This window comes from Coenobita brevimanus, chromosome 60 (genome assembly GCF_032717465.1).
Source record: "Coenobita brevimanus isolate Jiangsu-jjx chromosome 60, ASM3271746v2, whole genome shotgun sequence".
NCBI classification, from domain to species: domain Eukaryota; kingdom Metazoa; phylum Arthropoda; class Malacostraca; order Decapoda; family Coenobitidae; genus Coenobita; species Coenobita brevimanus.
Genome location: NC_137013.1, coordinates 41,621,018 through 41,765,196, shown reverse-complemented (window position 1 = coordinate 41,765,196; position 144,179 = coordinate 41,621,018). Strand labels below are relative to the sequence as shown.

The following is a 144,179-nucleotide window of genomic DNA, read 5'->3' as shown; positions in this document are numbered from 1 at the left end:
TCACAACCACCACTATCCTCACCAGCATTACAACCACAACTACCACTATCCTCACCAACCAATTTTACAACCAAAACTACCACTATCCTCATCAACCAACATTACAACCACAACTACCACTATCCTCACCAACCAACATTACAACCACAACTACCACTATCCTCACCAACCAACATTACAACCACAACTACCACTATCCTCACCAACCAACATCACAACCACAACTACCACCATCCTCACCAACCAACATTACAACCACAACTACCACCATCCTCACCAACCAACATTACAACCACAACTACCACTATCCTCACCAACCAACATTACAACCACAACTACCACCATCCTCACCAACCAACATCACAACCACAACTACCACTATCCTCACCAACCAACATTACAACCACAACTACCACTATCCTCACCAACCAACATCACAACCACAACTACCACCCTCCTCACCAACCAACATTACAACCACAACTACCACTATCCCCACCAACCAACATTACAACCACAACTACCACCATCCATTAGCCTGCCTATAGTTCCTTTCTCTTCCCTATCTCTCCATCTCCTTCGCTTTCATCCACTCCATTTTTTTGAGTGCTAGACTGGCTCTCTCTCTCTCTCTCTCTCTCTCACACACACACACACACACACACACACACACACACACACACACACACTATTTTCATCACTCTTTTTTACTCTCCTTTCTTATTCCCATTACTCTTTCTATTCTCCCCTCCCCCCCTCCCTCTCTCTCCCCCAAACCTCAGTTATCTCCCCCCCTCTCTCCCCTCCATCTTGGCTGACCCCCTCCCCCCCGAACAGGTAGAAGAAATCCATTGAAAGTGGTTATATTACCTGGAGATTTTGACCCCCCCCCCCTCCTCTCTTCTTCCTTTCTCTCCTTCCTTCATTCCACCGTCCCTTCGTTCTCTCATTCCTCCCTGTGTTTCCCTCCTTCCTTCCTCCCTTTAATTCCCTCCTTCCTTCCCCCTTTATTTTCCCTCCTTCCGTCATTCCTCCCTCCATCTTATTTTTCCTTCTTAATTCCATCGTCCTTATTTCCCTTTCATTCTTTTCTCTTCTATCCCTCTTCACATTTCTCCTCATTCCAGTCCTTACCAACCTCCCTGCCTTCTTTCCTTCAGTTCATTAGCCTTTCCTTCCTTATATCCTACTGCCTTTATAGCTCCTCTCTTCCATCCTTCCACATCCTTCATCCTTTGGCCCCCTTCTATCCTTCTCTTTTAATCCATTTAATTCACCTTTACCTTCTTCCCTCCTACCTTCTCTCCCTCCATTATCCTTCCGTCTCTCTCTCTCTCTCTCCAGCCTTCCTCCTTTTCTTCACTCCTTTCCTCCATCATTCCTTCTTTAATGGGACTTTTTCCCATTTATTTGTCTTTTCCTTCTCTCACTATTCATACTTTAGTTCCGGGAGAGAGAGAGAGAGAGAGAGAGAGAGAGAGTGTTTGATTCCACTAATGCAAAAACACAACGATATTCCTAATTCCTCCTTTCCTTCTTTGTTTCCCGTCTTCCTCCTCGCTTCTTTCTCCTTCTCCCTCCCTCTCTCCCTCCTTCCTCACATTTCACTCTCGCTCAAAAGTTTGGTTGTGACATTTCCGGGACACACACACACACACACACACTCTCTCTCTCTTCCCCCAGTGCTTAATATTCTTTATTCTCCTCACTTTCCCTTTCCCTACTTTCCTCCCGTGAACTTCCTCCCTCCATCTACAGTACTTCTCTTCCTCCTTTCATATTCCTCCACGCCTTTCTCTCCATCTACTTGTCTCCTCCCCACTTTCCCTCCCTCCCTCCTCTTGCCAAATCCTCTCCCCCCCCCCTACACCTCCCTATCTCATCGCGTCCCTTCCTTTCTTTAATATGTAAATGTATTCATATTCTTGTTCTCTATCTATCAAAGTCTACCTCTCTCTCTCTCTCTCTCGCACACACACACACACACACATTCTCGATGCTAAGAACTTCGTAATTACACGTCTCTTTTATCTTCTCCCCTCACAAATATTTATAATCATTGTTTTTACATGACATTCCCAATTTCCAACCTCCTTTCTCTCTCTCTCCCTCCATAATTAACTAATCTTTCTTTACATGCCCTTCAAGACTTCCTACCCCCTTTCTTTTTCCCATTCCTTCTCGTATCTCTCTCTCTTTCTCTCATCTCCTTCCCTTCCCTCCCTCTGTTTTTTCCTTCCCTCCTTTCCCCTCCCCATCCTCTCTCATTCCCATCCCTTCCCTTTCCCTTTTTTTTTCCCCTTCCTTCCATCCTTTTCTCTCCCCTCTCTCTCATCCCGTTCCCTTTCCTCCCCTCTCTCTTATTCCCTTCTTTCCTCTCTCTCTCTCTCTCTTATTCCCTTCCCTCCTCTCCCTCTCTCATCCCCTTCCCTTCTCTCTCTCTCTGCATAACCCACCATGACGTAATCAGAGCCCACCTTACCGTCAGAAACCCCACCTCTCCCCCACCATCATTTTCGCCCTTACAGTACTAGATCGTAAGGGTGGAAATAGGGTGCTCTTTTCCCCTATACGTTATGCCTTTCTTGCTCCTCTTTACATGGTAGGGGAGTGAAAAGAAGAGAGGGGAAGGGAAGGGATGGACTGAATAGGGAAAGACCAGCTCTCTCTCTCCCTCCCTTTCTTTCTCTCTCTCACCCACTCCCTCCCTCCCTTCCTCTCTCTCTCTTACCCAATCCCTCTCCACATTTTTACTATTCTTACCATCTCCTTCCCATGAGTTTCTTCCTATCTCTCTCTCTCCCTCCTTTTCTTTCTCTCTCTCTCCCTCCCTTCCTTCCTCTCTCTCTCTTATCCACTCCCTCCCTTCCACTCTATCTTATCCACTCCCTCCCCAGCTCTTACCACTTTTTAAATTTTCTTACCGTCTCTTTCCTCTACGTTGCTTCCTGCCGCTCTCTCTCTCTCCATTCATGGCTCCTCCCCCTCCTCGTCAATACTTCAATCTGTTTTCTTCATCTCCCTCATTTGTTCTCTCTTTCTCCCCCCTCCATTCCTTTCTTCCTCCCCCTCCCCTCCATCTGCTTCCTCCATCTCGCTCCATTTACCTCCCTCTTTTTCCCTCCTCCCCTCCAAAATTATTGCTCTCTTCCCCTTCTCTCTCTCTCCCCCCCTTTCTCACAAGCCTTCTCCTTTTGCTTCTTTCCTCCCTCACGTCTCCCCTTCCTCCTCTCTCTCTTTTTGCTTTCCCTTCACTTTCTAGTATCTCCAGTCTCTCTCTCTCTCTCTCTCTTCATTCTTTCACTATTCCTCCTTCGCTGTCATGGCCTCTTCTCCCCTCTTTCTCTCTCTCTCAAGATTCTCCCTGTTCTCCCTCACACACACACACACACACACACTTATCACTCCTCCCCTTCTTCTTCTCCCCCTTCTTTCATATTTTCTTTCCCTAGTATTTCCCCATCCTCTTCCTTTACTTCTATCAATTAATTCTCCCCCTTGTCCTCCTACCCATCCGTTCTTTCCTCCCAAATCCTCTCCCTTCTACTCCTCTTTCCTCCGCCCCCCTCTCCCTCACTCTTTCTCTACCAACACTGAGCGGAGGGAAAAAAAATGGAAGGTAGGAAGGGAAAAAAAGCAAAATCTACCTACCCTCCCTAGGCCCTCTCTCTCTCCCTCCTTCCCAATTTCCTTCCTCCCTTACTATCTTCCCTCCCACCTTCTCTCCTCTTTCTCTCCCTCACGCCACCCAACCTTATCCTCCCTCCCTTCTTCCTTTCCTCTCTCCCTCCCACTTGGCTTTCTTCCTTACTTTCCTCCCTCCTTTTCTCCCTCTCACCATTTCACACTCCTTTCTTCATCTTATCCCTCCCTCCTTCCTTTCTTGACTCCCTCCCACCCATCCTTCTTCCTTCCTTCCCTCCCCTCCACCCTCTTCTTTCTGTCCTACCTCCCTCCATTTCCCAATCGCTCCTCCGCCTCCTCCTTTCTTCCTCCTTCCCTCCACGCTCAATGGAGGAAAGGAGAGGTCACTGGAAACACACCGGTAGAGAAGAAAGAACAAGATGGGAGAGAGATGAGAAGAAAAATGGAGGAAGAGTGGATGAAGGAAAGAGGGAAGAGAAGAGGATAGACGAAAGAAAGGATAAAGGAAGGAAGATGTGGACATGAGAGAGAGAGAGAGAGAGAGAGAGAGAGAGAGAGAGAGTCGGAATACTTGAAGGAATTGATGGAAGACGATGGGAAAAAGAAAAATGGATGGACATACGAAAGGATAGACGAAAAAAAAAAAAAAAGGGGGGGGGGAATGGATGAGACAAAACCACACACACACACAAATAAAAACATGATCCCCAAACCAGCTTCGAATGGGTCTCAAGTCCTTCCACTCAGCAGCCCACTACCGCACCACTACAACCCTACCCAAGAGCGGATGAACGAAAACGCAAATGACAGGAAGCAGAATGATACAAACACAGGGAGGAAAAACGCGAAGAAAAGGATAAAATTAGGAAACTATACTACGAAGTGTTAAGAATAATTATAACTCAAATTCTCTCTCTCTCTCCCTCCCTCTCTCTAACCTCGAATGATGAGGGAGGGAAAGCGTGACCCATTTTCGCTGGGCACTGTAAATAGTTCTAGTTTTCGAGGGTAACTTCTCTAAATCCTGCCCACCGTATGATACCCGGGGAAAAAGAGAATGATGATGATGATGATGATGATGATGATTTCGAAAACGGACACACTGGATGAGCTCTGGATTTGGACGTCTGGAAATGATGATGATGATGATGATGATGATGATGATGATGATGATGGTAGTGATGAATTATGGACAGAAGAAATACGAAACAAAAATAAGATATGGAAAAAGTACAAAGGTAAGATGTTACTATGAACAAATCAAAATGAGAGAGAGAGAGAGAGAGAGAGCATGCTAGGGTTGTGTTCTATTATCCCGGGTTAAGGGCCATTGCTTTTTACAGCACTCTTCCTGCCTGCTTCTGTGTGTGTGTGTGTGTGTGTGTGTGTGTGTGTGTGTGTGTGTGTGTGTGTGTGTGTATGTGTGTGTGTGTGTGTGTGTGTGTGTATGTGTGTGTGTGTGTGTGTGTGTGTGTATGTGTGTGTGTGTGTGTGTGTGTGTGTGTGTGTGTGTGTGTGTGTGTGTGTGTGTGTGTGTGTGTGTGTGTGTGTGTATGTGTGTGTGTGTGTGTGTGTGTCATAATCCTTGGCTTCAAAAGTGGAGTGTTGTTCTTGCGCACAACTGTACATCCAGCTGCACGTGAAAGCTGGATTCCACACGTGCTGTTTGTCTGATCTACGTGCTGCGACAAGTATGACGTTCGTGGTTTAAAGAGAGAGAGAGAGAGAGAGAGAGAGAGAGAGACACACACACACACACACACACACACACACACACACACACACACACACACACACACACACACACACACACACACACACACACGGAAAAAAAAAAAACAAGACGGTCTCCATCTCATAAGAAATCCCGCAAGAAGTGTGCATCAAAGGCGGCAAGTCAGCCACGTGCAGAAGGCCACACACCACGTGCAGACACACCACGTGGCCACCCTACCAGACGAGATAGTGTTTTATATCTGCTACTAATCTCCAGTCTTTATTGTTGTTATTATTACTATTATTATTATTACTTATTATCATCATCATTATTATTATTATTATTATTATTACTACTACTACCATTATTTTATGCAGAGTCAGGGATAAAAGTTCATTCACTATTTCCCTGCGTCTGCTTCACACTTTGGGCACGTCCGTCACTCCCCTCCCTGACACATTGTATTAAGGAGAATCTATGGGCAAAGACACATACCAAGCCCTTCACAGCTTAGGTATATTAGTATAAGGAAGTGCAAAAAAAAAAAAAAAAAAAAAAAAAACACACAGGTACAGCAAGCGAATTCTTGTCCCAGATCGACGTTTTCCTGTCGGTTGTGGCGATGCAAGATGTGACAAGACCCTCCCTTTCTCTCTCTCATACGGGACATCAGCAATTTTAAGCATACAACACAAATGGACAATTAATGATACACTCTTACGTTCGAGGAAGAAACGTTTGGAAACAATGCTGGCAAGGGACTGTCGACGAACCTTTGCTTGTGATTGTACGAAAATGGCAACACGGCTTGCAAGTACGAATGCACACACACACACACACGCTGGTGCAGTGGTAACGCTCTCGCCTAGCATCTGCTAAGACGGGGGTTCGCGCCTTGCTCGGGATGCGAAAAAGTTTCACTGACAAAGCGGTGGTCACTGTCCTCCTTGAGCAAGAGGATGGGTGTGTGCGTGTGTGAAGGTCAAGGCTTTGCCCTTAGATCGGACTATATGAGCTCTCAGCTCTCTTCCGGGAGGGTAAAATGCCGATGATCACAAACCATCACGTGATCCTAACCGACCCGGTGAATTACACACACACACACACACACACACACACACACACACACACGAGAAAGTTACACGGCAGGACAACGAAAAAAAAAATGCTGACTATTGTTGAAAAGTTATTCCGGAGGACTTTGAAAAAGAAAAGAAAAAGAAAAAAAACTACAGACAACTATTTTTGCAATAACAATTAAAAAAAAAAAAATCACAGGCAATACAGATACAGTTTCAGTAAAGAATGTCCCTGATCTTTCCAATCCTAAGAAATCATACAACTATCTAAAAATAAAATGCGGAGATTGAACTGCATGTATTTCCCTCGAAGATCCTTTTATCTTATTTAGCATTATTTATTTCTTAGGAAGGTGTGTGTGTGTTTGCCGGTAGTGGAAAAGTGAGAAGGTAGGGGGGACTGTGGCGAAGACCGTACGAGCGTGGGAAGAGGCAGCGGGGCGTGGGAAGTACAGGAAGGGAATGTGACCCTTGAACCTTCCACAACACACCAACCCTTCCCTTACGTGGAGTGTTCAAGTTTAGAGCACGATGGTGAGGGGCAGAGCGAGGGTATGGGGGATGAAGGAGAGGGTCAGGGTATGGTAAAGGTTATGGGTATTTGTAAGGGTGAGAGTAAGAGTTGAGGTGAGGGTGTGAGTAAGGGTGAGGGTGCAGCTGAGATTGAGGGTGAGCTGGAAAAAGAATAAGGTAAAGGGTGGAATGAAGGTAAGGGTGATGGTGAGGGCTGGACTAAAAATGAGGATACTGAGTGAGGGTGAAGATGGATGAGGCTAAGTATGAGCGTGAGGGTGAGAGTTGGAGTGAGAGTGAAGAGTAGGATTCAAAGTTCAAGTAATCGGTTAGGATAAGGTTAGGGTGAGGTTAGGGTGGGGTTAGGGTGAGGCTAGGGTGGGGTTAGGGTGAGGCTAGGGTGGGGTTAGGGTGAGGCTAGGGTGGGGTTAGGGTGAGGGTTAGCGTGGTCGTGGGAAAGCAGAATTAAACTTGAGAAACCAACAACACGAGCAAGAAACCAACTAACACTGCTCAGGGTGGAAAGGTGTAATTCGTCACGGTTTGGGAAAGGTTGGTAGTTGTGGTAGGTGGGGTGGTTGATGGTGGTAGGTACTGTTGCACCAAGAGGCTAGTGGCTGTAGTAATAGTGGTAGAGATATTGGTGACGTTGTGGAAATGTTGGTTGTTGTTGTGGTAGGTGGGATGTATGAAGGAATGTTGGTAGCTACTGTTGCATCGAAAACATACTACCATTCATACTACCGGTAATGGTGGTGGTTGTGGTATTCGCATGGTTTTGGCAATGGTGGTAGTTGTGGTGCTGCAGTGAGTAGTAATTCTGGTAGCTTCCATTGCATCAAAAACAAGTAGAAGTGGTTATGGTAATGTTGGTAGTTGTGATGGTAGGCGGTCAGGTCAAAGAAATGGTAGTAGTTGTGGTAGAGGCGGTACGTGGTAGTTGTGGTAGTCTGAATCAAAGTTACAGTAGTTGTGGCTAAGATAATGTTGGTAGTTATGGTTCGGGCGGTCCAGTCAAAGCAAATGGTAGCTGTGGTTATGGAAATGATGGTAGGCTTGGTGGTAGTGGTATTCGTCAGGGTTATGGTAATGTTGGTAGTTGTGGTAGGAGGAAAGGATGCGGGTTGCGACTTTATGGCACGAACACCTCTCTCTCTCTCTCTTCCTCTCCCCCTCTCACTTTTTCCTATTTCCCTTATTCTTTGTTTCCATTTCCTACTTTCTTCATTTGTCCACGCATTTCTGTTCCCTCTTCTTCACTATTCCTCTTTGTCTCATCCTTCTTATCTTCTTCCTTCTCCTCTTCTTCGTTCATTCTTCACCATCTCCTTCATTCTTCCATCTATTTCATTTGTCACCTTGCATCCTCTTCACTTTCTCCTCCTCCTCTTCCTTCAATCTTCTACTTCCCATTCTTCCATCTACGTCATCTGTCACTCTTCCTCAACATCCTTTTATATTTTTCCTTCCTTCTCTTCGTTTACTCCTTCGTCTGTTCGTAATTCTTCTTTTCGTCATTCTCCACTCTCTCCTTCATCCTTCACTTCCTTGTTACTTTTCTGTGTTCTTATATAACTTTTTTTCCACTCTCTCTCTCCGGAAGCAACTCGACGCCGCTTCTTCCTCCCCTTGGACCCCTCCCCCCCTAAAAAGGTTGCTGAATATACTCTGTACGCCTCTTGGCTTGAGATGATGGGATGGAGAGAGAGAGAGAGAGAGAGAGAGAGAGAGAGAGAGATGGTGAGTGTGTGATGAGTAAAGCCGTAAACACACACACACACACACACAAATACAGCAATTTCCCTCAGTTCAAATAGTCTGGTTTTATCCTCTCTCTCTCTCACACACACACACACACACACACACAATACTATAATTATTTCCCTCAGTTCACCAGGTCTGGTTTGATCCTGAACAAAGACAAGGTTAGACAAAACGTTTTAAAATTTCGCTAAAAAAAAATTAATACACATACCTTCCAACACACGTATTAATTTTATATCATATGAAGCAATGTTCTTACCTTAACGACACATTCAATTTTTTCTTTTACAAATAATATAAAAGTTAAAGTACTCACCTTTCATTTATTCCTCTGCGCTGATTAATTTTAACTGCCATACTAGATTGTAAAGGAATAATAAATATGTTGGCTTTAGACTGGTGTCGTTTTCAATCAGAGTTATTTGAAGAGTTTTCCATGTTCCAGGCATACACACTGAAGCGTGAAAAATACTCCTTACTCAGAAAACTTACAACCGATAGAACACGGAAATTATTTAAGACAATACCGTACTTAAGTCTTGAAGGTTTTATATTTCTTTACTCGAACACAGACTGCCTTCATGGATAGCTACGCATATTAAAAAGGGAAAGGTTTATGACAGCTGTGTATAACTACCGGCAGTTTCAAACACCATTCAAAATGCCGACGTGTTCTGTATTTCAGCTTGTACTGGCCTGCTCAATACTAAACAAGAAACTATCCTCGTGTAAATTTTTTAATCTTTAACCAATGCATAAGAGCTGCTGGCGTAAATAAATCTGGCAGTTCATATAAATTGCATCCATTACGAATAAATTAACCGAGCATGTATCATTCCTAACATACAATATACAAAACAGAAAATTCAGTAGATCTAAGCTGTACAAACACATACACGATATAAATACACAATATATATAAAGATAAAGATGAGATGAGTGTACAGAGGTGTAATTGTGTTTGTACTGACCTCCTTAGTCCATGGCCCCTTCACCAGTTCCGGATTGACCACCTTGTGCCACCGTTGTTGACACTGCACGTCGTTACGGTCCAGGAAGCACCCGGCGATCACCTCCCAGTTCTCGCCATGCTGCTCAACGACACTCTTTAGCTTCTGTGTAGGGAGGGGGGAGTGGGGGAGCAAGGTAAGAATATTAATCATCATCATCATCATCATCACCACAACCATTATCATCATCATCATCATCATCACCACAACCATTATCATCATCATCATCATCATCATCACCACAACCATCATCATCATCATCATTATCATCGTCGTCCTGGCTGTCTCACCTAAAGATGGGATAGGAAGACAAAGCCATTAGTATAAAATAAAGAATCTTCATAACCAACATCAACACCAGCCCTGTTAACATCACAATCGTCATCATCATCAACATTTTTTCTCACCTAACAATGGAATAAAAAAAATGCACTTAAAAAAAAATACAAGACTACAGTTAATAATGATATGCAAAATAATACAGTACTAACACTAATGCAATAATGCTACACAACCACGCTTCAGCTTTGGCAGAGGGAGAAGAGGAAAAAATTATTTTAATAATAATAATACTGTAATAATAATTTTCTTCAACCAAAGGATGTTTACGTATATATCATACTTGCTCCTGCCAAACTATTTTATCAAACTTGAGAGATTTTAAAATATATGGATTTGATACCGATGTCATTATCCAATCCACTAACTAGTATAATAAATAAATAAATAAATAAATAAATAAAATACAATGAAGGCTGGGTATCAAAAACTCTAATAAATTGTCCTGGAGCAAAAAGGGGATACGTAACCTTTGCCGTATTAAATGGCCATCACGCTAAACCACAAGGTCCCTTTAAACTGGCCCACCTTGCCATTACGTAAATCCACTACCAAACCACTGTCCATTTAATACCCTTCACCCAATGCACGACACTTGGAGATTACTTTATGCTCTCAAGGTTAGTATCATTATTGTTGTTATTATCATTACTATTATTATTATTATTATCATTATTTTGTCATCTCCGAACTGAAGGGGTTTGACATTGTACTGTATATACGGTTTTAAATAACCTTTTCACTTTGCTTTCTCCAGCTTATTTCTTCTCACTCTCTCTCTCTCTCTCTCTCTCTCTCTCTCTCTCTCTCTCTTCCCTAACTGAGGAGGTTGACACTACATACTGTCCTTAATCATTTTTCCACAACAAGAGATCGTGGTCACTTTAAAAAAAAAAAAAAAAAAAAAAAAAATCGCAGGGTTAACCGACACAGAAAGGCCGAGGTCCTATTGTCAAAGTCCCCCCCTCACTGGATGCGGCGTCAGGCAATATATAAACAAAATCACATTGACTCTACCTGATAACCTAAACTAATACCAAAGTCCATTTTAATTACTGAGAGAGAGAGAGAGAGAGAGAGAGGGGGGGGGGGAGGAGACAACGTGGGGTAGGACAGATGTAAGGCATGGGAGAAACGGTAGGAGGAAGGGAGAGGGGGATAGGAGGATATGCAACGGGGGAGTTGAGAGGAGGGGGTGGGGGGTGAGGAAAGAAGAGGGGGAGGGAGGTGAAATAAGATCCCTGGGACAGAAGGTGAGGGGGAGAGTGGAACAGGAGGGGGAAGAGGGGGAGAGATGGGGAAGGAGGGATAAGAGTGTGGAGGAAGGGAAAAATGAGGGAGAGAAGGTGGGGAGTGGGTGAGGAAAAGGGAAAGAAGGAGAAAGAGGTGGGCGAGGGGAGTGGGGAGGGAGAAGAAAGGGGAAAGAGGGAAGATGGAGTGGGGGAGGGAGAAGAAAGGAGAGAGGGAGAGAGAGGTCGGGAGAAGGATGCAGAAATAGGAGAGACGAATGGGGGGAGAGGGGAAAGCAGGAGAGGGATGATGAGAAGAGGACGGGGATGGCGAGGGGCGGGAAGGTGAAGATGGGCGGCAGGAAGAGGATAGGGAGGAAAAAGTGGAAACAGGAAGGATATTAATGGAAAAAGGGAGAAAATGGGGAGGGGAAAAAATGGAGTAAAAAGGTGAAGTAAGGACAAAGGGATGGAGGGAAGGCAGGATGAATAGAAAGTAAGAGAGATACAGGAAGGGGTGTAAAAGACGATAAGTAATGGATAGACAAGAAAGGGATTGGGAATGAGGGGTAACTTAAGGTAACGTCTAAGGAAAAGTAAGGTAAGGAAAGGTTAAGCGGGGTCTGAAGGGTAGGGCATGACAGATTAAAGACAAAGGTAAGATCAGGTAAGACAGGATAAAATAGGGCACAGTACAGTAAGGTAAGCATTGACGGGGCATGTTAGGAAAGGACTGAGTGTGGTGAAGGATGGGACTAAGGTAAGTTTAACCCATTCACTACGATGATTTATTTTACATCTATTCTCTCTCTCTCTCTCTCATACCTCAGCAGTGGAGGGGTTAACAAATGCGATATCAACCTCCTCCAGTCTGAAAAATCTCTCCTGAACTTAACAAGGCGTCTGGTGATAGCAAAGATAAAGATAAACACGGCCTCGGGGTGAAGAAGTTAAGAGCCATGGGAGACAAAGCATAAGATAAGACAAAGATACACTACAAGCACTTCTGACATTTCATTCTCTCTCCGTCGCAAGCATTCCCACTCCACCTACGACTCTCTCTCTCTCTCATCATCATCATCAAAAACTCAAAGTAGTTAAAGAAGACGTGTTAGTAAGTCACGAAGCAGCTTTATACATTTCCTTCAGCTGCACCATGGACTGTAACTCAATGAATTCTGATTCACACTGTTGCTGGCAGGTGGAAGTGACTTTTGACCACAACAGTACCTGAAGTGACCTCAGGATGACACTGACTATCTCGCGTCCTCTCCGTCTACTTCACACTTACGGCATGTCCGTCACTTCCCTCCCTGACGCATCATATCACAATCACCCATGGGCACAGAAACATACCAAGCCTCTCTTAGTCACCAGAGGAGCGCGAGATGAGGTGAAATGTTAGGTAAACTTTCCCATCTATGGACAAAGAAACATACCAAGCCTCTCTTAGCTTAGGAATCAAGCCACCAGAGGGAAGTGGGATGAAATGAATTAGGCAAACTTTCCATTTTTTTTTTTTTTATAGCAGACACAAATACCAAGCCTCTCAGCCTAAGAACATTAGCCGCCAGAGGAGTGAGTAGAAAAAACGAAACATCTGCCGAACTGTTGTATATATAGGCAGAAAAACCTCCCACCTTAAAAACATCAGCCACCAGTAAAGTGAAAAGCAGAAGAGATGGAAAATTAGACGACCTTCACTCCTCCTTCCACTGTTTAACGGGACTCCATCTGATACTGCTACTTTAAGCCAGGTCACGTGCTACTCCGACCTCGACCTCACTTTATCTCGGGTCTAATCCTTACTAATCTGACCACCACCCACGGATGATTTAGGCGGCCACAGAATCTTTCTATGGTCACCCCTTTGAGTATTAGTACAATGAGGCAGATTTACAGTCCATTACAGTACTTCCAAATTGTTAAAAGAATATTTGCATTTTACTGGAATCACTGTTATCGTTTAAAATGTGAACAATATAGTCTGACTGGCATTATCATAAAGTGAATGAAGGCGTTTGAAATTAGGGTTTATGATATACAGACACGATCTAAACTCATCCATACAAAAGAGTGTTACAGTTACAAATAACATTCTCTGTGATTACATCCAATTCCAGTAACTTTATCATCATCAAATCCAAGTCACTCAGCTCCTAGTCCTCTTTGAGCCAGCGGTTTTTACAGACGTGCTTCTTAAATCAGTAAATAACCTACCTCATGATAACCTTCATTACCATCAACTTTCTTATCATCATCATCATCATCAGTATCAACATCATTATCACCACCATCATCATCATCATCATGAACATCACCACCACCACTATCATCATCACTATCATCAACATCAATATCAGCATCACCATCAACACCACAACCACCACCACCATCATCAACATCAACACCACAACCACCACCACCTCCATTATCATCATCATCGTCACCACAATCATCATCATCGTCATCATCATCATCCTATTCCCTCACCTCGTCCTCCTCCTTGGTCCAGCGGCCCTTGTTGACGTGTTTCTTGATCCTGGGGCCCTGTGCTGAGGCCTGCAAGTCGTCGTCCAGGGAGGAGGACTCGTCAATCTCGAATTCCTCGTCGCTTACTTCATCGTTGGAGCACCACTCATCCTCGTTGATGCTGAGGGAGGCCAGGGAAGGGTGAGGAAAGTGGGGAGAGGTGAAGGAATAGGGAGAAGTGAGGAAAGTGGGGATAGATGAAGGAAGTAAGGAGAGGTGAGGAAAGTGGGGAGAGGTGAGAAAAGTAGAGAGAGGTGAGGAAAGTAGGGAGAGGTGAGGAGAGTGGGGAGAGGTGAGGAAAGTGGGAAGAGATGAGGAAAGTAGGGAGAAGTGAGGAAAGTAGGGAGAGATGAGTTAAGTGGGGACAGGTGAGGAAGTAAGGAGAGGTGAGGAAGTAAGGGGAGGTGAGGAAAGTGTGGAGAAGTGAAGGAAGTAGGGAGGTTAAAAAAAAAAAATAGGAAGAGGTAAGGAAGGCAGGGGGAAAAAAAAAAAAAAGCAGGGAAAGAGGTGAGGAACGTAATGAGGTGGGAAGGGAAAAAGAGGGGAGAGCAAAGGACGGAGAGAGAGGGTGTGGAAAGTAGGGAGGGAGGAGTGTGGTGAAAGGAGGAAGCAAGGAGAAGGGCGGGATGGAGGGTAAGAGAAAGAGGAGTGACGAGGGTGAAAAAGAAAGGGAGAGGAAAAGGGGGTGAGACAAAGGAAGGGAGAAATAAAGGGAGGGGGAAAGAAGGGAACGGAGAAAGAAAGGAAGAAGCGAAGGAGGGAGGAGAAAGAAAGAAAGGAGCGAAGGAGAGAGGAAAAAGAAAGAGAGGGGTGAGACGAAAGGGAGGTTAAACGAAACGAAGGGAAGGAGAGTAGGGGAAAGAAAATGAAAGATGACACGAGGGATATGAAAGCAAAGTATGGTAGGAAGGGGAAAAAAAAAAAAATACGATGAGAAAGATGGTGGATGGATTTGATTTTAGAGATTACACGGGGAAGGGGAAGGATGAAATAAAAACACATAGATAGATACACACAGATAGACAGAGGGGGGAACGTTGAGGTGAGTTAGATGAAGGGATGGATTGGGAAGAAGAGAAGGGTAGACCAGGGTGGATAAGAGTAGTAGGTGAAGCGGGGAGAATAGTGTAAATAGTAGTTGGAATGAGGATAGGACAAAGTGCGAGGAAAGATAAGGAAGAATGGGCAAGGTAAAGAATGAGTGCGGAGTTAAGAAGCAAGTATTATCAGATACAGTAGGATAAGGTTACACAGGTCGGGACGGAGTAAGGATGGACAGGGTAGGAATGGATAAGATTGGATAATGTTACGCAGGGTAAAGTGGTGCAAAGGAAGGTAGGACAGTTTAAGGTTGGGTAAGGTGGAGTAGGGTTGGGTAGGGTAAGGAGGGAGAGAAAGAAAAAAGATCAGTATTACTTCAACACAAATCAATCAGTCCAAACTTAATGCTAATTTCTTTAATACTAGTTAACAATGAAACTACAATATATCTATAACCTTCACTGGGTTGGCATTGATTAAATCAAATTGCTTTAATCGTGATTAAATCTTTTTTTTTTTTTTTTTTTTTTTTTTTTTTTCTAAAGTCATGATTTTTTTGTGTTTATTTTTATCTAAAAGTTAACAAAAATATTTTTCTGTGTGGTAATATAATCAGCTTTGGAATATGCTGTCTTGATTACCACTGGCAACTCAGCCAGCAGTGTACAGACAGGACTTGAACAGGTATGTATCTTGATTCTGGGCAGTGGCTTTCACCTTGTACCATCAGTGGATAGACAGGACATGAAGTTAACAGTATTCAGAATACTGCTTTTGAAATATTAGCTATATAGTAAACACAAATTAAGTAAATAAAAAAAATCAAATAAATCGAATAAACAAAAAAAATCATTGATTTTTTTTTTTAAATAAAAAAAATTACCAACTCTGATCCTGTCATTTCTTATCACAGCATGAAAAGCGGTCTGGTATCACTATCTTATCACAGCCCATCACCCCTTATCATGTCACTAGGCAAACCATAATACGTGGCGACTGAGCTACAACAATACATTATGGCGACAAAGCTGGGAGTCTTTATATTTCCAGAGTGCTCATCATCATCGTCAACCCTTTCAGTCGTAATAATCGAAATATCAAGCCCATCACTATCATCATCACACCCCTCACCCCACCCAATCCTCACAATCACCACATGGTCACCTCCCTGCCCCCCACCCCTTCCAAAAAAAGAAAAGAAAAAAAAGAATCATCCCAATTTAAATATATCCACCTACCACCACCACCACCACCACCATACAAGAACACCACACCCTTCCCTCACTATCATTCGTTACTCATCACACTTCCCCATCATCATGTAATTCCACCACTAGCACAATCACACCATCACCACATCCTGTCACCACTTTCACTTTAGCCTATTACCACTCGCTACATCTTTCACCACATTCTGCCACCAATACTCTCTCACCATCACGTCACTATTTTTATCCTATCACCACTACCCTCACCACACACACCACTGTCACCCTACCCCACCCCATCACTACTGGTCACCACACCCTATCACCACCATCCACACCACCACTCTAACCACAATCACTATCCCACCGCATCCCATCCCATCATCACTTTCACCACCACCCTCACCACAATCACCTCCCCACCGTCACCCCACCCCACCACCACGGTCACCATACCCCATCACCACTTTCACCACACCCCATCACCACTTTCACCACACGACCACCAGGCAGAGAGAGGAGAGAGAGAGAGAGAGGGGGCAGCCATGGGGACGAAATCGATTTAAAGGCAAACAAAAGAAGCGATCCCACCCACACCTGCCCTCCAGCATCACCTGAACCCACCCACCTCTCTCTCTCTCTCTCTCTCACACACACACACACACACGCACACATTATATCCTCGCTTTCACTTACTCCTCTCTCTCTCCCTCTCTCTCTCAATCACCCGCTTTTTTTTCCCCCTTGTATTCTTCTTTCGCTCACTTTCAATCACGCACTCTCCCTCTTTCCCTTTCACTCACTTCCTTCCCCCTACCTCTACCCTTTCTCCTTCACTTTCCTCTTACCTTTCGCTCTCTTTACTCTCCTTTTTAACCATTCCTCTCTCCTCTCTCTTTAGCGTTAAGTTACACGACCCTCCTCCCTCTCTCTCTCTCTCCATCTGCCATCTGTTCGCCTTAAGTTCCTTTCCCTCCAACTGGTCTCACTTCCTACTTCCACCTTTAAATTCCTTGAGTGACCCTTTAACAATCCATGAGTCTTCTGGTACATTTAGGAATTTGGTTTTTTCACATCCATCGATTTTATTTTCTTTCTCTCTCTCCTCCCCACCCTTCGTCCCCTCACGTTTCCCCTCTTCCCAACCCACATCCTCAAAATTTCCCTTCCTTCCCACCCCACTTCCCCCACCTTTCCTCCCTCTCTCCCTCCTCTCCCCTTCACCTTCCCTCCCCACAACCACCCCTCTTACTCCCCTTCTTTACCTAGCTTCCCTCCTCCCCTTTCCTCATCTTCCCTCTCTCCCCTTCCCACAATCACCCCTGTTATTCCCCCCTCCTCTTACCTACCTTCCCTTCTCCCTTTCAACCACTCTCTCTCTGCCCCACGTCAACAATGAAACGTCTGGACCTTTAAATGACCTTCGGAATAATGAAATAAAAAATAAAACACACACACACACACACACACACACACACACACACACACACACACACACACACACACACACACACACACGGCTTCTTCCCTCCCTTCAATCACAAATACAAAAACATGGATTTTCCCCCCCCACCTTTTTTAACATTGCTCGACATATGGAGCATTCATTCCGGAAAAAAAAAAAAAAAATCAATAAACCAGGCATTATTTTTTTCCTGAGAGGTTTACTGTAAGGGAGATGGTGAGTGAGGTGGAGTGACAGGAGGGGAACAAGGAAAGAGGAAGGAAATGATATATATGAAGAAAGGCTGAAGAAATGAAGGAAATCGGCATAACAGTAATAATAATAATAATAATAATAATAATAATAACAACAGCAACAACCGTATTTTCCCTTGTTATAAGTAAGGATGGCTGGACTTCAAAATAATAACAACAATAATAAATAATAACAACAATAATAATAATAATAATAATAATAATAATAACAATGACAAAAGTAACACGAAGCAAAGCAAACACAAACGCAAATATATATGAAAGGTAAATGAGGTTGGGAAGGTAGCCGCCATGATCAACCCATCATCTGCTTCACTACCGTCATTCACTCCCCTATCAGTGATTATCTCGCCCATCATCCCTCCCTCCCCTCCCACCATAATGTACTCTCTCTCTCTCTCTCTCTCTCTCTCTATTTTTTTTTTCTCCCCTTCCTTCTTCTTGTCTGTCTTATTTTCCTCTGTCTCCCTTCTTTTTTTTCTACATTTGCTCCTTCATTTACCTTTCCTTCCTTTCTCCCTTTCTCGTATGTCTTCTTCTTTCTCCCCCCTCCTTCCCTGTCTTTACCTTCTTCCTTCTCCCCCCATCCCGCTCTCTCTCTCTCTCTCTCTCTCTCTCTCTCCTCCATTTCTTGCCTCCCATCCTTAATTAAATCCCTCCTCACACCCTACCTCCCCTTCCTCCCTTCATCCCCCTCCCCCATTGTCCCACATGAGCACCTGGCCCCTACCTGGCATGAGAGGGGGGGGAGGGAAGGGGGGCAGAGGAAGGAAGAGGGGACGCAGGGAACATGGGAAGGAAGGATGGAAAGAAGGAAGGATGAGGAAACAGAGGGAGCAAGGGAAGGAAGGAAGAAAACGTGGGAGCATGAAAGGAAGGAAGGAGGAGGAGACCAAGGGAGCGTGGGAAGAAAGGAAGACGAGGGAGCATGGGAAGGAAGGAAGACGAGGAAGCATGGGAAGGAAGGAAGAAGACGAGGGAGCATGGGAAGGAAGGAAGAAGACGAGGGAGCATGGGAAGGAAGGAAGGAGACGAGGGAGCATGGGAAGGAAGGAAGACGAGGAAGCATGGGAAGGAAGGAAGAAGACGAGGGAGCATGGAAAGGAAGGAAGGAAGGGGACGAGGGAGCATGGGAAGGAAGGAAGGAAGGAGACGAGGGAGCATGGGAAGGAAGGAAGGAGACGAGGGAGCATGGGAAGGAAGGAAGGAAGGAGACGAGGGAGCATGGGAAGGAAGGAAGGGGACGAGGGAGCATGGGAAGGAAGGAAGGAAGGAGACGAGGGAGCATGGGAAGGAAGGAAGAAGACGAGGGAGCATGGGAAGGAAGGAAGAAGACGAGGGAGCATGGAAAGGAAGGAAGGAGACCAAGGGAAAGAAGAAAGGATACCGATGGATCATGGGAAGGAGGGAAAGAGGAAGGAAAAAAGAGACTGAGGGAGCATGGAGAGGGAAGGAGGATGGAAGGAACAGGGAACGGAGGAGGAGGAACGTGTGGCAGACGGGAGAGCACGTGGTGAGGAAGGAAGCTTAGGAGAGGAAGGAAGGCTGGGAAAGGAGAAAAGTTAGGAAGAATGGATGGGAAAGGAGGAAAGGAAGGAGGGAGGGAGGGCAGCGGAACTGACCCGAGGAGAAGGATGAGAGTGGGGTGAAGGAGACAACACGTGGTGAGGAAAGAAGAAGAGATGGAAATGAGGGAAAGAAGGAAGCGAGGGAAGGAGGAAGGGAGGACTGGGCAAGTGAATGGTAGAAAAGAAAAATGAGTGGAAAGCTCAGCATGTGATAAGGAAGGAAGGAAGGTAGGAAGGAGAAAAGAAGGAAAAACAAAGGCAAGGAAGGAAGAGAGGGCATTCACAGGATGGAGAGAACAGGACGTGATAAGGAGGGAAGGAGGGTAAGAAAACAAGGTAAAAAGAAAAAAACAAGACATACGATAAGCAAAAGGGAACTAAGCAGAGGTAAGGCGGGGAGAGAGAGAGAGAGAGAGAGAGTGTACTACGGCTCTGCTCCTCTTCTTAACACTTCATCGTGACTAGCATTAACAAGCAGAATGGAGAGACAGCAAGTAAAGACAAAGTAAAAGGCAAAAATGAAGTAAAAAGAGTACAATCAGAAATATTTGAGCTCTGGAAGGCTATACATCCTGCCTTACTATTTAGGATTTCGAGAAGTGTAAAGGGATTTTTGACCGCAGCTGTACATGATAAAAGACAAAGTGGATAACATCACGAAACTGGAAAAGGAAAAATGGGGAAATAAAAGCTATAAAATCCTATACCCTGTGAAATCTCTCTCTCTCTCTCTCTCTCTCTTATTTCTCTCTGTCTGTCTGTCTCTCTCTCTCTCTTATTTCTGTCTGTCTGTCTGTCTGTCTGTCTGTCTCTCTCTCTCTCTCTCTCACACACACACACACAACTTTCCAGACGTAAGATCAATAAAGAACAAAACTATCTGGTGTGTGTGTGTGTGTGTGTGTGTGTGTGTGTGTGTGATTGCAGGTGTGGTGGTGAAGGGATCAATAGCATGCAACACCACACAACACGTTGATATACATGGTATGAGAGAGAGAGAGAGAGAGAGAGAGAGAGAGAGAGAGAGAGGTACAACTCCACATGATTAGGCCATGACATTTGCTCTATACATGAATATAACTACAGTATACTTGCACATACACCATTCATTTGAGCAGATGCGTTAGACTTTCTTTACAAGGGAATGACGTGGTGAAATCTCTCTCTCTCTCTAAGGAAAATATGTGTCCTCAGAACTTTTCCCCTCCTTCCCCCATCCCGCCCTCCCCCGTTACAACCTCCCCCCTCTCTGTACCGTTCACAGTAGCGGGGTTGGACAGGTGGGGGCTGGAGTGCTCCCCCTCCCCCCCATCTTCCCTCCATTAGCAGTCCTTCATCATCCCTCCCTCATCCTTAAATCCTCCTCCTCTATCCTCCCCTGTCCTTCTCATCCTTTTTCTACATCCCAACATCCTCCCTTTCCATCCCCTCTCTCCTTCTCTTTCTCCATCTCTCCTCCCTCCCCTCACCCCCAATATCTCTCCATCAGCTTCTCTCTCCCTCCCTTCCTCCCATTTTCCTCTCCACTTCTGCCAGTCATTCCTCTTCCATTATCGCTATTTCCCCCCTCGCAATATTTTTCCATCCATTAGTCTTTCTCCCCTTATCTTTTTTCCCTGCTCTGCCCTTTATCTTTCCCCCCATCTCTCTCTCCCTCAGGTCTTATCTCTGTCACTTATTATCTCAGCCTCCCCCCCCTCATTCCCACCTTTTCTTCTACCCCACCCACCCTCTCCCCCCCTCCTCCTCTCCACCGCCTTCCCACCCTCTCCTTTTTCCTTCTTCCAATCCCTCCCCCTTCCTTCCCTATCCCCTCATCTTTCCTCTCCATCTCCCCCACCTTCCCTCCCTCCATTCCCCCTTCCCTGACCCCTTATCTTTCCTCTCCTACCCCCTCATCTTTCCCCCTCCCCCTCCCCCACCCTTCCTTACACCAACACCTGGCACAGTGGAATGGTGTAAATGACTCTGAACCTTAAGACAATACACGGTAAAGTCTATTATGTCTCACAGCTACGTCAACGAAACCTGTGTAGGGAATTATCGACCCTACGACCATGTGCACTAAAACCCAATCTCCCTCTCCCCCCCCTCTCTCTCAAGAAACGGGGTAAAATCGACCTTATGTACAAAAAGCATAAGACCCAATATACCTAGCTCTCTCTCTCTTTCATGCACGGGGTAATATCGACCTTAAATACAGAAAGCATAAGACCCAATATACCTAGCTCTCTCTCCTTCATGCACGGGGTAATATCGACCTTAGGTACTATCAGCATAGGGACTGTGGGAGAAATTTACCGAGTCACGCTTTTCTAGTGAACAATTTAATCTTCCTTCAATACACGTGTTGTAGGGATAATGTCAAGGGTTTTATCTATGGTTAAAAGTCACTAATAATTCCATCTCTACCCCAATTTTCTTGTCAATTAATTTCGATTTAAGTTTTGCCAGATCCAATTTCACGCTCCCCCATAACTGTTCCTGCCATCGCTCGTTCGTTTGTGTGCGTGTATGTGTATGTGTGTGTGTGTGTGTGAGAGAGAGAGAGAGAGAGAGAGAAAGTTTAGCCAATTTAAGTTCAATTTCTCAACACGGCAATAACAACTTCCGCCAACTTATTTTCTCGCCGATAAGTCATGCATATTTCAGCTTCATACATTCTGAACCAAAACTGTTTCCGTCCAGTCAATTTCTTGCCCATATAAGTTGGGCCAATTATATTTTCGTTGACTACCATTTCAGCTACAAATATAATCGCCAATAAAGTCAATTTCTTGCCATTATATGTTTACAAATTCTTTCAACATACAACTACAATTATTTTCGGCAACATATTTAATGCTACTACTACTACTACTATTATTATTATTATTATTATTATTGGGTGGATGGATGGATTATTATTATCATTATTAGTACAGTAGTCAATTTTAGCATCCCTGTTTTCTTCAATCAAATCTACAACGGTCCACTTCGTCCCATTAATTTGCCTATTAAGACAGCGCACACCAGCCTCACACTTATCAATAGCCTAACAAAACTTTCCCCTTTGAACCAAGTTATCTGCTTATCTGTTAAGGTCTCTCTCTCTCTCTCTCTCTCTCTCTCTCACACACACACACACACACTTATCCACCTGTATATTACTAATGCAAACTGCCAGTGTTAAAGACACATATACAACAGAAGAGATGTTTAGGCGCAATAAGCAAAATAAATCGCCAAGGGAGAGAGAGAGAGAGAGAGAGAGAGAGAGAGAAATCACAATGAAAACAATGCTTATTCAAATCTGGCTGAGCTATGAAGGGCTAATATTTCATCTCCGCATAATATACATACAGGCATCCGGATACAGGTTACAGTAGGCCTAGGAGGAGATACAGAGGCAGGGATACAGTTACAGAGGGAGGGAGGAAGGCTGAGGGTATGGGGAGGGAGGGGACAAAGGGAGGAAGTGGGAATATTCAAATCAAGGGAGTGTGGGGTGATGGTCTGAGTAGGCTGGAGGGAGGGAAGGAGGCAGACGAAGGAACGGCAAAGGAGGAAGGAAAGGAGGGTAAAGAAGGAAGAAAGGAAGGAAACAGGAAGGGAAATGGATGGAAGGAAGGAAGAAGAGTAGAAGAGAAGAGATGGAGGGGAGGAGGGCAGAGAGGAAGACAAATAGAATAAAAAAAAAGTAGGGGTGAGGTAGAATCAGGAGCTAGGTGGAAGGAATGATGAGGGTATGAGTTGAGGAAGGAAGAAAGAAGGGGGCAGGATGAAGAGGGGGAAGGAAAGAGGGGGGAAATGAAAAAAGGGAGGATGGGGGAAAAACATACATAAGGAGAAGGAAGAGTGGAACGAGAGAGTGGATGGGTGTAGAAAGGAGGAAAAATGATGGACGAGAAGAGAAGAACGAGACAGGAAGATATGAAAGAGGGTGAAGGGAGGAGGTAGGAAGCAGGTGAAGGAAGGAAAGAAGGATGGAAGGTAGGAAGGAAGGAAGGAAAGAACAACCAATGAGAAGCTAGAGGTAGGATAAACACGTATTCTATCATGTTCATAATTAGTCACCTATTATCATTACAGCTACACCCACAACAAACACTACCGTATGAATATCACTCACCCATCTTGAACGCTGTCACAGGTAAAAAATTATTCATATTAATTCATCCGACATTTTTTTCAGCTCTGGGATTTTTCGTTTCATAAGGGATTGCATGTAACTTTCATCAACAGCTTCGATACGAGGTCCTTCCTAAGTTTAATAAAATCTTCAAGAGGTTGCAAGAATAAACGGATATAAAATGTCGTGTTGAAGTGGGTAAAGCAACTTGCCATCTCAGTTAAATGAAACTATCGCCACAAATATTACCTTTGTTACGGCTGCTTCCGTAGTCATTCCAAACATACTACTACTAATAATAATAATAATAATAATAATAGCAAACACTGGGTTGTGTGATTTAGCATGAACGACTAAGGTGATGCAATGTAAGCTGAACGATGTGAAGTTGAGGAAAAATAATGAAAGATGATATGACAGGACGTCCATTTTATCACACTGTATCAGTCCTCGTCCCTCTCATGCTTACCCCTCCCCCAGCAATCTATCTTTCCTCTCACATCCACACTATCACACATCCTTTTCCCTTCTCATACCTACTCCTCCTTTCGTGTCACACCTACCCCTCTCTCTCTCTCTTTTGCCTACTCCTCCCCTCTTTCACACACAAATCCCTCCCTCTTACCTCTCATGCTAAACCCCCTCCTCTTTCCTCACACCCCTTCCCTCCCCTCTTGACTCATACTGTATTTCCTCCTCCCTCCCCTCACGTCCCTCCGCCTCCCAGCCCCCACCTAAGGCAGGCAGAAGCAGCCAGGTCGACCATGAGGACAACCATATCCGGTAATTAGAGAAGAGGAGGGGGGGGGAGGATGAGGCAATCGGGGGTGTAGGGTGAGTGGGGGTAAGTGAAGCAAGACGAGAGGAGGTGCGTGTGTGTGTGTGTGTGTGTGTGTGTGTGTGTGTGTGTGTGTGTGTGTGTAGGGGGAGAGGGGGTAAGTACAGCAAGATTGGGGGTGACGGGGAGAATATTTACGGCTACGGAATGTTTGGGGAGGAAAAATGAGGACCTGGAGAGAGTGGGGGAGAGGAGAAAGGGACGGGGAGGGGGACTGACAACTGCGACCTTAGGGAAAAAAATAGATAGATGGAAGAAATATAGGATGAAAAAAAGTAATGAGGGAAAGACATAGACGAGAGGAAGAAAGGTGAGGAATGATGGGAGGTGGTGGTGAGAGGGAAAAGAGGTAGACAAAAATAAGGGAAATATTATGGGAAAAAGCTTACGAAATTACGGAACGAATGGGAAAATAAAAGATGAAGAAATGTGTGATAAGAGACAGGGAAGGCACAGAGGAAAGGTGATGAAAGATGGGGGAGGAGGGAGGTGAGATGGGGAGGGAGGGAGGTAAGAGGGAAGAGAGGAAGTTGAGGTTAAAGTGGGGGGGGGGAGGTATGTGAGGAGGGACAAATGGGGAGAAGAATGGGGGGACGATGACTAAGGGGAAAATGAGGATGATGAAGAAAGGAGATGGAAGTCAACGAGAAAAATACAACATAAGAGTAAAGGTAACAGAATACGAAATAAAACAAAGCCTGGATGTGACAATATGAGCAGAAGAGAAACAGGGATGATGATGATGATGATGATGATGAAGATAAAGGAAGCATTAATGGATGAAAAATACAATCAAGAATACAAATAAAGGAAAGAAAATGAGTGTGATAAATATAAGGTAATTAAAAAAATGAGAAATAGACGATGATTAAAAAGATAAATAAGTCAACAAAATGGGGAATAAAAACACAAACAACGAAACACAGCAAAACTAAAACATTAAAAACTGAAAAAATAAACCGGGAATAATGAGAAGCAGGACCAGCCACCCCCCTCCCCCTCTGGACGTAATTAAAGCTCCGTGGACACAATTGTACCCAAGAGGCAGATGTTAAAGGCTGTGAACTGCCCCATACATCAGGGTGGGGAAGGGGGGGGGCGAGGGAATGGGAGGGAGGGGGGAGGGAGGACACAAGGAGTAGGATGGATAAGGGGGGTGGGAAAGTAAAGGAAGGGAAAGATGAGGAGGAAAATGTAAAGTGAAGAAGGGTGGATGGGGGGAGGGAGATTAAGAGATATGAAAGAGGGACAAACATGGGAAAAGGGGAAGGGAGAGAGAGAGAGAGAGAGAGAGAGAGAGAGAGAGAGAGAGAGAGAGAGAGAGAGAGAGAGAGAGAGAGAGGTGGAAGACACTAGGAGAAAGAGAAGAGTAGGAGAATTAGAGCGAAGGGAAGAAGGCAGATTACGAAAAGGATGGTACGGGGAGAAAGGTGGAAAATGGTGTAGGAGGCAGGTAAGATACTGAGTACATACGAAATACTACCAAAACTTAAGAGGGGTGGGGGGAGCGGAGGAGAAAAAATGCCATAATAAAAAAAAAAGACAATCGAAGAAAATAGTGAGAAGCCCAGAAAAGAACTAAATTAAAGGGCAAACCTAGAAATTATTTACACGTGAGAAAAGACGATGACGAATGAAAAGGAAGATGGAAAGAAAAGCAAAGATGAAAGCAAAGTGACATAACAGAACAACTGAGGAGATGGGAACAAATGAAATGAAACGAAAAATAAAATGATAAAGAGAGGAACATGGGCGGCAAAGGATGGAGAAATGGAAGAGAGGCACTGAGAGGGAAAGGGTCAAATGAAACTACGAAAGTATTGAGAAAATAAAAAGGAAAATACGAAATTATATGGAGACAAAAATGACGAATGAAGAAGACTAAGATGGGTGGATAGCTGCGGCAAGGACAAGGAAAAAATAATGGAGGGTCAGGTCAGAGGTTAGGAGGGAAACGGGAAGTAAAGCGAGGACAAGAGAGGGCAGAGATGGAAGAAACAAAGGAGGGACAAAGACTTATTCTACAGGCAATTAGTATTTTAATCTTGCTACCACCAGACAATTTAATTATGGTATAGGATGGATTTCCGAACTACTGCAGAGCTTTGATATAACCTTCACTAACGCCAAACTCTGATATTACCATTAAGTTAAATCGTCTGGAGGCAGCAAGATTAAAATCGGGTATTGAGTCATCATAAGGGGGGAGTTAAAGTGGAGGAAAACAAACAGGAAGTATTCCCTCCCCTCCCAACCAAAAATGAAAAATGGATCCACGGAAAGAAGAAAATGAAATGTTTAAAATGAAAGATTATGAAAGAAACGCAAGGAAAAACAGAAGGGGCAAAGAACCTAAAGAAAGCAGAGACAAAGGACGAAAAGGAAAAACAACAAAGAAATGACTGAAGAGGAACAAGAAAACGAAAATATTTTAGTAACAGAGAGAGAGAGAGAGAGAGAGAGAGAGAGAGAGAGAGAGGAGGGGAGTCTCGATTAACTGAACGGTCAGGTAAGATTAAGGCGACACTAATTAGCCTAATTAAAAGATTAGACAAATGACTGACAAAAGAGCTCGGTCAGTTACATCCCTCCTACTTTTCTCACCTAGCAGGAAATTCTCTCTCTCTCTCTCTCTCTCTCACACACACACACACACACATTTTTTTTTTTTTAATCTCAACCCATTTTCCTTTTTCATCTCACTCATCGTTGCTTTTGTTTACCCTGCAGTTCTTCCTGTACTGTACCAGAATCCATGTTTTTCTGCCCAACTTCCCCTAGCTATTTCTTATTGTTCCTATTATCGTTTTTATTATTTCCCATTTTTCTTTTCCTTATTCTCCAACCCATACCTTTTTCCTCCCCACCTTCCCTCCCCAAGAATTTCCTTCCTCCATCCACAGATCCCCACTCCTTCCACTACCCTCTAAATTCCTCTACCCAAACAGTACCATCCAAATCACCTACACTTGAGTTCCCCTGACATATCCCTGCCTTCATCCCAACCCTTCCTCTACATAAACATTCCTAAACACCTAATTCCAAGTTTACCCACCTACCTCGTGCCTAAATCCTCTTCCCTCAACCCTACTGAGAGCGAGACACCTAATCCCTCAGCTCATCCACAAGGTAAACAAACCACGCGGTCCGAACCCCTCACATACTCATCCTTTTAACCCTTCTTCTGGACAGACGCCTAATACTACATTTTATAATCAAGGCGACTACATATCTCCATAACTTCCCTGCTTTCATTTCACCCCTTCCTGTAGAATTCAGAATACCTTATCCCAGTGTTTATGCAAGACATCTAAATTCCCCATCCCAAACTTCACTATCCATTCATCCTTTCATCCCTATGTGACTCCCATCAAACATATAATCCCAGAGTTTACCCAAAGGAGCAAAACCCGCTCCTCTAATTTCCCATCCCTCCTTTCATCTTTCTCATCAAACGCCTAAATCCCGCAGCTTACCCCTCCTTCCTCACCTGCCCTTGTCCCGCCCTCCACCCTCCTACCTGAGGTCAGGGTGAGGTTAGAGGTCAGTCAATGAGGTCACTTCCGGGGCGATTTGGAGGCGGCGGAGGGTGAACGGCTGGAGGGATGATAATGAAAAGATAATGGTGACAAAAGGACGAGAACGGTAATGAAGAAAGCCGACAAAAGGAAGATAATAGGGACGAGGAACGAGAATGATGATGAAGCAGGAAACGTGGCGATAATGAAATGAGACCAAGTAAACAATTGCGAGAAACGAGAATGATGATAAATACCGTACTTTTTTGCCCCAGAAGCTTTTTTTCAAACCCAGGTGGGCAACTCATATTAATAATTACGGTATCTGTAATTTCTGTACTAACAAAGGTTTCGCACAAGCTGGAAAAAAAAAAAAAAAAAGGACTGGTAGGAATAAAAAAAAAAATACGTTGCCGTAGTGAGGGGGTTAATTTGTCCTCAAAATGTATCTTCATAACAGTACTGTCGATTTTCACTGTCTAATCAACCGGAAAGAGAACTGGCTATACAACAGGAGTTAGGGAACGAGAGAGTATAAGCGACGTGAAAAAAACGGAAACAATTGACAGTGAATGGGGGAGGCGGGATAGAACGGTGGGAGATATGGTAACGTGAGGATAATAATACACAACACGGTGTCAGTCTGAATTTGGTTCAAAATTATATACCCAAGCCCACGCTGCAGTAACACAGAAAACAGCTTTGATATAAGAGAAAGCGGGTAGTATTTGGCCAACACTGACAGAAGCTTATTACATCCAACGAAAGAGGGGAAAAAAAAAATCCGTGATGAGCATTCCGCAAAGATGTGGGTAAATACTGCAACTGAATATGCTCTCTTCAATACTGCAAATTACTATGCTCTCTTAAACCCTTCAGTACCGTCATGTTTTTAAATCTATGTTTGCAACCACCGCATAATTGTGATCAGCTTGGGGGAGATCTTTGACGAAGGGGTAAATTTCGCACAAGCTTTTCGACAGACCGACAGACGGGGGTGGGTGGGGAGGTATCATTATCTATAGACGAGGGAGAACAATCGCAAACTAAGATATTAAACGCGAAAAAAAAAAAGCACATATCTTGCCTAATGCAAAACTCAGATCTAACCTTTTGCAACACTCAGCTTCAATAAATATTCCTACCCCAGTGTGTTCTTTCCAGCTGCACTGCAAGCATGTGGCATGAACAGGAGAGCCGCTAGGTGTTGATGTGAGCACCCCCCCCAACCCCTCCCTCACCCTGGGCCAAACCGGAGCCAAGTAAGCCTAACCCTCCCTGCCATGCCCCCCCCCCTTCCACCCGGGACCCCAAACCCTTCCCTTCACACCCTCCACCCCACCTCACTCACCCAGAACCCAACCCACCTCCCTCACCCCTAAGCCACCCCGCCTCACACGTCCACATTCACACGTGACCGGCAGGATTCACACACGCCAACATTTTCCGCACATCTATACAGGCCCAGGCTAAATGGTACAGCTAAAAGCATTTTTGGATGTAGTGATTATCATGAATATTATTTTAGAAGAAAACTATACCATGGTTAAGAAGTGATATAAAGTAAATAAGCTTAATGTCTTTTAATAAAGTAAATAAGCTGAATGTTTTAAGCTGTACAAGTGCACATTCCCTTTTAAGAGGCTTCGACGCTGAACTAACATTTTTTTCCTCTTTAAGACGTAGCACTTTACGACTGAGAACTGATCAAAACCCGGTAGATTATACTGCATATTACCCTCCTCTACAATACAGGTGATCCAGACTGCCATAATCCTACCGTCCAAAATCATTAAAAAAAAAATGTGAGGGCATATGCAACCCCTTGCAAGGTCGGGGAGAGGTATACTAGCTGTAAGGAATTCCAAGGTAATCAAGTCAGGCCATCCTAAAGACGGGTATCTATCATTCTAGGGATTAGTCTAGCATGAATCACCTCTTACAATGACTCTCTTATCAACATACACACATTAGGCTATTCGTGTAGGGAATCGGAAAGAAAGTATCAGGAAAAAAAGTAACAGTCAAAAAGTAACAACTTTTCCTAGGTTAGGTCAGGTTAGATTAGGTCAGGTTAGATTAGGTCAGGTTAGGTTAGGTTAGGTTAGATTAGGTTAGGTTAGATTAGCTCTTTCCCTTACGTTTTTACTGTTACTTTTTTTCCTGATACTTTCTTTCCGGGAATCATTCGTGTAGTACCGTCAAATTCTCTCTCTCTCTCTCGGGTAAGCTCACATCAATGCCTCCCAAATACCTTAAGCCTACCCACCTGCCCTATAGATACCCATACCTAGTTGCCCATCCTTCACAAGCCTATCTACCTACCCATCCTACTTACCCGTGTTCAGTCTACTTACGAGCGCCTGCTTACTCTTGCTTATTACCTAACTCTACGTGTTTGGCCTACTGACGAGCACCTACCTACTTACATGACTAGTTCTTATCTTCAACCAATACCTTCTCTACATCGGTACCACGTGGGTTTGTTTATTCAGTTATCTTTAGGCTTCTTCCTGATCTGTCTGCGTTAGGTTTTGGTGTGACTAATTTAAGGTACCTACGTGCCTACGCTTATCTGTTAACTCGTACTCTTGACCATCACACACACACACGGGATACCTCTATGAAATGATGATTCAAACCTTCACGAGAGAGAGAGAGAGAGAGAGAGAGAGAATCACATACGGTCAAAGGCCTTAACCCCTAGCTCTATTTACCCCAACCCTCTCACCGGACGGGAAAGAGAGAAGGGAAAGAGAGAAGAGAAAGGAGAAGAGAAAAGAGGCTGGTCACAGGAAGCATAAATAAGACCCTAAATCCACTTCTGTCCGCTGATAAATTGGGCTGGAATCACGGGCAAGTGGGAGGAACCATTCATTTCCAAAGGCCCCCACCCCCATAGCCAATAAATATCACCTTTCCAGTCGTCTCAACTTCCTGTTTCACCTATCGAATCTGTTTACTGTAATCTTTTCACCTTAACTTGGCACAGATCTTCGTCCGTTTGCAGCGTTTTTCATGTAGCTCAGTGACAGAAAAAAGATAATACAATTTTACATCATTTTCATAGCACTTCGTGACTAGCACCGTATTCTAGGGTTTATCTATTGCTACACATCAGCAATGATGGATTAAAGAAGGCACTTTTAGGTCATATTAGAGTAGGCTGCCATGCCAGTTCAGATGCCTGGGTGGTGAATGGCTTGTCTACTTTTACCTGTGTACACAATATTTTGGAACAAAACACCACTGTAAATAATAATAACACATGTGGAAGCTAAATTAATGATAAAAACGCTACATGTTTGAATGGGACACTGGCAAGCTTCTATGCCCATTTCTATACCCTCACACATTTTACGCTTGGGGACGAACGGTGAAAGACTGAGGCATCAGTCACAAAGACTGACCTAGACACTGGGATTACGGTATTTGCAGTTCACATCCAGGGGAATATTAATCTGTACACTGTCCAATAAGCTGGAGAAAAGTGCTGTAAGTGTCCCACAACGACCAGGCAAAAATATAGCCACCCAATTCCAAAATAACAACCCTCCCCTTACCTCTACAAATAACAACCAAACTGTAATGTGTCCAATAAATCACTAAGATGCGCTGTACTGTCACATACCATCATGGTTCGCTTCTAAAACTAAAGCAATACCATAGCCCACCCTCCTTTCATGTCACAAACTGCAACCCGCATATATTCAATCTGAAAACCTGAAAACGATCTCTGGACAATCTTGTAATGTTTTCTTAAACTGCCTACTAACTTCCAACCTCAAAAGTTGAGCTCAACACACAATAAAACATATTTAGTGTTGGTAATGATACAAGTTTCAGCATAAAAAAAAAAAAGCAATAGGCCTACTAGCATAATCAAAACAAAACTGGTTAATATGTGGTCTGGATTTTATTTCTACCATAGAAATTGTTTGCCAATCGGAATTATGAGTGAACATGACAACATAAAAATTCCACTAGCTAATGCTTCACTTTTCACCAGTATGATAGGATGTCACATGCACGAAGTCTGTGCATGAACAATGTACCCTACGCACGAAGCTCCTTACACATAAGTATGGAGATATAGTTTAGTATAGGATTATTTGTGCAAAGGGTCACAAGCATCAAGTTTATGCATTCACAAAAGTATTCTACACCACATCAATCTTTGGGCACAAGCCAGTACTGTAGTAAACATTTTACTTCTATGATAGACAATTAGTGCAGAAATCAATTTATCCCTGTCTATCACACGAAATCACATTTAGGGTTATATGCCTAAGACAAGGGATGAGGTTCTGGATACTCTAGTGCACTGGGTATATTGTGCACATGATAGTGGTTTAGAATAACCAAGTATATGAAATTAAGATCCACCTTATTACAGTAGAGTAGTATTAGCTTCAAAATTGAATAGCTACTAATGATAAACATGGACCCTTGAAAAAAACATTCAAACTATCCCATACATGGCCTCTTATGAGGTGAAGGATGCCGCAGTAGACCGGTTTATTTCCACATTCTTCTGTAGTTTTGAATACTCAAGTTTGTGAAATTTTGGGCAAAGCATGTGCAAACCTATTATCTCAATGATGTCTGACCACCGGTTACTGATGGTAGCATATGAAGTACACACAGCGTTACAAAATTCTGTATAATACGGTAACTTCCACTGAAAACTGATATTTTCCTATATGACACTGACTTCAAATGCACATTTCACAATGTGCATAATAAATGGTTGGTCTGGCTACATTTTAAGGATACTTGTTTGTTTGCACAAAATAACAGTATAGCAAAAGCACACAATTTCAAAAATATCTGTTAATGCCATCTGTATTCTTATTGGCTTTGCTAACAAATCAACAATTCCTTCCTCACTTCAGCAGCATAGCATGAAACAACACTGCCCTCAGGCATCTAGGTACTGAATAGTTTTCTTGAATTACCAGTCATATCATCCATTTGCATTTATAAACCTACTTCAATATTTAAAAAAAAAAAAAAAAAAGTTTCCCAGAATGCGCAAGAAAAAATTTCTCGGAATCTTTATCACCTGGAAACACCATGATGCTATCAGTGGCCAGGAAAACTTGCGTTCACGTAGCGTTATCACGTGATACACTTCATCCATGGTAAGTCTGTATGAGTTTTCAGAATGATTACCAAAGAATTGTGACAATGCTATATATGGAAATTTCATACATCACTATCTCAACGTGCTAAGAAAACAACCAAGCCATCCCGCCATGCACATACTGTACCTAACAAACGTCACATGGGACGTAATATCTGAATTAATCGCTGCAATTCAGTTTTACTGGATGGAAATGAACGCTAAACAATCAGAATACCAGCTACTGATGACAATGAACTCTGTACTTCAGCGGAATTTAAAAGTACGTGTGAGGGAAAGGTCCGGCCCAGGTGAGGCGGCGGCCACCTTGCCTAACTTAGCTCAACTTCCTGTCAATATATACCTCCATCCAAAAAAAACAAATAATCACTACAATATGCCCATATATATACTATTCGCGTATATAACTGATGCTTCATGCGTAGCCTGGATGATGACCCTACGGAAACGAGATTATCAACATCCATAAAAGATTATGATATTCAGCCCGAGGCCACGGGCAGCTTGACGCCCTACTCAGCTGATCAACTTCACGTCACTGTCATGATTAACATCGTCTACTCACCTGTGGGTGCTACTTTGAGACATTATTCCCAACAGGGTGGATGCACTATCATATTAGGCGTGCCTCATACTCAAATAAGGCCACTGTCTTCGGGTCTGACCACCTATAATCACAAAAATGTCCGATTGAGCCCCGTGACAGCACTAGTTCACCAGCAACAACATGGCGCTTGTATTTTGGCGGGTAAACCTCCTCAGTGAGAGGCTGGCCGCTGATTGGCCCACCCCGCGCACACCACACTGCGCACCCATGTTTCTTGATGCTCTACACACTATTTTACCTCTAATATAAGTTTTAATAATGAACTAAATATTAATAGTGAGCTCACTTAATTGAACAGTGTTAAAAATGTACAAGAATTTTCTGTTAAAAAAGGTAATGAATAAAGTTACCATTACTGGAACCTCATCATTCGCAGACTCCGAAAAGCTTGTAAATAGTCGGTGCTCGTGATGCTGGGAGGTGTGGTGAAATGCAGATAGTAACATCACAAATAACAGCATCTATTAGTATTGCAGTGATATAACCCTGCTTCACCACTTGTGCAAGGATATGATGCAGCATATATTAAAATGAGTAAAGGACGCTTCCTGTGACAAGTAAACCATGAAAAGATTAGCACTTAATCTACATCGTTAACTTATTCTGCAAACTGCTTACTGTAGAATTATTAGTCAAGCTCACGTCAATGAATTTCAAAAGACACATTGTATGCCAGTGGTATGATATTACAAGGAACGGTAGACAGGAGAGAGAATTTTCATTTGCTCAGTCAAGTACTCCCTCGACGTCCTGCGAGGAGCGGACTTTGCAAAACCATAAAGCAGCAATGCTAACTTTTCTTTAAATTATGACTAGTGCATTAACTACTGCACTGTTGTGCATAACTGTATGGTTCCGTTTCAGAAATGAATGGGTTTGGATGCTAGAATGTCAAATTTAGCTCACAACCATAACATTTGAGCAGCACTGATTGGTTTTTAGAATATTAGTGTCTACAGGGTAATGATGACTAAGTCAAGTTACATATGAAAAGAACCAGTGACACAGACCTAAAGCACGCATACCTTAACACATATTCATAATCTGAACACCTTTAAACTTTAGTCTTCATCCAATTTATCCCCTCCCTCTCCCCCCCAAGTCAAACTTTAGTCATCATCCAATTTATCCCCCCAAGTCACCTTTACAATAGTATTGGGGCACAGTCACAGCCGTCTTCCAACCCACTAGTACTGTCACAAACTAAAGTTTGCCAGCAGTCCCATATCAGCATTCCCTTTCTTTCCAAATTTTCATTCCTTCCTGGATATCAGAGTATTCCTTGTATGCTTCATATTGCTGGCATGGAAATATATTTCAAATGGCCCATTCCATTGCCATAGTGAACTTAGTAATAGTACCATTCCACTTGTAGGTATTTTAATATATATATATATATATATATAATCTCCATTCTATTATTATATATCGTTACTGCTGCATATGTGTACCTCAACACCTGCTGCCTTACCAAACTGTTTGTGCAGCACCCTCACTTTTGCCACGGCCACATTGGGGCACCATATTCCTTCTTAAAGCACCACCAAAACCAGGCATTCTCCTATTATCCCCCACCCTCCTATTCTTTAAATAAAACTCCTTATTTCCCCTCCATTTGTTAGTGTCCTCATTTTCAACCCTTATATTTTTGCTCATCCCTGCATTTATGCACATTTCAATAACAGCTTCCTACATACAAAGTACTTTACATGAGGCAGCAATTTTTAGGTATCTAAAAGAAACAACAACAGTAACTTTCACAATGTATGAATTTATTTCTTGTCCATTCTGTAAATACGAATACTGTGCAATAGCATGTCACATAATACGACTTACTGTACTCACGAGGGAAAGAACCCATTACTGTATACTACAATACTGAAGTTATATCACTGGCTAGTTCATGATCTACCTGGACAAAAAAAAAATGCACACACTGGATGTATTTTAATAACTACCTATATAAAATGTGGATATAATAGACTTCCTTCCATTTATAGCAAGTAAACATATCACATGAAGTGACACCTGCTCTAAAATTCTTGATAATAATGAGCAGAGTCAAGAGGATATTCACCTCTCACCGTACAAAACAGTTAAGTATGCTGAATTCTGGTATGGAACTGTTCAATATGATTCAAAATGCAATATACTCATTCAAGATTCTGGGAAGCTATGATAACCCCTCTGCTACTTAATCATAATCTTGGGTCATTCAGCATACTTAAAACCATTGTTGGTCATAGTGCTAAAATAGTTCCTTATATACTTAAAACAAGCAGGTATGAGACATGAAGAATTTTACTATCCACGATATTCCAATTACTAATAATCTTGAATGCATTACTTTCAGCAGCTAAACCAATAATACCAGTCAACAATACTCCTAAAAGTGAAAATTCTCCATGACTTCTCACACATTAAATTTGACCACGACATTCCTGCTCTGCCCTATAAGAATAAACAAGTACTAATTTACTATTACTTAATGACCCAATTAAATAATCAATTCCATATCAATCTTGTTACAAATCTAGCATCCTAATAGTTCTCAACCATTCCCAGGCCAGGCATTTTGATCACTCATGATAGACATTTCCCAACATCAAGAGAGATGACAGAGAAGGGACTTACTTTCACAAGTTATCAGAAATCAAAACAAAATTACAATATAGTGGACAACTGCTCTGTTCATTAAATTTTATCTACATACTCTCACAAACCTGGATATAACAAATACACAGACAAGAATTCACAAAGTAACAATGAAAAATTTAAACATTACAAATATCACAATCAACACAAAGGACACTCCTAAAAAATGGGACAAGTACATAAGAAAACCTCACACATAAACAGAAGAAAATTAATATGGCACAGACCAGGACTCAAGAGGATATAAAACATCCTTTATGATCTGCTAGGTTTATACAAACTTTGGCAAACTGGCAACTATATAAATTACTTGGATTGTACGAGGACAGTGCAAGATATGCCAGTGGTCCCTAATAAGGTTCGTGGTTTTATAGTACAGTATAGGACAAACAGGCCTGGGGTAGAGGGGGACTGATCTGTCAAATGGTACAGCACACACAGAATGCTTCAGTTTTGGTTTCCAGGGCAAAATATGCATAATTCTGTACTGTCTGTGATTACACAAACTTTTAATTATAATGTAAAAAATGTTTAAGCATCATCATTCAGTGATATATTTGCAACCACACTTAAGAAATGGCAAGCTACTCCTGCACCTCACTCTCTGTTTGATGTACTGTACTTATTTCTGACACTGTGTTATTCTGTTCTTGAAATCGGTGACTCCCCTCTGCTCCAGCCTGCTTCAGGATGCCTCAGTCAGATGTACAAACAGACCAACCTGACAAAGTGTCTTCGGTTGAGGCCTTGTGGTTTCATGGATACACTTAAGAGATCCTGCTTTATGAGAGGCACGGTGTTTGTGCTACTGTCAACCTAGAACCAACCAACTTCTGTGGTCCTGGGCTATGTATCCCTTCAATGTGGTGATAGATTTTTTACTTTATTTTTGCTACCAAACAGATGGTTTGATATTGTTTAGGGGAGACCTATCACAGCAAAAGAGGTTAATGAAAGTCACATTTAACCCCTCCTGTTTTAAGTCTCTTGTAAGCTGAAAGAAACAGCCTGGAGAAATAAACGGCCTCAGAATGAAGGGGTTAATGTCGAACAAGATGGTTCACTCGGGTATCTAAAAACATAGAGAAATTTGGCAGACTTACACCAGCAGTCCTACCTCATCTCATAATGCAGGCTCGCTAGTACACTCCACTCACCTTAATACATAATGCCAGATAGGTCTACTGTATATACAGTATGTAAAGTTCATTTTCTTTTTACAACAGCTATACTGTACTTGAACTGTAAACACAAGGAAGTGGTATGATTACTGTCAATCAGAAAGATTATTACAGTACATAATGCGGAAGTCTAATTTTTTTTTCTATATTGTCATCAGTATCTTTTTCTTTTTTTAATAAGCACAGGTACAATACAACAGAAAATGCCAAAAATTAAAAGTAATGTACTGAATAGACGTACGATGTTCCATGAATTAAAGACCTTGCATAACATTAAATTAAAATACATATATTATGAAAAAATTCAGTGCTTAACACTGCACTGCTTTACTTTCATTGTGTGTATATATATATATATATATATATATATATATATATATATATATATATATATATATATATATATATATATTGCATCCTACAGTTTGCCTTACAGGAATTAAAATGTCTTGTATACTGATCATAAAACATACAGTATATCTAATTAAACCATCTGAGGATTTTTTTTTTTTTTTTCAGGCCTACTACTATGACTTTTTAATGAGGGGAGAGTAATTGCATAATTTCTATACTTAAACTTACCAATCTGTTTACATTTTTGGTTTTCAGTATTGGTTCATGACACAAACAACTGTACTATAATGGGGCCTCTAATATTTAACATATAATAGATACACTGCATTCCTAAATATCTTGTGCTATAAGTTCAACCACACCTACCATCCTACAACTGAATTCTGGTGCTTTTAACTTTTTTGGTGAATACCCCCTACCACAATTTAAACCCAAAATATCAACACTACTTTCCCTCCAGAGCAAGGGAGGAATTAAAAATACTTTATGTCTTTTTGTAATTATGACCTTCCATACACTGATATGCATGTAAAATTCTTTGGCATGGATCACGACTGTGCTAAAACCAGAAGAGTATGCTCTATTTGCACTCTTCCCACACACTGCCTCTAGAGTATTGTCAAAGCATTATATGAGCAAGTGTAGAACCATTAGTTCAATGATCTGTAATGAGCCACAGGTTTTCTTCCCATCATCAGTCAATCTAGTAAAGAAAAATCTAAAGAATATTCCATATCCTGGCAAGATGCACAAGCTAAGTAGTCACAACAAAATCAACTGAAGTCACAAATCATGCCTGTTTAAGGGTCTAGCTAACATGAGGCACAAAACACTCAACATGTAGGTAATAATGTAGCCTCAGCTCTTAGCATTAGATGCAACGCATTTGATACACAGGATAACGTTGCAACATAGATCAACATATAACACCATATGACCAATGTCCAACAATTACTACTAGGTAACCTGTACTTTTTTTTTTTTTTTTTTTGGATCTGGGAGATATTTTGTACACTAGCAGCAATGTACAGGGAGAATATTTCAAGATTAATATACTGAAATGCATGCCAATGGTGCTCTTGATTGCTATACCAAGTTGTATTTCATCACCTTGGCATTCTCACAGCTTTTTGAGATGGCACAGTACCACTTAGACAAGCTTAACAGAACTTGGGGCATTTCCTTTCTTGATGCTGATGGGCATGAAACCAAATAATCTTTTCCCATCCAGTACGACAGTATCAACCACACTCTGCTACAAATAAAATACTAGTCACTTCAGATGATATATATTAATTCTAACAATTTTCTCTTGTCCAGTTTTACAGTACCAGTATTTCCTCAACAAAGAAAAAATGGCAACAGTTAAATACAACCTTACCTTCACTGACATTAAAACTAAATCATAATTCAATAACTTCAAGTCAATCAAATATGAAATGTTGTCAACCTGATTTAACAACCCCTTCATATACTGAGCAATACAACCTGTAAGTATAAATTCACACAACTAAACAAGACTTGCATCATAATGAAAACCAGGGCAAGTAACTGAATCCCACCTTAATCATACAGAATGCCATAATTCTTTCTTACAAATGTGTTGCACTGCCATTTTGTCATTTTGTTCGTCTGTGACTAGGGTGTACCATTACGGGCAAGCTGTTAGCCAACAATCCCCTGCCAGCAATGTGTTCTGTCTTCTATATTTCTCATTCCTCCCGAGAGATCAGAGTATCCTTTCTTCAAATAATCCTGTTAAGAGTTTCATACTGATAAAACAAAAAATATTTCATTTAACACCAGCCATTACCACAACCAGCAGGGAAGTGTTGACGAACATTTTGTTGTTAGAGTGCATAAATCCTGACTAAAAAGAGCAAATAAACAAATAACTTTATATGGACACAAACCCACCAAACTAAGCTGATATACGATACACAAACTAGACAGAAAATTGCTGCACATTGACAAAAATGACCTGAACTTTAATGCACTGCCACCCCAGTTTGCAATAACAATGAACACTACTGATACTACCCTGTGATGTCTGAGTTATCATTACTATCCTGTACAGTGAGTTTACAATATACACATTAACAGTCTCCAGTGCTTCAATGTATTGGGTATTATGAGGGCTGAGATGGTAATATATGGCACACTTAGATACCAGAGTGAGTGGCTCTGAGCTGTGTAGCATTTGGAGGTAAAATATGGTATAATTGTTGGTTGGTTTCTGAATACATACACAAACAACCCTTGGATATAGACTAATGGACTCAAAACTGAGCTGAGGTGGGTGCTCAAGTACCTGAATGTAACTGAACACACATTCCTGGTCCTGCATTCTCGTGGGCTAGGGACACTCCCTACTGCCTCTTCCTTAGAGGTTTATTTTGCTTACAAAACTTTACTGTCCTCTTCTCCGCCATTTAAATTATTCCAATATCCCCATACTCAGAAGGAATATTGTACTGAACAATGTTAACAAGCCATATCCAAAAATACATTGGTAAGGAAGAGGTGCTGGGGATCCTGCTTAGCCCATGACAATATGGGCCCTACACTCATCTACAAGAAACTATATAATGATGTGGGAGAATATAAAAATTAACAAATACAATAAGTGTGGTTTTCACAGTTCTTTTTAACATTATATTCAGTTCTGTTCTATTACTCTGTACCTAATGGTCAAACCTATCATAATCTACCTTTCATAAACAAACCATTCAATTAATATCACCAAAACATCAACCAAGATGTTAAACTCATCTTGAACTGCTTCTTCCATAAACAATGTATTTACTCAGTCTAATCCCCAGCAATCTATTACAATGTTTCAGAAGTTATTCTCACTCATAAGTGCCTTGCAAACTCCACTCAGCTCACTGCCACACTTTCAATCTCTATTCCCTATTTTTCCCACCACCACCAGTACTTTTACTATATTTTAATCAAGGACAAAACACAACAGCAATGAATGAGACTGAGCAAGAGCAGGTATATTAAAAGAAAGGAAAGAACTGTATTAAGAAATTAGCTAATGTGAAAGCTCCAAACGAGACTAGGCATAACTCTTTACACTACCTACTATGACTCCACGCACACTCCACATCTCAAACCTATATCATCCATCCATCCATTGCCAGACGCCATGTATCCCAAACGGGGTGGTCAAGCGCTTAGAGTTAATTGTTTTACAGGGAGGGGCACTAATCCTCCACCAACCCCACCTACACAATTATATCTTTAGAGAGTCTCTCCTCACCTGAAATGTTCCTACCTTCACACAATTTGTTCCAAACTCCTTACATCATCAGTTCTTCATACTATCAACCTGAGCTAAAATATTACTATTTCCAGACCACCTTTCACTGATGAATCCTCAACTATCTGCATCCCTGCTTTTAATAATTCTCTGCTCATCACATATTTCTTCTCCCAAATCCCTCCCGTGTATCATCAGTTCTTCACAACTTCAATATACTTCCTCATGCTCTCAACTTGAACTAATATATAATCATTTCCTGGCCAATGTTCACCTATGAAGTCTCAATCAGTTTCATCTTTCTACTTTCAGTTCACTGCTCACCACCATCATCATGAATTATGAGGTGGATGAGGTTCTTTCCTGCAAACTCAACAAACTGGATTCCTTCATCCTCTTCTCCGTCCTCTGCACTTCGCTTTCGCAGTTCTGCAAAAGTAAATAGGAAATGAATTATCAGATAAAATAATGACGAGGAAACTGACTATGAAGATAAAAGGGGTAAAAACCTATTAAGATTAGGATCACAATTTTGAAAGTCTCAATTCTGCTTGTTCGTTTACAAAGGTTCCAACATGCTTGCGTGCATCGACATTGGTCACCTAATGGCTGCTCTCCACACTGCTTGATCTCAACCAGCCTCTCTGTTAAGTCCCTTAACCTAGAGGTCTCACCATGACTTCATCCTTGGTCTTCTTTGGTCTCTCTCTCACAACTTTACCCTCAACTTTCATACACACAATGAAAAATACTATATGCATAAAATTTCAGAACTATACTGAAGGGAATTTTCTAACCAGAGTGTCTATAGACTTCATTACTCCCAACATTAAGGGGGGGGGGGGCCCTCCTGAGCTAAATGTAACACTCTGGCATTACATGGGACAAAATGAAAAAAGCATCCTATGGGTGAATGTGCAATAGTCCTTTTATGACATATTTAAAACTTATGAAAGCAATACAAAGCAGCAGTTCTTGAGTAGGAAATGGTCACTTTGGGTTGAGCTGATGAATCATTTACTGCAGCAAGTTAGGTGGTACCCATATACAGTAGCCAACAAACGGACACCTGATGGTCTACTTGGTTATAGCACTAACTAGATATGGTCCATAAGAGGTTATACCCAAATGGTCACTGGGGTTTACTGTTCATACAATGCCACTCAGGGAAGAGCATCTAGGCACTCTTGCCTTAACTCCTTGAGTTCCAGTGACACCTTTTATAATTTACTCTTCCTGGTTCTACACAATTATTATGGAAAGGCCTGTCATATTCAAGAGGTTTATTAAAGCCATATCTCACCCCTGCAGTCCAAAATATTTATCTTAAGATGAATAAAAGTAAAAAAATGGCAAACAAACACACACACACACACACACACACACAAACATACGATATATATATATATATATATATATCCTCTGTGCTCAGTAGGTTAATTTTCTAGACAAAGTAACCAAGTCCAGGACCCCTAAACTCTCAACTGGGCATAAACAGGTGAAACAAGGGTATAAATGCTGACTGGTAACTTTTCACAACGGAAAAGAAACAGCATCTGAAAAAAAAGAGAAACAGCATATGAAAAAAGAATAATGAAGGAAGAGAGCTGGATGTAGGCTGGGAATAGCCGGAAAGACACTCTCAACCAGGATGTTATGACTTCCTCCAACTGACATCACAGAAAGACAAGATATGATATAAATACAGGTGAATATACAAAGTCTACAAAGCCATTATAGTCATCATCATTAACCAATATGACTTCAACTGCTAGGAGCTCAACAAAATTATCTGATGTTAGTCTAAATAAAATTCATTTAGTGTACCAAAAAAAAAAAAAAAAAAAAAAAAAAAAAAATGGTGTGTGTGTGTGTGTGTGTGTGTGTGTGTGTGTTGCTCAAGACAGTTTTGGAAGCCTCTTACTGCCAGAATTTCTCTCAGCTAAATACATCCTTCTAGCATTAGCCAGAATATATACCAAACTGCACCAACTGCAGTGACAAAGTTAAGCTTTCAGTTTATAGAAAACTTCAGTCATACCATGACCAACCCAAATATGGATGATCCTTAAATAAACGCATGGAGTCATCTGAGTTTACAATACTGTATTATGCCCTTGATAAGATGCTGAAGAAGGACATAATTCACACAATTTTCTTTACCGGTGGGGGGGGGGGTACTTTTCACACTGCAGGCTTTAGAAATAGCTTTCATTAACCCCTTCACTACTACAGGTCCTCTCTAAACTGAGTAAAATACAATAAAAATATCATAGTGAAGCAGCTGGCACTAGTTCACTGATATGAAGAAATAATTATATGATATAGTAAATGGTTAGTGTACGGATAAATGTCTGTCTGTCTATCTACTGCCAGACGCCTTAAATCTCACAAGGGGTGGCCACAAACAAATCGCCACCATGGCACCCTGCCCCCTTCAATTTTACTGTCCTGCTCCCAACTCACACCCTGCTCTCTCATACACCTCTCCACTCCATCCCTCCATCTCATCCTTGGCCTCCCCATTCCTCCCCCCCCCTCCACCTCACTCACATACCCTCTCCTCGTCAGTTTCTCACTCTCCATCCTCTCCATATGGCCAAACCACCTCAATGTATTTCTCCTAATGCTTTCTATCACAACCGCATCCACACCACAACGCTCCTTCATTTCCTCATTTGTCAGTCTGTCTCTCCTTGTGACTCCACATGCTCCGCTCAATTAACTCATTTCCACTGCTCTCATTTTTGAGCCAACAAGTTCCAAGGTTCACTTCCATATGTCTGAGTTGGTATCACCACACTGTCATCCAGCAACTTTTTTACATCCATGCTCACTTCCCTATTTCTTATCACTGCTTTAAAAGAGCCAGCAATCTTTTTTCCTTGCTGTACCCTTTCAAGCACTTCACCCTCTAAACTTCCACCCTTACTCATCACACTACCTGAGTACTTAAATGCAATCACATTTTCCATACATTCAATGATTTCATATCTCTCAAATACCATAACTTTACTCTTCCCTACATTCACCTTTAGATTCCGTTTCTAATACACTCTTCCAAACTCAATCACCAAGTCTTCACTTAACAACCCAGTATCATCTGCCAACAACAGTACAGGGAGTTTCCAAACACTTCCCTCTCTCATTACAGCCACTCCAACATCCACTGCCCCACCTAGTATCTGTTTTATAACCCCATCCAAATACAGACTGAACTTAATAACACAGTATCATCTGCAAACAACAGTACAGGGAGTTTCCAAACACTGCTCTCTCTCATTACAGACACTCCAAAATCCATAGCCCTAACTTGTACTGTATCTCTTTTATAACCTCATCCATATACAGACTGAACAACCATGGAGACATGACACACCTCTGCTTCAATATAACCTTCATACAGAAAAATTCACTCAGTTCACTGTCCACACGCACTGCAGCCTTAGCATCCTCATACATACTCTTCACGGCATTCAGCAACTTCCCATATACTCCTTATGTTGTTAATACTCTCCACATTCCTTGTCTATACACCTTGTCTTATGTCATAAATGTAGGATGTAAATATTTTCATATTAATTTTAAAATAAACATGACATTATTCAAGTGACCCCTACTTGTTGCTCGTGGCCCCAGATTCATCTGAACTTGAACTAAGTGAAACACAGGAAACTGGCCGTTTCCTGCAGATAACCCAATTCTTACAGACATAACTTTTTCTCGTTACCACCAAACATGTTAAATGAATTTAAACTAGAACTTAAAGTGAAGGAATTATTATTAATTAAAAAAAAAAAAAAAAAAAAAAAAATCCATTGTCCTTCTCACTCAATGCAGTATTTTGCATTTTAAGTACCAAATGATATCACTATACGAAGCTTATGGAAAAGTTCTCAAAGTGAAAGAGTTAACAAAAACATACATAATGATTTAACCCTCTTCACCATTGTTATCTTTTCTACTAAATTCCTGCTCCCTCCACATAAGTTTATCCAACTTAGGGATCTCACAATGAAGGAGTAAAGAGAGCACATGTTAATCCTAACACTATGGAAGATATCAGCAACAATAATATTTAAAATTCTTCTTCACAGTGAATTAGTTAATGTGATGACAGTGTGGATAAAATAATAATATGCTTGACAAATCTTCTAGGTAATCCTGGATCTGTTTATTTAGAGCTGATGCTGAACCAACCAACTCAGAAGATATACAGTATAGGACACCGAGGGTAGAAATCAAATAGTGCAGTCATCATCATCATCATCTTCCAATCTTTTACTGACTCATCAGAAGCAATGGGGCCTAGAGCTACTTAACCCCTTAACCGCGGGGCGTCACTTTCGTGACGCTTGGGAGCAAGGGATCATACCGCGGGGCGTCACTTTTGCGATTCTGTGTTATTTTGAATTCACCCGGGCTTTCAAGTGGTAGCTTGTATCATCTATCAGTACTGCCAATGTCCAACACTAGTCAGCACTCCTAATCTCATCTGTACTCCCATCCATTGTTGACAATTTAGCCATTTCTCCCCGTTCTTGACTCCCCTCCCTACCTTCCCTCCATTACCCTCTCCTCTCGCCTGCCCGGCCGTGCTATGCTAAGTAAATCTTCCCTGGAATTTTCCACTGATTTCATCCATTGAAATAAGCCCTATGCCCTATTCTTATACCAAATAATATATACCAAAAAGAAATAAGGTGAGATTGCCATACACCTGGAATTGGCTAATTATCACCTGACAACACCTCACGTGCACTCGTTCGCTAATTTTCGCTGTTTATTTCCCCTTGAAATATGCCGTATAATCTATTCTCGTACTAAAAATATATATAAGGAGGGAAAGGAGAAGCCTAAGTGATATTTACATTCACCTGGAACTACCTAATTTATAATGTATTGTCTAGATTTCCTGCCAATCATTTCACTGCTATATATTAGCAGCTGTCAAGAGGCTGACGTTGGCAGTAATGCATTTCCCTAGGTAGGCCACCCCGGCCCACCCCTATCAGTTCACTGTCATCTCCCAAGGTGAAGGTACGTCTGTTTGCTCTTGCTAACTTCCGCCGCTTTTTACCCCCATGCAAAGGGCCCTGTGACCTTTACCCCCTACTAAACCTCGTGTGGAAAGAGGTAAAGGGCTGACAATTGAAAGAGAGTGACTACGATCTTTCTGTTGAGTAAAACAGGGCAAGTGGAATTGTAAATAATGTGTAAACAGCAAGTGAAAGCAATGAATGTAAATATAAGTGAACAGTGGAAAATAGTTTTATAAGTTACTTCAAGTGACAGTGCATAACAGTGTAAATAAAATAGAAACGGAAATAATGTAAATAAAATAGTGAACGTAAATATAAATGTAAATGAGTAGTATTATAAGAATACAAGTATATATACTAGGAGTAATGAAAGTGAAAGTTTCATTCTAGCATGTATGAATACTATGAGTTATGAGAGTGAAGGTGAAAGTGACAGTCACTCTCAATGCTAGTACAGTAATCACTCTAATATCCGGACGCCCAATATCCGAACATCCCCACTAACCGAACCTTATCGTCCTGGGATCAAACATTCCCAAAATGGTCCGAAAATCCAAAAAAATTGGAAAAAAAATCGATTTTTTGCCGTCCGTAATTTGAACTTGCCGCGCGCCGCATGAGAGCATTGTTTTGGTTCGTCATTCCTCCGACGTCCGATAGAGCGCCGCTGCATCCTCCCCACTTCCCGCCTGTCTCTCACCGCGACAAGACCTACGCTCTTCGCCATGGCTGCCCACGTGCTCGCTTTTGTGGTGGTGCCGTACTTGCTGCAAGGCCTCCTGCTGCTCTCTGCCCTACTCTTAGTGTGTGTGATGATGGCCCCGCCTCCTGAGAAAAGGAAGAGAGTGGTGTTGACTCTGGAGAAGAAACGGGAGATATTGGAGAAGGTTGATGCGGGTTGGTCTTCCTCTCGCATTCTCCGCGAGTTCAACCTGGCCCGGTCGACTTTGTTTGATATCAAGCGTTCCCGAGACAAGCTCATGCAGTACACGGCTGACTTCTCGTCGAGAAGCAAACGCAACGTGGAGAGGAAGGTTATGTTTACCCCCAAGTATGCAGAGATCGACCGCTCCACGTTGATTTGGTATCAACAGCAACGTGCAGCTGGTGTGATGGTACGTGGAACGGAGCTGAAGGCTACTGCTGAGAAGTTTGCAAGGCTTCACGACGCCCTAGACTTCAAGGCATCCGAGGGTTGGCTCTTCGCGTTCAAGTTGCGACATGGCCTTACTAACCGTAAAGCACATGGCGAAGCATTGGACGCTAACGAGGATGGAGTGGACGAGTTTCGGCACAAGGTGAAAGGCTTGATCGACAGGGAGGGCCTCACTCTCGGTCAAGTCTGTAACGCTGACGAAACTGGCCTATTCTATCGCTCGGTGCCAACGAACACTCTCGCCGATGAGACGGAGAAGCGTGTACCTGGCCGCAAGCTTTCTAAGGAACGGATATCTGCTTTGTGTTGTGCCAATGCTAACGGCATGCACCGGCTTAAGCCCGTTATTGTTAGCCGTGCAAAGCAGCCTCGGTGCCTTCGTGGGGTGATGGATGTCCTTCCTGTCGTATGGTACCATTCTTTGAAAGCATGGTTCACAGCTGTGATTTTCAAAGACTTGTTTCACCATCACTTCGTCAAGGAGGTCATACATTACCAGACGAAGACACTGGGAATTCCTCGCGACCAGGTAAAGGCTCTCCTTCTCCTCGACAATGCACCTGCCCACCCGTGCGACAAGGACTTGGTTGCTGAGAATGGCCGTATTAGGTGCATGTTTCTGCCACCTAATACGACTGCTCTCATTCAACCAATGGACCAAGGAGTGATCGTGGCAACAAAGCGCCTGTACCGTCGGAAGTTCCTGGACGAGGTGATGGTGGTTCTCGAGGACGAGGACGAGCGCAGGGAAGGACGTGACACTCGAGGCAAGCGGACTTTGGAAAACCTTCGCCGCTACAACATCAAGTCTGCGCTGTACAACTGGGCTAGTGCATGGAAGGAAGTCCCTGTGAAAACTCTTGAAAATGGTTGGTCTCGTCTGCTTCTCGGAACAGATGTGGAGTACGATTTCCTAGGGTTTGACGTGGATGACTTCCATGCACGGCTGCGCTGCGCACGGCGACGATGTTGATGTGGACGATGTTCGTGAGTGGTTGGACGACGACGAGGCGATCCTGGGTATCAGACGTTGTCTGATATCGAGATCGCGTCTTCGGTTGCTGGTGTCAGTCCCGAACTTGAAGATTCCGACGACGAAGGCGATGATGATGCAGACTCCGCCCAGCAGGACACTACTCCAGCCATCCCCAAGCTGAGCGCACTCCGGAACATCTAGAGTTTGTCCTAGACTACCTGGAACACCCGGACTGCGACAGGGAGATGGGGCCCTTGGGACTCGTGGGAGGAAGGTGCGTGCTTTCCGGCAGCGCATCATCAATCGCCAGAATCGTCGGTCCTTGCGTCAGTCAACGATTGACAGTTTTTTCAGGCCCGTGACCCCTGCTGTGCCAAGCCCTGGTTCCACTCCGTTGCCTCCCCAAGACAGGCCCTCATGCTCCGAGCCACAGCCCAGCACAACAGCTACAGTGGAGTCACCCCTCGACGTCAGTTTGCGGCTGTCTTCAGAGTCTTCTGTAGTCGGTACGCCATCACCACTACCCACCGATGCACCCCTTGGACGCCTGCCAGTGATACTCTCGGGCTCTGACAGTGAATAAACAGCAAGAACTTCTCCACTAGACCACACGGGAATTTTGAGTGTCGTGCAGTGAGAAAACGGTGTGTTGTGTTAAGGTTTTCAAGTTGGGATAAAAGACTAATTAGATAAGAAATTTAACGTAACTAACCTTCTTTGTTTGGGCTTTGGAAACTTAAAAAACTTGGGAAAAGTTAATGTGCAACACTTAAATTTAATGGAACATTATTTGGACTAAAGTGAACACTGTGAAAAGAACGGACTTCTGTGTGTTAGTGACTAAGTTCAGTGCAAGACTTCAGGAAGAGTGTAGTGCAAGTGCTTCAGGAAATCGTTCTTACTGTCAGAGTCCGAGAGGAGGCGGTTATTCATCGAGGTGGCCAGGGACTTGCTGTAAGTAGCCAAAATGTTTCATGTTGTACTATTTTCCATACTATATTTACCAGAATGTTTCATATTGTATTTTTTCCCATACTATACTTACCAGAAAGTGTCATACTGTACTTCTTTCCATACTAAACTTACCTCATGCATGTGCAGTAGGAATGTGTTTTTCAGAGTTCGGTTAGGTTCGGTTAGGTTAGGTTCGGTTAGAGTCCATAAGTACCAGAATGTTTATTAATGTATGAACATACTTCTAAACCCACATTTTACGTGTCTATTGCATTTATTTCAGTCATTTATGTGCCTTATTGGTGTGATTTGGGTGTTAAATAGGTGCTATGCATGTCCGGAGGGAGTTGTATAGGTGTTTCTCTGTGTTAGGGTCCGTAAGTACAAGTCCATAAGCTAGGGCCCAATATCCGGACAAAACCAATATCCGAACCTACCGATGGCTCTATTGATCCGGATATTGGAGTGATTACTGTATACAGGACGAGAAAGTGAATGCTACGTATTTTACTGAAAGAAACTGAATGCCTAAAGTGACAATAAACTACTATTACTGAAGGAAACCTATGGATAAAGACTGTAGATATATATAAGTGTTATATCGTAATAGAAATATAAACGGTGAGTGTTTTTATGAATAATAAATGACAACACCAGCGGCGAACTAGAGCAAGTGGGAAGGTCATACACCCTCGTAATTTTCATTGCTTTCACAGTGTTTTTTTTTTTTTGGAATATGGATTCCACACTATTTGAGAATCATAGAATAGTGTTTCTAGTGATAATATCAGGCTGTGGTAATCATATTACGGGTTGTCGGGAAGTGTAAAGTGGAGACTTCGTTACCCAACTTCAGAGGTCTCCACAAGTCCTACGGTACTCAACAAAGGCTCAACAAACATTCCAGGAGAAAGCTGAAGGTATGTGCCTTAAGCATATGTTATTTTAATATTCTAGGACTAATAACTGAATTTTGGCAAATATTTTTAGAGAGTCTGTCGGAGCACAAATATGCCTGCGGGTGCCGCAAGAAAAAGCAAATCAAGCCCGCAGTTAAAGGATTAAGGAAAACATATGGTGCTTTTAGTGCGGTGATGTGGTGGAGCTTGAGAGGGATGCCTTAGTGCAATGGAAACAAGTTATAAGAATATCCCTTAACTCCATCACTATTCCCTGAAAGAAGGATGGTGGGCTGTGGGGGAGGGGCTGCTTCAACCTGCAGTTCAACAGGCTCACATCATATAAGCCCCAGGCCACAATGCCAACAGATATGGTGACAGGGAGAGATTGTAACTGAGAAGCAGATAAGAATGAAGATGGAAGACATAGGGAAACCAGACACAGCTCAGGAAATGACATCATGAAAGAATTATGAGCAATGAAAAGAGCAAAATGGACTCCATATATATTTTTATAATGCTTTCTGGTATTCTCTCTTTAACCCATAATCAGTGAGACATGCATTAATGATCACATACACAGTCTACATGCTGGTGAATACTCTGGTTTCTATACCTCGGACAAATACAATAATTTGGCATTAGCTGAAATAGAACACCGTACTACAGTTGTCCCATCCACAAAAGAGTTAATCGTACCAGTGCAGTATTAACACTCAGCTCCTATACTCTCAAATGCAGTGAGTCATCTGGCAGAAGCTAACTGGAACACAATTCGAGACGAGAAGCAACCGTGAGAGGGTTAAGTAAAGATGTAAAGAAAAATGAAGAGTGGTGAGAGGAAACAAGGATGAATGGGGAGAGAGACAATTCTTACCATGAACATGTACACTACGCAGCCTGAAGGTGGGGTACGAGGAGCAGTACTGGGTGATGTACACTCCCAGGGGTCGGAAATCCTCTACAGGTGGGTACACCACACGGGTCGACTCACGCACCACACGTGTGTCAACGTTGTAGTAACCTGTGATGGGAGGAGTTATGTCAAAATAAAACCTGGATTGTTTCTGTCATCAGCATCCTGAGGTACAGTAGGGCAGGGAAACAAGGAATGATTAATACTATATAGAAATGAGAGAACTATCTACAACACTGACACAGACCAATGAAATGGATTACATCATTAATACCTCACTCAAATTCCCAAACTCCTGGTTCTACCTCACAAGCCAAACCATCTTCATATATTAATGATACTGTAAAATCAATATACAGTAAGCTCCCACACTGCGCGAGTGGATGGGCAGTCCTGGTCCTTGCTTACTGTGAAGTCAAGCACTGTGAACACATAATCTTATGGGAAAAATTACATATGGGTGGTACCCCCTCATACCTTGACATTTTTTGACCCAAAGACATAATAAAGGGAAAAATTTTCAGACATATACTACAGATATAGCTACAATAACAAAAATTGGTCAATCACCTGAACAACAGTAGACAACAGGTCTGATGGACTTAAATAACAAGGGTTCCAAGGCGTGGCAACACTTACAGTGCCGCACCCCCCACCGCACCAACACTTCCATCCTCAGACTCCTCCTGAGCGCCTTCTCCACGAGCCTCTAACTCTGTCACTTCAGCCAAAAACCCCTCGAAGTCCAATGTTGACACAACTGACATTGTATCCTCTTCATCCTCTACAGGAACAGGATCTGACAATGTAGCTGGTCCCCCACTTTCACTTTCCTGAGGCCGTCATGTGTAACTTGCTATGAGCGTCTGCCTCCACCTGTTAATTTCTTGCCTGTGCCTGTCTATGTAGAAATGGAAGGCTTTGTCGATACTAATGAGAACCTCCTCCATTCTTCGTTGGCTGATTTCGTGTTCCTTCATTTCTTCTTTGAGCTTATCCATAGCAGCAAGGATCTTGCTTATCCTTGACATAGACAGTTCTGTGCTGCTCTCCATCACACTAGAATGTCCAGGAATTTCTGTGCATCTACATCACAACTGACGTCACAATGGAAGTGTTGTGTGGGGATGCGGGTCGCGTACTCAGGGAAAATGGCGTTTTAGTGCCACTCCTTGCCTTTGCCTCATGTATTGTGGGCTAAATTCACCCAATCAAGGATTTTTGGTTATTATTTTTGGCCCCTCGCGTATTATGTGATTCGCGCACTCTGAGCTCGCGCACTAGGGGAGCTGTCTGTACACTCACTGTACTATGTCATTTTACTATTAAGCTATGACCAAATTCTAATTCTATATGTTACTAAAATTTGTATTTAACCTGCTGATAAAAACTACCAGAATTTTCACATAAAACTGCTTATAATTACATACCCATCCACATCTTCTTGATGAGATCAAAGAGGGTTCGTGGGGGATAGATGTGGGTTCGGTTGAGAGGCATCACATAGCAGCGCCGGGAGCTCAGGTCAATGATGCCAGTCTTGTTCTGTCGGGTTAACACCATTAATATTATCAGTATGAAGCAACAAATTAACCCAATAAGGATGACTGAAAATTTTATCCAAAAGTGTGGTAGGTGGGGGTGCTCACCATCCACTCACTTGATGTAGTGCTGCTCTTGGGTGTCTGCCCTTTCCTCTCCCATCCATCCTATTCTGTCTTTCTTTCCTTCATTCTTTCCTCTTTCTTCTGCCTGAGGGTGACTTTACATTCCCTCTTGTGTCTTTCTTTCCTTCATTCTTTCCTCTTCCTTCTGCCTGTGGGTGACTCTACACTGAGTGACAAGCCAAATGGTTTCCTGTACATCAGGAAACCATTTACTACACTGGGTGGTAACCATATAACCAAATTTTGGCTCCTGGTGGTTTAGCGGGTAATAAAGGTGCTCCAATCGGATTGAGCCGGTGAAGGTTTATCTCCAAGGGATGGTTGGGGTTTATTGCTCATGTAATGCCACTCAGGGATGAGTGAGGCTGGTCACTCTCATCTTAAATGCTAGGACCAACTTTCCTAGCCCCGGGCTCCTATGCTCCTCATGGGGCAATGTAAGATTAGATGATGGATGGATGGATGGTTATTTATCACTACCTGAATAACAAAAGAAAGTTCTGTGCAAGTCAGCCTGGAAAGCTTCGTTAACTTGATTTCAGGAAAACAAAGGAAATTTTTGTTATCTTGATTACAGGAAAACAAGAGGGAACTCTTTAACAATATTACAGGAAAACAGGAACAAAATCTTTGTTATCTTCATAACAGTAAAAACGAAAAATGGCACTGCTGAACCATTTCTGTGGCATCTCACTGGACAAAATGATAGTATTTACAGGGCGAGGTTGGTTTCATTCATCCCTCTCGCCTCATACCGTACTACCATACAAGATTAATGTCCCCTAAAGCTCTGCATTTGCCACTCCTTTCTTATATAGTTTTTTTTACTTTAAGTGTTAGGGACATAAACAGTACAGGGTCCTCATGTTAACTGTAATCCTGACCCCACTGCTGACCAATGGATAATGTGAGGGAGAGTGGATGGACTAGCTGCATGAAAACCAAGACAACAATACAGTAATATGGCATCATCAGGATAAAGGTAATCCTCATTATAAACTGCCTTATTTGACCTGTTTTTGCTGTTTTTATTATATTCATTCATTCATTATTCAATAGTGTTGCCCCATGAGGAGCATAGGAACTAGGGGCTAGGCACGTTGGTCCTGACATTTAAGATGAGAGTGACCAGCCCAACTCATCCCTGAGTAGCATTACGTGAGCAGTAAACCCCAACCACTCCTTGCATATAAACCTACCCACGCTCAATCTGACTGGAGTGCTTTAATTACCCACTAAACCACCGGGTGCCATAATTTGGTTATATGGTTGCCACCCAGCATAGTAAATGGTTTCCTGGTGTACAAGAAACCATTTGGCTCGTCACTCTGTGTAGAGTCATCCATAGACAAAAAGAAAAGGAAAGAATGAAGGAAACAACAACATAAGAGGATGGAAGAAAGGAAGAAAAGAGGAAAAGGCAGCCACCTGGGAGCAGCACTACATCATGTGAGTGGATGGTGAATGCCTCCTCTACCACAATATTTTTATTAAGTCTCTAGAAAATCAAAAAAAGAATTACCTACTGGGTCGAAGTTCCACTCCTGCCTCTTAAGCTGATTTACCAGTTTCCCCAAATTTGCAGTCACAGTTACTATATTGTATATGCAAAAAAACTGATAATTTAGAACTCATACTTTATTTATAATGATGTCTGTGCTGATGGCATCAAGATACATCAAATTAAAAACTAAATAAGGAAGGGAAACTTGTGAGTATCCCCTCGCAACTTCAAATACACAGCTCCTGTACAATGGTGGTAAAATGTTCATGACTCAACAATACACTAAATTCTTGGTATAAGCCACCCTTTATGCTTTTTGTTGCTATGAAGTCCACATAAAACTGCAGAAAAATTAGCCCATTAAAGTTCCACAGATAACTACAGTATAAAGGTGATTTGTCTGTTTCCCCAATTCTGTTTCAGGCATATAAAAACTGTTGTGATAAGAAGTTCTGAACACATCCTAACTTAACATGAGGACTACCTGAACATACCACAGCTACTATTTTTTTTTTTTTTTTTTTTTTAACATGGTCTTATTTTGCTTATTCCTACTACCATCATATTACAGCATTTTATGTTTGAAAGATTGCCCAGGTATCTAACCCCTCCAATTCAAAAATTCTCTGGGTGAATAAAAGTCTGTACGCAGCAGGAATTAAATAGAAAATAAATCTTCTTCCAACTGAAGGAATTTTGTTAGACCTCTTAAACTGACGTGCACAGCTTTATACGTAGATAACAATGCACAAATGGAGTAAACAATAAACCATAAATGAAAACCTGCTACTCTGCTCATCAAGTGAAGAACCCTCAACGCACTAAACTGGGTTGGGACGTAATCCTGGAAACCACTAAAGCATCAAGCAAATTAACACAGACTTCACTAATAAAAAAGAAAAGGAAGCACTTCTGTATTCTGTTGCACCATGGCAGAGGGATATAAGCCCCTCTTTACGGTACCTTCTGATGGAGTAGTGGTCAGAATTGTCTCAGTGGGATGGTCTCGTATAAATCTGATCGCCATGAGATGACGAGTCTATTTTATCATGTTATGCCATCAAGGGAAGTAGGATGCCCATCTACCCTTAAATATGTCTTGGAACACAGCAGCCAAGCCTCGAGTCCTTAAACCTTGCGGAGGAGGGCAGTATATGAGACTGGCTTTTATCCTGTCCCCCCCTGACTTTAACACAGGCTTGCCCCAGGCCTCTATGTTCCTGTTTATATGTAGTATATTTAATAATCTTTCTCAACTCTTTTCCCAGCTGGGCTCATGTTCTGGGGAGAAGGAAAAACGACACGGACAGTGAGCAAAAACCTGAAAATGTGCCCCATCCATGAGACTGTTTCTATATTTGTCACAGGTAAGAGGGGAGAGGAAAAGGTGAGGGGAAGTTAGAATTGCTGTACCACAAAATGATGGGGATAACTGGAAAATAGAGGAGAAACGTAAATGGAGTGAGTGTGAGTTAAATATGAGAAACAGTGAGAATGATTGAAAAGATGAGAGGATAAGGGCAAGGATGAAAGAGACAAAAAAAAGTGAAAAGGTTAAATGAAAAGCGAAAACAAAACAGACTGAATGAACAGGTGAGGGAAATACTGATAAAAATGAGAAAGTGGATGAGAAATACATGAAATAAGGGCGGGTGAGATAAACTCTGATAAAGTATGGAAATAATGTAGTAAACTCTCAATTATCCGACCTTGCAATATCTGATGCTGCTGGCTTGACTCTATTAATGCAATATCTGGCGAAGTTATGCAACATCCAGTGCCAAAACAGGATGGACGCAGCAGTTCTATGCAACATCTGGAGTTGAGATATATCAACTGGCTCAAAAGTGGTAGCCAACCAGTGCTGTATTACTGTACTGTATCATTATTTTATTGTATGTATATGCAGGAGGGGGGAGTGAGTTGGGGGGAGGGTAGTCAAATCGTGGGTGACAAAGCGACTTGGAGGCGTTGTCTGCGGCCACCCTTTGTGGGATTAGGACATCGGGCTATAGACAGATAGATAGATTTTATGCTTAGTTTGCATCATTTACTTACAGGGAAAGTTTTTAGAATAGAGGGTCGAGATAGATAGTAACACAGTATCAGGCTCAAAGCCAAATGTTGAGCAGATGGGGGGTACTACACAACATCCGGTGTTTCACATAATCAGCATAAGAAGAGGCTGAATTACATTGGATAACTGAGAGTTAATTGTGTAAGTTAAAAGTGAGAAAATTAGTAAAGTCAGTAAGAGTGACAGAATGAGAATGGGTGAGTGTAGAGATGAGACAGGAAAAAAAAGAAAGAGAAAGAAATGTATTGTGATGTAAGGGAAAAGTGAGAAAAAATAAAACCTGAATATGACAGAGGGAATGAGAGTGACAGCAGAGGTGAGAAAGAAGAAAAAAGAGGGTGAGAAAGAGAATGGGAACTGGAGTAAACCGGCAGAGCTGAAAGAGCGTGTGAACATGAATATAAAACATGGGACAACCAAGAGAGGTAGGATAGCATGTGACTGTTCCTGAGAAAGAAATATGAGTTAGTGAGAAAATAACTATCCGAGAATGGGAAAAAACAATGATAAGTGAGAGAAACAGAGGCAATAATAAAATGTGAGAAAGGGAAGCAATAATAAAAAGTGAGAAAAAGGGAAGCAATAATAAAAATGTGAGAAAGGGATAATAATAAAAAGTGAGAAAGGGAAGCAATACGGTAATAAAAAGTGAGAAAGGGATGTAATAATGAAAAGTGAGAAAGGGAAGCAATAATAAAAACGTAAGAAAGGGATGCAATGATAAAAAAGTGAGAAAAGAAACCAATCAAAAAAACTGAGAAAGGAATGTAATAAAATGTGAGAAAGGGAAGCAATAATAAAAAAGTGAGAGGGGGATGCAATAATATAAAAAGGTGAGAACAGGATGCAACAATAAAAAGGTGAGAAAGGGAAGCAATAATAAAAGAAAAAAAAGGAAAATTAAGCAATGATAAAAAAAAAGTGAGAATGGGATGCAATAATAATAAAAAGTGAGAAAGGGAAGCAATAATAATAATAATAATAATACAAAAAAAATGAGAAAGGGAAGCAATAATACATGAGGGGAGAAAGGGAAGCAATAACAAAAGAGAATGGAAAATAAAAATAAACAAAAGTGAGAAAGTAATTGCTAAAGTGATTGTGTGAAAACTGTGGTGAGAAAGCAGAAGTGTGGAAGTTTGTGGAACTGTGATGCTGTGTGAAAAGGGCAAGTTTGATAAAGTGTGTGGCAGCATGAGAAAATGATGTGAGAAAGAGAGGATGGCACTGCAATGGAGAAGAAAATAACTCATAAAAAAAAAAAAAATTAACTGATGGCAGACAAGAATGATAAACACAGAAAATACCAGGACAGAAACACAAATGAAAACTGTCAGGAGGTGGGGAGAAAGAACGAAGAGACATACACATGGAGAAAGTGATGGCATGAGGAGGAATGGGCGAGAGTAAAGAAAAAAGGAATAAGAATGTGGCAAGAGGTGAACAAAGGGAAACACAAACAAATGAAGAAAATGATGGCATGAGAGAAAAAGACAAATACTAAAAAGAGAAAATTATAACAAAATGGGAGTAAAAAAAAAAAAAGAAAGAAAAAGAAAAAGAAGGCAGCAAGAAGATGAAAACAAACACTGAACAAAGAAATTTATGCCAAGAAAAAAGTGAAAGAATAGATGGCAAGAAGATAAAAAGAGAGAGACTAAACAAAATGACAGCAAGAGAAAACACAACAAAAAATGTGGCAAAATGAGAAAGAGGGAACACTGCAAAAAAAAAAAAAAAGGCAAAAAGAGAAAGATAGAAATAATGAATAAAAGAAAAACTGGCCAAAAGCAAGATGTGCTGAAAGAAACGTAAGGTGACAATTAAGAAAACAACTAAAAGGATGACGTCATGGGGAAAAAAAAAAAAAAAAGGGGGGGGGGGCAGGGAGGAAGAAACATTGAAATTAGGGAATACAGTAATGGAATAATGACACAGACTGAACAACATGGCCAGAATGAGAGAGAGAGAGAGAGAGAGAGAGAGAGGTAGGGGGGGGGGGTTATGGGTCAGTGGCAGTCTCAGCAATCATTCAGCGCATCCTGCCGAGGCTGACACGTGACACACAGGCACACGGGAGCTGAGACTCAGCTGACCTTTACCAGAAAAACAGATAGATAGCACAATAAACAAACAAAAAATAATGGAAATTAAAAAAAAAATGGATGGATAAACAAACAATAAAAATAATGGAAACAAAATCATAAAACAGACCTTGTTCTGTATCAGGGATGTGTTCCAAATATCACAATTTTCTCCTTAAAATGATGATAAAGATAGAAAAAATTGTCAGATCAGCTTTGTAAGTAGAAAAAAAATATGAACAGGCCTTTTTTGTCATTCCTGTGTACTGTACTTAAAAGGCAAAAAATTATATTAAAAAAATAGGCAACCTATGATGAGGGCTTACGATACTCAAGTAAAAATGCGATGGAGGGCTACAAATGACGGGATGCATAGGCTGTGTGGCCTGGATGGACAGGAAGGGGCGGAGATGAGTGGTGATGAAAGCACTTGCAGGAAGGTTTGTCAAGGCCACCTTGGATCAACTATGGGATTAGGCAGGGTAACAGAGAGAGAGAGAGAGAGGGGGGGGGCAGAGGGGGGTGATGGGACACACAGTACATTCTCATCATGTCACTTTCTTCTATGTACTGCACTTTGCTATTACATCCACAGTAAATTACAGAAAAAAATATGTGTCAGATGTCCACTAAAGCTGACTTTTCAATTTCTCCCAAACTGCAGTACAGTACAAAGCCATAGTCAAATGTGGGACTCAAACCTAGGCCCCACAAGACATCAATCCAAAACATAACCACTAAACTAAGAGAAGCATTATACTGTACTCCTCATGACCAATTCATTCACCTTAACTTGGCAAAATCCTTTTGCAACCTTTTTCACATAGCTTTATAGTAGAATAAGACAATAATACAGCTTTGCAACCTTTCCACAGTATTTCTCTAACTAGCATTTTATCTTTACCAAAAAACTCAGTATTCAAGATGGTAACTTTTGGCCAAACTAAAGTGCACAGAGTATACCAGGCTTTACAGGCATTTATAATACTGCTCATTACACTTACAGTTTTGAAGTCATGGATGAAGCGTCCTTTATGGCCAAAGCCAAAGTCTGGAACCCTGATTTCCTCAAATCCCTCATCAGCCAGGTCCAGGTCAAACTCTTCCTTCAAGAGTGGCTGTGAATGGCCCCACTCAAAGTTGTCATCCTGGGGAGATAAAAACAAGGTGGACATGTTATGCAGTGTGGGCAAGTAGTAGTGGAAGTGATATACCAACCTTCAGGCAACTTGTCACTTAAACCCTGCCCCTTCACCTACCGCCAAGAGAGTGGAGGGCCATAGACTTTAGGCCACGGCTTCAGGAAGGGAATGGGGATTATGAGACAAGATGCCTGACAATGGGTATAGCAGCAGCATCTGTCTGTGAATTACCAAACACTCATTTACAGTGCCCAGAACTTCTAAATGACTGTTACAAAGAGAAAAATTCTTAAAACTGCAGTATAACCTTCACTTTCACATCAACAAGACTATTTTAAGTACCAGTATGAAGAAAAGGTGTAAATGCATCAGTGTACAGTACCAGACCACAGCCATCACCAGTTTCTGACGTCAACAACCTGTCAATAAATATAAGGTCTCTACCTAATATAAATAATAAAAAAAAAATTGCAATAATCAATCTCCCCTCCTTTGATATACTTTACATTAATCTACTGAAATCATTTGAATCTCCCTTTATTTTTCAATTTTTTACGTTCACATTTAGTCTACCCTTCCTCCATTGAAATAATTTACACCTGCTCCACTCAAATACACTCCCATATCTGCCCTCCTTTACAGATTCTGAATACAATGTACTTCCTTTACAGTATTCTACTTATAAACTCTATATTTTATATTAGTCTGCTGTAACATTTTATTCCTAACACAATTTGATAAAGACATCTTACATTTACCCTCCTTAGGAATATTTTACATCTACCCTAATTTGATTCTCTAAAAATATGTTTTTTTGTGTGTAACCAATTCTGGATATAGGCTTCACACCCTGTTCCCAAGGTCCAGTGGTCCTCCTATATACTATTTACCTCCAAAGTTCACCATTTGGGTGATAACACCCACCATGCAAAATAAATATACGCTAGGGTTGTCCCATACAGGACTGGTGTATTGGTATTACTGGGGGAGTTTTTATGACATGTCAGCAGGGTTTCTGGTAGATCAGTAATGTCTGCTTTAACAAAGGTCAAAACCTTAAACTGTTCCCCGCCCCCAGTCAAGATTCAAACCTGGGTCGACTGGGATTGCAGGCCACCTCTCTAACTACAATATTATACACTGGTCTCCTTTGTAAAACTTGGGATAAACTGACAGGAAATGCTTAAAAATATTCTACATCTACCCTTCTTTGACTCTGAAATACCAGCATCCTGAGAAACTCACAATAAACGTACAAAACTAAGGAAAAAGAACCGCCAACAACCATCCCTGTATGACATTCCACTGGTGCTGCAACTGGAGGCATGAAACTTGCTGTGGGAGTGCCCTACTAATGGGCTAAACAGCCATCTCGTACAAGCACATCCACACAAGTAAGTAACCGTGGGAGTGCATGGGAGTGGTGAGTTGTATGTTGAGATGTGTGTGTGTGTGTGTGTGTGTGTGTGTGTGTGTGTGTGTGTGTGTGTATGCATGCACATATGTGCAAGTATGCATGAGAGAGAGAGAGAGAGAGAGAGAGAGAGAGAGAGAGCAACTGAGCTGATGAGCAGGCATGAGTATGTAATTCTCTTTCTCTCTCTCTCTCTCTCTCTCCCACACACGCACACTTCACACTCTGGACCTGGTAGGCATACATGATCAAAAAAGTATCTTTACACTTTCCAGACTTTACATTCTGAAACCATGGACAAGGCATCAGAGAATGTTCTTCAGTTGCTTTTCCCTAACATGTACAGTATGCCTGTTATTACTATCAACACCTTGTAAAGCACCAAATTTACAAAACATGTAAAATATACTATTATTCAGAACTATCTGGCTTAAGAAAATACTAACAGCAGCAACAATAATTTTGAAACCATCAGCCACCTGCACAGAGATACTTTTTTGACTGGGTGTACACATAAATGTTTAAAAAACAGTCAGCAATATTCTGATAGACAATACGATAAGGGATGATCGAATATGAAAAATGTTGAAGGGTCTTACACATTACCAGTTCTATGTTTCATAAATGTTTCAGTTATATAAGGTCTTCTTAATGTTACACTTGCTACCCACTGATAATTATAGTCAACATTTGAGTAGGCCTCATAGTAAAGGGGTTAATGAAGGTTATGGTAAAAAAAAAAAAAAGTTTGGAAAAAAAAATGAAGTACAGCAGTGTTATCAAACTGAAAGGGGTAAATGGTGTGATGTGGATTACAAGTGACATTTCCTGACATATATGTTAGTAAACAAGTCAAACCCTGCATGGTAAACAGAACCAAAAAGTCCCAATCCTTAATCTATCCTATTTCCCTCATAGAAAAACTTTTGGCATATACTGTACTGCATGTAAACACACACACACACACACACACACACACACACACACACACACACACACACACACACACACACACACACTGCATGCCCTTACAGAGTTACATACACATAATCTCTCTCTCTCTCTCTGTTGACAACACAGCACAAACCCTCCCCCCTCCTCATATGGTTGCTAGGAAACGTCCCTCCCTTACTCCTCTCCCTCCCTTCTTCCCTTGCCCTCTCTCTCTTCTCTTCCTCCTCCCTCTCTCCCTTTCCACACCCCCCAGTCCCTGTCCCTTCCCTCCCTACCTCTTTCCCTGGTCATTTTCTTTCCTCCCACTCTGCGTCAATGCAAGCTTCCCATCCTGCCTTCTCTCTTCCTACCCAGCCCCTTCCTCTTTACACTCTCTCTCTCTCTTTCTCTTCCCACATCTCTATCCCCCCCCTTCCCTCCATCTCTCCCTATGCCTCGCCCACACATTCTCCTTACCCCCTCCCTCCTTCTGTAAGCCAAGTCAAGCTGTCCTCTTTTTATCACTTGCTCTCTCTCTCTCTCTCTCTCTCTCTCTCTCTCATATTTTGTCACTCTCCATCCCTCTTCCTCTTCACTATTTCCCTCCACACCATTTCTATATTGCCTCTTTCCTCAACTTTCATCATCTGTATTCACCTGCATTCCCCATTCCCCTCCTTTCTTTTCTCTCTTCTTCATACCTTCTTTAATTCTCCTCTAACCTTTTTCCCTCTCTTAATCCACACTTTTCTTTATCCATTCTTTGGTCTTCTCTCTTCCACAATTTATCCCCTCAATCCCACTCTCCCTTATTTAAACTTCTTTCCATTGATTTCTTTCTTCTCTCCCTCCCTTCTTTTTAAATTCTTTCTTTGTCCTTCTACCCCTGTCTTGACTTGTCCCTCCTTCCAATACCCTTTCTTTCTTCTGTTCTCCTTCTTCCCATAGTTACATATGCTGCCCTTGTCTTATTCTAGTAGTTTAGTCACACCCTTGTTGGAGCTGTTTAACATGGATCAACTGGCTTACTGCACTTATCCTCTCATCTTAAGCTCTCTCTTTCAATACCCTTTTTTTTTTTCCTTCTATATTTTTCTCCTTCCTCTTCTTTTTTTTATGCAGCTGTTAATCCTGTTCTTTTTTTTTTTTTCTCTCTCTCTACCTCTCTTCCTTTTCTCCACCCTTCCTTCCATCTTCCATACCGTTATCTTCCTCCTTCCCTCACTCTCTTCTTATCTATGTATCTCTCTCCCAACTCACCCAACTCAGTCACTAATTTTGTCATCCATATTCTTTCCCTCTCCTTGCTTCCCTCCATTCGTTATCTTACTTCTCCCTCTCTCTCTCATTTCCACTCCTTCCTCCAACTTCCTCCCATCCTCCTTCAATTTCTCTCTCCACTCCTTTCTTTCTGTCCTTTTCTTTGCCACATTCCTTTCAATCTGCTTCTCATCTCTATTGTCTTTCAGGGTACACTCTTTTCCTTATAATTCTAAATATTATGCTCACAACATTTTAATTACTGGCTGATATTACTTCCAATCAACTTCTGTTTTCTTTCTATCTTTCCATTCAATTTTATCTTTTTCTTTCAGCACTATAGTATCTTGTTTTCTTACATATATCTCTCCATTTTCCAAGCCTCAATCTCCTATTTCTCTCAATTATTTTCTCTATTAACTTTCCTTGAATAATTTTTTTATCATTTCTCAAATTTCTAAATGCATTCTTATTTCCCTACATTTTTATCTCATTACTTTCCATTTCTCCCCCTTCCTTGTCCTTTTAATATTTCCACCTTATATTTTCTTAGTTTCTGCTTTTATCTGTCAAACATTTTTCCACACCTTCCTTGTCCATTTAATATTTCCAACTTATATTTTCTTAGTTTCTGCTTTTATCCGTCAAACATATTTCCACTAGATGCAGTTATGTTATCCTTGCCTTCAATTAAACTCTCACTCTCTCTCTCTTGCAGAAAATAAGACCAGTTTAAACATTTTAAAAAATAAATACAAGGCATTACACTAACAAATTACAGAGAGAGAGAGAGAGAGAGAGAGAGAGAGAGCACACCGGCTGATGGGATCTAATAGGCAGGATAACCCTTTCTAACCCTTATGGCTCACTGGCATAGAGACCATATCATCAAGCTCACAGCAAGAACAGGATGTAAGGTTACTTTATGAGAGAGAGAGAGAGAGAGAGAGAGAGAGAGAGAGAGAGATTGTATATGCAGTGTGGCCCTGGTATTCTCATCTAGGGGCGAGTCACCCATGGCCACCACAATAAGAAAATGAAAACGTCAACACAGCCCAGGACCTGATGCAACCAACACACATACAAGCCACAGAATGCACAGTTATTCACCACAGCTCAGAGTCACTATAGCTGGTGTATTTCATAAGCCTTGGCAATGAGTTGGGAATGAATCTCCTTGGTTACTAACTAAATCAACTGTCTAATCTGGCTACACTTTGCCATTAACTGAACTAAAAGGCACTAGGGATGTTTATTATAAAAGATTAAATGTGCTATAGCATTCATGGACACTTTTTTGCTTCCTCACCCACACAGTGAGAAAAAATTAGCCTTTTTTCAGAATGTAGTCCAAACAAAGGCATTCTAGTATTCAAATAAGATCTTTTGTATCATTTTGGTAACTGGAAGTTAGTAGTAAGGGCTGATGTAGCAGGTTACAAGGGTGAAACTGGGAACTCTGTGCTTGATGTTGGAAGAAAAAAAAAAAAAATTTATTACGGTTATAAATTATACAGCATTGCACAAATCACCTACAACACAATGCCTGGCCGGGTCCGACATCGGACACTGTAGGGCAGTGGAAACCGTTAGCAAGACAGTTAAGCTGCACAAAGTCCACTCCCTTATTATACAAAAAAAAGTAGCTCCTAGACCTGTTAGTGCACTAATGTAAGAAGATATCGAATATTCAGTCCAAATGTGTATCAGAATCCCATAACACAAATGAATACAAAGAATATTAAATACGGAACCATGAATATACACTACAGGTAGGATATACAGTATATAATGATGCAGTAAAATTTTTAATTCATACATCTTGGTGCATAATAGTTTGGATATGAAATTTTACCTGCAATTTCCTGCTGTGCCACAACCTGTACTAACTTCCTTATAATTCCTGGTACTGGTATGTTCTGCACAAATGCATGCAAATATTTGGTTTCTATGCTTTTCTTTCTGCTATTTCCTGTTAACACAACATGTCCGTTATATCGGGGTCTTACTATACTGTACAGTACAGTACTTAACGACTAAGCAAATTAGACAGCATTATAATGGTTAGCCCCTTGAATCCAGTGATGGCTTTTACTGATTTACTGCCAACATGATAACACATAATGGAATACTGCACCGCAAATGATCCGCTATGACAAACATATCATCAACCATGTACAGAACCTATGGCACAACGCCACAGCGGCAGATGTTTATCTGTGTTCAATGGGTCTGCTCAGTGACAGAACTAGGTTGGGCAACAACAACAACAACAACAATTGATTTACTGCAGCCTGCTCCAAACAATCTTATTCTGACCAGGGGACAAATGTTCTGAAAAGCTAAAAGATGGCAATAGGTGACCCCTTCAATTTAATAAATCTCTCATGTTTAGTAACTCGTGCTGGAATGGGAAGAATAAATTTTAAAAAAACTCTGTATAAAAGAGGTGATAAAAACTGGGACTAAACTTGACAGTGTGCTTGCCATATCATTACACTTGTTCTTGCTGAAAGTTTTATTGCAATTATTGTCATATCTATCTTCAATACATCATCAGTGGATGGGTTATATAATGCCAACCACTGTCCTTGGTTCATCTGCTTATATGACTAAGTTTGGTAAGGTAAGCCACTTGGTCATTCACTGGTAGAAATATTGCAAATATATGGTGACTTATTTTAATATATAATTAAGCTAAACTGAATACAGCCCATGACTATGTGTGAACTGCTTAACCAATAAGAGAGGCATCAGTAACAGTTCTATACTAAGAATTTAACAGCACTTCCTCCAAAGCTTACCTTGTAGATGGATGGGTTTCCTCCAAGGAGCATCTTCGGGCTGCCAAGAGATGCAAAATTGCTGCGGTCATAAGGGATGCTACAGAAGCCACGGAAGCGAGCCATCTGAAGAGACATATTAAAGGGTTAGTAGTGGATATTATGAGTATTTAAAGGAATATATTATGACACCCTTAGGAAGCAGAGTAAGGCAAACATATTTTATTAAATAACACCTGAATGAGACGGCCATGACACGTTTCTGTACAGACAGTCTGGTATAGAGCCAACCATAAGTGAAAACATGCGAGTGCTGTCTGTTGTTGATACACTATGTGGATGGAGTACTGGGGTTCAAGGAATCCAAATCTATGCCCAGAGTTATATACAATTACCATTTTCCCTTTCTCTTTCTCTCTGTCACTCTCTCACACACACACACACACACACACACACACACACACACACACACACACCACTGCCACAATCTCAGGCACCACAATCCTTCTCTGTTCTCCACCACACCCATTAATGTTTACTGTCATTTTGCTCTCATTACTCCCTTGCATCAAACTTCTAAATATTCTTTCCATCACACTTTATTCCTCTGCCACTTGCTAGCATTCTTCTACTCTCATTCCTTAAATTATTTTTCCCATTCACACCCATGTTACTGCAACTCTTTCCAAAATATGGTAATAACTAGAACAAAATAAATATAATAAATATAAGTAAAAACTACTACACTGCATGTAATTTATCAAAACTAACAGCACCTTTTGTTGTATATGCACTCTGAATACCTTTTATAACAATATTTCCAATCAATCAGTACTCAAATTATTTTACTCCAGGTAACTAACTACACTACCAGGTACTGTACTGTATGCCATAAAAAACATCTTAACACTACAGAACTATTTGCAATAAACTTTTAGATGTGTGTGTGTGTGTGTGTGTGTGTGTGTGTGAGGGGGGGATATGATGGCAACAGCTGAGGCATCAAGTTCCTTATCACACACACACACACACACACGCACACACACACACACACACACACACACACACACACACACACACACACACACACAAATACAAAAGATGCTTACTACATCTGGTAATTAATATGTGACAGTTGTGAATGCTCCATTTATGTAATATGACTGACTCTCTCTCTAGTAGCAATAATATTTAAGTATTACATCAAGTTGAGCACACAGCCTCCTGGGTTATCTCACGACACACTGAACCCAGAAGGGGGGAAACCTTACCAATATTAAGCACTAAGCACACAAACACACCCACAAGTATACTATCACAATATGCAGCCTCATGTGGAGTTGCATACAGATACCAAGGATGTATACACAGTTTATACAAAGCTGTTTTTTCCCCAGCATTCCATACCATCATCACCACCTTAACACTAAATAAAGGGTTTAGGATCAAGAAACAAAAGAAAAAAAACACACACAAAAAAAAGTGGGAGGAACTTGCATAATAAGAAAATAAGTAACAGCTAACATAAATTCACTTAATATTCAAAGTACTGACACACACACAACAACCTGCTTTTCAATGGTTTCCTAATCCCACTTATGAATGAGGTCATAACTGAGTGTCACAGGCTGTGAACCAGTAATTTTCTGAGGATACTCTCTCTCTCTCTCTCTCTCCAGGAAACTCCACACTGAGTGCTAATCCATATGGCTTCCTGCAACTCACCATGTCCTACAGTGGGTGTTTACCATATAACCAAATGATGCCTAGTGGTCTAGTGGACTAAGGGACTCCAACAGGCTGGAGCCGGTACAGGTTTCCCTCTGAGGGATGGACGAGGTTTCTTGCCCACAAAATGCCACTCAGGGTCGAATGAGGTGGGACTTAGTGGCCTTTCCCTCAGCCCCTACACTCCTTTTTATATGAGACAAAATGGGATGATGATGATGATGAAAACTGAACTGTTACAGTAACTACATTGCTTTTATTCTAACCTGGCCATCTCTCCAACTTGGGTGCTGAGTTGTATAAATATATTAACAATGAAATGATGCCAGTCATGAAAAAGTGCAATGGAAAGGATGCAGAGCTATAGCACTGTCATGTTCCTACAGTAATCGACATTAAACACACTGCAAAAGGAAAAAAATCTGGACTAAGTTCTATCTATCTATCTATCTATCTATTGCCAGACGCCTCAATCCCGTTTGGGGTGGCCACAAACAAATCGCCTCCAAGTCGTCCTGTCCCCCGCCATTTCACTGCCCTGCTCCCAACTCACACCCCCCTCTCTCATACACCTCTCCACCCCATCCCTCCATCTCATCCTCGGCCTCCCCCTCCCTCTTCCCCCCTCCACCTCACTCACATACACTCTCTTCGTCAGTCTTTCACCCTCCATCCTCTCCACATGGCCAAACCACCTCAGTGTGTTCCTCATAACGCTTCCTATCACATCCACATCCACACCACAACGCTCCTTTATATCGTCATTCGTCAGCCTGTCTCTCCACGTGACTCCACAGGCTCCTCTTAATTAACTCATAATAACTAAGTTATTAAATAACTAAGTTATGGAAAAAATTAAAGGTACACAAGTGACAGTTTTAACATCTCTGCTGTCCCAGTTTTCTCTGACCTTAATACATTCATCTGATATCAGCCCACAATTACATAAACAGTTGATAATTACCAGCCCAAGAGTTAAACAGTGACAATATCCACACTGATCCCCATATGCTGTCCTTCCAATACCCTCATAACAAATTACGAGATAAAGGAGCACCCATCGTACAGTACAGTAGTTGGTTTATTTTCACCTGAGAGCATTCCATTGCCCCTCAGCTTGGCTGACTGCCAGGTGTAGTAAGTTAGTAAGGCTGATTTATACAGTTTATAACTGAGGAGGGTCATTCCTATACCATAACAAAGGCTAACAGAATTTTATGAAATCACAATTTAGCATTGACTTTGTAACAATGACCCAGCTCCCTCAGATGAATACAATCCTGCTATAGTCCCTTGAACCTAGTTGTGTAATTTCTTAGTTACTTCAGCTACTTTCAATTTTATTCAACTTGCAGAAAAAGTTCTTGTACTGATGGAGTTAATGCTACCTGTAATTTCCAGTCTCTCTCTCTCTCTCTATATATATATATATATATATATATATATATATATATATATATATATATATATATATATATATTATATATATATATTATATATATATATATACAGTATATATATATATATATATATACAGTATATATATATATATATATATATATATATATATATATATAAATAAAGTTTGTATTTAAGTTTGCTGAAATTGTCTGAATGAGAGTAACAAAAACAAACTTTAAAATCAGTGTATTCACGGGGTTATGAGATGCAAGATACAGTGGTGTAGGCTACTGTATAGGTTTTATTTAACACCCTGTCCATCAATAAATCACACAGCAATTGTTTTACTACAGTAAATAAATGAGAGAGAAAGAATATACGGGATGTGTATATTAGTAGACCGAGGATGAGGTGGAGGGATGGAGTTGAGAGGTATATGAGGGAGGGGGGGTGAGTTGGGGGGAGGGTAGTCAAATGGTGGGTGACAGAGCGACTTGGAGGCGTTTTGTCTGTGGACACCCTTCGCGGGATTAGGGCGTCGGGCTATAGATAGATAGTATATTAGTTTGTGAATTTCTGTGTTAATGTTTGTCAATTTTATCAAAGTAAGTGTGTGTGTGTGTGTGTGTGTGTGTGTGTGTGTATGTGTGTGTGTGTGTGTGTGTGTGTGTGTGTGTGTGTGTGTGTGTGTGTGTAAGATAAAGTGAAGACTACTACAAAGATACATAAGAACAAACACTAGTTTATCACAAGAACTGGCTATGCTCCTTTATGCATACAGCCCTTAATCTCCCAGAGAAGGCAGAAACGGAAGATGGACAAGCAGTGGAAAACAGGAAACGCAAGAGTGACAAGATTATCACATGTATCAGGGAATGAAAGCAAGAGAGCAAAAAGAGAAGCATGGTGAAAGTTGGTGATGAGATGAAAAGATCACAGAGGCGACAGTGTATAAAAACAAGAAAGACGGATGAGAAGTCAAAAGCAGCAGACAGATCAAAACAAGAAACTGGTATGCACTGACAAACAGAAAAGGAAAATACAGTATAGAATATATCACAGCTGCCGAAAGAAGTACACAGACACACACAAATGAATGTCACAGAAGCCGAGAGAAACACACACACACACACATTACAGTGAAGAATATGTCACAGAAGCCGAGAGAAGTACAGACACACACAAAAGAATGTCACAAAAAGCCGAGAGAAAAACACACACACACACACACACACACAAACACACACACACACACATGCACTAAAGATGGCAAACAACAAGCACTCAAACAAGACAAGACACAAAGCTGGGTAGGTGAAAAGCCACAAGGAGGCATTACTCATAACCAAATAAGAAACAGCTAAGCCCCTCAACAAAGAACGCAGAAACGAACCACACTCCAACTGACAACTCCAGACAAGCAACGACAAAGATAAGAAAATGACGCTTGTTAATGAGAGGAAGATAAAATGTTATCTCAAAGGTCAGTGATTACAGGTGCAGTACAGCCCATGCTCTCTCTCTCACACACACACACACACACACATAATCTTGAACACAAAGTAATCTTATTGAATTACAAGTACAGTACAACTCATGGTTACACACACACACACACACAAAGAATACAGACAAGCAGCAGGTGGTGACAAAAAAGCATGATGAATACAAATCAACCACTTCACTGTGATGATCCATCTTTTCAATTTACTTTGCTAATACAGCACTAAATGATTTTACCCAGTTTAGGGCAGCAAACTAATACAGGTAGTTTGGGGTTCACATAATTATCTAATAATCTCAAGTTAAAAAAAAAAACTATTCTTCCCTGAATTATATTATGGACAGAAAAAAATAAGGGGGGGGGGTCATCTAAGTGAAGGAGTTTGGAGACAGGAGAAAAAAAAAAAAAAAAGTGCAGGGGTTAAAGGGTAATAAGCACACCCATGCCAAACATCAACAAACACAAGTGTGTACCCAAGGTTAGCAAATATACACCCACGGTAAACCTGACACTACAGCATAATACTGTGGCTACAACACTTCATACCTCGAGCTGCCAATTTAGTTCTTTTCAACTAAACTGGATATGCTGTACCTATTTCCAATTGAGAGCAGTTCATACAAATGATTTTACAAAACTGAAGCAATAGCCTTAGTTTTTTTGCTTAAGTTTTAATAATAATCATTGTTTGGTGACTTTCTAACAACTCTCTGAAGATGATTTGGCAACTCTACGCACTAACCCAGCATTATTAAACTGTACCCCTGTAATACTTATGTATGAATTCAGGCATTGATCCTTCAGTTCCACTGTTTCTTTATATGGACAAGTTACCACCAAACAACTGTTCTAAACTTTGGTGGGGATCCCTTGTGGTAAAGAGTTACTTATAGTTACATTATGTCTACCCTTCAGCATGAAAAGTGTCCCTTAAAATGAAGAAAACAGGCTGAAGATAACATGAATGAATCTTAAAAAGCTCTGACAATAAACAGGTTAAGTGAAAATTGGAGTTAATTCATCATCAACCTCTCTCTCTCGCACACACACACACACACACACACACACACACACACACACTCAGAAAAAGCTCAAGGATGTCATTATTTATCCTATTTTTGCTTATAACTGCAACATGATAGCAAAGGACTTTAGATGAAGGCTATCCATCTAACCCATCCAATTTGAAACAAATAATAATAATAATAATAACAACAATAATAATAATGGAGCTCAATAACATCCTGGAGATGGCAAAAATGAAATTAAAGTGGGTCATCAAATAATGGTGTTAAAAATGAAATATCTACTACTGTAGTACCGTACACGTTTATATGCCTACAAAATGTTAACATGCAAAGCTCATCCAAGGTTAATGTGTGATTAGTAAGGAGAGACAGATGGCATAGTGCGAGGCAAGGAGAGAGAGAGAGAGAGAGAGAGAGAGAGAGAGAGAGGGGGGGGGGAATGGCAGAGGGGACAGGAAGGGAGGAAATGAAGGGAAGGGGTGAATGTGAGGATGGGTGTGGCACTGTGGGGGGAAGGGAGGGGGAGGTGTGTGGGAGAGGGGCAGTACAATAAACACTATATCACTGTCTACATAATCCATCATCTATTTTATCATATGTGACTTATATCTGTCTTACACTCCTTTCCAACCTTCTTTGACTTTACTCCTTTTATACAGGGATGCCTGAGGATGGACAAAAATTCATGGACATCAACACAGACTAAGAGAAAGAGTGTGGTGAAAAATGAGTGAAAGGAAAGAGATCAAGGCAGTGTGATGAGTAATGGAGGTGGCAGGAAGAAAGGAAGAGATAACAAACAACACAGGAGAATGAAGTGATTAAAAATAAATAAATAAAAAATAAACAGAAGAGTACGATACGAATCCCACAAGAAGTTTACGAAGATGAGCTCTGGTTAATTTTAATAAAGAAACAATGACAACAGAAGCAAGCAGGGAGGGAGAAAAAGTGAATAAACAGTATCTTGAGCACTAGAAAAAGAGAGAGAGAGAGAGAGAGAGAGAGGCAGTAAAAGTGCAAGTTCAGTGCAACTGGAGCACAAGAGAGGGGGGGAAAGGGCGAGACATGGAGGAAGAGGAAGAGGGATAAAAACTATGAATTGGGAGGAGACAAGAGGTGGAAGAGAGAAGAGAATGTGAAAATGCAGATGTGGAGGGCAAGGAAAGAATGAGAGGGAGATGAATGATTGAGAGGCGAGAGAAGAAGGGATGTAAGGTGAGAAGTTAGAGAAAAAGAACGGAGGTAAGGAGATGAAAAAAAAAAGAGGGGGGAGAGGAAATAAAGAATGTGGAGAGAGAAGAAAGGGCAGAGCAAAGTGAAGGTAAGGGGGAGAGACGAGGGGAGAGGAAAATGAAGGTAAGGGAGAGAGAAGAGGGGAAAGAAAGGGTAGAGGTGAGAGGAGGAGAGAGAGGAGAAATAGAAATAGGGATAGGCAAAGAAGATGAAGAGGGACAAGGGAAGAGGAGGACAGGGGAGAGAAGGGGAGAGGAGGACAAAGGAGAGAAGGAAATAGATAGATAAGAGAGGAGGAAAGTGAAAAGACAAAAGAAAAAAAGAAAGGGGAAAAGAAGAAAGGGGAAAAGAAGAAGGAAAAGGGAAAGGAAAGAAAAACAGCAGGGGAAGAATGGAAAGAGGGGATGGAGAAGAAGAGGGCAAAAAAAAAAAAAAAAGAGGGAGAGGAGAAGTAGAAAGAGGGGAGAAAGGCAGAAGGGAGAGCAATGGGAAGAGCAGAAGAATGATGAAAGAACAGACCAAGCCAGAGCCAGAAAATGAAGCAATGAAACAGACACCGTAACTCAACACTGAGGCGTACAAGTTACAAAACAGACAGGCAGTGGGATGAGGAACAAGTGGAGGCAGCCTTTGTCATATGTCTGCAATATCTTCTCATAGTTCCTTGTACCTCAACATTTTAACTCAACTTTTACAATATACTGGGGGAAAATGGCTTATCAATTCTACAGGATGCAATGATATTTTTATAGGTTTTTTGAAACTGCCATATCTACTCTACAGGCTGCAATGAAACTTTTATAGGCCCCTGTCTTTATTCCATTAACTTAACCGCATCACCTTGTAGACGTTTTATATAATGTTATTAATGCTAACACCATTTTTCTTCCTTCTTTAAGTTTTCAAGAGTTCTCACTGTTCAGTACCGGTACTGAAATTTAATACAGCCTTCATTAACCCCTGAATTCCTCCATGTCTGGGTTGAGTAAAATTGACAGCAGCAAAAATAAATAAAGACATCCTCCAACTGAAAGTGGTAACAGTAAAAAATAATGTCAGCTGGATGACTTACTGTATAATGTGGACATAACATTATCACACCACCCCTACCTAACCCCTTCAATATAATGATTTTTTTTTTTTAATTCCTGGAACCTTCAGAAGATTCTATTCAGCACTGGAGGCTTCCAAACTAGGGGTATTAGATAGAGCTTTCAATACCCACTTCATTCCTTCAATACTGGGGTACTCTTCAGAAAGAGAGAGAGAGAGAGAGAGAGAAGAAAGAGAGAATTGTAAATTCTCATCTGTCCCCAGGCTATAGGGCCATGGAGAGTCTATAGCTGGTTTGTTTTCATGGTGAGGGAACTAGACTACTCATACAAACTGAATACTTAGTCATGGTTGCCTTTTTTTTCTTTCTTCTTCTTTTTTTTTTTTCTTAATGTGTCTGACTCTGGGGCATAGGCTTCACAGCCTGCTCTCAAGGCATAGCAGTCTTCCTCCATACTGTACACATCCAAATGTCACCACTTATGCACTAACACCCACCATCCATATTGCACGCATGCTAGGGCTGTCTCATACAGGGCTGATGTGCTGGTATTAGCGGAGGTATTTTCATGACATGCTGGAGGATCTTTTGGTAGGTAAGTAAAGTCTGCTTTATGAAATTCAAATCCTTAAACCATTCTTTGCCCCAGTGGAGATTTGAACCTGGGTCCGTTAGGACTGCAAACCACCTCTCTACCGATTCAGTTATGATGCAGGAATGAGTCTCCTTGGTTACTAGTCAAGTTTATTCTCTAATCTGACCACATCTGGCCATTAACTTACCTGAGACAGGTTGGGGATCTCCGTCAAACAAGACTGAGTAGACCATAGTTTCATCTACCCCCAAAACAAAATGAAAGAGGAGCTGCAAATTGACATGAATTAACCTTAAGTAGCATTTTTCTCTCTCTCTCTCTCTCTCACACACACACACACACACACACACACACACACAAGGATATGACTATTATGCTTTGATCACACTAGTTTGTGAAAAAGCTATCATAATAAACAAATCTGATGTGCCTGGAGGAAGCTATAACAAAAAACATGCATTCATCAATTACCGTACAAGTAAGGGATAATGTACTGTATAGCAATTAAATTGCATTACCATTTTGCTTGTACACATCCAATGGAAACTGCAGTATTCTTTTAGGGTGGGCTTATGGGGGGCTTCTTGCAAGCAAGGAGGAGATGAATTGACCCAAGCACCAAATGGAACAACAATTAACTTCCAAACTAATGGGAGGGGCAAAGAGGGGCTGAGAAGAGTTTGGGAACTTGAGCCCCGTTTGGCACAGCCACTGTACACATCATACATAGAAGTAATGTATGATATAGTACTGACTTTTGATACATTTCTGCTGCAATCTTGTGATTACCCAGCTGCAATCCTCCAAACAGTACAAAACACTACCAAAACAGTGTTAAAATTTTACTGAAAATGTTACCAAAGCTCAATGATGTTCAACAAACTAAGCCCCATATATCCTTTTATTTACTAACTGGTTCTATTTGTGATAATATCTTGCAGCTGTGATTGAACAGGTATCACTCCATCATTCTTTTCATATATTTATTTATTTTCTTAATTTTTTTTCAATGCACCTCTCCCTCTGTCATCAAATGCCAGCAAAAAGGGTGTCTGATTAGCTTCTCTCCACTAAAGTCTGGCATGGATGGTTTGTTTGGTTCTGTATTGGGTGAATTTGTCATAATGATGCTAAGACACTGTACAAGAAAGTGTGTATGTGGCAATAACAGATACCTTAATACATACCGGTATACAGTACTGTATGAAATGACAAGTTCGTTTGGCTTATAAGAATTCTGTCATTGGCATATTTTTGATTATTTTCTTGGTATTCATTTGTTAATACACATACTATTTAAACTAAATGAAACTGCTTTATCTAAGCATTCACTGGTCCAGTAAAACCAATAAAAAATAAGTCAATTAATATATAACTCCCTTTAGTGTGTAGGTGCCCAAGGCTGCCCTACTCTAGTCCGGAATATTAAAATGAACGAAACCAACCAGTGTTACTGGTATCATTTTACTTTGCAGTATAAACTGTTATCTCTGAGAGTAAACTGTTGCATGTAAAGCATTGTTAAAAATTTCTATCTTTAGTACAGCACAGCATTGCAGGGATGGCTCAGTCCTCGATACCACTGTTTACCCTGCATCTTTTCTAAATCTCATTACCCTCTTCATATTATAGCATCTATTTTTTACATGCTCACTGACTGTAATGCTTGAATTCTACTGTTGCTGCCTAAATATCTGCACTAGTCCCATCAGAAGATTGAACCATCCCCACAAGTTACTTCCAGGGTAAGTGTCATGGGGTACAACACATGGGTCCCCATGTGTGTGCGTACATGTATCTTGATGCTGGCGTATGGCTTCGCTTGGGATACCTTACTCATGTCTTCAGTTAGAGCTAAGCTGATCACTACATTTGGGGCTTCTGTGCCATTTACTTTTCAGTGCTCTTTGTTCCTATCTCTGTTCATGGAGGAAAAGTCTACTGGCAAGCACAACTTTACATCTATGGACAATTTTGTATGCTTTGCAGAGACCATTTGAACTGATGGGCTTAGAAACAAATCTATATCAACCCCTTCAAAACCTGATGTACCTCCCTAAGCTAAATAAAATCACCTGACAGCACCACAACTAAAATTTTAAAAAGTCACAAGAATGAAGGGCTTAATATAAATCTGCTTCGCAGACAGATTTCCCCTTTTAGTTCAGCACAAAGAATTACAATCCAATGCTCAAATTCTTGTCAGCTAATGAGGCTTCCTAACACCTCTTCCTTATTATACCCTTTTCATACTAACTTAGCCTAAAACTGTCATTTCTCCATCCTGAATACTGAGTTGTAACAGTGAATTACTGAACTAACACAAAAATATGATGCTAGTCACAATGAAGTGTTATGGAATGGATGTACAACCAAAGTATTGCTGTACCTTATTCTGCCACTGAGTTGCATGGAATAAACTGCAGAACAAAAGTCTGGGCCATGTTAAGCTAAAAGGACTACAGTTCTTTATGTACAGAGCATGTTAACATTCTCCTGTACAGCATGTTATCATGATGTGTGTCAATATTACAGAGAAATTAATATATTAATATAAAGTGGAAACATACTGTATAATATCCTAATAAATTACAAAGGGAATGGTGCTGAAGCCCCATAAGCTGACAAAAATACAGACCAAAAAGCTAACATACCTGGTGCCGTGAGAACTGTCGATAGAGGTAAACTCCTCCGATGATGCCAACGCTCATGACAAGGAGGGCAGTAAGGCAGACGCAGATGGTGGTGGCAGTGGAGACACGGCGGCGGGCAGTGGAGCTCACCCACGCCTCAACCTCACTCCCACCATTCTCCACCACACAGGTACACTCATCCACTCCACAGTGCTGGTGGAGAGAAAAGAAGGCTTAGATTAATGTTCAACTACATGAGGGTTACTAAGGAAGGTTAGCAGCTTTTTCTACGTCCCAATCTTCCCCTAAAACATGACCTGAAGAGATAATGGGAATGGGATGAACCACCTACGACAAGAAATGAAGAACAGCGCTTAGATTAATACCAACTAACCATGGTACACAAGTGTCAGGAGGCCATTCAAAAACAAATCAATGGCTTAGAATTTTCAGGAAAATCAAAATAGGTTAGTCCAACAGGAAATAATTCAGTACTGTTCATAAGGCTGGAACCTTGTGGAACAAATTAGCAGGCTAGAATTTTCTGGAATGAATCAATATACTTGTACCAGTATATGAATTTTCTGGAACACGAAGCAGACTGGAACTTCTTGGAACATGTCAATGAAGTTTACAGAACTTACAGTTGTATATTTAGTACCAAAACTCTTCACTTTAAGGGAACTGCATAGCTGTATGAGTAATATTTTCTCCTCCTCCCTTTTTTTTTTTTTTTTTTTTTTTTTTTTTTACGGAACGGAGGAAGGAAAAACAAATGAGTAAAAAAAAAATAATTCATACACCAGATTACTGGTGTCCTCTGTTCATAAAATATCTGTAACAATTAGACTTAAACAGTTGTGGGTTGAAATTTGGAGGGAAACAACTCTGGGGAAGCGAGTTCCAGAGAGATGCAGTTCGGGGAATGAAAGAATTCTGATAGATACCCAATACTGCACTTTTATCTCTGTGTTCTTGACTGAAACACATTTCCATTGATCCGAGGTTTTTAAGTACAGTACTACAGCTACATACAGGGTGCCCAAACAAACACCACTGCTGCAAGAGGCAGGTGTGGCAGTCTCATGTATGGCTGAGATATGAGGCACAGGACTGAGTGTGACAGTGTTCTAGGGTTGTAGGTTATGCTCATTGGTTTAGGACCTCGTCCTTGGATATATAAATACAAGAGGCTGTTAAAGTGTTACAAGCAAAAGTAAAATGATAAAGAGGTGCTAGAGTATCTCCTTAATTGACGAGAATTCTGTCCCCTACTACACACTGACTTTCCTAACAACCTATACCTAACTTATTAACCACACCTTTTTTACCCTAACCCGGCCTAAAACTGCCATCTCTCCACCTTGAAAGCTGAGCTGTTACAATACATTAAAACTAAAGTACTGTACTGTATGGTACTTGTCAAGAAGTGCTTTGGAAAGGATGTAAAGCTCTATTATTGCTGTTTTCTGCCACTAAGCTATACTGAATAAACTGCAAATGGAAGAAAATCAGAGCCAAGTTAGAGTAAAAATGGAGTACCATATAGTGCACCAGCTGAAGGCAATAAAACACTGACACTTAAGTGATCTTTTCACTAGTTCATACAATACTGTTAATAAAATACTGATTATGCTAGCATGACATTCGAGAGGCCTGGGCCAACCTTCCTTAGTAAAGGAGTACCGGTATAAGGTCAGAGGTGGGCATAGAGATTCCACACTACTGGTACAGTATATCCTGTTAAAGGGACACATGAACCTTCAGCTACTGTACAGAAACACTTACAACACTCCTTCCCTGTTCCTGTTCTTGCACTCATATTACTCCATAACAAACTCCTTCTACCAAAAATACCTAATACCATACCAAAATCACTGCTTACTATACACTGGACAGATCATTATTACCTTATTCTAAGTACTATACAAGTACTGTACTATACAAGTACTGTACTATACTATGCACATGGAGTACGGTACAGGTGCTATGCACATGGAGTGAGGAAGGTGCTATGCACATGGAGTGAGGAAGAGATCTAGAACATGTTTTCTTGATCTCTTAAAGTTCATGACTCGGGAGAAGGATGTCCCGTCTCCCTCACACCACCTTTTCTGCATCACTTAGCTAAGCTATGAGGTTGCTTATATGCAGTGCTGGTCAGTGAAGATGTTAAACTTCATTATTCCCTTCAATCCAGTGACATTTTTCCACTTTATTCTTGCTGCTTACAGATGCTATTAATCAGCTTAGGACACTTTCTGAATAAGAGAGGTTAGATAAAACCTACATTAACCCTTCCATTACAATGACATCTCTCTAAGCCTGCATTAAATTGTCTAATGGTCGCTTGATTACAATGAAATATATATACACAGACTGAAGGGACTAATATAAGGATATATCCAGTCCCTTAATCTTGCCTTTTTAAGGTCACATACAAGGGTACTGGTAGAACTCTTTTAAACTACCCCCATGGACAATACCGTACAGTATGGCAACCATTATAATACAACACACAGCTACCAGTACTGTACTGTTACTGTACATAATATTCGCATTCATCACCCAAACAATTTATTACCGTACCAGTATGTTCTGATGGAGTGGGGGAGTCTACAGCAATTCCTTGATTTCTTTGGGGACACTGACCACAAGAAAGTGAAAGCCCAAAGGATGAGGTACAAAGTTGATTACAGCACGAATGATGGATGTGATGTTGCTGCTTTGCCAATATAAGCCTTCTGCTTCACTTTTATTTACATTTTTGGCACACTACAAGTAATAATGTACTGTACGGCAAATACCTAAATAGCAATATAATATTTCTTCCTTCTGTATCCTGGTATGATCTGACCTACAGTGTACTCAAATATCCAGAAGTACCACATCAAGGTAATAAATATAACACTGTCAACTGCTCTTATCATTCTGAGCCAACTTCTCAACTTAAGCTACAGTCACTAAAACCAGTCCCACTTCCTAGTAAACATAAATGCAAATATAATGAAGGAAAAACTCAAATAAAATGAAATAACACCAAGCTGCTTTTTATTGAATCCCCACACTGAGGCTGCCCATGGTGCATAGATGGTGTTTTCTATACACTGTGAGCTATACCAAGTGCTCAAACCAGCTAATCATTCTCACAGAAGAAACCCAAGATAAGTCATAACATTTTGTAAAGTACAGCATGCATGAATCTAGGCACAGACTCTAGCTCTACTTGCAGATGATTTTCTTAACTAGGAGTCACATTTAACACCTATGGTATTACCTTCTCGGGTTGATGGTAGCCAATCTTCTAATACTTACAGGGAGGAAATAAAAAATTACCAGTTCCATAACTATAAAGCCTATTCTGTATATGAGAGAGGGGGGTGTGAGTTGGGAGCAGGGCAGTGAAATGGCGGGGGACAGGACGACGTGGAGGCGATTTGTTTGTGGCCACCCCAAACGGGATTGAGGCGTCTGGCAATAGATGGATAGATAGACTATTCTGTACGATTATCACGAAGCCAGACTATGCAGTATGGCTGTGTCATTAGCTCCTCCAATCTAGTATATTCTTTTTTTCTATGACAGCTACAACTGGATGTTTTTAATCAGCCTAAGAAAAATTTAAAGTATGGTACTGATGGGGTTTACAAATCTCATATCTAATTCCTTCAGCTTGAAATCTCTCTCCTATACTGAATAAAACTGTTTGAAGTTAGAAAGACTACTATTGTGGCTATAAGGAGTATGCCACTGGTGTGAAGTTGTTGCTGACAGGTTTACAGTATTATAATGGTGGTGGCTATCATAGTTTCTAAGTAAAGAGGTAAGCTTGAATTACCAATACAAGTAAGCAACCCCTTTTAAATGCAACCACTATGCTGATATTACAGTACAACTCGACCAATACCTTAGACATTAAATCAGTACCATGTACATGAATATTTCTTCACAAAGCAAATTCCACATCTCCTTCCCTCAACTACCAGTAAGCAAGCTGTACATCAACTTTCATAAAATACACATGCCTATGCACCATAAATCAGGAATGGGGTGCATTCCATTCATAGTGGCCAACAGTATATATACCATCATATTTCAGATGGTACCAGCAACCATAATTTTCTTATGCAGTATGGATGACCATGAACTTTACAAAATCATATATGGTACTGTATAAAATCTCTGCTTAGATACAAACCCCATCACTGCAAGTGCAATTCAGGTATCAGGCAGCTGCAACAGTTTAGGGTGTCTCTGAGACGACAAAATGAATTATGCATCAAACAATGTCACAGGTTCCATACTAAGCTGGCTGGCTGGTGTATGAAAATTTACATGCAAAGAGGGTAAAACGTGCTTCACATTGGTTGTATTTTCTTCCCAGTACAAGTCCTCTTTATATAATGACATTTTAACATTCCCTTGTCCTACTCTGTCCTGTCAATTATACAACCCTGATGTTAAAGTTCCACTGCTATCTATAAGCTGATTAATAAGTGTCCCCCACAGTTCCAACTGTATGGAAAAAGTTGTGATATTTTGGAACACTACTGTATGGTATACTTTCCTACCTACCGTACTTTACCTTCGTGTTTGTTTCCTTAACTATTGTACCTGCTTGCCTAACTTCCTTCCCTCTTGCCTGTCTGCCTACCTACTTAACAGTACCGGTACCTACTCATCCAAAAACCTGATTTATAATGGGGACTGTCAGTACCAACAACTTATTGAATCTTTTGTTGTTTTCATCTCACAGAACTGGGTCACTCCCATAACTTGACTAGCAAATCCTGGTTGTACAAAACTGTATGAGCTTTAACTGTAGGGTATGAGGAATGAGCTTCCCTAGTTACTAGACATACCAGCTCTTCAGTCTAACTACAGTTACCTTCCAACTGTGCTAAACCAGAAGGCTCTGTCAGATTAGACATGCTATACGGTAGTGAAGAAGTGGACAAATTCATTTGATATTCAGTGTTAGCATGATTTTTCATGGCAAGAGGTGAGGAACTAAACTCATTTTTAAAATCCAACTTGGCCTACAATTAGCACCTTTCCATCTTGAATACGGTAGTCAGTTGCAACATGAGATTAACACTGGCATACAGTACCAGGTACCAGTCACAAAGAGGTGCTATGACTTGGATGAGGGGCCATGGTATTAAATATTTCTTCCACTATGCTTTGTAAAATAGGCTGCAAAAGGCAAAAATCTGGACCAAGTTGGGTGAAAGGAGTATGGTATACAGTAGGCTACAGTAGCTACTGGTACCATACCGGTACTTTAACAATATTTCCACGCTGTTATATCCTACCACTTGAGTACTATTACCTGTATTTTTCACATTGCTCTTGCTACCTCCATACAGTTTTATTCCAATTAGGAGACCCCTCATAGGATACAAATACTGTATGGCACACTTACTCAAACCTGACAGAGACACCTAATCCATTTCAGCTCTGGATAACCAAGTACAGTACAGCCATACTGAAAGGCTGATTTGAGTGGCAACCCAAAGGACCCATTCCTACCTCATATATTATCTTCTTTCATGCAACCACAACTTTAGTATTCAAGTACTGTAATGTATGTAATTGGAGCAGCCCAGTTCTCCCAGATGAAAATACAGTCTCCAAAAACCTCTTTAATACAATGACATTTTAACTTCACTTCTGCTTCCTCTAGGCAGTTTTATTCAGCTTAGAGATTCCTTAGCACTATATGGAATTAAATTAAAAAGATCCTCACTTAAAAACCACACCCTGTATCAGCAAGACAGGTAGCAGTAGTGCCCTGTAAATGGTGCAGCTTCAGGCTCATCTGGAATGTGAACCCAGTGGACTAAAGGCTTAAACTGTCCTGTACTCCACCACCCTCCTTCATGGAGGAACAGGGAAGTAGTTGCTGGATGTTTGAATACGGTAACCAGGCAACTGAGACAGCTGGCCACATCAGTGTCACCACTTAAGGCATCCATCTTCATCATCACCTAAAAAACTGATTTGCCTATCCCTACATAAGTGGAAGGCTTGGAGAGAAACTGTGGTACAATTGCATGCTGAAAACTATCAATCGATCTATTGCCAGATGCCATAATCCCATTAGGGGTGGCCATTTGTCTCTGGGTTAGTGGTTTTACGGAGAGGGTCACTAACCCTCCACAAACCCACTTGTTGACACGTAAGGTACATGTGTGGGTTTGTCATATGGTTACCACCCAGCGTTGTAAACGGTTTCCTGGATTACAGGAAACCATTAGGCTTGTCACAACAAACCTATCAGATGTTGCTAAAGAAGTCCCCATGACAAAGGCAGCGTAATATCTACACAGCAAATTATATGTCACCTGTTTGATGTTCCATTCATTTTAGCTGTTGACTCCTCAGTAAACTGGAGGAATACTGCCATCTACCGACACCTAAAAAACTGATTTGCCTATCCCTACATAAGTGGAAGGCTTGGAGAGAAACTGTGGTACAATTGCATGCTGAAAACTATCAATCGATCTATAGCCAGATGCCATAATCCCATTAGGGGTGGCCATTTGTCTCTGGGTTAGTGGTTTTATGGAGAGGGTCGCTAACCCTTCACCAACCCACTTGTTGACACATAAGGTACATGTGCGAGTTTGTCATATGGTTACCACCCAGCGTTGTAAACGGTTTCCTGGATTACAGGAAACCATTAAGCTTGTCACTCAATGTAGAGTCACCTGAAAATGAAAGAAGAGTAATAAAAAGTGGCAAAAAAGATGAGGGAAATAGGATAGGAGGGCTGACACAGAAAAAGAATGATAAAGGTGAAGGAATAAGTAGGTAGCACTACATCAAGTGAGTGGATGATGGTTGCCACCACCTATCACAAATCAGTGTCAGCATGCTGAAAATATGGGAGAAATTATTTGGTATTTTAATCAACATAACCATGAAGAAGGAAAAAAGTCAACCTGAGGCCAGGAAGGGATGAGATAATTATTGGGAAGGGAAAAGGGTGCGTAGATCAGATATTTGTTCTAAGATGTTTAGTGGAGAAGTATCTAGAGAAGATGGACTTGGAGAAAGCTTATGACAGAATAGATAGAAAAGGTATGTGGAAGGTACTGAGAATATATGGTGTGGAGGGGAAACTGTTGAGTGCTGTGAAGAGTCTGTACGAAGGAGCTAGGGCTATGGTGCAAGTGGATGGTGAGCTAAGTGAGTTCTGTGATCTCAGTGTGGAACTGAAACAGGGTTGTGTGATGTCTCCATGGCTGTTTAATATATACATGGATGGCATTGTAAAGGAGGTGCAAGGTAGGGCAGTGGATGTGGGGCTGGCTCTAATGAATGGGGGTGAGATTTGGAAGATTCCGGTGTTGTTGTTTGCTGATGATACAGTATTGTTGAGTGAAGACGAATGGGAGCTGCAAGGTTTGGTGAATGAATTTGGGACAGTGTGCAGGAAGAGGAATCTGAAAGTTAATGTAAACAAGTGTAAAGTTATGGTGTTTGAGAGGAATGAAGTCAGAATGCACAGTGAAGTTGGATGGCGAGGATATGGAGAATGTGAGTGCATTCAAGTACTTGGGTAGTGTGATGTGTAAGGATGGAACCTTGGGGGATGAAGTGCGTGAAAGGGTACAGCAGGGAAAGAAGGTTGTTGGTTCACTGAAAGCAGTGATGAGAAATAGGGAGGTGAGTATGGAAGTTATGAAGTCACTGCATGACAGTATTGTGATCCCTACCCTGACTTATCGAAGCGAGGCATGGACCTTGCAAGAGGGGAACAAGTCAAGAGTGACAGCAGTGGAAATGAGCTACTTGAGAGGAGCACGTGGAGTGACATGGAGGGACAGGTTGACGAATGAAGAAGTGAAAACATTGTGGAGTGGGTGTGGATGAGAAGATTAGGAGAAATACACTGAGGTGGTTTGAACATGTGGAGAGAATGGAGAATGAAAGACTGACTAAGAGGGTGTATGTAGGTGAGGTGGAGGGAGAGGGAGGGGAAGACCGAGGATGAGGTGGAGGGATGGAGTTGAGAGGTATATGAGGGAGGGGGTAGTGAGTTGGGGGGAGGGTACCGGGTAGTCAAATGGTGGGTGACAGAATGACTTGGAGGCATTTTGTCTGCGGCCACCCTTTGCGAGACTGGGGCGTTGGGCTATATATAGATAGACAGACTAAATAACAATAATAATACCGTAGTAATAACAATAAGTATATTCCAGTAATGTACATAAATCGACGCATAAAAACTACCAGAAATGATAACACTGACTATTTGATAAAACATTACAATATATATATATATACTGTATAATATTTTTTACCTCATTCAGACACCAAACTGGGGTAGGACAAGTTATCATGCAATGGTACAGAGTTGCCTTTGTACATTATTATTATTTTCTTTTTTCACAGTACTAAATAGTATATACATTAAAAAGAAAAAAAAAAAAATACTGATTACTGTTTATTTTTCCCACCTAAACCGTCCTTCCTGACAAATGTTACTTAGTAGGTTTCGTGCAAGATGTCGAACCTCCATTATTTTGGAAAATAATATGGTCAACACCTCAAAAATACCCGTGGATCCGCCCATTCCTAGTAATCAATGGGTTCATGACGGCTATGGTTAAGTTCCCGAAGTGGAATCCCTACTGTTCTAAATAAATGTGTCTGATAGGTACAAAAAGTAATTTGTGTCATCGCAAGGAAGTGGTCATTCCAAATTCCAGTCACGATCAAACTTTTACATAACGTCATTACTCATACCGTTCACGCCGTACTACAAAACAACCAAATATTGTACAGTTAGAGACTTCAGTGAAGGCAACAGCAAACATTACAAAATAGAGGTCCTACAGTTAGAAAGGGCAGTATTAACTACAGTACACTAACTACACAAAAGACGTGCCGTAATTTACCCTACGTGATACGGTACACAAATAATACGTTTAACTACGTAGTACTTCCATCAAAGTAACTAAAAGTATAAAATTCAAAAACAGTTCCTATCATGCGGGGCTAATCACACATTATAAACACATTAATTTTAAATACATCAATTATTCCCATATACGTGTCCCACTTTGATAACGTAGTATAAATGGGAGCGGTTCGTGAAGGGGTCCCCATGGGAAAATAGGTAGTTTAATCTTAACTCTGCACTCACCGTTGCATCTGCGGCCACAAGCGGCTTTCCTAGTGGCTTGTCCACCTTCTTCTCCGTCTTAGGTTTGGTAACGATGGTCATTTTGACGGTGGCAAAGTCACACAACCACCCTCTGCACAGGCTCAACCACAACTAAGCTCCGTACTGCCGTCTGTGCAGAGGATCAATACAACTATATAAGCGACTGAATTTCTCGAGAGTGAAAGTTTCTGACTCCTTGAGGGAGACAGGCGCGTTTAGCGCACAGCTGTAAATGCCATTGTATAATACCAATATATACATTTAAATGCTTACACAGAACATTCTTTAAAAGCCACGCAGAATGCTTCAACTCAATTTCATATATGTTACATATATCTTATAATACTGATGATAAAGCAAAAATTTTCATTTCAAACATGAAGGGATTCGATTCTACTATCCGTCATTTAGTGCTCAGTGAAGGAACATCTTCCACATTAGGGGTATTCTAGAGGATACATATAATCGTTCATTAAAATTTGTTGAAGATAATTAGTATATGTTTTTGCTTACATTAATACTGTAAAGTGTGGGAAGAAACATTTTACTTCTCGCAACGTCGATCATATACTGCGGATGGATTTTTTTTTAGGGGGGGAGGGGGCGTAGTAAATACAGAACTAAGGGTATAAAAACTCTGCTAACCAATACACTTGGCTCATCATATACGTGCAAATAAAGAGGATTACTTTAAGGTGTAATGCATACGCGATAGTAGCGTAGTAGCAGATGGAACTCACTTTATTGTATCGGGCGCAACAAATGTTGCGAGGTATGATTCGGTTAGGATTAACCTGTCCCCACGTTTCACCGAGTTCCATCTGAACATGGAAAGCAAAGTTAGGGTCGATGATGGTATAAAGCTTTTTTTTTTTTCTTGCTTGATAAACTCTGCTTCACATATTTTCGATTTAGTGGCTAAATAGTGAAGCGTGCTAATCCTTTAACTGTCGTGGATGCATTTAGGTACTCTGCTTAGACCAACGCCAAAAATTCTTTAGCAGAGGCGAGATACTCAAAGTGGGCATACTGTACACAATGACACAGCAATATACATTTTCCTTTCTATCGCCTACAGCCAAAATACCCATACATACAGCACACTGAAAACCTCTCCCTGGCAGTGTATCTCAATCACTACTGCATTTTTGTGGATCATCTATTACAAGTTCTGCATTGGATCTAATTCCTCCCAGCTCTCATTTTACACACTACAAGGCCATACACCCTATTCCATGACATTACTACCCTCATACCCAATGATCATAACCTTTGTTTTACCAACATAAATTTTCAGTCCTTTTGTTTCCATCCCATCGCTTCAATTCTCTTTTTTTTTTTTTCTCTTCCATGCCTTTAACAATAAATATTACAGAAGCTGGCTTGCACGTGCCTAACATGGATGGGTGACTCAATTATATACTGTAGTCAAACTGTTCCAAGGATTACTAGATATAACTACAGTACAAATTGTAAAGTTACAAAGTGAGGAGACAAAATAAAGGCAACCATTAGAATACTCATATAATTTCCGCTGCTACACTGTATACTTAGTATACATTAAAATTTACTTATGAAAGATAGAATAAGGAAGAAAAGTAACACTTCACAAAAGGCTTGGACATATTACATGGACGATCTTTCACTGCTCCTCTACCACTCTATATGGTGGTTGCAATGTCATTAACTCTTTCTCCATTACTGTGTGGGATGTGCCAAAGCATTATCCTTGCATAAGTACTGCCTAATACTATTCTGAATTTTGAGAATCTGCCATGGTAAAAAGCTGGAACTTTTTACATGTTACATTTGTCTTGTTATATTCTATTTTAAATTCATAAATTACCAACACACACACACACACACACACACACACAAAATCACTCCTTTAAAACAAACTGTCCTGATGTATCTATTTACATTCAATCCAATAACGTATATTTTACCCTTCCCATGTGGACAATTTTATTTTGCTTACAGAGAAAAGAGACTGTGGAGGGGATAATGGAGGCTGTTTCTAACACTGTCATGGTAGATGGCTTCTCAAAAGTTAACAAGATTGTCTGAAGGGAACATAAATATTCTAAAAATTATGTCGGTGGATTGAAGAGGTAATTAAATAACGTCCACAAAGGCCAGCACATCTTTCAGCTACCCATGAAGAATGGCTTAAAGCTCCAGCTCTAGCTCAGGGTCTTCAATGTAGCAAAATTACAAGACATATACAAAACTGCTCAATGCAATATTTAAATGTGATGTATCTCTAAACTGATGTCTTTTACGATGCAAAAAATATAAATAAAAAATGAAAGTATGGTGGAAGCCTATCTACCCACTGCCTACTGCCCAATCCCAAAGTATAATCCCTTCATTCTGATGATATATTATTTATTATGATCTTGGTACTTCCAGACAACTAAGGAATTGCCTCTTGTCTAAAAGGGTTAATAAAAGCTATAATAAACCTCTTCAATTTGCAAAGTCTCTCCTACGCTGAACTGAAGATTCTGAAAATAGCACAACTGTAATTATACCGTATGTCACTGAAATACAGGGGTTAACCAGGATGGCTATTTGGAAGGAAAGTAGCTTAACCTCCTTTTCACATTATTGCTGGAGCACCTTCTCACTCTTCGGCCTGTATACCTGTCAGCTTAGAAGTCTCTCCAACATCTCTTCCTTTAAGGCTTATTTTGCACATCTCTGCTCATCACTCTCTTGTATGATATTTACACAGTGTATTTTTTAAGCTAAATGTTTATGTGAAGCTACAAAATGTAATGAATGTTTCTGATGTATCAGATACAGCCAAGATTCTGGGGGCTTGAATGATGAGTGAATGGAGGTGTGGCCAACTAGATTGGGCAAAACCTTGGCTGTCTGGACGTGCTACTCCGCACCCTGCCCTAGGGTGGGTAAGGAGGTCCAGATGATGATGATGATGATGATGATTGTGATGATGATGATGATGATTTTTATAACACTGACATACACTGCATAAATGACAAGAGATTTAACTTATGTACTTTTTATCAATAATTTTTATATCATCACGGACTGCATAAATGACACATGCTTTACTTGTCATAAACAAAAATAAACTGCTGAGGAAGAGGTGCTGAGGAATCCCCTTACCTGACAACAAAACAGACCTTTACAGAACCTTGAGGTTAGGAGGCTACTGATATGTGCTGTGGTAATGCACAAGGTAGTGTAATATTCACCACATAATCTACAAATACTTAACACTCTCACAATCAGACCAACTCTGCCATTCTACTCCAGCTGACAACATAAGATTTTATTCAGCTAAACGTCCATCAAGGGGGCGTGAGGGTTTATAGGTCATGTGAATAACTGTACATGAATCCCAGTGCAATACATTAAGCAATACTAAAATCTGGTTCTTGTTGAAAGTGCAAAGCGACATACGTGGTGGTACAAATATGTAATCACAAGGTGCTGTAGACAGTGAACTTTCAGTTTTTTTCTTGCTACCTCCAGATGACTTTCAGCATCCTGAGAGAGACAATGTAAACAGGAGGCACTGGAAATGGCCTGCATTTGTCCCCTCATTACCAGCTGGCTCATCTAAGCTAAATATCATCTAGCAGCAGCAAGAATAAAACAAAGAAATACATCAACATATTGATGTGTATAAACTATAAAAGATAAAATAGTATGGAACCTTGATGCAATGCAGTTTTTACATTTCAATTAATACATGATTGCCTAGAAGCTTCATCATTGAGATCATGATCATCATTCTATGCAGCTAACCTGTGATGTGAAGCCAAGATTCTGCAGGCTTGAATGATGCAAGTATAGTCATGTGGCTCCTTTCAGTGGGCATACTCATGAGAGTTTTCCCACTAACTTCCTGTACTTTCGTTTTCCTTGCTTGTGGATCCTACCACACTCCACCATTATGTGGAAAAATGGTCAGGATGATGAAGAAAATGATGCCATACAGTACTCAACAAAAAAGAATATTTCTCTCACAACACTTCAAAGCTCTCTGAAACAAATGGCATTTATGAAAATCTAAATAATGTAGCACTCATCACATTAACATACAACACTTCTAGTTAAACTTTCTGTTACTCAGATCTGCTACATATACCAAAACATGTAGAAATACTGCCCAGGTTCTGTTTCACTAAGATTCTTCAATTCAATGACATTTTTCATTCTTTTCTTGCTGCCTGTGGATTATTATAGTCAGCTTATGATTTTTTTTGAACTGGAGGGATTAGATAAAGCTTTAACATTTACACAAGAAGAAGCTTTTGCAAACTGAATAAAATCACCTGAAGGCATCAAGAATATGCTAAAACATATCATTGTATTGAAGAGATTAATCTGACTGTACCTAACCCTCAATATATCAGACTGAGCTTTTATCACATCTTAAACCTACTGGACTTTTACACTGTACAAAGCTCAGTCCAATAACCGATGAAGGTCCACAGTAATGATGTTTAACTGTATTAATTTTGGTTTTATAGCTTAACCTCTTCAACCCAGAGATGCTTCTTACATTACTTTCAACTCAGATGAGATCTCCCTCCTCTGTAAGCTCAGAAACAATCACAACCTCTTAAAGCTGGGAATGTTAATTTTATCTTCCACAGCCAATTTTTTTTATTTATTTATTTTTTTCTGGTTTATTGCTCACATAATGCCACTCAGTAACGAGTGAGGCCGGTCACTCTCATCTTAAATGTCAGGATCAACTTGCCTAGCCCCAGGCTCCTACGCTCCTCATGGGGCAACACAGGATTGGATGATGGATGGATGGATGTTTTTTTTCTAATCTCAGGTGGAACATCTCTTGGTTATAAGGGTTAGGCTTTATTAACAAGCATACACATTTGTTTCTGCATTATTTAAAGCTATTAAAGTTCCTACGGGAATATTTGCAATGTACTCAAGTACAGTAGTAACCTTATACTTTTTATTGATTTACTGGACTGTCATCAGATATATCCACACAACTCCATCACAGTGAGAGCTGAGCAATACCTGCATTAGAATTCTGTTTTTGTTCCACTTGGTGTGTCCTAATTTAAGGTTTGCTCTTTCCTGAGTGTACCATTCACTTATCTGTTGTACACAACAGCCAATGCTCCCTAAGCTGGAGAAAATCTTCCATCAAAAATAAATATAGAGACTTCAGCAACAAAGTATAGTGTAAAGACATCTACTTAACTACTACAATATGCCACATCCAGTGGAGAATGGCTTCAGCTTCAACAAGTGATATCTTGGATTACTGTCCCCATTCAACAATGATTCCTCTTCCTACCACACACAACGTACTATCACATACTGTACTCCCCTATTTTTGTCCTTCCAAACAGTTCGACGTGTAGCTCTCCTTGCAACAACACGACTCTCCTACGCTCTCTTAGTTAGCACAATAATCATATTAATGTAAAATGTGCAGTGCAGTTCAATAAAATATGATCAATTTAAATGGGAAATGGAAAAACTATCCAGTCTGTAGGAATGACCATACTACTAAACATTTAACACAAAAGTAGCATTTTCCAGCCAGTCGTTATCACAACAATCTGGCTATGCAACAATACTAGCGAGTGTAATCTCTGTTGCTGTAAGATATACCACTGTGACAAGCCTATGAGAACACAGAAAACCGTTCATAAAAATAAATACTAAACCATGATATGAAATGTAAGTTTTCAGATAATTACGGTGTGTAGCATTTATGAGCATTAAAGCTCTACCAGTGCACAGTTACTATGACAGTATCTGCTATACAAAGACACTTTGGGAAAGTTTTCTCAACACAGCATACATATTTCATTTCACTTACACACCAACCATAAAAAGAAACTGTCAGGTTATACAACCATACACATGAACTTATACAGGGTGTTGAAACAGATGCAAAACATTGTACAGTACTACATCCTGTACAGTGTTATGCAACATTCTTTACTCCTATAAACACAAGGATTGTCAAAACACTGAATATGGACCGTCTATGTCTTGTAGTTAAGGACCAGTTTAACACCACTGGATACAACATCACGTCACACATAGGAACAATGAAGACCATTTCTATTGCAGTGAATGACAGCTCTTTTATCACCATACTCTCTGATGGGCCACAATCACACTTATATTCACCTGACTCAATTAAATATCTTTTCTTAATACAACTTAAAGACAAATTTGTGGTTCCTCACATAATGAATGAAACTTCCTCTATATACAGGGGCACTTTAAGTCTGTCCCATTCTTGCACCATGAGAAGTTTGATTAGGCTTATGCTTCTCTACACAGCCCTCTTGTTTTTGCCAATTCATCATATCTCCCCACTCTGTCCTTTCTTATAATGCTGAAATGTAAATTTCATCCCTCCTCAATCACCCCATTACCCGCACGTATATGTCCAGGTTCTACGCCGTGCTTTCAAATCCAGTGAAGATCCACTTTCTCTCCAAACATGCACCAACACCAGTGGTCACCTGTTTGTACACTGTTGGGTATCTGGAATATGAGAAAGAGTGAGAGATAAGGTCTTCATTTAATGGAGACACATCTGGCCGTAGATACAAACTAGATTTCCCTCTATTAACATGAGAGAGGGGGGTGTGAGTTGGGAGCAGGGGAGTGAAATGGCGGGGGACAGGGCGACTTGGAGGCGATTTGTTTGTGGCCACCCCAAACGGGATTGAGGCGTCTGGCAATATATAGATAGATAGATAGATTTCTTACACTCTCTTACATCGTTTAGTCACATTCTTCCAGCCACTCAAACAGACGAACTGGAAAAAGTTAAATGCACATCTCTGAAAGTACATATCACACTGGCAAACATATATAAGTACTATACTATATCTGGTATTTAATCATGCAGACAAAAGGTCTACAACTTCTCATATTTTACTGCACTGAAGTTTATATGACAATCATCTCCAGACATCATAACATTCATACAAATATTGCATTTTGATATTATATATGATACATGTTGATATTTACACCATGTATGCATGAATGTCAGAAATGTAAAGGCTAGTCATGTTTAATTCATAGGCAGGCAACTCTTAACACACTACATATTCTAGCAGTGTAACAGACCACTTCATTACAATGATGCCACTTTCACCCTCGTCTTATTTTGTCCAGTTTCACTGACCTTAGGAGACACTCCTTATAGTGAGGAATTTGAGAAAATTCCACTATTCTTAGTAATTCTATGAGGTGTCCCATGAAGCATGTCTCAAACTACTGTACATGAGATTACTCTTGAATATATTTTGACCAATAAATGCTATTTGAACATGGGTCCAACTCTGCTACTACAGAGCTACATTTAATGATGATCCCGCCTTGGGGTGGGATAGGAGGTCTGAATGATGATGATGATGATGATGGATGATGATGATGATGATGATGATGGATGATGATGATGATGATTAAGATGATGATGACAATGATGATGATGATGATGATGATGACAATGACAATGATGATGAAATGATGATGATGATGATGATATGGGTGAATTATGGGGAAGACCATTTTTGACCATATGGTCATCAGCAAGTATCTCTCCATAAAAATGAAGAACTAGACTCACGTAGATACAGAATGTTTTACTCATAATTGGCCCAAGAATAACTCCTGTAGAGTGACAGGTTTCACTGGACACCCTGTACACTGCAGCAGTAGTAAAATGATCATGAGAGATGTATACTAACTGGTTAAGCATTGCCTCAATGTCAGATGGTCTGATCTCCTTGTCAAACTGCTGGATGAAAGACCAGATGTAGTCCACACTGGCACCTTTGGGGTGGATGTGCAGGAAGGTTGATGTCAGGCCTGGAGGAGAAGAGATAGTGGTTATCAGTGTTATAATCACCCAAACCTTATGGCACACTATAGTTCACATACCTTAACAACAAAGATTTTCACCTCTTTACTGCTTGTTTGATTATCTCCTTTAGTTCAGTGGCAGAATAAGACAATGGAAAACTGTGGAATGCTTTAAGGAGTTTTTCAAAAGCAGTGAGGCATGAGTAGACGATGTCTGAGTGTTTCAGTATGAGTGTTGGAGTAAGACAATGGTGTGTGACATTCCTATGCCAGTAGGAGCATTTGCAGTAAGGCAGATACTACATACTGCCAGAATTTCTAGTTTCCAATTATTTTTTGTGGGCAATTCAGAATGCTCCCTTATGCACGTTTTTTCATAACAATATTATGTACAAACTTTTCTCATTCATATAAGATGAGTCCCATGCCTAATAATGAGGTCACAAAATACTTTGTGATGTTGTTCGAATGTTTTGTGGAGTTGGCTGTATATGTCAAAGAGATGAAGATCTATCAGTTACACACATGTATGAATATTTCTTTACTTAAACTTTTATTGAAATACTCTGTGGTCACCAGCAAATGTTTTTAAAAAAGTTGTTTCACCAGATGGTCGCTGCCTGCAGTAGGGCATGCTCTACAGATCAAAACACAGCCACATGGTTTATCAGATGTTTCCTACACTTTCCTCTTATTGGTTCTGTCTTGGCAGATGGGAATTTGGCCCAGCCTCTGGCATCTCTTGCATCCTTCTTTCTTGTTATCCACTTTCTTGAGTCCGATCTGCAGTCAGCCACAGCACATATTATGAAGCGTCATGTTGAATGTTGACAAGTCTGCTGATAAACGCTCAGACATCTGGCACCTTGGAGCTCTGGAGCCGAGACCAAAGTCAGTATTTTTTTACAGCAGATAAATCTGTTAATATGACCTGACAGCAACATCCACGAATTTACAATGGTGTGAGTTCATATAAAGACGAATACAGTACTAATATAGCTCCTCTGTCATACTTTTCGCTATTTGCCCTACACATAACAGATTCCAGCAATGGTTATAATGGTTGGTATTTGTGAAATACAGACTGTATTATGCATATCATCTCTAAATAATAATACTTTAGACATATTTTAATTATTATTTGCTTATCAGATAGTCAAAAGTTTCTGCATATATGAGTTGAGAGATGAATCATAGATTCTTTGCCGAGTTTGTTCCTTTGACCTTGCAATCTCTGTCTGTGGGAACCGCAGTCTCTTTGACGAAAATCTTTTGTTTTTTTCTTTTAATACATTTGCTGGTAACCACTGAGAGTATTTGAATAAAAGTATAAATCAAGAAATATTCGTACATGCATGTAAAACCAATAAATCTTCATCTCTTGACATATACAGCCAACTCCACAAAACATTCGAACACCATCACAGAGTACAGTACAGTATTTTGTGACATTATTAGGCACGGGACTCACTTTAAATGAATGAGAAAAATTTGTACATACAGCACTATTATTATGAAAAACCACGCGTATGGGAGCATTCTGCATTGCCTGCAAAATAAAAATGGAAATTAAAAATTCTGGCAGTATGTAGCATGTGCCTTGTTTTGGGCTTAATGCAGCATCTCCTATTCTACTCAAACACACACATGCACACACACACACACACACACACACACACACACGTATATAGGGTTGTGAAAGAGGTGAAAACTTAAGTTAGGGAAAAGGGAAGGGGATAAATGATGTCAGGCGACATATCTCCAATCTGACATATGCAGATGATGCTGTTTTGCTTGCCAATAGTGATCAGGATCTTTGCAGAATGGTTGTTTTGTGAATGTCTACAGGCTGAGTGATTTGAAAGCACCATAAATGCAGATAGTAGTCATGCAATGGTTGCTGAGACAGGTGTGATGTGCTGGTGAAAGGACAGAAAGATGAATTGGCAAATAAACTTAACATCTTCACTCCGAGGACATAATTCTTAAGAAAAAAAAATTCTTGCTTCCTTTTGACAACTTTATTCAGCTATGTGGTGACTTTTTAAACTGGATGGGTTAGACACAGCCTTCATTAACCCCTTTACTAAGAGAAGCCTTTCCTGCACTGAATAATGTAATCTGTAATTAGGATGATTAAAGCTGAAAAACACATCATAGGAGTAAGAGTGTTCAATACTTGTGTAGTACTGACCAATTAGCCTGGCTGTCTTGTCTGTGAGGGGCTGTGGAGGGAGTGGTGTGAGATCCTCCCCATCTTCCTTTACATCATCCTCACCCCCCTCACCCCCCACCCCATGTTGTTCTCTCAGTTTCCTCAGCTTGGCCTGCAATTCTGCCATCTTTGCATCATCCTGTCGTTTTCGCACAGCATTCTCGGAAAGCGTCTGAAATATACGCTAACTTAAATAATCTGACTGTTAGGAATGCTCTCATCATCATCAATCCCATTTTGTCCCATATAAAAAAGAGAATCGAGACCAAGGGCTATGCTATTCAGTCCTGACATTTGAGGCAACAATAACCAACCTTTAATTCTCTCAAATAGGCAAAACTGTCTGATATTAGACTGAAGAAAATTCCCCATATGGCTTTACTCATTAGGATTCCTCTTAACTAAATCATCTGGTATTCACCTATATGAAATTTTTCTCAAAAGCAGTGAAAATCTTTCAAGAAAATGATTTTACCTTCTGAAAGCAGCTTTTCTCAACTAAAGAATTCTGCCTGGTTTTACCCTACACCACAATCCCGAGGTTCACCAACAGCATGAAAACTGTTACACAAGACAGTTTTTATGCTTTTGCTAGTTAGGATTTCCTTAAGCTGATCATAATTAGTAACTGCCTGAGTGAAATACCAACATGCATCAATGGCAGAAACAGAGTTAATCTGGTAGCTACAAGATAAAGTTAGCTACCAAGGCCAGGTTCACATAACTGAACAAATTCTATCCAGTATTTTTCAATGCAATTTAAGCCCTTTGCTTGTCACTAAAAATGATGGAATTGTACACCTTCACACCACACACCACTGTCATCATGGGTGGATCCATGGGAACTACCCAGACAATATCACTGGTTTTATCATACTGAGGTGCTGGGGAGGGATGCCTTCATGTGGCAGCATTGACACAACTGTGGTTCCACTCTAAGGGTATATACACATCCTTCAGCTTCCTCTCTATCTCCCCTAAGGAGGATAATGGACTGCTGGAAGGACAATTTCACCCTGCAGTCCACTGGGCTCACATTCAAATAGATCTATTGTTGCAACTACTACTAATGTCAAACTGAAATTAGTATACAATACTTTAAATATATTGACTACATATTCTACTGGTCATTATGTTTACTTCTCCAACACACAGATGATACAAACCATTCTTGGTTGACAAACAGTAATCAGCTGGTTGGGGTACCTCAAAATTATTCCTGGATTCACCCCTGACTGTAAACACAGGCATATCTGCCTCACCTGCTGCATGCCTTGAAGTGTTCTCTTGAAGGCATCAATCTGGTCATCACGTGTGGCCACCTCTGACTTCAGGTCAGCTTTAATCAGATCAACCTCATTCTTGTACGCCTCCATTTGGCATCGAAGGCTGTCATTCTCCTCCTGAGATTTATAGGTGATTTATTAAGAGCATTTATGGTAGAATTAGTCCTTGTTTAAAGTTTTCATAATTGTCACTGATGATAAATTAACATACACTGTATTTTCTTTATTTCAAGATCAATGCTTGTGATCAGTTATAAAGCTGTTTTTAAGTCATAAATACTGTAAATGTTTTGTTTGTGTGCTTTTAACCCCTTCAATCATGACCAGAAACACAGCTCACTTAAAGCCTGATGTCATGCCACCACTCACCTTAAGCAGCTCATGCTGCCTCATCTTCTTGCGAGGCGGTTGGGCATCTTCCTCATCGGACACATCCATCTCTTCTGCGTCATCCTTGTCGCTCTCGTCAAGCTGGATTTCTTTGATTTCCTGAACAGTGATAGAGAAGGGGGGTCAAACTCTGAGGCTTGGGGTGGGGGGCTGCATCCAGGAGGGGGAAAGGGAGGGGAATGAGGGTGGGTGTGGTGGGTGGTGGGCTACTGCATATGATATGGAGGATTTATGCAATACTATATGGCATGATGACATGGTACAGTATCTGTATGTAGGGTATGGCATGATTATGTCACATCAGCATGTGCAGTGTAGAGTTATGCAATACTAATATTGTCTGTTATGGTGAAATCAAATGAAACTGTCATGTGTTTCAATGTAAGGTAAGTGAAAATATAAGCATCATGACAAATTAAAGAACAATGGAATTAATATATTGTTTTCCAGCTATCTGCTAATAAATACAGGACACTATAAAGACAACGATGAAAGAAACTCACCTTGAACATTATCAGCATTTTAATTTGACAACAACGACAGATTCACAGTACAAGTGTAAATACAGTGCAGTTGTGAGGTATGATGGTTGTTATACTGGCTGATGGTGACGGAGTGAGTGTGGAATACACTGGAGTTGATATCACAAAAAACTGAGAAGTGACAGTCTTGTTGTGTGCTGAATATAGTGTTTGGATGCATCTACACCAACGGAACACTGCTAGCAACATGGTCAGAGGCACTGTGGTCACCAGACTGTATAAATTATTACTGCGTGTAACATCATTCAGCCATAATGAGACAATATTAGGAATATGGTATGATGTGGATCCAGTTCTGAAATTGTCAGTGACATGTGTCACATACAATATTGTCAACAATATCTTGGTAAGTGTGATGTTGGTAGTGCTAGCAGTACCATTGTAGGTAAAACTGTAAAATAATGTTCATGACATACCTGTATCGGTGCTGACATGACTTGTGAAGGGAACATGGTTGGTACCCTCTCCCAGGAATGTTTAAAACAATGCTCATACCACTTCTACACTGGCATGGGCTTGACTATAAACTTTAATGATAACTCTGTCACCAACACATATCATTAACAATGTTTCTATTTAGTGTGGCAGTGTCATTAGGTAGAGGAAAAAAGTATGGTAGGAAGGAAATGAAGGTGATAAAGGAGGATGGTGGAAATGGTGATGATGGCCGATAAATGGTATGGTGGAAGGAGAAAGAAGGAAGAAGATGGTGGTGGAAGGATGGGGAAGGTGAGGATGGTGGTGGAAGAAGGGAAGGAAAAGGATGATGATGGCAGGATGGGGAAGAAGAAAAGGATTGTGGAATGAGGGAAGGAGATACAGGAAGACAGGAGGATGGGAGGGGACAAAGGACATCTGAATGCGGCCTCAAAACAAGTTCCCTACATGGCTGCCCTGCTTCACCACTCGCTACACACAATCCTTACCTGCTAAGTCCACAGCCACTATGGCAGGGAGAAGGATCTGGATGTCTGGGAGCTGGACCTAATATTTGTGTACATCTGTCACTTAAGCAGATGAATTGTATATATGTTGGCTTCATGACACAACCAGTGATCTTTCTTATGTTTTGTTGTGGTCCCTACAATGTGTTATCATTCTTGTGCTAGAATGTTTTTCCCTTGGTCCCAAACACATGCATCAGTCCCTCTTATTTGGGTATGTTATTTGGCTTCTTATTCATGTGAATGGGTCTAAGATGGGCTGAAACTGTTGCACTCTCACAATAAACACAAAGTCTACCTCTTCTATTTGAATAATTCATGACACTATTAAAGATAAATTGCTTGTATTGTGTGTTCATGTGTGTCTCTGTGTAAGATATGTGTGGTATGTGTATAATATCACTATGAAGCAGCTAACCTGCTTAGGCCTTTTTAATGAATGATAGCAGCAATACTACAGTAAAGTACCCTGAATATAAACTCAAGACTTGTTAAGTGGTATGATGTTTACAGAGTACTGTGGATGATGAAGGATTATCTCAGGCTTCTAATCATTAAGTTTTGTCCTACTTTAACTGGCTGTACTTGTTATCTCCTAAGAACATTAGATAATGCTCTATATTTTGTCAAGTGTGCATGGATATGATATTTACAGCTACTTCTTCACCTGGTTGAATCACAGCAATAATGGTTATATCAGGGACATTCACCACACTCAGGTACTGGCCATGACTGGGAACTAACAACAGATTGGACAAACCAGGACAAGAAAGCAGTTTCAATGAAGAACCAGAAAATAGGTGAAAATCTTTCAAATGCATTATCAGACACTGCAAACTGCCCATATAATTCTCCAATTCTTATAAATAAATAAATAAATAAATAAACAAACAAGTAAAATGTCTGGAAGCTACCATGCCCTTCCAAACATTCAGTTCATGATAACTTTTGTTCCGTTCTTACCAATCCTCTCCACAACTGAGCCTATGCCTATTCCAGCCTTGAGGGTTGTTTCTTTGTCATGCACTTTAGTAGCTCTACTGGCTGCATCCACAAGGTACCATGCACACTTCAGTTTTCTCTCTCCTCCTTTTACTCCCAGTCTCTCTCTCTCTCTCTCTACAACTTACATCTAAAAACCTCTCTTTCCTTCTCTCTGCATCCATGCACTTTTTACCTGTTGTTATAAACAAAACTGACAACTAGATTGCATGTGCAGAGCTGCAAGGAACAAGGTGAGATCAGGTTAGGTCAGACTGACTTTGGCATGAATATTCCCAGCCAGTATATAAAATAACTGTAAATCTTCCCTTTTAACTTGTGAATAAGTCATCCATCAGTTATGCAATGAATGACTACTTCAGAGAGTTTTTGAAGAACCTTGTACCTGTCAGCAAATAAGATTCATTGAAAAGCTTCAATAGTGTTCACTTGTGAAGCAAGTAATACTGACCTATAATCTGACCTCACCCTGTGTCATACAGCCTCTGCTCTTACCCACCATAGCCTCTCCTCACACCCATCACAGTACCAAGCAAGGCTCACACTAATAATGAATACCTGTGTTTATATCTTTAAAGTACTAAAATGTAAAATATTAAATCATTGTTTCAGAGACAATTCTGAAAGCCATAAATAGGTTGAATATTCTCTCCAATGTTGACTTTGTACTAATTCTTACTTGTCACTTGAGAGTATCATGATGTCTAAGACTTTTCGAGATAATGATATACTGTACATAATTTTGAAAGCTGTAAATTGGTTGATTTTTCTGTGCAATGCAATGACTAGGTACAGGTTATTACTAGTGCCACCTGACAGCAGCATGGTGTGTGAAGATGGAGGCGACAACTGTGGTGTGGTAGTAATGATGATGACCCCGGGTGTGTCCCACACCACTCTCAGCAGTGGGTGAGTGGTACAACCTCACCTTGCCCAAGCCACCACACACACCTGTAATCTGCCCCACTCAGCTAAACTTTACCTTTCCACCCACATGACATCTTTTTGTAGTTTATTCTTGCTGCTATCAAATGATTTCATTCCATTTAGGAAAGCTCAAGGTAACAAAGAGGTATGTAATCCTTTCAGTTCTAAAGTCTATCCTAAGATAAATAAAATCATTTGGAGCAAAAATAAGAAAAAATATACATCATGGTGAGGTGAATCATACTGACATGTGTGTATGTTAGGTTGTGGGTGTGTGGGCAGGTGTGTTGGGTGGGGTGTGGGGCGTGGGCAGGGTGGGGCCCGGGACAGGGCATACCTCAGCCTGCTTCTTCCACATCTCTATGTTGCGCCTCTGAGCCTTGGTGAAGTGGTCCCAGACCTTCTGGTGACCAGCCGCGCCGAACACTCGCTCGATCTGACCGACTGAGTGGCGGGAGAGACACGTGCCGGTCAATAGGGTGGCAGGTGGTGCGGGAGCGGGGAGGAGGGGCGGGGGAGAGGGCAGGCCATGGTGGAAGGGGGTGGCCCAGCTTGCTCCTCCGTCCTCACACAACACTTACTGCCTGGCCTGCTGACTGAACTAGGTCATGGGGCCCCAATACTCCACATCCACAACCACCTTCACCACCACTATATCACACAATTCACCATTTTTAACAACTGAAAATTTTGGCTGATTGAACAGATGCCCTTTTAGGTCACTGAACATACAGTTAGTCCTAGTTATATGTCAGGGTTGTAACAAAATACAACATTCTTCATGTAACCAGTTCTGTAAACTGGGGGAGCTTTTAAGTAGCAATGGAAATTTAATTAGCAATCTTCCTGCATTTTACTGTCGACAAAAATACAATAAAAAGACATTAAAATGGCAACATATAAGGAGGACCTTACTGCACATGAAAACAATGATGGACTCTAAAAATCCACTAGTCCGAATGGTGCTGGTGGTGGTGGTAGGGGTGGGAGGCGAGAACACACATACTACACCTGGGATGAATATAAACTGTCGCCGCCCTCAACAGATCATACTCTACAACTTCCTCTGCCTCTTCCTCTCCTCCCAGTGCAGTTCTAATCACTCAATGATAAAGCAGAATTCCAACTGTAGTGTCCATCCTTGAGTCGTACCTTTTCTGAGAGGCAGCTGTGGCTTGAGTATGTGATGGTTAAGATACTCGGACGGGGTCAAGATTCTCAACTAAATAATAACAACTACAGAACTTATAGTATACCATTCATGACATTAAACAATGATCACCATTAGACTTATGTACTCAGTTATTTTTTATATTACAACTAAACCTTACAAGTGACTGCCATGTTTTCCTAGACTTTAACCTCAAATATACACTGGAATCAGTATTACTCTCCAAAGCCATAGCAGATTATATATTAGCATATTGCCTCTGAGGGCATTAAACTAGTAAACGATACAAAATTATTCAAACATACTGGAATGCTCAATGATTTACACTCTGGCTTAGGCAGAACTGGTGGACTTTTAAACCAGGCAAGACTGAATTATGGATGAACTTAGTAATCCACAGCAACATACGGTAATTACAGTAAACTTAAATGAGGGAGGTTCTGTAAGCTGATGCACTATACTGGTAGTATGCAATGTGATTCTTCTGTACAAACTGTGTTCATGCTTACAAGATTCTGTCATAATGCAGATCACTTAGGGCAAAAGTTCGTCAATGATCAAACACAAAAAACACTGAAATATTTTTTACAAGAATGAGGCAAACATAGATGAGTCTTTATACTGTATGTGGTGCTGGCAGCTGATACAACATGCATTCTCTGTACAACATGCCCGTGCCATGTGTATGAATGAATCCTGAGTGCACATACCAGGTCCACTGCCAACTCTGTGAGTGCAAGACAATTTACCGGTACTACTCACCACAACACTGCCATCAGCACCAATGGCCAGGACTCATATGAGTCACCAGGAAATGACTTTGGAAATTTATCTTTCTAGTGAGGAAAATTTCCTATTATGGCATCTAGACGATGAACTGCCACTGATATGATTAAAGCTAACTGACTGCATACTCCGTACGTAAATAAACTGTACACAATTCACTTTAGAACTACAGTTATGTGCATTGGGCAGTAAAACTGGGTGTAAACTGCCATCAGGTGGTAACAACTAAATGGTATTTAAATACACTAAGTAAGCTAACAAATGTGACATGCCACAGTTTGAATCCAAGAGCTGGCTGTAGGTTATTTTGTCTGTGAAACCCTACCAGGGATGTACAGTAAGGCAGTCCCCTACAGCATAATTAATCTGGACTCAGATATTGTCCTGTTTAATCTCAATGAACAATTATGAAGTGGTATTTACTTCTCGTACAAAAAGTTCAACAGAAACAAAATTCCTCAAATAATTATTCTGATCTGAAACTATGACAAAATGGCATATTTTCTCAGGGTCATGCTTATTTCTGAACTGATTTTCCAATGACTCACACAATAAGGCCTGGTATGTGACTCAACAAAAGTGTAACAAAAGTAAAAGCATACTTAAAAGTACTGTGTGCACTGACCCCGGCAGCAATCTGACTTTTTAAAAATAAACCTACTCAAACAAACCCCATATGTTGTCTACTCCTCTGACTAGCTCATTCACTTCTATATTAGAGCGCTATAAATAGGACAGCTGTTTTATTAAAGCAGTTGCTGCAATCAGATATGCACCACAGTCAAAAAATTATATTCTATCAATAGATTTATGCAAAAAACTTTAATCCGATGCATTTTGTAATTACTTTAGAGAGTGAAGGGTATTGTCACTATAATGTATATATATATGTATGAAAAGATACTGGTTTGCACTTTACAGATGGCCAAAGCTGTTTACTCAAGGAGCTGTTATATACGGATTTAGATGTTCTGTGGAGGACTGTGCCATGCATCTTGAGAAATGAGATGAGAATTGAATCTTCTACATTCTGTTCTGGTGTGAAGACATGGCTAATGACTTGAAATTGATCACATGAAAGCACCCAGAACTTTAGCTCCCAGCCCACCCAACCATCTACTGTACTACTCATGACACTTGCCTCTGACAAAATATAAATTACTCAAACACAGAACTCATTACTGGCTAAACTGCGGCACATACCAACCTAATCATTGACATACATCTACTTCACATTCTACTTGAACTATCATTACTAAAGATTCTTTTTTTTTTTCTCCCCCTCCCCCCCCATAGGTATTGCAGATTTTCCCAAACCTGCAGTTCTTTGGTTAAGAATAGAGATCAATGTAGAGATTGAGATAAGCCTGGGTGGAACACTAAGAATGTACTGTAGAAAGAATGCAGAATGAGAGACTGTTGAAAATATTTCCATTCAGGCTAAGAGTAAGAGGGATGTAAAAAAGGAAAGAAGAAGATACAGTGCTGTTGTACATTGTGTCAAAAGCTTCTCCCTACTCACACCTAAATTCAGGCACCCCTCATTATGGTCGGGAATGCTTTCTTATATACCATAACTTTTCCCATACTATTACCAATGCTAAGTGGGGGAAACTGTCTGTATCAGCTGTATTGGTGAACTACTTTACTCTCACTTGGCCCAGATTTTTGTCCTTTTGCGGCTTATTTCACACTGACCAGTGGCAGAAAAAGACAATGCTATGGCCCCGTCTCCTTTCCACTGCATTTATTCATGACTAACATCAAATTCAAGATGGAAACATGACAATTTTAGGCCAAGCTACAGCAAAAACAATATAGCAATGAAACTTATCTCTTTCATTATAGTGAAATATTTTTTTTTTCTTGTCATTTCTATATTTATTTTGAGAGACTGTTTGAGAGGTCAGAGTACCTTCATTGCTACGTCTTTTTTTTTTTTTTTTCCTGAATCTAAATCCTGATGCTTGTAGCTGGTTATGAGTAGGACGAAAATTTTGACAGTGATCGTACCTGCCACAAAGGACGTGCAACAGTCCGATAGGAGTAGAGTTAGTCCTCATGTGGTCCTAAATACCACAACTATTTTCATTAAACTGGTTCTGTATATTGTGTGAAACTGGCAAATCAACTAGTGTATATATAGGTACCAATGGAACTTTAATGGACAAAGTTTCCTGTAATTTACTGTGAATATAATAGCAAATAAGGAAGTTAAATGAGAAGGCTTAATGAGGACTCACCACATAGTGCAATGTGCCACTGAAAGAATGTAAGAGCACAGCAGACAGTCTGAATCTAATAAGTGCTGCTGATACCAGAAATATCAAAACAGGCATTCCTCACTTAATGTCTTGGATATTCATGGGTAGATCCAGGGGTATTGCCCATGTTGCTCAGGCAACACCCCTGGGATTTATCATGAGATTGCTACAGTACACTTAACACATAAACAAGACTTGCTGTGACATCGCCACTGTTCTTTTGTTATTCTTGGAAGATGAAACTAAGATTTCTAGGATATCACTGCAGAGCATTCGAGTAACATAAACTTCATCTTTCATCATGCCATACCAATGTTGTACTATAGGATGCATCAACTGACAGATTCAGTAGAAGGAAAAAAAAAAATAATAATAAAAAAAATATCTGGAATACAAAATGGGACAAGCTTTCACACACTGAGTACTGTACATGGAACCAGGATCCCTGATGTCACTGCATGAAATGGCAAAAAGACCCTGCACAGCCAGCTGCCTGCCTGTGGCTGATGGGTATGTTCGACCAGACAGACCCAGGCTACCCAGTAACAACTGTGTCATGTGTTAAATGCTTTAAACTCATTTTTTGACACAGAGTCATCCATACCAGGTGATGGACAACAGTACCAGATATACCTTTAATATGAGAGCTATGGAGATAAAGAATGGAGGGGGTACCCAGCTGTTTTTGTACAGCTGTCTTGCTTTTCTTGGTCAGGAAGAAATTAGTAGAATGACCTATTACCGGTACCTTTCCCTTTCTAATGACTCTGCCAAATGCACAACAGTGGTATGGCATGATGAAAAATATATGATTACATAGGTCAGATGAACATGTGTATGCTCTACAATGCTGTGTGGGCCACTGTGGGGGCTCTTCAGATTCGTCTCCTAAATATAAGAAAAGCACAGCAGTGACGTCACATGCAAACTCTATTTAACTGCACCTTCTCATTCTTGGTTCAATAGTTTCATAATCAGTTAAAATATCCAACCTCCAAAATCAACACTTTCAAAATAAATCCTGCATCTGTCCCTGACACTTAAAGGTAAAACAATACTTTACTAGAAACAGACCGCAAAATAACTACCACATCAATCATAAGTAACTACTAAAGGGAATTATTTTTATTTTTTATTTTATTTTTTTTTAATAACTTTAAGAGAGGAATACCTGCAATATACGGATGCATGTGTAATACACTAAGCTGTGTGAGGGAGAGTGAAAAGTTTATGACTGTGATAAAAACACAGCATCAGTTTTACTTATCCTAGACATAGGAAAATATTGCTCCTGTATAATCAGCTTCAACAATGCCTACATGATAAACAACACGATTTAAAAAGTGGATGAGTATGTGCAATGGAATGGCCCCTCTCTCTAAATTCTATTCTCAATCATGTGCAATGGAATGGCCTCTCTCTCTAAATTCTGTTCTCAATCTTCTCCCATAACAGTAATTCCAGCTCTCAGAAACCAATGAAAAACTCAGCTAGTGGTTCGGGGGAACCACGGTAGAGTTACTTCACACACACATTTCACTCTGCCTATCACCAAGCTCAACCAAATGTCGGTAATCTGATAAAAGCATGTACTAACATCAAAACAACTCTGAAAATGAGAACCAAGGATGGTTCTTCATATTGCCCTTCTACGAGACAGATTAATGAAACTAGCATTGATTCCCTAACTACATGAATCCAGATGATGTCTTTTTTAACTTATTCTTGCTGTTACCAGATGATTTCATTCAGCTTAGGAATGGCCTCTCACACTGAAGGGGTTCATTATGGCCATATCTACCTCCTCCAGTTTGAAATGTCTATCCAAAGCAGAATAAAACTTAGATCACAAAAATAAAACTAAGACTTTCCCATGAAGTATTAAAAAAAAAAAAAAAGTACTGTGACTTCAGTAATCTGATACCATACACAAATGAGTGAGGTTTCTGCAGTCAGTAATACGTGGCATCATAATACAGCAATGAGAAGTATCCTGAGATTATAAAGGTATGAGGCACTGTAAAATATATCTAAACTGTACATATATAAGACCAATATTCTGTACTCACTGTTGATGTTCCCTCCTTACACGAAAGCTGGAAAAAGCTCACTTAACATTAAATGGTAGTGATGGTGCTGTACAAGACTACGGTAAAAAAATAAAATAAATAAATAAATAAACAAAAAATACTGCCCACTGTTCGTATCCTTGTCAATACCAACTCACCATCTGCCTGGACACATGCTATTTGACTAGCAGGTACTGTGAGATATTTCTGCATCTTTCTTTGCTTGTCATGGCTGTTGAATCACCTCGTGAGGTGGAGATTCACACTGGGGAAACTTGGAGGGATCCAAATAACTCACCAATTGCCCAGAGAGAATTGGCTGATGCTCGTGTGGAGGCCTTTCTGTCTGGCTAACTGTCTGTATACAAATTCTGGCCATATAGGTGCCACAGGGCTTTCCCTCTCATGATCTGAGTTCACGTGGTTGAAGCCTGTATGATGCACCAAACCTGCCCTCACAAGTGCTGGTATCTGTCATCTCTGTCCTGGGCTGCTACTGTACCTGATGATTTTTGGGCCAATTGGCCACTCTGTCTTGCCACCTCCCAGAGGCAGCTTCCTTCATTGTCGGGTGCAGGGTCCTCAGCTTCAGTCGCGAATTCTTCTTTGTGTACATTTTCAAGCTTATGTTATACCTCACTTGCAGTTTAACTTTACCGCAAAGTACCTAAACTTATCAGCAAATACATGAAATCTGATCATCTGAACAAACCTGTAGTACTAAAATTACTATTTTACAAGAAAAAAGGTAAGCCTGACCATTTACTGAAATTACAAACTAAGTTTTCAATAAGACAATAAGAATATTTGGTAAGTGATCCAGAATTGTTTTTTTCTGTTAAAGTGTTCAGCAAATTTTTTTTTAGTCCTCTCCACTACCCTACCATGAATGAATCCTCACAGACGTAAATGATCGTGGATGGTGGGTTGATGGGCTATTAATAAAACACAGCAAGACAATATACTCACACTGCATGATGACTCCCTGCATACGAGCCCTTGTCTGCTCTCGGAACTTTGCCAGCTCTTCTTCATACTGGCCCTTCTCCGTCATCAGGCGCCTGACATGTGAATTTGTGGACTGGATCATACCGTAGAAGGTTCCAGCATTGCGCTTAGAGCAGTCGCCACGCTCCAGCCAAGTGATAAGTATCTGGGCAGCCTTGGAGAATGTCTCATCGCCTATGGGAGGCAAACATATGAACAAATCAGTTGAGAGATAAGTGATACTCTCTGATGGAAAAGAATGAGAAATATACAGTACTGTCGAAGGAGGAAGAAAATGGTGATAGGAGACTGCTGGTGAATCTTTCCTAGTACCAGTAATATACAGAGATGGTTTGGAGTTATGAAGTGCATGGAGAAAGAGGCCAAGATAAATGCATTAGCACAAAGCAAATCCATGAAAAAAAAAAAAAAAAAAAAAAAAAAAAAAAAAAAAAAGGGGGGGGGGGGGGAATAATGGAAAGGATATTTGAAATGATGCATGATATGGCAGGAAGAAATGTGATTAGTGCTGACAAAAGCAAAAAAGGCTTTCTTATTGATGCCACCCTCAATGAAAGCTAGAATTAGTGACTGGCAACAGATATTGTGGAAAAAGGACAGTAAAGTTAGAATTACAATAAAGATATTCCTGTACGCCTCTGAATAGAAAGAGATTAATACATGTTAATAAACTGCCCTGAAATGAAGTGTTATGATTCCAGTTTACTGATCATACTTGTCCTCTGGCTAAAACAGAACTGTCTGCCCATTGGGAAGCTCCTTGATGGGATAATACAGGAGTGGATGATGAGTAAATGAACAGGATGATCAGTTATATATGACTGGTTCATTCTGACAAATGGGAAAACAGGAACTTAAGCTCTCATCTGTTTTTTCCTTCCCACCCGCTGTTGCAGTTATACCCATTTATAATCAGCAAGTTTTTAGTAAGTGATGAACAGAGTCCCAAGTCTCCAAACACCGTTAAATTACCACCCAACATGGATAGTACAACAATGCTACATAAAACTCTATGGTAATGTTATTAAAATCACTCAGGGAAACACAAAGAGTCACTCCTGTCTTAAATGACAAGACTAAGCAGTCCAATCTAAAGGTTTATACGATCCTGATGAAATAAAGAACTGCTTTATGGACAGATACAAAGCAACTCCTACCTTTGAGCTGCTCTGCAATGAGTGTGGCTTCATGTTCTGAGTAATGGACCACAGGTGGGGGCGAAGGTGGGCGCAGTCGTTCTGCCTCGATACGTTCACGATGACGCTGTTCTCGCTGTAGTTGTCTCTGGCGACACTCCCACTCATACCTGCGGTGCGGCACCAGTGTTAAGTACAATATATCCTTTTTGTGTTTTATCTTAATTTTTTTCTCTTTTTACGATTAAGTCAATGATAAATTTAAAAACTGCCCAGCCCTTGTTATACTGTAATTTGCCCTTTTTACGCTCTTGCAATTAAGTCAACAATAAATTAGCTACGACTGATACTGTTCTACTACTACATACAGAACTAATTTATCGACAATCTACTTTGCCAGTTGTGTCACAGGAGCTGTGATATTTTGGAACACATCCTTGACAGAAAATAAAGGCTTGTATACTGCATTATTTATAAAGGTTTGAACAGGCTTGCATGCATCACTCTTGATAACTCACTGGCAGCTCTCCATGTTGTTTGATTTCTGGCAACCTCCCTATACAGTCTCTTATCCCTGAGGTCACACTCTATGACTTGAGGGATGCTGTATTGCAATTATTCTGGATGAAAGCTGTCATTTTTGGCAAGTAAAATTGTGATGAACAATCATTAAGTAATAATTGAAATGGGACTCTTATGGTTGTTGTTGTTGTTATTATCCATCAATCCATCACCCAATCCTATGCTGCACCATGAGAAGCGTAGAAGCCTGGGGCTAGGCAAGTTGGTCCTGACATTTAAGATGTGAGTGACCAGCCTCACTCATCCCCGGGTGGCATTACATGAGCAATAAACCCCAACCACCCCTTGAATATAAACCCACACAGGTTCAATCTAATTGGGGCACCTTAATTACCCACTAAACCACCTAGCACCATAATTTGGTCATATGGTTACCACTTAGCGTAGTAAATGATTTCCTGGTGTACAGGAAACCATTTGGCTTGTCACTCAGTGTAGAGTCACCTATAGGCAGAAAGAAGAGGAAAGAATGAAGGAAAGAAACACAGAAGAGGAAGAGTAAAGTCATCTGTGAGCAGAAGGAAGTGGTAAAAATGTAGGAAAAAAGACAAAGGAAGGAAAGAAGAGAGGAAAGGGCAGACACTCAACGCAACACTACATCAAGTGAATGGCTGCTGAGCGCCCCTACCCACCACTAACTTATTATTATTAAAATTATTAATATTACTAGTATTAGTATCATTGCTATTCTCATCATCATCACCATCTAATCATGATGATGATGATGATGATGATTATTATTATTCCAGTTATTATTATTACCATTATTGCTTATCTGCAACTGGAGACTGCTTCTAAGATATGAATACTGTACTGTTTAAATCGGATTTAATACTGAGATTACGAGAATTCATTTCATTTGAGCTAAATGTGCTTGACTACCCAGCTAAATGGCAGAGTTTGCAAAGATCCTTAATTAATGGAGACTTGAGTCATATTCTGTAAATAACAGAAAACTATACTCCTTTTACCCTAACCTGGCCTAAAACTACCCTCTCTCCACTTTCAGTGCTAAGTTGTAACAGTAGATTACCACTAGAATATGGTGCTAGTCATGATGTGATCTGAAAAGGAAGCAGAGCCCTAATAATGTTTTATTCTGCCACTGAGCTATGACAATTAAGCTACAAAAGGGCAACTCTTCATGTTGTGGTGGCTGAACTGTAGTGGCATGTGTACTCACTGGTCATCCCTGGCCTGGGCGTAGTCCACATGGAGTCGGCCGGTGTTGGCTGCCTCAGTGCTGTTGTTGATGCGCATACGATACCCTGTCAGAACACATTACACAATCAAAATAATAACAAATATGAAATCTTTAATATGAAACACATGTAGTCTAAATTTTATTTGTGGACAAAAGAGGCCAAAGAATTTTTTTTCTCGACACAAAGAAATAACAAGGTAGGGTATATTTAATTAAGAAGGAAATTTGCTTAATTTTACCCTACCTCAGTATTGCTTCCCTGAACCTAAAAAAGCAACTATAAAAATACACAATCTGATTTAATGAAAAGCTTAATCTTCATATAAGACATTCCATATATAAGTAATTTGTGTGAAACTGAAATGTGTCAACTGTTAGTGGGATGAAGAACCAAAGAGGCATCTTTTTGGTATAAAGATACTGAAAACTTTTACTACACCTTTTGAAATATCCCACATTACATCTACACAAGCCCTGTCATTATACCGTACAACATACAGCTTAATGTTGAACAGAAAGCAATACTGTAATTTTTACATAACGTGACCAACACCCACATTACTGTAATGATGGAATTTCCTAATTCACTACAATATAATGCAAGAAAAAAAAAAAAAGTATACTGTATGATACGTTCAATGCCTTAAAATCTTGAAAGTAAATGTGTGATCTTCAGTAGACAAGTTTTGATCGAAAATTACTCTCTATGTATCTACCTATCTATTGCCAGATGCCTTAATCTCATAATGGGAGGCCACAAACAAATCGCCTCCATGTCACCCTGTTCTCCACCATTTCACTGCCTCCCCCCAGCCCACAGCCCCCTCTCTCATATACCTCTCCACTCCATCCCCCATCTCATCCTCAGCCTCCCCCTGCCCCCCCTTCCACCTCACTCACATACACTCTCCTTGTTAGTCTCTACCTTTCCATCCTCTCCACATGACCAAACCCTCAACGTATTTTTCCTAACACTTTGTATCACATTCACATCCACACTACAATGCTCCTTGACTTCCTCATTTGCCAGTCTGTCTCTACATGTAACTCCACATGCTCCCGTCAAATAACTCATTTCCAATGCTCTCACTCTTCACTTGTGTCCTTCCAACAACGTCCAAACTTCACTTCCATACGTTAACGTTGGTATCACAAAACTATCAAGCAGCGACTTTTTTGCATCTGGAAAATTACAGACCACTAGGCAGCAAACCCATGGAATGATCCTGAAATGCCAACAATAGATATAAAATTCACACATTAAGCCATACCCACCTGAGAGGAAGATGGCATTGTCAACAAACTCCTCCAGTTCATAGCGGATGTGGCAGAAGTTCTTCTTGCTGAGGCGGATGGTGGTGATCTCCCCACACCGCTCAAAGACGTCACGCACAATCTCCTCTGCAACATACGCTTTTAACTCGCGCATCTTTATGTAGGTCAGTAAAAATTTAGTGGTTTTATGTAGTGGGTGTTAATCTGAACCAAAACTGCTGATGTTATTTAGGTGGTGCTTGAAATGATATTGCCCATAGGTTGCTTACCTTACAATGTCTACTTAATTCAGACTTGAGTTTAATGTTAGTATCTTTCATGTGGTATGAAACATGAATCTGCTTTGGATAAGCTCAAGGAGCTTTCATTTTCCTTGATATCACTGTCAAGGTAGGTGAACAGCTACAGGAACACAATACATTAGTATTATCTCGGTATATCAAAGACTATGGTTTATGATTCTCCAGATGAGGGTAGGTGAAAGACGACTTTCCGTGATGAAGGCACAACAGTTTCACCACTAGGTGGTCTTGGGGTGTGAACAAATCGTGGTATGCTGTATAACAATTACCACACAAACTGAAGTACTTAAAGTCAGTTTATGAACACTTCACTACACTTGCCATGATATCAATCAACTGTCTTGGATGGTCCTGGCCACTCATGACCTAGGAACAAACAAGTTTATCCTTTTAATACACAGTCAGACAACTCTGGAAGATGCAACCAAATCCAATCAACAATATTCCATTAACAACACCAGCCAAAGTCAACTCCAGACACATCACAAGCCACCCATGGGCACTTTTAAGGCTATCAGTGTAGGATATGTCGGGGGTGCTAAGTTGTGTGATGTTACCAAAGTCAGGAGAGTGGTATCATGTACTCTAACACAGGCAGGAGAGGGGTAACAAGTGCTATAACCCTACTGCACTTCCTCCCACCCTACTCAGAGTCTGACACTGATACTGGCCTACTGTCATGTGTGGCTGGGGGAGGGTAGAAACAGGGGTGGGGGTGGGAGTGGGGGAAACTGGAGTTGGAAAAGGGGGCAGAGGGTGGAGACTGGAGAGAGAGAGGGTGTAGATAAAGGTGGAAGAAGGGGGAATGGAGAGACAGGGATGATAGATGAATGGGATGAAAGAGGGAAGTGGGAGTGGGAGAGGTGATACGGAACAGACATAGGAAGAAAATTACGGGGAGAGTGGGGGGTGGGTAGAGAGAGAGAGAGAGAATTATGTTCAGCTACAGCATATGACCTTGACATACAAACAGTACATGAGTGTACATGTGTGAGGGAAAGAGAAGGGAAAAGTGGGAGTGGAAACCCATGGGAAGGGGAGGGGAGGGGAAAGGAAATGGAAAAAAAAAAGGGGGGGGGGGAATGAGAGGAGAGGAGATGGGAGGGGAAGAGAGGGCAGGGGAGAGGAAGTGAAGGAAAAAGAAAAGAATGGGAGGGATAGGGAAAAGAAGGTGAGGAGATGATGGTGGTGGGGAGGGAAGAAGGGAAAAGAAGGGTAGATGATGATGGTGAGGAGGAGAGGGGAGGGGAGAGGAGGGGAAAGGAAGGGAGGAGATGAAGGTGGTGGGGAGGGGAGGGGATTGGAAGGGAAGAGAAGGAGAGGAGATGATGATGGTGGTGGGGAGGGGAGGGGAGGAGAAGGGAAAAGGAGCGAGATAATGATGGTGAGGAGAAGGGAAAAGGAGCGAGATAATGATGGTGAGGAGGAGAAGGAGATGACAAAGGTAAGGAGGGAAGGAGGAAGGGTAGGAAAGAGAGAGAAATGTACAGAGGAGAGGGAAGGAGGGAGAAGGTGAGGTGAAGGGATGAGGGAGGTGGTGAGGTGAAGGCGGAGAGAGAAGGTATGGGAAAGGAAAAGAGTGGAGAAAGAATATGTAGTAGGAGAGGAGGGAGATGGTGAGACAGGTGGACGAGATAGAGCAAAAAGGTGAGGGAAGATACAGGAGGAGAGGTGCAGAGGAGGGGGAGGGGAGGAGAAGAGGTATGGAGGGGGGAGGAAAGGAAGAGGGGAGGATGGGAGGGTTGGGTGTGGTTCATGAGAGAGGGGGGGAGGAGGGAGAGAAAAGGGTTACAAACTACTATAAACAAAGAGCATGTGAGTTGTGCAATACAGGAAAGAGGAGGGTTGGGTAGCATACATGAACATTTATCACCCTCCAACTCTCTCTTTCCTCTCTCCACTTATCTACTGTATGTACATCTTTGTTTCTCAGTTCCCCACTTCCCTCCTCTGTTCATTTATTCTTCTCTCTTTTCTCTCCTCCCTTCTTTTTATCTATATACCTCTATTTCTCTCCAAAATTCCCCACTTCCCTCCTCTCTCCATTCCTTCTCCTATCCTTCTTGTTCTCTTTATTCCCTCCCTCCCCCGCCTCACTTCTTTCTATTCCTCCCTCAGTTTATTCCCTCTCCTCGTTCTCTTTACCCTCCCCATCTCAATTTTCTCCTCCTATTCCTCTCCCCTTCCTCTTTATTCTCCCTTATTTTATCTCTCCTCAACTCAACTCTTTCCATTTCTCTCGCTCCTTCATCAGTCCATCTGCATTTCTTTCCCACTGGTTTCTTGCCCACTCCATTCCTCCCTTCTGTCTGCAATCCTCTTGCTTTTCTCCCCTCTCTGCTCCTCTGCCTCCTCTCTCATTTCCTCTCATCCACTCCTACTCCACCACCTCATTTATCTGTTTTTGTTTTCCCTCCTTTCCTCTCCTCTGTCCACTTACCATTTTCTAATTCTAGCTACTCTTACTCTTTTCCTCCTCTCCTGTATCTTATCTTCTTTCTCTTTCTATTCTTCCTCCCTTCTCTCCCCTCCACCCTTAGTCTCTTTTCTTAATCCTCCCCCCTTCTCCCCTCACCATCCTCCACTTCTTGCCTCCTCTCCTCCTTCCATTTCCCTCCTCTTCCTTTCCTCTTTCCTCTCATCTTTCCCTTTTTCTTTTCCACTCTCTTCTTCCCACTCCCACCTACCTCTGTCATTCCCTTCTCCCTTCCCCTCCCCTCTCCCTCCTTTCTCTCCTCCCTCCCCTTCTCAATCTCCATCCCCCACCCCTCCAATACCACTGTCTGTTTCCCATCCCTCCCCTACCAATATTCCTAACCCCCTTTCTCTCCCTCATTTTACACCCACACAGCCTTCCCCCACAATAAATTATAGCCTTTTGTTGTGTCCCTGGCTAAAAAAAAATAAAGAACTAAATAAACTCCCGGCAACATCACCTCATTTGCATAACGCTTCAAAACGTTTTGCATAAAGTGGTAATTATGTCAAAAAATGAGGGTGCGTGGCAGGCAGCGGGATATGAATATGCAAACGCCCAAACACACAAAATCATGACAGATGAATAACAAAACTTTTTAGACTACCACTTTCACTGTCTTTATCATCATCACCATCATCATCCTAACTCAATTTCACTTCTTTCAATGTGGGAAAGCTCTAAAATAACAATAAATAGCACACAAACCCACAAGAAGCTCTAGATAACTCTTCCTATCAGTCATGAAAGAATTTAGAACTGCCATCATCACTTTCAGAAAATCAACCACCACTGATAGCAGAAATTAGTTCCTTCACCATGCTGATTTTTCACTTATATTCTTGCTACCTCCAGACAATTTTACCTAGCTTAGGAAGGTCACTCAATAGTAGTAATCCATCCATCCATCCATCCATCATTGAACCCTATGTCGCCCCATGAGGAGCATAGGCGCCCGGGGCCAGGCAAGTTGGTCCTGACATTTAAGATGAGAGTGACCACCTCACTCATCCCTGAGAGGCATTACATGAGCAATAAACCTCAACCACCCCTTGGATATAATCCTACACTGGCTCAATCCGACTGTAGAGCCTTAATTACCCACTAAACCACCAGGCGCCTTAATTTGGTTATATGGTTACCACTCAGCGTAGTAAACGGTTTTCTGGTGTACAGGAAACCATTTGGCTTGTCACTCAGTGTACAGTCACCCATAGGCAGAAGGAAGAGGAAAGAATGAAGGAAAGATAGACAGAAGAGGGAGTGTAGAGCCACCAATAGGCATAAGGAAGAGGAAAGAATGAATGAAAAAAGACAGAAGAGGACGGAAGGAAAGAAGGAAGAAAGAAAAGGGCAGTCACCAGAGAGCAGCACTACATTGAGTGAGTGGATGGTGAGCACCCCCATCTACCACCAATAATATTACATAATAACAATAATGAAAGACTTATCCTCCATTAACCCCTTCACACTGACATATTTTGTATTTTTGCTAACAGATGATATTAATTAGAAGTCAGAAGTGATATTTATACTCTTTTTATTATAACTTGGCCTAAAATTGCCATCTTTTCACCTTGAATGCCAAGTTTTAACAGATTACAGTAACACTAGAATCTGATGCTTGTCACAATGAAGTGCAAATGGAAAGGATGCTAAGTTGCAGTACTGACTTTTTCTGCCATTGAGCTCCATAAAATAAACTGCAAAAGGATGAAAGTCTGGGCCAAGTTCGAGTAAAAGTGGTATAGTACTGATCAGGTTAATGATGGCTACATCAAACTCTCTTCAGTTTGAAACTGTTGTTGAAAGTTAAATATTACTGTCTGGAGACAGAAAGACTAAAATACAATATACTGTACATCATTATACTGAAGAGGTTGTATTAGTACAATGACATCACTTTCTATTTATTAATGTTACTTTCCAGTGATTTTAACCACAGATCTCTCATTCCCAAGGGGTTCAAAACAACGCTGACTTCGTCAACAATACATTCCAATAATAAGTTCTTCTATAACATTTTCAGTTAAATTACTGAACACAACAGCTTAGGTCCAACCATTATATGAAAAACAACAAGGTTTCATAAAAAACACTGCCCTCATAAAGTTCTAAAGCCTAGTAAATTTATTCAGCTGCACGAGAGGAAGACTAATGTTTGCCAGTGAAAGTGGTGCGTGATGCATGGATCCCTGTTCAGGTGTTCCCAGGAGGGAGCAAGCCACTGGAAATGAAGAAGATGTGTCGTATGGGCCCACGAGTTTAAGGCAGTCACCATTAACCTTCTCATGACATAGCTGGGACAATTCTACTATTCCATTCCAACTAATGCCATTTTAATCACACATGAATGAGTGTATAAACCTCAGAGACAATTTTATTCTGCTTAGTGAGCTGTATGAACTTCAGCGTTCATAGCTACCATTAACCTTCTCGCTCTCAGGGTCGCACAATTCTAGGACAGTACTCTAGTCCAGCACATGCCAGGTATTTTATTCAGCTGAAACTGAGTCATATGAGCCTGACAGTGCCAAACCAAATTCATTTTACTTAAAAGCGGTACCGCAGATCACATCCCACAACAGGAAGAACACTGTATAACTAAAATGTAGAAGATACGAAAAGAGTGCCAGAGATGAGTCTAATATTTATTTGACCATTTAAAAAAAAAAGGGGGGGGGGCCTCCATTTCACAGGCTATACCAATTAATCTACATACTGTATAGTCTTGTCTTCCAAAATAAGTTAACAGTATTTTTTCCTCATACAATTTCTCATTTCTTTATACCATTTTTTTTTTTTTACTGTAGTACATCCCTCTCTGAAAAGCTTCTGTTTCCCTCTGACTATCAAAACAGGATGTGTGTGCAGATGGAGTCAATTTACAAGCACTAAAAGCTGCATTAACTGAAACACACATTGTTACACTGAATAATTATCATCACACATGTTATAATAAAGTTACATTAACTTTGCATCCCACAGACATATATGGAAGAAATACTGTTTAACATTGTACCTGTGTTATTTTCTGCATAGTATTTCCACCATGCATTCTACAGTCATTGCTTTCAACACCTACACAAGAAGTCCCCGGTACATGTTGCATTTTTTTACATTTTTCCTCAAATCAAGTCCACAAAAACTTACAAAAATAATTTTCAATAAAGCTCATCTGCTACTGGAATTTTGCCAGTTTCCCCTCAATTTATAGTACTAACTCTTTGGGAAAAGCTGCAGCATTTTGCAACACACCACCAACACATGACAAGGTCTTAATGTATAGTCACTATCAAAAGTCTTGTTGTTTCTCCTGCTTTTCTCTCCATAGGCTATGAAAATCAGTAAGCTGAAACCACAGCAACCTACAGTGATCACTTTATTTGGTCAATGATCAGTGTCAGCTTCTGCAGAATCACCACACTAATTTTCATAAACCATGGGAAATGAAGCACGAGAGGTGACAGAGTTTTGATACTGACTGTAGTACTAAATATAGCCAACACAAATTACCCTAAACCCTCCCCAGCTGTTGGGTGTGGCCTGATTCTGGAAACTCACACACTTTCCCACACTCCCACACTAAGGTCAGGGTGGGGTATCTATCCTGCTGTATCTATGTCAGAGCCTTGTCACATCATAGTGCTTTGCTTCCTGGGGCTTCATTTAGGTAAACTGCTATACCCTTTTTATTCTAACTTAAGATAAAACTGCCATCTTTCCACTTTGAATGCTGAGATTTAATGATAGATTAATGCTGGAATGTGGTGCTAGTCACAAAGAAGTGCTATGGAAAGGACCCAGAGCCATAACACTGTCTTATTCTGCCACTGAACTATGTGAAATTAGTTGCAAATGGACAAATATCTGGGCCAAGTTAAGGTAAAAGGACTACACCAGAGGCAAAGGTTGGCTGACTACCTTTAAATGTTCGGGCCGATGGATGCCTAGACAAGGACCCTTATACATGAGCACTATGGGACTTTTTTTTTCTTTTTCTTTCTTTCGCTGGTAATCCCAGCAAAACAACAAAATAGTAAAGAAATCTAATGATGAAGTGAGAAGTTTTATGTTGTGTCAAAACATCTGGTAAACCACTGTGATCTGGAATAACTATAACTTCCAGACTCTAATGTGAAAAGCTAATGCCAAAAAGTTCAAACTACAGTAAAAGTCCAATTATTCGGCATCCAATTCCCCGGCAAATCTGATATTTCGGCAGTTTTGAGAAATAGTCCCATTTACGAAAATCTCTGATCATTCGGCAGATTTTCCGATTTTTTTCGTCAGTCTTGAAATTCTCCATGAGTCCTTAGAGCCTGTTGCAGGACCTTCTACTGCTGGGGAATTCTTCCAGCAGTAGCAGAGTCCAATCAACCCCTTCTATTGTACATATGTAATTAAGGAATCTACTATAAGTTTAGGTAAGTGCATGTGAACTTGTAGGCCTACTGTACCATTACATTTATATACAGTATGTTCACTAATTTCTTTATTTTTCATATTCATGTATAGTACTGTATTCATTACAGTATTCTACAGTATCAAACAGTATACAGTACTCTCTCCAAGCACATTTGTAATGATATGAGTAGTGATGATAGTGTTCACCGAAACACATGAGGTACTGAGTGGGTAGGGTTTTTGATAATTCGGCAATTTTGATTTTTCGGCACTTGCCTGGTCCCATAGATGCCAAAAAATCGGACTTCTACTGTACCTGTGAAATTACTCCCCTTACCCTCCCAAGGTTCAAGCTGGGTTAAAACTGTACTAACTCCTCCACACATCAACTCTTCCGAACAAGGGTCCTAATTTCATATATATTTTTGTCCTTCACATTCCCACACAAAAATTTTACTTTACCTACTAAACACTATCCTCTTACTCTTCCTATCTGCAGTTTGTCACTGCAAATACAGGCGGTCTTCCTTTACATTTACTTTACTTATGCTTATTCTGATGTTTGGTTATGGATGAATTGCCTCCTATTTTACTTCAAGGTGGCCAAAGTTCCCTATGAAGGAGTTCTAAAGCCATTAATGTGATGGTTAAGAAGTGATGGTGCTTCAGGGTGTGATGTGCTAGAGAAAGACAGGAGACAAACTGGTGGAAGACTTTATGTATCCTGGTGCAATACTGTACAATGTAATGGCTGTGCAAATGAAACATCTGTAATGCAGAGTAGAAAGTACAAGAAAAGTGGTTTGTGATATGAATACCTTAATGTAAAAGTAGGCTGAAAGAGGACTGCATGTATGTGTGCTAGTGACAACATTAACCCACTGAATCTGGTGATTTAATTTTTAGTATACGGTATTCTTATTATCTCCATGTTTACTGCTCACGTAATGCCACTCTAGGATGAGTGAGGGTGGTCACTCTCATCTTAAATGTCAGGACAAATCTACCCAGCCCTGGACTCTTGCACTCCTCACAGGGCAACACAGAATTAGATGATGTGTGTGTGTGTGTGTGTGTGTGTGTGTGTGTGTGTGTGTGTGTGTGTGTGTGTGTGTGTGTGTGTGTGTGTGTGTGATAGTACTCAGCTTGGGAGCAACTTTTAGACTTACAGGGTTTGAAAGCAGCCTTCAGTACTGTGGCACTCTCCTAAGCTTCAAAAAAAAAAAAAAAAAAAAATAGCACGGAAGGGGCTAACAAATCGATGAGACTTATTGGTATATGCTGAGCTTTACACACACAAGAAATGTTATGCTCTGGCCTTCTTCATCCCAGGTGATTATTCTCATTTCCTGATCATCATCACCCTTATCTTCAGCGCTTACTTCATAATACTGTACTTGCAGCAGCAGATGGAATTACACAATCCCATTGGTTTACGCAACTGCGCCTTAAGGGAAAAATACAAAACATATCTCCCAATGGTTTATGCTTATTACGTGAAGCCAAGAAATTTAAAGCCTGAATGATATGTGAGTGATTACGTGGCCCATTTCACTGGACATGATGTTAATTCTTTTACTTATAAGCTTCTTCATCCTTATTTCTGGATCTTACCTCAACCCATTTAAGGTGGAAATGAACTCCCACCAGAGATCCATTCCAAAGAAACTGCCCTTCCCAGAGGGGTCACTTAGCCACATTATGATGTGACTATTACCCTACTCTGTTTCCCTAGCAACATAAAATTAAATTAATGAACAATCCACTATGTCTTCATTGTAATACAGCCTCTAAAACATCAATACACTTACTCTCTTATTGCACTTCGTTCTCACAACAGAGATATCAATCAACGTAACCCTAACAAAAGTACCATATCTTCATGCTTTCAGATGGGCTTTTTTTTTCTTCCCCTCTCTCTCTCTCTCTTTTCCATTCCACCACGGTCATGTCCTGATGAATGTCAGGTCACAATATCGAAGACAATGAGTGCTACTACTAAATCCAGAGTGAGATAATCGAGCATATTAAAGATCACTTCCCTGTCGTAACAGATTTGTATTACCTGGAAGAACTAGACATACTGGAAGACTCTTAAACTTTCATGTCCTTGCCTTTGCTGGGAAAACAGTCACAATATAGAACTGAGTGTACGCCTGCTTGTGAATCCAGGCCCTTCTCGGGACTTACCTGTGACATTTTCCGGCAGGCCACCAACAAATATGGTGCGACATCCAAGGGGTCTCTCCCGGGTGGTCGGGGGTGGGGCCAGGCGGTTGGGGGGCACCAGGACACAGCTCTTACACTGCAGTGGGTTCTTCACTGGTGCTGTCAGTCCTTCAGGAGACATCATCCATCCAAACATACCCCAAGTGATGCGGAAATCCCCACTCTAAAGAGGAAAGAAGTGTTAATTAATACTGGTACTACATCCTCACTGAAAATTTTCACTAAAAATTTCACTAAGCCTATAAGCATCACCTAGCTGAATACAGTAACACAGCAGTGACTGTTTCTGACCCTTTCATTAGAAGACAGGTCTGAAGCCTGAAAACAACTGTCTGACAAAAGGAAAAATTATATGAGAACAATGTCATCATACTTCAAGAGTTAAGATTTTTTATGTAAAAAAGAAAGAAAGAAAGAACTAAAGGCTGGGAGTCTGTTGTTCACTGAAAATACAGCTGTACAAACTAGACACACAGCGGTTAACCTTTTCCAAGCTGCAGATCTCAAATGAGACACAATGACGATCTGTGTGGCCCAAGCTGAAAGCCTCATATAAGGTACAATTTACACTGGTTAAAAGGCAGTAACTCACAGGAGGTAAGCTACCTTACAAAGTATAAGCCCAGCGGGGGTTAAAATACTAGAAGTCGTGGGTTGAAGGAAAAACAAACTGAAACGCTAGTTCTTGAGTTGACAAACTGTGTACATAAAAGGGTAAGAATATCAGTTAACTCTTAAATTTGAGCTGGACAGACAAGAAGTGAAAGTCTGTAACTAGGTATTTTGTACTGTTGTTGAGTAACCCAAGTTTGTCTAGCTGTGCAGACCCATCAACTGCAGGCAAGCAACTGCCTCTGCATGACCATCCCATGCAATGAACTGATCTTCCTTTGTGGTAGATAGCGCCTCCCCACAATGAGAAGTGGGAAGAGTATGGAGGTCTGGTTCCCAGATGGACACCACATTTGCATCTCCACCCATTTAACAAGAACATCATTGTAGACTCCACATCACCCCAAAATATGGTTATATGGTTACCACCCAGTGTTATAAACGGTTCCTAGAGTACAGGAAACCATTAAACTTGTCACTCAGTGTAAAGCCACCTGAAGTGGAAAGAATAGTAACAAAAAGTGACAAGAAGGATGGGAAAAACTGGAAGAGAGGAAAGTGACAGAAAAAGACTGATGAAGGTGAAAAAAGAAGTAGGCGCCAATATTTCAAGTGAGTGAATGGTGGTGGCCACCACCTACCACCATTTTGTAGTAAAGGGGTTCATGAGGACTACATCTAACTCCCCCAATATGAATAGTCTCTCCTAAACTGAATGAGGTAATCTGGATAAAGAGAATAAAAATATAAAGACAACATCAAAGTGAAAGAGTTAAAACCTCACTCATGCATTAAATTTAAGCTGCCAATAAATATAAATACAGTACAGTATAAAGATCAGTAAAAAGGTCAGATGATGTCTGGTATCAAAATAATACATAATTCTACATTATAATGCCCAATACTTTGAGTTCCATACTTGGTCATGCAGTTTATAAGAAAACAACTGATACAACATGATTTACTGGACTCTACGTTAATAAAGTCTTGATAACATAGTGCATGAATATTTTAGTTTTGTCCTCCAAAGATAAAAGGTAAAGGTAAAGGTGTGGGCGGACATCATGAGGTGCTTAGCTGTGGTGTTCTTATTTGTAACTTAGGCCTTGAGTCTGTGATGGGGCTTTCACCCAACATCCTGGGATACAAGGCCACTATATCAGCCTCGTTACCACAGCTTCCTCTCCTAGGTGTTACCCTAGGTGCTCATTTACCTACCAACCAATCCATAAATGGTGGACAGGCACCTGAGTCAAGTGACGCCAGCTGCCCACACTAGGATTTGAACCCTGGCACTAATGGGTTGGCAGCTTTGCAGTCAGCAATGCTGACCACTCAGCCACCATGACAGTGTAATGTCAAAACTGACAGTGAGAAGTTGTGGACGAGCCACAAATAATTTATGAGAATTTCTAAAGCTTGTGATGTTGGAATGTGTCTGACCTTTTAGTACTGTTGCTTCTTAAACTCTGTATTGTGTGATACAAACAGACCACATTTAACAATTACAGGTGTTCTCTATATGATCAAAAAAAAAAATAGAAGCTTGTATACCTTTATAAACACAGTTTTATTTTTACAGCTGTCCGAGATGAATTCTAGCATGTCAGCACTTCATGGCAGGGTTGAACAGCTATAACACTGTGGAAGGAATACAACTAAAACTACCTCTGTCAAAACTCACCATAGGTGGTCCCTCCCCTGGTGGTCCCATTGGTCCCATGGGTCCCATAGGTCCCATTGGTCCCATAGGGCCTCCCATGGGTCCCATTGGTCCACCCATAGGACCCATTGGTCCTAGTGGGCCCATTGGTCCTCCTGCTGGTCCCCACATGGGTCCCCAGGGTCCGGGGCCAGGACCCATTGGACCAAAGCCAGACCCAGATTGGTTACCGGCATCCATTGGTGGCACTGGTGTGTTGCCTGTAAGAGAGAACACACACTGTACTGGCAGTCCTCATTATAGGATGCCTTTTAAAACATTTTTTAAATTGCTATTAAGTCCCCTGCATGCCCCCCTTAAAAAAAAAAAAAAAAAAAAAAAAAAAAAAAAGCTAACCCATACAACACTTAGCATTCTGAGACACACATGATGCATTGTTATATATGGGTCATCCTGTGATGCAAGCATAGATATTTAACCTTGGTATACTTTCAGTACCGGTACTAGAATTTACATAAAAAGGACACAAAGTGTGAAGCTATATGGTCCAAGGTACCAGCCTTCATAGATCCATTTGTGTCTCAGGAATTGTGGGTTTTCAAGTTCAACTTCTGATGCTGTGATACAGTACTTTTTATGTTGACTGTTCATACTAATATACCCTGCCCACTTTAACTTGGCCTAAAATTTCCATCTCTCAATCTTGAATGCTGGGCTGTAACAAGAAATTAACACCAGAATACAGTATGATGTTAGCCATGAAGGAGTGCTATGGATAAATGTACAGCTGCAGCAATATTTTATCTGCCAATGAACTGTAACAACAAAATCACAATTAGATTATGAAGTCAGTCATGCTACTCATGTAGCAGTGCTATGGAAGAGATGTACAGCTGCAATACTGTCTTATTCTGCCACCAACTTGTTACATGAGATTAACACTATAATATGATGCTAGTCAAGAAGATGTGCGGTGGAGAGAATATAGAGCTAAAGTATAGTTTTTGTCCACCACCAAATACAATCTCTTGACAAGGCACAAAATGAAGTGGGTCACACATCCATTTACTCATTGCTACCCATCACAAATATGCAGTAAATATTACAACTCATCTTATACCTAAAAACTGTTATTACTTCAATGTAACTGTGGTAGGTCAGGTTGCTCATCATCCGCTCACTCAATATAGTGCTGCTTTGGGTGTTTGCCCTTTCCTCTCTTCCTTCCATCCTCTGGTGTCTTTCTTTCCTCCATTCTTTCCTCTTCTGTCTGTCTACGGGGGGCTTTACACTTCCTCTTCTATCTTTCTTTCCTCTTCCTTCTGTCTATGGGTGACTCTTCACTGAGTGACAGGCCAAATGGTTTCCTGTACACCAGGAAAGCATTTACTATGCTGGGTGGGAACCATATAACCAGATTTTAGTACCACCTGGTGGTTTAGTGAGTAATTAAGGTGCTCCACTTGCCAGAGAAGGTTTATATCCAAGAGGTGGTTGGGGTTTAATGCTCATGTACTGCCACTCAAGATGAGTTAGGCAGGTCACATTCATCTTAAATGTCAGGACAAACCTGCCTAGCCCCAGGCTCCTACTCTCCTCATGGAGCAACAGAGGATTGGATGATGGATGGATGGATGAACAATGGCGGTACCTACAGAATTTCAACATTTACTGGCAGAAAACGTAAAAATCACAAATAATTCAACCAAACTTTGTACCATGAAAGTAGAGAACTGTACTGCATAATTTTAGAACACTTTGCTTGTTACTGTACCATGAAAATAGAGAACTGTACTGCATAATTTTAGAACACCCTGCATGTTAAATACATACTGGCACTATATTCACTAATCTTATTCATCAATTTCAGCATAATCTTGCAACTCTCACCTGGAAATACTGATGGGACTTATCTAATGCACCGTTTCTTCATCATCATCACCCTGACCACTTTTCCACATGTAAGGATGGGGTGAGGAGGTCTTGCTGCAGTTTTATTTTTTGTGGCTAACATCAGACACTTTTATTCAGTTATGGAAAATCCCCAACAGTCAAAGGGCTGAAAACTATAACCCCACCCCTTTCAGTCTGGCATAGTTGCAATTAGGTACAGTACAGCATTTTATTGTGTTAAACCAAACAGTTTATTCAGCCAGACCCCTGTTGCACTTGGGTATTTTTCCCTTTATGGGACAGGTCACTGATGTACGCAGAGATCATGCGTGAGACGTTGTGCTGTGTACTGATCTCCGTAATGCATTAGCCCCATGGCCCTCATACACCTGTTTATATGACTGGTGGTTTAGTGACTCAACGTGTTCCAGCTTTATGTTGCCTGTACAGGTCTACTTTCAATGGGCAGTTGGAGTTTCTTTCTCATGCAATGCCACTTAGGTAAGCAGTTGGTGACTCTCTTCAGTGTCTGGACTTAGCAGCCTAGCCTTGGGCTCCTATGCTCCTGCCAGTGAAATGGATGTTGGATGTATGGATACACAATCCCTGACTGTTAAATGCTGAAGAATACTAACAGTCCATAACCCTCTGAGTGAAGCCGAAATGAACAATTTTTTATGGCAACACATAAAATAATGACGGATAATGAAATTCTTAGTTCTTTTGAAATTGAGATACTCTAAAAGGTGAAAATATTCCACAACTTACAGGTAACTATGGCCACAGTTGTTTCAATTTCTTGCTCTGCCACTTCCACAGTAACAGTAGGAGTGGCTAGGGCATCTATCATTATTATCATATTTCTTTTCCAAAAAAAAAAAAAAAAAAAAGGGTATGATACAGAAAGGTGTTGCCATCACTGGTGTGTGTGTGTGTGTGTGTGTGTGTGTGTGTGTGTGTGTGTGTGTGTGTGTGTGTGTGTGTGTGTGTGTGTGTGTGTGTGTGTGTGAGAGAGAGAGAGAGAGGCTGCCACCTACAATGTGGCAGGTATCAAGGGTTGCCACCACAAGAATGACTATCATTTTATCTAAACTCAACTTATGCAAAGACCAATCTATAAGAAACTACTGCCTACCAAATAAAATACTGTACTGTACAGCCACAACTACTGTACTTCAAATGTCTGCTTTAACATTTTGTTCCCTTTTAATACTGGCATACCTGAAAATGATGATGCATCATAATGAACTATTCTAGTATATAATTATATTCACCAGACACACTTGCTCCTGACCTTGATTTCACAATATTTACTGTATATGCAGATGTTTTGTATTGTATTTTGTATCGTACTGTAGTTTCTTTTCCATACTTCAGGATCCTACCCTCATCATGATGGTGGTGGGTGGTGGTGGCCATCATCCATTCACTTGATGTATAGCTGCCGGCTTCTTCCTTCATCTTTATCATACATACATACATCATACGTCATCTACTTATATGTTGCCCCATGAGGAGTGTAAGAGCTTGGGGTTAGGCAAGTTGATCCTGATACTTAAGATGAGAGTGACCAGCCTCACTCATCCCTGGGTGGAATTACGTGAGCTATAAACCCCAACCACCCCTTGAAAATAAACTGACACAAGTTCAATCCAGTTGGAGTGCCTTAATTACCCACTAAACCACCAGGCACCATAGCTTGGTTAAATGGTTACCACTCGCACAGTATATGGTTTCCTGGTGTACAGGAAACCATTTGGCCTGTCACACAGTGTAGGGTCACCCGTAGGCAGAAGGAAGAGGAAAGAAAGAGTGAAAAAGGGACATAAGGGGAAGGAAGAAAGGAAAGAAGGAAGGAAGAAAGGAAAGGGCAACCACCCGAGAGCAGCACTATATCGAGTGAGTGGATTTTTTTTTTTTTTCCTATTTCTGCCATATTCCCTGCCACTTTTAATTCTATTCTTTAACTATACATGGCTACACAAGCTAAGTTATCTTGTAACCCAGGAAACCATTTATAACACTGAGTGGTAGCCATATGACCAAAAAACAGGGTGATGAGGAGCCTACTAAGGTATCCCTGTTAACTGGGTGGAGAAATGAAAATGCAGCATCCATCCAGGATCCAAACCTCCATACTCTTCCCTATGCTACGCTATGGCGAAGAGCTGCCTGTCACAAGGGAACACTGGTTCAATGCACAGAACAATCCTGCAGGGGCAATTGCTTGTCTGCAGTTGATGGGTCTGCTTGGCCACATGCAGATATTCCATATCAGTACAGTTATGATCAAAAATTTTAAATGCATATTGGTAGTTTTTAAAAGTGTGGATTTTATCATAATATAGATTTTAAAAGGGATGTGTAAAGAAAATATATAAAAGAAGTACAGTATGTCAATATGTCACTTTTTTTTTTCTTAAACCTCAGTCAAGAAAACTACCTAATAAAGCTTCAGAGTTACCAAAGAAACTTATTTGCTAGCTACACTGAGTTTACGGTAGCAATTATTTGTAAAACCTTGTGATATTATAGACCATGACCCTTACTTATAAACTTGTACTTAAAAAAGAAAAAAAAAATCTCAAGGCAAACCAAAATGTTTCCTTGCCACATTTGTAACCCTGCCAAATAATACGGTACTATTTTGCCACCCTGAGACACCACAATCATCTCTGAGATCCGAGTGAAGGATAAGAGCTGCCCAGTTCTTGGCTGCAGATGGACACATACAAGACAAAGACCTGAAGGGTATCAAGAGAGTTAAGACTCAGAACATGAAAAACCCACAATAATTTTTTTTTTTTTCTCCCCCAGTAATTTCTAAATCACATGATGATGATGATGGAACAAGTCTGACTTATCTGTACTGTTACTAACCATGCTGTAATGTGGAATGTAGGTTGATCACATCTAATAATTACTGGTGCTCCAGAAATAACCATTGGAAATACAGGACCTGTTTATACTATCACTTTTAATACAGTGTAAAAAAAACCATCAGCCTCACAAGCAATCCAACAAGCCCTCACCACAAAGTGGTCCCGCACATCACAAAATACTCACTACATTCATCCCACCACCACAACACACAATTCTTCAACACAACCTCAATAAAATCTCTATGAACATCTGGCTGACGAACAGTAGTCACTTTCTTGCTGTCAACCAAATTCACATGTACTTTTGCTTGGGGTCACAAAAATATCATGTCAACACCACTTTTCAGTTTTCACCTATTTTATACATAGCATGGGGTCAGATGGTTCACCCAACAGCATTCCTCCATCTTCCTGTGTTCTGTGCCAGCTCTCGAGTAATATCTCCAAATCTATAGTCACCACATACAATACTAACTCATCTACCTCCCAGTCAACAACCTGGTCACCATCATCATCATCAAGCCCAATCCCATTCTGCCCCATATAAAAAGAAGTGTAGGGACCCAAGGCTAGGCTACTTAGTCCTGATATTTAGAGCAAAAACGACCAGCCTCATTTGCCCCCGATTGGCATTGCGCGAACAGTAGACCCCAATCACCCCTCAAATGTAGCAACCTGGTACCTTTACACTTCTACAAAATGACAAAACCTTTACCTGAAACAATCCCATTCAAGCCAACATTGACTTACCATTGCCGATTGGGATGGGTTCAGAGCTGTTCCTGCCACCACTGCTGGCACTGCTCCCACCACCACCACCTCCCCCTCCACTATCCTTCCCCCTCCCACCACCACGATCTCTTCGTCTGTCACGGTCACGGTCACGATCCTGACGATCTCGGTCACGGTCTCGGTCCCTATCTGAGTCCCTGTGAAGGAAAATAAAGTAAGGTTGTCATACAGTGGTGCTCTCATCAGCTTATGAGGCTCCTTAATACTTATTCCTTACCATTTTTTTTTTTTTTCAACACCAAATATAAATATGCTCCAGAAAAGTAAGTTCTCATTATATAATGCCTTTTTTTAGTCTCTCTCTAGCTATTAAGACCACAGTAAATTCATAAACTCCCAATCAATCTCTATTATTACCAATAAACTGATCTGCTCATCCCCTCCCAATTTACAACACCAAATGTATGGGAACAGTTGTGACAGTTTAGAAGTCACTCAATATAAAAATGAGGATTATTTTTGCAGTGTATATCAATATTTAAATGACATAAATAACATACATGAGAATAAAAAAGTGCAGTATGTCTGAACAAGAGGAGATGATGGAGAATGAGAGACTAAGAGGACAGGGCAACATGGAGGAAACTTGTTTGTGGTCACCCCTTACGGGATTAAGGCATATGGCAATAAACAAATACATCATCATCATACGGACCTCCTTCCCTACCCTAGGGCAGGGTGAGGAGTAGCAACGTCCAGACAGCCCAAGTTTGCCCAATCCAATGGGCCACGCTTCCATTCATATGTAAAATGTCATTTAGGCCACTCCAAATTACTTCACTGTGGCTTCTTTCTCTGAACTGTTCAAACAGAAGAATTGTACCCAAATATAGATATGTTACTTACAGAAAGGATACCTTCTCAACAACACTTCCATACATCGATGCAGTTCTGCCATAAAATAAGATCCCTATGTTTAGCCTACTTCGTGATACATTATGCACACACTAAGAATTCTATTCCCCACCAGCTTCATTCCCCTTTCTGTTCCTCTTTTCTTGGCTTCTCTCATAACCACCAAAATATATAACACATACAGGTATACAGAATTATCATCATCATCTACTGAATAATAAATGGGACATTTCACACCCATGCAGTGCTCCAAAGGTGATATATATGTCTCACATAAATCATCCATATACCCTTAAACATGCATAATGCAACCACCACCATTATCCTGATAATTTTTCCCACCTCAAGATGGGATACAACTTGATCTTAAAACCTTCACTCTGTCAACGCATTTGTTTAGTTTATTCTCACCATCATCAAACAATATTTTTCAGCTAAGGAGAGGCTTTTCAAACTGGAGAGGTTAGATACAGCCATCACTTACCTCTTTATGATAACATATCTACCCTACGCTGAATAAAACTGTAGAAAGAATAATATGTACATCATGAGACTGAAGGGGTTAAAATAACACAACATCTATGATATACTACAAACTCACCTGTCCCTGTCTCTCTCACGATCCCTGTCCCTGTCTCTGTCCCGGCCACGAGATCGGTCACTGCGTTCACTGCGGTCTGAACGGTCCCGATGGTCTCTATCTCTGTCTCCTCGATCCCCTCGGTCACTTCGATCCCCTCCTCGCCTTGGCTGCTGTTGCTGCTGCTGCTGTTGTTGCTGCTGCTGTTGCTGCTGCTGCTGTTGCTGCTGTTCCTCCACCATCACCTCCTGCCCTCCACTGCTTCCTCCACCAGTCTCAATCTCTCCATTATCTGATGAAAGAATGAGATGTAAATAAACCATGAATATGATGCAGTCTCTTTAGTGCAGGTTAGGCTGAACAATTTACGATAGCAACAGTACTAGCAAGTGTCTATATCATACTAACCCTTGAAAAAGGCAGTTCCCCACCCCACCTCCTGCATTTTATTTTTATCAGTACCCATCCCTGAGCATCAATTAGAAACCCTGTTCCCAAGACCCAGCAGTCCTACATGCAACAGATGTTACCACAAACCTTAATACATCACCATTTTCATGCTATTACCACACAGTCCATACTCAACACAAGCTAGGGCTATCTCATTCATGAGTGGTGTTATGGTATTGAGAGGAGGTATTTTCATTACACATCAATGGGTCTTCTGTATTATTACTTATGATTATAGTAATGAAATTCAAGTCCCCAAACTGTGCCCCATCATACTCAGCCAAGGATCTTGTATACTTCTGAATGACAGACCACAACTCTACCACTGGACCACTGCCTCCAGCTGCTTCTTATGGATTCAAACTAAAATGCACAAGGCAAATGACCTTCATCAACAGGAATCTTTGACCACCAGTTTTCTTATATCCAGCAAATATCAATAATGGGAACAGAAAATTACTCAAAATCCTTTAGTTCAGTACTACACATCACTCTACTTAAAATACTGCAACCCACTCCCGCCAGTCACAATGCTTTTGTTCCACTGCTAAACACATTCACTCCTACCCTTCCACATGCCAGAATTCAGAAACCAGAAATGGAAAACAAGCAGTTGTTGAGAGGAGGGTTATCAATAAAATACCCCATGAATGAACAGACACATCCCATATTCCATTCCCCTACTCTATTAAAAAACTACACACACATCCCTAATACCTTGGTTCAGACTCACATATCATCAGCACTGAAGACAACCTTTATCCCCCAAACAGCAGCAGTTTGTTCATTATTTAAAAAGAGAATGATAAGTGGACAGAAGAAGCTTAGCAGACTGCTGCCTCTCCTTTCATGCTAAGGATGCTCTTTACAAAATATGCATGAAGTGTTACTCTATAGTATATGGCAGAAACATTTGGCCAATGAGATGATCAAGCAGACTGAAGTGCAAAGAAATGAGAATGATGAGATGGATGAGTTGGACACCAATGGGTGGCAGACTCAGAGTAATGCACTGAGAAAGAGAATTGGCATAAGAGATGAGAATGATCTCGTATAAAAGATACTAAAGAAATGATGCTAAATAGCAGGTTAAGATGGTCTGGATATGCTGAAAGGAAAAGAGATGGTGACTGGCTGAGGAGAATCAAAAGCATCAATGTGGATGTAAGAATGCCCACAGGCAGAAAAATGAAGACATGAGATTACCAGGTAAGTTCTGCGTGAGGATCTCCAGGATATGTGGAAAAATAGGGAAATTGTTCTAGATCATGATACAAGGAGAGTTGCCATCAAGTGAAACAACCTACAAATGCTAACAAGGTCAATGGTCTCTAAGCAAAAATGTAAAGTCAAGACATGAGGCAGCAATTTAAGGGGAATACTGTAATGTTGCTCTTAATCTATGGTATTAATTACATCTATCCACTGATGCTTCACTCTCTGAGGAATTACCTTCAAAAGCAAAAATTGACACAAACTGCAGTTTCTGTTGATTTCACATCTGACCTAAATCAATAATCCACCACCACGTCATCTACATACGAGGCAACTACTAACCGTTAATTAGATACGATAACCACTTTCAGTCTGTTTCTCTCTCTCTCTCTCCGTAAGATAATTATTGGGACTTCAATTTGACAATTTTAACAATCAATATCAACTTGTGAGGGAACTACAGTAAGACCTCATTATAATGGACTAATTGGGGCCCCAGCCATTCCAAAAAATGCAAAATTCCGATAAAAGCGACATCTGGACTTCCCCCTGCTAACTCGGACTTTTTCTGATATATCAGACATTAGTCCGGATCTCACCAACGGTTTTTAAACTGTTTTGACACCCATTTTGGTAATGTGCTGTGTTATAACTTCACTACTTTAATCAAATGGTATAATATATATAATAATTCTGTACTGTACACTCATAAACATGTCTTTTATTTACCTTACATTGATGAACATAGCTGAAGTGGTCAAGCAGTCCGGACTGCTTCTGGCTTTATCAAACTTTTTCCGATATATAGGAATTTAGTCCGGTAGCTCCTCGAGTCCAATAAAAGCGAATTCCGGTCTACTGAAGTCCGTTATATCAAGGTTTTACTGTACTTACCGTTAATTAGATACGATAACCACTTTCAGTCACTCTCTCTCTCTCTCTGTCTCTCTCCATGACATAATTTATATATATTACTGGGACTTCAATTTTACAATTTTAACAATCAATTACAGCCTGTATAACTAATGCAAGTATACTAGGTATGGTGATAAATGAATGATTAAGAAAAAAAAATTGCTCATTACACTTCCATTCCTACCTTTAAAGCAGATTCCTCAGCCATCTCTGCATGAAAATACCTATTACATGGAGAAAGTGGTAAAATGCTGATTGACCGCATATGTTACATTCAAAGTAAGAAAATACAAGTTGTTTTATTGCCATCTTTAAAGCTTATTTCACTTAAAGAATTGTGATATTCTGAAACACATCCAAGACTTAAAATAATAAGTATCAGTGCGTAGTTACCACCCAATGTAAGAAAAGAAATTATAAGTCAAATAACTCACTGGCAGCCACAGGCATAGGTGGCTTGTTCTTGTTGGTGTTGAACTCAAGCGGTGCATCATTGGTTGCTGGGTTGACTGCCAGTTGCATGGGGCCCAACATGCCTGGCCCCATCCCTGGACCCATCCCAGGCCCCATACCCATCGGTCCAGGCCCCATCATTCCTGCAAAAGTATGGCAGTTTTAATGGTAATATAGCCAGTTTGTTTTCATCTGAAAAACTAGGTCACTTTTACAAACTGGGTTCTAAGCTACAGTTAGACAAAAGTTTATAAGTCCTTTGGTTACGATAAAGGAATGAGTCTCTTTGGTTACTAGTCTAAAATCAAACCAACTACAGTAAAGGCAAGTCCTGTACCCATTGCTCCAGGCCACCTCATTCCACAAAGAGTATGGACATCAGAAACTTACACTCCATCCACTTTAACCTGACCTTAAAGAGCCATCTCTCCGACTTGAATGCTGAACTGTAGCACAAGCATAAAAATGGTGCTAGTCATGAAAAAGTGCCATGGAATGGACGTAGAGTTGTAGTACTGTCTTCTGCCAGTCAGCTAATTAAGAAAATGTTGCAATATGACATAAATCTCTGCCAAATTAAGGAAAATCAGTTAAAAGTTGCTTCTAATTTGCTATTAATTAACAACTATTATTCAGCTAAATTGCTTCAGATTCACTATTAATCAACAACCATTATTCAGCTAAAAATGCTTCAGATTCACTATTAATTAACACCTATTATTCAGTTAAAGCTGCCTCTGATTCACTATTAATTAACACCTATTATTTAGCTAAAGTTGCTTCCAATTCATTATTGTCTTGAAGTCTAAAAGTAAATGGATTTTGTGCTTTTAATTTCCTAATCAAGAAGCTTATGCATCTCAGAATATTGCTTCATTTATCAGGATCCCTGGAAATGTAAAGGAAGCACTGCATTTTAAAAGCAAGCTTGTTCATACCTGAAACTGATTCCTGACACTCTCAGTTAAGTTGATGGCCAATTGGATGACTGATCTAACTATTAAGCAAGGAGACTGATTCCTACCTCATAAGTAATGCACATCAAATTTCATGCATCAATAAACCTTACTGAAGTTGTTAGTATGTAATATCAACTCTACAAATCACCACTGACAGTGTTATGATAAAAAAAGCTACTTTTTACATCTGTACTGTATATCTTGCTACAGTGTTACATAACCAGTCCTATCAGGTGAAAACTAACAAAATACTGAGTCACACACCTGCTGCAGGGTAATCTGCAGGCATCACTGGAGCACCCGGTGGGGGAGGAGGTGGTCCAGGGGGTCCAGCAGGGCCTGGGGGTGGAGGTGGGGCCATCATTGTCATATTAGGTGGCCCCTGTGTGCTGGTTGGGGCAGGGCTGGCCATGGTGGTGCAGGGGGGTGGCCCTGGGGGCATGGGTGGCATTGGGGGAGGACCATCTGTTGGGGCAAAGACAAAAATTAGTACCATTACTTTGACATCTGAAAACTCCTTCACTACAATAATGTAAATCATCCTCCAATCCCTTCACTATCATGATGTATTTCTCATTTAGTTCTTGCTATTCTTAGATGCTTTTATTCAATCTATGGGTGACTTTTCAAACCGTAAGGGATAGATACAGCTCTCATTAACCCCTCCACTACCAGAAATATCCCCTAAACTGAACAGTAAACTATTCATATGCAAGTAACAAGAACAAAACAGAAAATGCATCAGATTAAAGGAGTTAAGAGAATAACATAGTAGCACCAGAGGGGTTACAATAACACAAAGTCTTGACATATGACATACCTATCCTTCTACCTAAAGGCAAACATCTTAATACCAGAATGGGTGGCTACAACTGAACTGCATCCAAGTCTCTTTTTTTCTCCACCATCAGGCTGATCTCTCTCGAAGTCACAACACCCTCATTCATACCTCTCCATACCATCCCTTCACCTTATCACTGGTTTCCCCCCTCCCCTCCCTCCCTTTCCACCTCAAACATACACCCTCCTAGTCACATCCTAAGACAAAAATCTTCCTTCCAAGATCAACATATATTACTGTTGTTGTTGTTGTTGTTGCTTTACTCCAATCTGTCTGGATGAGAGGACCCACTGCCCACAGCAAAGCAACTGCTTTTGTGGGACCCTCTTACAATTACAGTAGAATACACAGGCTACAGTGTCGGGATCTGGTAGTCCCTAACGGAGTACCACCAATCTTGAATCAGGCTCCTATCCAAGGTGAGGTGCTGGGAAACATGAAGAGGTTTGGTTCTTGTGTGGATGCCACAGTTGCTCCATCCAGGAAGCACAATGCCACATGAGTAGGCTCCGCGTCAGTGCCATGAACAAGTACCTTTGGCAAGTTTTGGCTCAAATCATCACCTTTCCTTTACTCTTTGAATATGGTGCTGTTCTTCTTTTAGCCTGCTCTTCCTGCTACCAAACAATTTTATTTTGCTTAGGAAAGGCCTCTAATACTGATGGGGTGAAAGAAGGCAAACTATAACCAATTCAAATTCAAACATCACCCCTAAGTTGCATAATACAGTCTAAAGTTAACAAGAATATACAATGTATCAGAAAATGAGTCACTAGACTGAACGAGTTAGGCCAATCAACACAAAATAAAATAAGCATCCAATCTAGCATGTCAATGATGTCAATATCACTCAGTCAACACTGAACACCTATTACTCCAGTTAACTAAATTTCACTATGATAAGATACATCAGTAACATAAGCTCAACAGTAGCAACTGCATCATCAGATCATGCCTAGTTTCTTAGAAGTTGCCTGGTTCCCATGAAAGAAACCCTGATAGGTAACAAATTGCCATGTAAAAGATATTAGGCCCTATTCTAAGTGGCACACAAGACTTAACAACAACTTGTCTTTAGTAATTAATATTGCATATTACACCTTGACATACTCTTGTACATTAATGAGGACTGCCTGTGTATTGATATCCTGCTAGCATCACCTTTGCCAACAAGCAGTGGTGGTGGTGGAACATGAGCGAAGAACTGAGGGCGTTCATATGCCAGCTCTGCCACATCTCGTAGTATGTGCTGCATCCTCAGGCGTACCCGGTACCCCAGTGTCCCACCACTGGGTCCACTCCCAAGGCTCCGGCTCCCACTTGGCTCACCAAGAAGGGACAGAGCATCTTCCAGGAGATCTCGGTTCATTGTTCACTTGGTCAACTCGGCAGTTAAAAAATTTCAACTCAGGCTTCACTGACAACTCTAATAATCCAGTCAATGCTTCACAAAGTACAGTACTCCGATGTTTCAATTTACACTTTTACAGACAACTGTGATACTTCACTTTATGTCTCACACTATTTTCTAAAAAGAGGCCGTGCAGATGCTTCTGTCAATATTCAATTATGTCAATCAAACTTCAAGATAAAAAACTCTGTAGGTCTAAGCATAACACTTCAAGAAGTCAGCAAGAAACAGTACAGGTACTGCACAATATGCAGTTGGATACTAAACTTTTGTACAGATGTTAATCAGGAACACACACTGTTTCACTGGGTAGTGATAGTTTATGATAAACCACAACACTGTACAGTGCAGTACTTCATAAGAGTTTCAAATTTAAAGCTAATTCCTGTTGCTGTTTTTTACAATTATTAATACGGTACTGTTAAATAAATATTACATACAGCCAATACCAGTCATCCACAACTACTGTACACTTATTTTTCCTTGCAAATTCCTTAGCACACTAATCAACAGTACAGTATGTTTGTATGTCCTTGTAAGAGTATGAAAATATGCCTCTAAGACTGTCACAGGAAGGGCGTGTCCACAGAGGAGCTAGTGGTGTGGACCCCTAACTGAGACTGAGGTTAGGTAGCAAGACTCACATGATAACCAGGGATCATGCTTCATCCCCACCCACTCCTCTCTCAGCCCCTCCCATCCCACCCTTCCCTCCCTTCCTCCCACCACTCCTCCCCATCCCTCCCTCCACTCCACTCAGTCCCACCCATTCATCCTTCCTCTCATTCCCCCTCCTCTCTCAGCCCCTCCCTTTACACAGACCTTACTATCCTTCCTCCTCCCCACCACCCCCCTCCTCTCTTCTATCGTAACCCGGTTGCAATATACTTCCTAAAAATCTCCCCTCTGTTTCTTTTTTCTACTTCCTCCTCTCTCTCTCTCTCTCTCTCCCTTGAAATATTTCCTACTAAATGGGTACTTTCCTCCCTATTGACCCACTGTCCTTCCCTGTCTTCCTATGGCAGCTCCTCCCACCTTCATTTTTCATTTCTTACTTGTCTCTGCCTGCCTCTATCTTTGTTTCTTCAATCTTTACTTTATTTAGCCTGTCATCTTCCCTCTTTTTTTCTTCTACAACCTTCTTCCTTCTCCCTCATTCTTTGTATTCCTGATTTTCTCTCATCCTGCCTTCCTTCTTTTTTTTTTTTCTCCCTCTCATCATCCCAATATCTTCTCTCCCTTCCCTCTCATCCCTTCTTTTTCCTCAGTATGGACCAAAAGGTTTTTGAGATACTATTCCTGTAACTTCCTGCAGCTCTTTCCCCCACTCATCCCTTTCTGATTATTGTATCAATTTTTTGGCAATTTCAGATTCCCTTCCTTTCCCTTTCACCATATCCCCTACCCTCCTCTCTTTCTTCATCTTCTGTGACCCTTCTCCCACCTAACCTTTGCTTCTAATCCCCCCTCTCTCTCCTCTAACCAATCATTATCCTCTACTTTCCCTCTCTCTACCTACTTTAGCTGATCCTTTAACCTTTCCCTCTGTTTACATTTCTTCTTTCCCTCTCTATCTTCTCGGTTAACTGCTATCCTCTACTCTCCCTCTCCTCTTTCCTCTAACCTTTCCCTTCCTTCACTTCTTTTTTTTTTCCCCCTCTCTCTCCTCTCTCCATCCCCTATCCCAAGCTCTACCTACCACACAGCACCACTCCCTGCAACGCGACCTTGCCTGCCAGCATACTGACATCCGGCCTTGTCTATGTCAACACAGTACCACGGAAATTAATCATCCCTACCAGAGAACACAGCTGGTTATTAGATCAACCTGCTCACACTACATAACACAGCACAAAGAACCATACTCTAAAATGTCATATTTTGGAACCGAACAGAAAATGTTATTACCATAACTATGGCAATTTATACTTCAACACCCCAAAAAATTATAATAATAATGCTTTGTTCCTTAATTTCCTGGAATTTGGTGCTGCAAGAGGTGACCCTGAATATGAACAAACACACCATTATTCTAGCTTCTCAACCCAAGGATAACCTGTTGCTTTAACTCAAGCTGCTCTTCATTTAGTAAATTACAGTATCCTGATGACCATGTAAGGCACATACTGCAGTCTTGTACCTAACTTACTCTCTATAAACTATTACCTTAACAATTACTCATGAACATACTTCCTGAACATTATACACTTAGAGACAGACAGACTGACAGACAGACAGACAGAGACAGACAGACAGACAGACAGACAGAGAGGTACAGCTGAGAGTAACAACTGTCTTTCTAAATAATCACTACTAACTTTGTCATCTAGGCATTATTGGTATATCTGGTTGTAAGGTGCACATTTTAAATAATTCTGTAATAACTCATCCCTGTGGTAAAATACAACTGACAACACCATACAGGAATTGTTTATACTGTACTTATAAATTTAAAGGACAATTTTCACATGTTCATTCATAGTGTCATATTAAAAGATATTTCAAGTGTAGAGTAGAGTATACAGCATGATGACCACATCATGCAGAATACAAGGGCCAGACACTTCTCTTTGTAGTCTCTGGCAAAGGGATGCTGCAACCCCACCAATCAGCATTTTTGCTGTAAGCAGCTTCAGAACCCTACAGCACAGGAAAAGGGAATATACCTGAGGCTTCCCTTCTCCCCTGATTTATGTTCATTTTGGTTACGAGAAAAAAAAAAGTTCAATATCTCTCCACTCTTCGGAAATGGGTACAATGATAAAAAAGATGATATGGTAATCAAAACAGAATATTAAAAACATGGATGGTACATTACCAGTAATTAAATAAGAAATTAGTGGTGCATAAAAATAAAGGGCAAGAATTTTGGTCAGCAGAGAAGAGAAAAACTACAGCACAAGACACACACAGTAATGATTTAAAAATACTGGGTGACTATGTAGTACCATACCTACATACCTTTCTCAGGCCTTACCTAACCTAAACCAGTTGCAGCTCTGCCTGACTACCCAAGCACTGAGAAAGTAGCACAGGCCCTGATGCCTATATTTGGTCAGCAAACAGGTGAAGAGGTGGGCACAAAACAAATGCGGTGGGTGGCAAACACAGGGATGCTGGCTCACCAGTGAATAAAAAAAAGAAGAGTGAAATAATTGTGTCATTGCCAGTGGGCCAATGTTAGTGGGCCAGTGTCACACCCTTGATGATGTATGTATGGAGGTGCACACACACACTGCTTAACCTCCCCCCCATACACACACACACACACACACACACACACACACACACACACACACACACACACACACTGGTGGATACTATACAAGAGAGGGAGATCAGGATAAATTTATGCTTACTTATGCCTGAGCTCCAAATAAAAGGTTACTGTGAAACTGAAAACTAATGGAGAGGTGCATGAGAAACTGTTCACATGGATGGAAAATTATATGGAGGGAGACAGATGAAAACAGTTATGAGACACGATTTCCCAATGAAGGCGTGTAACCAACAGTGCCTCAGGAATCACTGTTGGCCCCAATTATTTTTTCATGTACAGTATGTGTGAATGACATGCTGGAAAGGTTGAGTAGTTATATGAGCAAAGTATGCAGATAATGCAGAAATTAAGAAATGCAGCAAAGATGAAGATGGTCACAAGCAAACTTGGACAAAATGCACAACTTGAGCCTGACTTGATGTGATGTCTTTAAAATGGGAATTCACAATTCCAGATTTAGGTAGTTTTTGGTAAAAAATGGAAAGAGAGATCAGTTGAGCAAAGAAAAAGACCTAAGACTGATCATAAAGGACAGCCTAACACCAGAGAGACAAATTAGTTTTGGTACCGGTAGGTCATTTGGGGGGCATGTAGACTGATGACCAAAATGAGAGTGGCTTTTAATTCCAGCACTGTACATGGACGAGAAAAATGTTGTGGGAGTTAATTATATCTGTAGGAAAACCAAAATTTGAAGATGCAGCACTGGTATGGTCATCAGATTTTAACACACACACACACACACACACACACACACACACACACACACACACACACACACCAATAAACTGGACAAAGGTACTGAGCATGGGCACAAGGATAATGCCAAACTTGAGCGAGAAATCTTAGGACGGGAGGCTGGAGTTGGTACAATTACCAATCTTATGCAGGAGAGAGATGGGGTCCAATCATAATGCTGAAAGGTGTAAAAGGACTTAATGAAGCAGACAGAGATCTCTTTGTGATAGATGATGGAATGACAAGGTGGCATAAATTTCCACTGAGGAACTGCACATGACTTAATGCTATTAAAAAGTTTAGCCTCCTACACATAAATGTGTATAACAGGAACAGTTTCAAAGGTAAGTTGGTGAAAACAAAGAACATCCATGCATTTAAAACAAGACTGGAAAAAAGCAGACCTGGAAGCATGACAAAGTTCAATCTTTCCTCTTCTTTCTGTCAATGGGTGACTCTACAATGAGTGACAAGCCAAATGGTCTCCTGTACACAAGGAAACCATTTACTATGCTGAATGGTAACCATATAACCAAATTATGGTACCTGGTGGTTTAGTGGGTAGTTAAGGCGCTCCAATCGGATTGAGCCGGTGCAGGTTCATATCCAAGGGATGGTTGGGGTTAAGTGCTCATGTAATGCCACTCAAGGATGAGTGAGGCTGGTCATTCTCATCTTAAATGTCAGGACCAACTTGCCTAGCCCCTGACATAGGATTAGATGATGGATGGATAGAAACATGACAACATAAACCTAGCTCAAATACTGAACACATATATGAGAACACACACACACACACACACACACACACACACACACACACAAATGACCTTCCTCACTTGCAAATTTGTGTCAGGTTTGGCTCCACCCACCCACATCCTTCCTGTCTGCCATGGGGGGGTTGGAGGGGAGGAGAGGAGGAAGAGTAGGAAGTGGAGATGGAAAGTGCAGGGAGGGAAGGAGGGAGAGGGAGGGGGAGGAGAGAATGATGGAATAGTAAAAGAGGAGGAAGAAGGATATGATGAGGGAGGAAGAGAGGCAGGGAGGAGAGGGGAGGAAAAGATGACACAATAATAAAGTAAAGAAGGAACTTGGAGGGAGAGAAGGTGGGAGGGAAACCCAGTGGAATATAATATTTAAAGAGAGAAGCAGAGATGGGGAAGCTAAGGGAGGGAGGGACAGAGATAAGGATGATGGAAACAAATGGAAGAAAGAGGGAGGGAAGGTCAGTACAATACAATGTTAAACCTTTCAAACTGAGCACACTGCCTGTACCTCCTTAACTCAATGTCCTTGATTTGTTGGACCTATATACCCCTGATGCCTCTGGAGGAGGAGTGAACACCAGCACTAAAACAAGTCATGAAAACTATCTTCTCGTCCATGGCCTTCCTAAGGGACTCGGGGCTGTTCGGCCAGACTGCCTAGGGAACAACTACTACTACTACTACTATCTTCTGTAAACTTCTCCACCTTCAGTTCCTGTGTCATGCACTTCCTGGTTTTCTTGAGAGTTGCTGAAGCATTAGAAGCACTTGGATTGTTCTTTTACCCAAGAATAAAAACCAGTAAAAAAAAGAATCAAGAAGTGACCACACTTTGCAGAAAATGAAACAATACACCATGTGCTTACACCTCCCTAAAGACAGATTACCGGTACATATTGTTTACAACAGGGCCACCAGCATTAACTCTGCAGTTAATATTTTACACGCGGTGAAGTGTTTAAACATTTGCAATTGTTGCTTCAAAGAATAACATTATTTGAAAACAATGCTGCAGATGGCAAATAAAGTTACCTACTAGGTGATCACATACCTCAGCTAACAGCATGAACAACCAATGTCCAAACAAACGTGTCCAGCTTAAAATGGACCTCTCAAAATAGAAGAGTTATATACAGCCTTCACTACAACTGAGCTCTCCTAAGCCGAGCATAATCAGCTGATGGCACAAGAATAAATCAGTAACTAAAAAAGATTGCTGGAGTGAAGTGGTTAACAAGACAGATTACAATACCAGTAACAGATTAGTCTATAGACCACTGACAGTATGCGGGGGAGGCAGTAGCTCAGTCGGTAGAGAGGTGGCCTGCAGTCCTAGCGGACCCAGGTTCAAATCCCCACTGGGGGAGGGAACAGTTTAAGGATTTGAATTTCATAAAAAGCAGACATTACTGATCTACCAGAAGAACCGCCGACATGTCTTAAAAAGGCCTTCATACTCAAATGACTAATTAGGGAGGGAGCTACTCTCCTCCCTCATCTCCAGCCATTAAAAAAAATAAATGCTGGTATTAATCAATATGGCAATCAAATAAAACTTACAATCACATGCAATACCCGGTACACACAAATAAGAGCAGTAA

General features: G+C 40.9%; 2 protein-coding genes across 2 annotated transcripts; both read right to left on the bottom strand.

Annotated features, from left to right (window-relative positions):
- Positions 1-37,810: 37,810 nt before the first annotated feature.
- Positions 37,811-86,293, bottom strand: LOC145403050 (integral membrane protein 2C). The gene is made up of 7 exons (XM_080274895.1): positions 86,186-86,293; positions 77,050-77,241; positions 65,871-65,975; positions 59,322-59,465; positions 52,416-52,530; positions 50,947-51,093; positions 37,811-41,471 (listed from the first exon to the last, which is right to left on the bottom strand). The coding sequence occupies exons 1-7, from the start codon at positions 86,264-86,266 to the stop codon at positions 41,356-41,358; spliced, it is 900 nt and encodes a 299-aa protein (XP_080131021.1). The 5' UTR covers positions 86,267-86,293; the 3' UTR covers positions 37,811-41,355.
- A 6,245-nt stretch (positions 86,294-92,538) lies between these two features.
- LOC145403256 (ecto-NOX disulfide-thiol exchanger 1) lies at positions 92,539-137,658 on the bottom strand. Its single transcript, XM_080275072.1, has 18 exons — positions 137,544-137,658; positions 135,806-136,006; positions 134,564-134,725; positions 131,769-131,841; positions 131,571-131,696; positions 130,073-130,251; positions 124,569-124,807; positions 122,234-122,435; positions 112,859-112,984; positions 111,563-111,647; positions 109,819-109,967; positions 108,623-108,835; positions 101,701-101,807; positions 97,928-98,047; positions 97,535-97,675; positions 96,252-96,444; positions 93,943-94,063; positions 92,539-92,725 (listed from the first exon to the last, which is right to left on the bottom strand). The coding sequence occupies exons 1-18, from the start codon at positions 137,635-137,637 to the stop codon at positions 92,635-92,637; spliced, it is 2,622 nt and encodes an 873-aa protein (XP_080131198.1). The 5' UTR covers positions 137,638-137,658; the 3' UTR covers positions 92,539-92,634.
- Between the last annotated feature and the right edge of the window lie 6,521 nt (positions 137,659-144,179).

Coding starts and splice junctions, on each gene's coding strand:
- LOC145403050 (XM_080274895.1), bottom strand. CDS start 86,266: ATGACCATCGTTACCAAACCTAAGACGGAGAAGAAGGTGGACAAGCCA. Junction 65,976..77,049: donor GACAGTTCTCACGGCACCAG/GTATGTTAGCTT, acceptor ATGTCTCTTCAG/ATGGCTCGCTTCCGTGGCTT. Junction 51,094..52,415: donor CATCAAGAAGATGTGGATGG/GTATGTAATTAT, acceptor CTCCCATCACAG/GTTACTACAACGTTGACACA.
- LOC145403256 (XM_080275072.1), bottom strand. CDS start 137,637: ATGCAGCACATACTACGAGATGTGGCAGAGCTGGCATATGAACGCCCT. Junction 131,697..131,768: donor GTGGAGGAACAGCAGCAACA/GCAGCAGCAGCA, acceptor AGGGGATCGAAG/TGACCGAGGGGATCGAGGAG. Junction 112,985..122,233: donor CCTGCCGGAAAATGTCACAG/GTAAGTCCCGAG, acceptor CGTATGTTGCAG/AGGAGATTGTGCGTGACGTC.